This window comes from Gymnogyps californianus, chromosome 19, assembly GCF_018139145.2.
Source record: "Gymnogyps californianus isolate 813 chromosome 19, ASM1813914v2, whole genome shotgun sequence".
NCBI lineage: Eukaryota > Metazoa > Chordata > Aves > Accipitriformes > Cathartidae > Gymnogyps > Gymnogyps californianus.
The window spans coordinates 13967591-14104779 of NC_059489.1; the positions used below are offsets into that span (position 1 = coordinate 13967591).

Below are 137189 nucleotides of genomic sequence, written 5' to 3' on the forward strand. Positions count from 1 at the left end.
GTGGATCTACTCCATGCAGTGTGTGTGTGTGAGTGTGTGTGTGTGTGTGTGTATCTGCTCCGTGCAGTGTGTGTGTGTGGATCTACTCCATGCAGTGTGTGTGTGTGTGTTGTTTGTGTGTGTGTGTGTGTATCTGCTCCGTGCAGTGTGTGTGTGTTTTTTGTGTGTGTGTGTGTGTGATCTGCTCGTGCAGTGTGTGTGTGTGTATCTGCTCCGTGCAGTGTGTGTGTGTATCTGCTCCGTGCAGTGTGTGTGTGTGTGGTGTGTGGGGGGGGGGGGGGTGTGTGTGTGTGTATCTGCTCCGTGCAGTGTGTGTGTGTGTGTGTGGATCTGCTCCGTGCAGTGTGTGTGTGTAGCGGCTCTGCTCCATGTGGGGAACGGGGTGAATCTGCTACACCCCGCAGGCCGCGGCGCAGGACCCTCCGGCCGCCTGTGCCCGCCCGCCGCCCGCCGGGGCCGCTGGGCCGCACCGGGAAGCCCCGGGCCCCGGGGCCGCAGGGAGGGGCCGGTGGGCAGCGCTCGGGGCGGGGCCGCCGCCGGGGCGCGGGAGCCCTGCGCGCGGGAGCCCTGCCCGCGCCCGGGCGCGGCGGCAGGGGGCGCTGCCGCGCCGCGGCGGGCACGTCGGCGGGCGGGGCCCGCCCTCCCCTGCGCGCCGCGGGGCCCCAGGGGCGGCGGCGGCCTGAGGTGCCGGAGCGGCCTGAGGCGCCGGAGCGGCCTGCGCTGGGCGCGGGGCCGGGCCTCGGTGTTCTGGGCCGCCCGCCCCGGGCCAGCGGCCTCCTCCCGGCGCGGGGCCGGGAGCGGGGCCAGGGCCGAGCCCTCCGCCTGTCCCGGGAGCCCGCCGGGGAGGCCCTACCCCGGCGCGCTCTCTGCCAGCTCCAGGCTTCTCCCCTCTGAGACGCCGGGGTTTGGGCTCTTGCCCCCGAGCACCGCTCCGAGTCCCTGTGTTTCGGAGCCCTCCCTGGTGAGCAGCGTCCTCGTATGCAAAGGGAGGGGATGCTCTGGCTGCGTTGCCCGGCACAGGCGTTTGCTGAGCAGCTCGTCGTTGTCTGAGGGAGAAAAGGGACTGTTTCTGAAAAGCAAAAATGTTTGGGAGCACATTAACAGCTGCAGATTTTTCATTTTAAAATGTCTGGATGTTCGCTGTCTGTAGGAGCCGGACTTTGCTGGGTGGTCGCGTTCAGCCAGCCGGTCTTGTCCAAGTGACAGCCAGTGGCTCTGGCCGTTTTCCTCGGTCTCATTTTTGTCTTCAGGCACAAGTGCCATCACCGCGCATCAGCTGGTCACCCCGTCAGGGTTCCTGCCTCCTCCCGTTTACATTCAGCACTCAGTGGCCTGCTGTTCACGTCCCCTCGATGCTCCTTCCTTCCGTATCATTCCTTTCTCCTCTTGTGTATTCATCTGCGTCAATTGTTCTCGTACTTTGTGTTCCGTTTGGGTTTCTGTCATGCTTCTCCTGTGTTTTATACCCTGTCATCACTGCTGGCTGTAACCCATGTGCCTCCTGACTGGTCATCCTCCCGTTCGCACTCAGGGTCCTTTGTGCCAGTCACAGCTCTCTGATGTTTTGCCTGCTAATGCCCCATCAGACGGTGATCTGCCATCACTGACTGTCAAGCTGACAAAAACCATCTTACTGTTTCTTTTTCCCTGCTCCGTGGCTACCTGCCATCGCTGGCTCTAGCTTGCTTGTTCTTCAGCATGGCATTTTCTGTTGTCAGAGATGGATGTGGCCAGCCCAGTCACAAAAACACAGCAGTCTGTGACTTGAACTGTCATCGTGTCCAACCCCCCCAAACTGGCAGGTCCTGCCCACACTCTCACATGACATGGCACGGTTTTCATTGCACAGCTGTGCACATTAGGACCACATCTGCCCCAGCCAACAAACAGTGCTGTGATAAGCACAATGCTAGCAGACGAATCAGTAGATTAGCAGGGTTTATCCTTTTGTTAAGTACAAACCTGTTCTCAATACTCTTATTTGTACATAAAGGAAGAAAAAGGGAAAGAATGAGAAGCAGCTCCCGCATGGGAGTTTTGTACTGCAGGAGTGGTTTTTAAGGCTATTTTTTCTTTAATATGATGATGGCTGCAAACATATTTATAAAGCTGAAAGAAAACTCTTTGTCTGAAAATTTCTTTGCACTCCTGGAAGCTTCTAGATGTGCTTTGTAGTTGTCATGAGATCTACAGAGCCCTCTGAGTCCTTTGCTTGTCCCAGTATACCAGGAAGGGAGAGGTAATGGAATGACCAGATGCATGTGCATTACCCATGGGCCAGCGCTGGCTTTTTCTTGGCATGCTGGCCAGCAGTAGGAAGGATCATTTTGTGTGATTGCCTGTCTCTCTGCAGGAATATTTCAGCAAAGCAGCCTGTTAGGTGTTTATGCCATACATTAGCATCACTGGTTTCCTTTTGTGACCACAGAACAGGTCACCTTGCTCACTCAAGACAGCTCTGGGAGAAAGGTAGAAGAGACAGGGTGAAGGTTAAAGACTCAGTCCAAATCTATGCTACTTGCCATCTCTGCGCAGGGGCAGAGTGCACTGTCCAAGCTGATGGTTTGAACGCTGCTCAGGCCAAAGGCTTGAATTGCTCTTAGGCTGATGAAAAAAAAAAAAACAGGCCACGCCTTTAACTTAGCTATAAACGTGAAAATGACAGCAAACATCCATGTCATCTGCTCTTCAAAAATTGCTCACTGTTCAGCTAAGTATCTCCACACACAGAGAGACTGAGAAGACAGGAGAGAGGCATTGAGCCTCCAGAGACTGGCAAGAACATAAATGCGGGTCTGTGCCGAGCAGTTCCAGTGGGCAACTCTAGGCTATGCCCAGCTCAAAGATTTTTGTATTTCTGTATCTCTCTGCTTAGTTCTTGCCACTAAATTTATAAGATATGCAGCTGTGTATTAGCATTCTGAAGAGAAGCAGATGGTTTCTGGAAAATAGGAGAGGGACTGAGAGGACAAAAAAAAAAATCCCCCCCAAAGCCCAGAAAGCTGGAAGAAAATTGAAATAGGATAACTGCTAGGTTTTCAAAATAAAAATTATTTATTTCTTTAAGAATAAGAAATGTACTGTTTTTCATTTAGTTGAACCAGAGGTAGTGTGAGATATACTTAGGAAATAAAAAAGGACAGACTCTTTATTTTAGAACAGTAACAAATAAGCTTATTAAGAGAGCTGGAGCTGTGTCGTACCTCAATGTATACTAAGAATAACTCTTACTAGTTTGCCTGTCCGTGAAGTCAGAAGGAGGATTAAAATGCTGATTTAAAAACACACCATGCACACACAGAGCTCATCCCTTCTAGGCATGGTGCCTGCTCCTCCTTTGAGGTCCTTGGGGAATGGATGGAAGTGGGACTCATTCCAGTGGCCCACAAGATTCTCTTTCAAGCCTGCAGAGCCTTTTGCTAGGAAAAGGGTAAGTTGTGCTGAGAGTTACAGCCCCTTTGCCTATGTCTGTGTCCAACATCAGACCTTGTACAGCTCTAAAAACTTTTTGCAGAAAACTGAGATTTCTCAGGTATGAAACTGGGCTCCTGTGCTGGTTTTGGCTGGGATAAGTTAATTTGCTTCATAGTAGCTAGTATGGGGCTATGTTTTGAATTTGTGCTGGAAACAGTGTTGATAATTCAGGGATGTTTTCGTTGTCGCTGAGCAGTGCTTACACAGAGTCAAGGCCTTTTCTGCTCCTCACCCCACCCCACCAGCGAGTAGGCTGGGGGTGCACAAGGCGTGGGGAGGGGACACAGCTGGGACAGCTGACCCCGACTGACCAAAGGATATTCCAGACCATATGACATCATGCCCAGCATATAAAGCTGGGGGAAGAAGGAGGAGGGGGGGGGATGTTCGGAGTGATGGCATTTGTCTTCCCAAGTCACCGTTATGCATGATGGAGCCCTGCTTTCCTGGAGATGGCTGAACACCTAACATCCTAGAGAAATTTTAAAATCTGAGAATAAAATTTCTAATTAAAATTCTAATCCAGTTGAAAAATTGTATTTATTGTGTGCATGTTTTCTGGGTATGGTCTACATATCTGGAGTTGTCTTATGATTACATTATTAGGATATGTCACCATTTGTTTTAAACTTTCTTGATCATCTTAATATGCATCCCCAGAGACTGTTACTTCTCTGGGGCAGTGGAGAAGATGAGAACCCTGTAACCTTTTCTTTCCACAGTGTTGGACAAGATGCCACAAAGCAGAACCTTCCCCACTAGCCAGAGGAGGTCACTTGATTTTCAGAAACTCTTCTTTCTGCGCTCATTCTGGCCACGGGAGACTTTCTGATAAAATCTTCTGGGTATTTCCTTTCTTTCAGCTATTTCCTAAGTACCCAAACCTTGCTAGATATATGAAGTGAAGATTGTCGTGATTTTTTGATACCAATATGGATCACTGCCCCAGATAGTCCCTATGGCCAACTTCACAGTCTTTTGGGCAGCTCCATGTCCAGGTGTAGCTTGCAGGGTGCTAGGAACAGTGACCCTACTTTTTCCCACTCACCCACTGCAGCTGGCAGAGATGCAGAGTAGCCTGGAAATATAAGGGAAAGGGCTGGAGAGAATCATCTGTGGGGGCTGAGAAGAATGTGGGAGGTGGAAGAGTCACTAGGTGGATCCTCATTGGAAAATGGAGGGAGGAAAAGGTTGGCCACAGTGAGCAGTGTGGCGCTGCGTCTTTGTCAGAAGGAAGTGGTGGACTTGCAGCACCCATCTGCAGAGACAGTTTACTGCCAACCTGTTGCTTGTAAATATGTGTCAGCAACAGCAGATTTTAAAGATTAAAGCTGTCAAGGGAAAACTAATGCTGAGTTTCCAAGAGTTTATGGGATTGAATCCTCATCTTCAATACTACTCAGGATGAACATAGTTCTTGCCTAATTCTTAGAGACTTTCCTGTATGAGTCATTGTTCACTAGAGAATAGCAGCTTTATACACAGATGGTTGTAGAACAGAGACACCATTGAGAGGAAAACACTGAGACATCTATGTCCTGCAGATACAGGCACACACATATACACAGATCAACAACTTTATCCACAGAAAGCAGTCAGTCCTGCTCAGTGTGTTCAGGCAGAATCTCTGCTCTTTCATGACAGAAGAAATCCCTGATGGAATTCAAGTAATGAGCAATTCATGCTGAAGAGGGAAGCTTAGTGTCAGTGAAATATCAATGTCCGAACTAGCACACCCAGAGGGAGTTTGGCTGGAGGACTGCCTAGCTGGATTGCTCTTCTTAGCTGGCCAGAAGCCCAGTTTTCCGTGGGATCAAAAGAAAAGATCAGATGCTCTGGGACCCAGCAAGCTGTTGTAGATGATCGGGCAAGTCCAGATCACACCATTAAGGCTGATACTAAGCCAGAGAGAAGGAGATTTGAAGGAAAGTTTGGGTGCTTTCATCAGAGTCCTCCTGGGACGTTTTCCTGCTTCTCCAGTGCCTCCCCATGTGATCTTGGACAAGTCCCTTAAGACCCTTAAAGCAGGTGATTCATGGAGGTTCATGCCACATCTCCACATGCAGGTAACTTTCAGTTCAATGGTTCCGGTTTGGACATTAATGCAACCATAACAGTATAAAGGTCACTGCGGGCAGGTTGTGCCTATGATTGTGGGTCCGCACTGCCTCAGATGAAACAGGCAAGGGACAGGTTCCAAAATATAGTGCCTGCACTGGAAACCCTTGCTACAGAATTTTATGGATGCCAAAAGTTTGCATGGGCTCAAAAAATAACTGCCCTAAATAATGGAAACGAGCTATTAAATACAAGATACCACCTCTAACTGGGGAAGACCTGAGCTATCATTTGCTGGAAATGAAGAGGATGTTCTGCAGAAATAACTTTCTGCACCTATCCTTTTCCCTAGACTGCTGCTATTAGTTATAGCTGGAAAAAGGATAATAAACCAGACAGACCTGTGGTCTGATCCAGAACTATTTGTCTTATGTTGTTGTATAACACTTAGAAGTTGAGACCCAAATGGCCACAGCTTGCTTGTTACTGATACTGAAACGATACGATTTATAGATAATGCCTTTCTTCCTTTCAATGGCTTTTCCATTTAGGATGTAATAGTTAAACATTCGACAAACAAAATTGTGTGACCTAGTGTTTATAGAGCTGGAAGAAGAGAGGACAAGGCTACAGTATCTGCTCTAATGAATATAAATGCTTAGGAATCATTGAGGTGATCTAGAGTCAGGCCTGTCCTCTTCTTTGTGAGCATCCTGGCCACCATGAAATGCCCTGGATGTGCCCTGCATATTTAGTTTGCACCAAGAGGAACAGCAGCAAGATGGACTGAGGAAAGCTCTCGCCTGAAATTCTGTAGCCAGCTGATTGGAGCACATTGTTGTGCCTTAGGCTTTCCAGAGCCCCAGGAACAGAGAGATGAACACTGAACTGCTGGAGAGAAGGCATGGCATCACCATTTCAGACAAGGGTTTTGTGACAACTGGCTGCTGTTGACACCTAATTCTAAGGCGAAGAGTCAGAGTTATGAGTCACATTTATATGACCAAATACGTGCCTGTCATGTAACAGGGTGGGACCTGCCCTGCCTCTCAATAGGAAATATGTTGACTGGAAGTAAGCTGATGTTATCAGAACAGTTTGTTATTCTCAGCCTGCTTCCAAGAAAGGAGGTGAATGGAAGCAGTCAACTCTCCAGGTGAATTATCCGGCAGGCAAATCCAGTTTAGTCTCAGGTGAATCACCACAAGTTGTTTGTTCATGTAATATCACTGTACATTTATAGACAGAGACTACGTTTGTTTATGTCTGACTAAAATAGTAGGTACAGCTCTGGGCACTCTTACGACAAAGATGACTAAACCTGCCCTGGAACATCACTAAGTTTTACGATGGCCACAGCCAGGCAGGGCACTGCACGTCTGATCTTATTTTCAGAATTGACCTTGTACAAGGGGAGTTCCAAGGTCAGCAGAGCCACAAGAAACACTGCTAAAGGCAGAAATCAAAGGTAAAGCCATTCTGTGTCATTAAGTGCATTTTTTTAAATTGTGTTTGAATCACATATTTGGTCATCTGAACATGACTCATAACTCTGAGTCCTCTTCTTGGAACGTTTGAGGTCCTGGATGCCTACATTTCCAAGTGTGATACTCAAGAATATCTGGCTTAGGAAATCCCTAAACTGCAGTTTGGTGGACGATGGGAGAGTACTCAAGGGAAGCACTGCTGTGTGTTGTCCTGCTCTTTCACTCCACCCTATGCATTCTCTTTGAGTTGCTGTCAGAAAGAAGACTGTAGACGAGATAAAATTTTGTTCTGAGCTCCTCTATCTGTTCTTATGTCTTGGCTGTTCAAAGCATTGAGAATCATCCCTTCCATCAAAAGCTATAGCTTTTAAGCATTTTAACAACTGGAAGTATCTTTTGTGTACAGGCTCAGAACATTTCCTCTCCAACAACAGAACTAATATCTGCTAGTTATTTAGACTTCAAAGGTCATTTAAAGATCCAGTGCTACATGTGGTTTCTTTTTCGTCTCTTTCTTTCCTGGTTCTTGGCCTCAGGAGATCTCCTGGTGTTGCTGTGTCTTGCAAACAGGTACGGCCAATCAATTATTCACGTGAATCTCCAGTCCATCATGACTAGAAAACTCTCCCATGCACCTGTGCCAACCCTTTCTCATTTTGAGCAGGATCTTTTCAGTGAAGTCAGCAGGAGTAATTTAGCTCTTTTCCATGGGCTAGACAGATTGTCAGATGTTGCTTTAAACAAATAAAACATTGACCATGCTGCTTCTACAGCTGTCAGATGTGAACTTTCTACTGTTACTCCCAAGTTGTTCTCAGGTCCCTCTTCAGGGAATCTGCCCATCTGTATAGGGCTTGTTTTAGTGGTGTCATTTTAAGCTCCAGGCACAATCTGTAAAATCATGGAATAAATTCCCTCTGACTGGATAACCATAACTGAGGCTCTCTGCAGTGTTATATGAAGTTGGCTCTTTCTCATTCACAGATAGCATTTCAGTGACACCAAGGTTTGTTGAAAAGTTAGATGTCTAAGACTGAGGTCTTCACCCTAGACTTTTTGGTAGCAGACAGGGAGAAAACAGTCCTTTCAAGGTGAGATTTGTCTCACCCTAATACAGAATATGTTCGTGTGACACTAATTTTAGAATTGGTTTCTCATTGCTAAGTGGAATACCCTCCTAGAACAGATGACAGAGTGAGTATGACAGTTGTGATGGTTCAGGAAATAAATTCAGAGAGATCTTGCAGCCAGAGGGATTGTTTTGATCATTCAGTCAGACCTGCTGAGTACTGGCCAGAGAACACCTGCATCCAGCCAAGATGCTTTAGCTGAGCTGGAACAGATGATAGAAAACAAGGCTGAGACTGAAAGCTGACCAATTCATTCCAATGCCTGGTACCCTTGAAGTTGCAAATCTGCATGTTTCTGGGACGGCTTCTGTATCTTCCATCTAGTGACTCCGGCTCTGATTTCTTATGCTAGATAAAAAAGCTTTCTATGCTCAGACATAATTTTCCTCATAGACAGTAAACATGTCACCATTTAACATCCTTCACGATAAAGATGATACATGATGTAGAAGCAAACATAGGTCTAAGCCTTTGGTAAGAGCTACTCTCTGTGCAAGAAGTAAAGCCATTTTGCAAGTTGAGGACAAGGGCCAGACATATCTCAAGAGAAACTAACCATGTTATTATCACACAATGAAATGAGGATTACTTATGGGACCTGCTCAAGAGATATGTACCTCCAGTGACTGAAAGGGATCCTCTGACATGAACGGAGCCCTTCTCTTTACAGACTGGACATTCGTACACAAGCCAAAGTGAAGTTGTAGTAACAGGTTTAGAAAGAAAATGCAAAATAAGAATGAAGTTAGTGTTTACATTTGGGCTTGCCTGCTGAAAAGTTTGTAATTGCTTCAGGAAGTGGACAACCCTAGGACTAAAACCCTGCTAGAGGCCTTCTCATCGAGAAAGTTCACACAAAGAAGGACAGAAGCCTGCAAAAATATCAGAAAGGGAGATAAAGAGAAAGCAGAATAAGTTGGAAGTATAAAAATAGCAGAGGAAAAAAATATCAGAGAACAAACCGAAGAAAAATATCTAAGTATTCTGGCAACTTTAAAGATAAGAAAAGTAAAATTTAGACTAAAATTCATTGTTGTACATGAAAGCTCTAAACTATTTGGATCTGTGTTCCAACATAGGCAAAGCTGGGTTTGCATATGCTGAAGAAAAATATGGGGGTTTTGGCTCAATTTCAGTTCTTGCCATCTATAAACGGTATTGTTAGAGAATACTGCTGATAGATGTACCTGGATGTGTGCCATGGTATCAGGTCTGTTGCTTTTTGCCAAGCAAGGCACAGCTGGTGTGATAATAACACATAATGGATCATAGTTCAATAGTTATCAGCTTAAATGCTTATCAAAAGGGGATGATTTTAAGCAATTTACTACAAATTCAGAGAATCAAAAATAGAACTGTGGAAAGTAGTCTGAAAGTTGTTGAAAGAATCCGAAGAAAAAACCCTGCAGAGCTCAGCTCAGATTGCTGCTTAGCCTGTCTAAATGAAGGACAGCTACATTGAAAGTCACCTTCTGAAATGTTCGGGAGAAAGGCTACAGTCAGGCTACCTGATTACTCACTTTAAAGAAAAAGGTATTGCAAATTTGTAAAATTCCAGGAAACGAGAGATAGAAAAATACTCTAATAAAGTGTCACATAAATAAAAAGCCTGTGCAGCCCCAGGCCAGGAGACACACACATGATGGTACATTATGAGCACAAAAGGTGGTAGTCGTTCTGAACTTGTTCCTGACGGCTGATTGCAAAGCAAGAACAAATCAAAAGGAGAAATTAGAGACTCTTCCTCCATGAAAAAAGATGGAAGAGAAAGGAATCTGAATCTTAGAAACAGGACAGGCCACACAGGAGTTAGTGGTCAGATGGGGTCTGTGAAAAGGACTGAGCTCACAGCAAAACACCACAAATTGTGCAAAACTTGGAGTGACTCACAGAAGCCCCTGTGTCCTTTCCACTGGAACAGAAGTTGATGCATGTGCCTTGAAGTGCAGGACCCACACCAGCACCTGCTCCCTGAAATGAGTTGCACAAGCACGTGGCTGTGCTTACACACAGAGGGCCACAGACAGGTGGAACACCTGACTTGCACGGACTGTAGTAGGTCATGTACACACGTAAGTCGAGGAAGTTACAAACGGGCAAGGAGCATCACACACAGGTTGCAGTCGCATGAACACCTGCATGCCCAGATGTGCAGCATACAAGCAGGCACTCTCATATAGCGGAATGGGACACACAATTGACTCGTGCACATAATCATAATCATAAGCCCAGTGGAGTTAGTGACTGGAATATGGAGATAGTTTTGTAATGCGCACAGGGGGAATCACACACACTGACACAGATCTCATGCTCTCCAGAGCAGCACGCATGAATACACTGTGGCTTATATAGGTGCACACTATGTCTCAAACCTCCCTGAGTGGAGGATGTCACCAAACCGCAGAGAAATGCAATGTGTGCCTACTGCTCTTGAGACATACACACACTGGGCTGAGTCAAACCACACATCTCGAGTTTTGTGAGTTGCACACATTGTGAGTTTTTGCCACGTTCACGGTGGACTGTCACACACACTGAACTGAATGATGTGTACACACATAGACAAGTGCAGTCTCACACGTGTGTGTGTGTATTCTGGTGTCAGTCACGCACCCCTGTACTGCAGTAAGCCTCTCCTGTGGACCAACAAGGTTCTCAAACACATGCACACTGAGTTCAGTGCTCACACACTTGCACGCACCTACGGGTCTCACAAATGCACTGGAAGTAGGCATGTGTTTTCCTGCTCATCCACAGACACACAGTGCCTGGGAGGCAATCAACAGAGTGAGTATCAGAGGAGACGTGGACACGTCCGCTGGGCACGTCTGGCTCCCATCAGTCAGTGGGGAGAAGGACCCACTCATCTCACTGATGTCTGAATACAGCAGCAGGTTTGTGCCTCTCCACCGGCTGACTACAAAAGGCTGCTGGGTGCCAGGCTTGGATACGGCTGGGGCAGACTCCTTTTGCTTCATCCCTTCCACACGCATGCTGGCGTGAATCTTGCACACACAGAAGTGAGCCTCTCCCTCTCCTCCACATGCCACATGTACTACTGATGGGTGCCACACGTACTACTGATGGGCACCACATGTGCAGATCGCCGTGCAGCAGGTTGCACAAACAGGGATGAGACCCTCGTACACGCCTGTGGTGCAGTGAGTCACACCAGTCACTGGTTCTTACAGGCACTCTGGAGCGAGTCTCTTGTACACAGGTGTACACAGCCACGCACACAGCCAGCTTACATGCAAACACACAGTCACACACATGCCGCTGGGTCTCGCATGGTTGTCCCATAAGCACACATACAGGTCAGTCTCCTCTATGAGTGAGTCTCTCCCATTCAGGGGGAGCCATATATACCAACGCATGGGTGTGACACACACATGGCTCGGCCTCAAGGTGCATGCTCACATGCACCCCGGTAAGTCACACTCACAGGTGAGTCTCTCACATGCACCCAGGTGTCTCCTGGACAAGCAAGCATATGTACATCTTCATACAAGGTTGAGTTTCACACAAGACTGAGTTTCTCACACACAGTTGTGGGAGAGTCTCATGCACAAATGTATCCCATAAACAACACACACGACGTAGTGCAGAGTCCCTCAGGTGTGCGTGCCTGGCCTTTCAGGTACACCCGTGCACACGTGGAGATCTCAAGTGCTATGTGGGTGAGTCTCGTATGTGCACATCCTCTCACCCACATACGCATGCGTGCGCGCGTGCACTGAGTGGGTCAGGCAGCCCGCCCTGCAGCAAGTTGCACATACGTGTATGCCCGGGCTTCATACACGCACATCCACACCAGTGCTCATGCACATACAGGCGGGTATATATTACATATGTGCAGTGAGTCAGGTGTGCGTACCTGGACAGAGACACACACACATGTTCATACACACCTGCCTGCACAAAGACAGCTGTGTCTTACACACACACACAGAGGAGTCACACACGTGCTGCAGAGTGAGTCAGGCATGCGCACCCAGAGCAGGTTGTGCACACAGAGTGGGTGTTCATAAAGAAAATACACACACGGTGGTGTCTCACACACACGTGCACGAGTGTCACACACAGACACACATGGTGCATCTCTCACATACACACAGGTGTCACAAAGACCAGGGTGTCACATACACAGAGGTGTCTCACACATGTGCAATTCACACACGTGCTGCAGCCAGACACGCACACATGGAGCAAGTTGTGCACGCAGCTGAGTGTTGCAGAGATACATGCACTTGGGGATGTGTCACACACACTTGTATGTTTCATACATGCTTGGGTGTGTCACATGACGTCTTTCAGGCAAAATGGATTTCACACACTTGGGTGTGTGTCACAAATACACACACAGTGTCTCAGACGTACAGAGATGTCTCACACTCTCACACAGACACGAGTGTCTCCAAAAGCACACATGGCATCTCAGACACACAGGGTGATACACGCGGGTGTTACAGACACACACAGTGTCTCATACATCGTCTCTCACAGACACAGAGGTGTTGCACACACACGCGGGTGCCAGACACAGAGTGTCTCACGCTTCAGACATGCTTAGTGTCTCACGTGGCACCTTTCACAGACACACACGGGTGTCTCGGTGTCACAGATGCAGTGGCTCTCATACACCTGGGTACCTCTCACAAACACACACCTGGGTACCACCAACGCACACATGGGGTCACACAGTGTCTGTCCCCCACATGCGGTGTCACACACACACAGGGGTGTTGAGCAGAGAGGTGTCACACACCATGTCTCTCGGACACAGCGTGTCTGTCACACGCACCCACCCGCCCACCCACCCGGTGTTTCTCGTGCACTCGCACACACATGGTGTCTCTCCCCCGCGCCTGGTCTCTCACGGACATACACACGGGTGTCTCTCAGGGTCGCACGCGCACGCGGCGTCTCTCTCGCTCCCACACACGCTGTCCCGCCGGCACGAGTGTCACACGCGCGGAGCGGGCTGCGCACCCGGGTGGCCTCTCCTCCCCCTCCCCCTCCCCCCCCTCCCCCTCTCCTCCCCCCCTTCCCCTTCCCCTCCCCCCCCCCCCCCTCCCTGTCCCGCCTCTCCCCCACCCCGCCCCGAGCCGGCGGTGCCCGTGGGCGCCCGGCGCCGGGGCTGCCCCGCTCCCGCCGCCGCCGCCGCCGCCGCCGCCCGCGCTCGGCGCCCGCCGCGCCCCCGGAGCGGAGCGGAGCGGAGCGGGGCGGGCGAGGGGCGCGGCCAGCGCGGGCCCTCCCGCAGCCCTGCGCGCCGCGGGGCGGGCAGCGGCGCCCCGGGCGGGCGCGGAGCGGCGGCCGAGGCCCGGGCGGCTGCGGGCGGAGCGCGGCCGCGTCCCCCGCAGGATGTCGGGCTCGCGCTGCCAGACGCTGTACCCCTTCTCCGGGGAGCGGCACCGGCAGGGGCTCCGCTTCGCCGCGGGGGAGCTGATCACGGTGCTGCAGGTGCCGGACGGCGGCTGGTGGGAAGGGCAGAAGGAGGACGGGCTGCGCGGCTGGTTCCCGGCCAGCTACGTGCAGCTCCTGGAGGTAGGAGCGGGGCCGGGGCCGCGCCGAGCGGGCGGCGGGAGTGGGCGCGGGCGGGCCGGGCGGGCGGCAGCCGCTCGGCGGCCGGGCCGGGGCCGGGCCGGGGCCGGGCGGGGCGGGGGGAAGGAGCCGTCCCGGAGCGCCCCGCGCTCGGCTCGCCGGGCGCGGCCCGGGGCCGTCCCGCTGGCCGGCAGCCGGGGTGCCCCGGCCGCCGGCTCTGCTGGCAGGGGGGTGCCGGCAGTGCCGGGGGGAACGCGCGGCTGCACGCCGGCGTTGCTGTCGGGGACCCACCTCGGCATCGCTCTGCCCTGTGCCCGGGGCGGGGCAGGGCAGGCGTCCCGGCCGCCCCAGGGCTGGAGTGTGCCGGGTGCTGGTAAGAGTATGCGGCACTCGGAGAAGGAGCAGCCCGCCCGGCCCCGCTCCGGCAGCCGGAGCCTTTGGTACCCTCAGTCGTAGCCATGGAGTGGCAGGGTTCAGGGTGCATGGTGAGCTGCGGGCTCCTCTGGACACTTGTGTTTTCACAATTGCTAAACAGCAGCAGAAGTCAGTGGCTGAGGTGATACGGCTCCTGTCAGTCACGCATGTGGGCCAGATGCTGGGCAAGTTCCTCTCCCTCCTCTCTCCCCCCCCTCCCCTTCCCTCTCCCTCTCATTTCCTTTCACTGAACATCTCTTGGCTTTATGTTGTGGAAGAGGTAGTTCAGATACGTCCCTTCTGTTGCAACAGTTCCCCAGCTGGCCGGAGATACCTTGCTGCCCTGTGCGTGGCATTGCCCCAGAGAGCCCCAGCAGAGTTAGGGTCGGTTGCCCAGACTCAAAGGTCATGGACTTTCTGTCAGGATGCTGAGAAGCTCTGTTAGCTTCAGTTGTTTTCAGGGCCCTGACAGCTAGGGCAACAGTTGTATTCCCACCTCAGGACTGCTTGTGTCTGAACTTGTTTATTACTTTCTCTCCTACGCAACCAAGACACAACGCGAGTGTAAAATATATGTCCACAAAGAGTGCCTTCACAATCTCTGCATTTCTGAAAGCCAAATCTGAAACACCTCATGCACCAAAGCAAGAAGCTGCCGTGAGCCCATCAATCATTCCCTCACTGACCATGCCCTGTTGTCATTTGGAACTTAACCTAGGATGTGGGTATGGAAATGGTCTCCTGAAGCAGTGTCCCTGCGGTGAACTGGGCTGAAGTGGTTAGCATCACAATGTTTCTCGGGTCAGCTTCTGTTTGTCCTCCAGGTTTCTAAGGGGAATCAGACAGCCTGCTTTGCTTACATGCAAGGCAGGCACTACCCGCGCCAGGTTTTCCATGCACACCCTCTGGGGAATCCAGAGTGGCAGGAAGCACAGCCCTGAGCAGAACTGAACCCACCAGATGCATGCAGAGCAATGTCCTGTGAGCAAAAGGTTCTGTGCAAAAGGACATTTTGCCTATAGATCTGGCATTGCCTTTTGGTTTCTCTAGTCCAAATGAATTAAAAAATGTGTGATGTTTCCACTGAGTTTCTATTTCTCTTTCTTACCTGGAAAGACAGGAAAGTAGAAGCAAAATTTCCCCACTCAGTGCTACAAGAGTGAGGCCAGGGACTTTTCTGCGCCACTGAAGCACTTGGGATTTTTTTGTTAGTTTAAGAATGTGGGAGTCCTTTTGTTTGTCAGTTTTGCCACCTACAAGATCATTTACTGAGATATGTGAATGTTTGTGGTTTCACAAATTGCTAAATATTTACGCATCTAACCAGGAATTTAGGAATTGTTTGAGGCAAAATGTATCATGAGATGAGACAAACTCTGCTCATAAAAGGCAGTGGGAAATCACTTCTGTGTACACAATAGCTTTGCTTTCCTATCATCTCCCTCTTGGAAACTCCTCTTTTCCTACTTAAGTCTGAGCAAGTTCCGCTGGGCTCAGATCAGTGCCTGCAGCCCCCCAGATGTGCCCTTCTGACCCTTGGCTCATGTACCACTGAAAACTTTGCTGCAGACCGATTGTCCACACAGCCCAGCCTCCTTTCTCTTGAGCAAACCTTTCAGAAAGAAGGTAAGAAGGATGGCAGGTGCCGAGTGGTGTTCACTCTGGCATGTTTTCCTTTTCTCCAGAGGTGGTGCCTAATAAGGACTATGAGCCAGAGTTAATAAATATGTCAAATGAGAGCTAATTAACCAAATTAACTAAGTTTATGGGACCACAGGTACTTGGCACACATTACAGTAGAGTAGATGTATGAGAAGAAGAAAGATCTGTGCGTGTGTCTGTCTCATGGCTCTGTGCAGGTAGCCTTTCCCTTGTGTGCAGGTATGCAGCTAGCTTGCTCGGGGACCTCATCTAACTGAAAGACTCCACAATAGAAATACTCTCCTTCTCTGTTCTCTGACCCAAGTCCCTGTCCAGCCACATTGACATTGGAGCTGGCGTCAGGGAGATGATGACAATGCATACCCAGATAGGGCCATGAACACGATTCTCCTTTCAGTACCAACCAGCACTTACGTTGGCTTTGGGTGGCCCTGGCCCTGCAGCTTTTGGTAAGGTTCAGCGTTATGTTCTGAGCTGAACTTAACCACATGCTGTTGTTGAAAGAGGAAGATGTTATTCCTGCCCTCTGTCCTGCCCTCACTTCCGCATGCCCAGTTCATTCCAGCAGGTACCCGTGCTCCTCTCTCTGGAGCTCTGTACCTCATTGTCCTGAAGGACAGCTGGCTGCATTTTCTGCCACAGCAGTGAATGAACATGGCTCGTGGCATTGTCCAAGTTGCACCAGGGCTGGCAGGGTTTGCCCTGCATGGCACACACCCTTTCTCCTCACAGCAAAGTCTGTCAGGTGGCTGGGTGCTACCAAAAGGAGATGGCCACCTTCTGAAGCCTTTGTAACTTTAAGCCTGCCACTGTGTATAGACAGGCAGGCTGGATTTTCTCATTCATATGACTTCATGTTTACCAACACTGGAATCTCCTCTGACAGCGCTGCTCTAAAGTCTGCACTGAGTTTTGGTCCTGAGCTGAAAGAGGGAAGCAAGAAAGGTATGAAGGACAGCAGCTGAGAGGGGAGTCTCTTCCACCCTTGAGCGGTTAGTTTAGCAGCCAGTCTGCAGCGTGCTGGTTCCTGCTGGATGAAAGAGGAGAAATGACTGTTCCTGATGCTATCTCTGACTTGGGAGGAACTGTGCTGCACCAACAGCACCTGCGCCTCTTCACAGGCAGCCGGGCTGTGGAGCTGCCAGCACCGATCGTCTGCATGCTGCCACATGGCTCTAGATGGCTTATCCAGGAGCTGAGGACAGGGCAGGCTCTTCCTCCTCGTGTGCACTCACACTGGGCGGTAGCTCTTGGCTCTTGCAAAGAAAAATAGGTATTCATGGCTGGTGGTTAACCAGAACAGGTTTAATGGCAAATGTGGAGTTGGACAGCTCTGAGAAAACCATGAAGGTGGCTTGTGGGAAACAAACTCCAGCGCTAGAGATGGGCGTTCCTGAGGGATTGCTGCCTTTGCCTCACGAGTTCTCTTGCTAGCAAAAATGTGTTTTCAATTCATTCATTACAGAAGATCAAGGAAAAGACCAAAACTCTAGTAAATGTGGGGCAAGAGAGACACAGGGAGGTAAAGAGGTAAAGATGTTTGGCATCCTTTGGTTCCTGCTCCTGTGGTTGCTGCAAGCCCACAGTGGTGGGTTAGAAGAAAACGATGGCTGGAGGTTCCTGCTCATGGCAATGATGGAAACAATGAGAGCTGGAGGAGGACTGGAGGACTGTGTGGTAGGGATAAGCCAGAAACAAGATGTCTCTGTGAGCTCTGGAGAGGATACAGTTGTCATAGAGCAAAAGGAGTAGCATAAACCAAAAGACTATCAAAAGCAGAGAGCAAAGTGAGCAAAGGTGGGTATGAGCTCCATGATGGGGTTCCAGGTGAGTTCCCCGAGGCCAGGCTGGTTGGCAGCAGTCGGGGAGGCTGCTGTGGTCTTGTTCACAGAACTGCTGAGTGGCAAGGGACCTCTGGAGATCAGCTAGTCCAGCTTCCCTGGCCATGTCTGATCAGGTTTTGAATACGTGCAAGGATGGAGACTCCACAACCTTTCTAGGCAATCTGTTACAGTGTTTGAATACCCTCACAGTTTTTTGTTGTGTTTAAAAGGGATTTCCTTTGTTTTAATTTGTGCCCATTGCGTCTCATCCTTTCACTGGATATCACTGAGAACAGTCTGTTTCTGCTTTTTTTACTGTCCCCCCATAGTTTTTTATACACATTGATAACATCCCTCTCGAGCCTTCTTGTCTTGATGCTAAACACCCCCAGTTCTTTCAGCCTTTCCTTGTATGACAGATGCTCCAATCCCTTAATCATCATTGTAGCCTATTGCTGGACTCCCTCCAGTATGTCCTTGTCTTCCTTGTGCTGGGAAGCCAAGTACTGTTTCTTACACTGTTGTGCTCTTGGAGATAGTAGGTTAATGGAGAAACAGCCCCTAACCAATATTTCCTGAACATGAGAATCCATTGACACCAGAGGAATCCAAAAGAGTGCTGCCAAAGTCATATGGTTTTGCTTTGACTGAGCTTGGTCTGTGAGCAAGCAACACCCTTCTGCAAACTCAAGGGCTTGGGGAAGGAGGGATGTTGTTGCTCGTGATCATATCCCATTGAGCAGATACACCATCAACTTCAACCTTCACCCCTCCTTTCGTGATTTACAGCTATGTCAGCCATGAGACCTGAAAGTCGGGGACTAGCAGCTGCATCTTCTGACCGTTTCCTCCCTCATGCTTACATTTCTATTTTTGCCTGACCTTTTGACCATTTGAGCAGAGCCATACAGGGACCCTCGGTACCAGACTGTTGCAGTCCCAGGTTAAGCAATTGCCCTTCCCAGACTGGTGCAAAGAGGAATCTGTGCAGATACAGGTGATGAGCAGTCCTTCAAGCCAGCACTGCCATGGTGAACACAGGTATAGAGCAAATGGAATGTGGTGTGTGATACAGTGAGGGATTTCTTAAGAGCTGAAAGCAACAAAATGTTTCCTACCCAGAGGCTGAGTGCCTCCTCACCCCACCCGCATCGGAGATGCTTGGGATGATGATGTGTGTAGAAAGATCTTTACAGCTCCAGACCTGAGAGCAACCTAGGACAAGTCTCAGGTGTGTCCCAGTTTGTCACAACCTTTATTGGTGCAGGGCAGCATAGATGTCAGGAGGGTGAGGTGGTGTTAGACCTCTGGGGTATGTACTCCAGGAGGTGCTTTGCACGGGACCCTCTGGGGAGACGCTGGCTGTTGTCTTTTCTAGAGAAGTGATTTTCAGAGGGGTGGGGAGATGTGTCATTCAGTCACATTTGCAAGCGGTTTGTTTTAAAATCTATTTTGGGCATTGCTTTTTGTATTTGTAGTTAGCTAGAAATCACTTATATAAGCAGCAGCAGTAGCAAATATGCAAATTTGCTGAAAATTGTCAGCACTTTTTATAGCTTCAGTCATCCCACAGATGTAAGTCTCTGTATGAAGCACAGTGTGTGCTTCCAGCATGGATGGAGGTGGCTCTGGAATCTGACTGAGCGAGCTGGACTGAGTAGGACTGAGAGCTGCCACTGATCTTGTCTGCACTTTGACAGCTTGATTTACCGGAACCGTGAGGCACTTTGGAAGGAAAGAATTGCGCGCTTCTCCCTGATTGATGCATGGTGCACAGGCAGGCATCAGACAGTATTACACATTGCTTCCACTGCTGTGTAATATTCAGGGGGGTAACTCACCTCACCTAACCCAACCTGTGACATCTGCCACGTGGACATTGAAATGTGCAAACAGTTGAGCCTGGAGGTTGCGGCACATTCAGCCGCAGGAGGCATGGCATGGCACGAACTGGTTCATTCTTTGTGCCCAGGCAGTCATAGAGAAAAAGGATGAAAGGAATTCATAGAAATGATAATGCCTCTAATTTATTTTGTAATAGCAGAGAATGTGTAGAGGATTTCTGTGCCAAACTGTATCTTGTCGTAAGCTCATATGATCCAAGGAGACAGTGTGCTTAAGGAGAAACTAGAACCTGCCAGCTGATGAGCAAGGAGAATTCCATTTCATGACAAAGTTCAACTCCCGAACATTTATGTGAAACAGTATTGTGATGAACCCCCTATTTTTAGAGAGAAAAAAAAATATGGTTTATATTTCTCTTTCTTCACGTTAGTGATGGAGCGTATTTTGACCAAGACAAACCCCAAAACTTTTTGTCAGAAAATATCCAGCCAGCCCTAGAAGTGAGCATTACTGTAGCCAGTGCTACGACATGACAGCTGTGCTGTGTGCTGCCACAGCGAGGGCTGGCATGAGCAGCTGCTGGAGCTGCTCTCTGCTATCATGGGAGCTATATAATGTGTACGATACACTTGGAAGAGAGGAGATGTTGGTACCTGTTGCAACAGAGCTTTTCCTGATGACCGTACAAAGAAGAATAAGGTTGTGTATGGAAAGTACCTGGCTGGCTGTGAGTACCTGAGGCCTGGGCTCTTTGTATGTGGCGTCAGTACCTCCTGCATGCAGCAATGGTGCTTTGCTTTCTTAGCAGGGTCTTCTACATCCTTGGAGTTTGTTATCTCACACTTGTTTCTCCATCTCTGCACTCAAAAATCAGCTCAACACAAAAAGTCATGGAAAGCAACAAGGACTGAGGGGATGTGTGACAATCTCGGCTACAAATGCGGCTGCTGCCACTGCTTTTTCCTAAGGATACTCCATGGAACAAGTAATGCTCCAATATGTCGTCTTGTGTGATGGGAGAGGAATCTGGTCTTTAATCTAGTGTGATAAGGCTGTGGGTGCTGAACCCTTCTGTGGTTTTTAAGCGGCTAGGGAGTGAGCACAGCATTGTGCTCGGGAAACCTGTACGGTGTTCAGCTTCTGATGCTACAAGCCTAGCAGTTAAGCTTCTTGGCTGAGCAGCTGCCAGGCTGGAACGGGTCCTCCCGTCTCCTGCCAGCCCTGCCCAGGGATGCCTGTGGCACTGCCTTGAGCGTTCTGGCTGTTCTGCTGCCACTGAGAGATGGTGCTGGGGAGGAGCAGCAACTGCGGCCGAAGAGGGGATGGCATCTCCTCCAGGCGCAGAAGGATGATTTTCATTCTCCCGGTGCAGGGATGACTCCCTGTGGGGATGACCACGGAGGGCAAAGGGGGAAATTCGCAAGGCTGTAGATGGAGGCTGCTGTGGGTGTTGTCTCAGGGGGAAGGGCAGAGTTTTCAAGATTCAGCACTCACAGCTGCTGAGGCTGGTCTGTCTGCTTTGCGTGATTCAACAGCAAACCTTTGTCCAAAGTGGGGCATTTGTGAGATAGGAGTGACAATGAGAATCGTGTGGTTTTATGTTTTAGTTTCAAAGTGTCATTTTTTATATCTGTGACTTTCTGTAACTATCTTTTCAGACTTGAAACTTCTGGTCATCTGACCATTGACATTTCTGGAAAAGGTGAACAAACTGAAATAATCTATTTTTTCATATTAAAAGGGTAAGAAAATTATGTTTCATTGCCAGAAGATCACTTTTCGATCAAGGTTTCTGAGGGATTTTAAAGCCCCATGAGAATGTGAAGGAGATGTGATACTACCGTTCACAATCCCTCGCTCATAAGAGTGCAGTCTATCATGCATCTGGTGATAATTGTCTTGGACTGTTGGAGTTATAGATAGAATTTAAAAACTGAATAGTACCATAAATACCAAATAAGTACCAAAATTTGTGAAAGGAAGGGTCTTACTGATGGGTGTGGCATTTTTTGTGAGCTCTTCTGTCCTCTGCAGAAGTTGGGGTGTTGCAGAAGTTGGGCTCATGGATGCTGCACCTGTAGCAGGTGAGAAGAATCACATCGGTGGCCTTGCAGAAATTGCACAGGACAGAATTTTTAAAGATGTTTTTCTTTATCCTTAGCTAACATGAAAAAATGTCATGGGAGGCTTAATCTGGAAGGACCTCTTTCTGCCCATGGATTACAAGGAGAGTCTAAAAACAGTCTCACTGCAGATGTCTGCCTTGTAGATGTTAAAGATTAAATGAGTTGCCATGCACCTGCACATTAAGGGTGGCTATACAGCGAAGATAAAAAATGTATGTCATTTAAAGACTCACTTGAAGATCGCTTAGTTCCCAACAGAATTCCCCGTTCATTCTGTGCTCTGAATGGGTCACACGTCCTGTAGACAAACAGGAGAGATTTCTGCAGTGGCAGGCATGGGGTACTCTAATAGTCTCACTTTCCCACTTGGGTGCAAAATGCACCTTCAATGTCTTGAGTGTTGCGCTGCAAACAACGTGTGCTGAATGTATTACGTGGTACTTTATACTGAATGTAGTTTAAAAAGACACAGTAGGAATAATGAGAAGATGCCAGATACTCAATATTTTCTAAAAAACTGCTTTATTTTGGTGTCCAAAATGGAAAATATAGCTCTGAAACCAAGACCAGAAGATTCTGGCAGATTTGGTGGGGTTTGGTTTTCTCTACTTATTTCACTTTTACCTGTGTGATAATAAATGACCAGGTAGAATTAACTGGTCATTTAAATAACCAGATTAAACCTTTGCTTTATTCTCCACGATTCCTTATCTTCCATGGTTGCTTATGCCCTGTGGAGCACATTATGATCAGTAATGCACCCGGGTTCTGCATTACCAGAATCTTAAATGTTTGAGTATGTACTCAGGATTTGTTTTCATTATTTCACTGACTACTGACACCAAGTGCAATCCCAAAGATAGGACATTCTTCTATTTTGGAGAAGTCCAACAATAATAGGATGTGGTGCTGCAGCATTGCAGGTAGTATCTGTCTGTCTGTGAAAATATTTGGGACTGTTGCAGTTGTTTTTGCTGTGGCCACGCTACAACTCAGGGCAGCAAGAGTGATATTTCTCATGTTGCATGTGTTCATCCTGTTCGCACCATCGGCAGAGCATGGGGAGCCAGCCTGCTGAGCGTGGCAGCCAGGCAGCACTGCTAACTTGTGTCTTGGAATATTTGACATAAGGCATCGGTATTTCTGTCTTTGATTTCTGACACTTCCAGGGAGCACTTGTTCTGTGCAGCTTTTTCAGAATCCAGCGCTTAAGGGATGTGCCTGTCTTACTGTGCACACATGGCAGATTTGCTGGAAGCCTCCCAAAAGCATGGGCCGTGTTGCAGTGGCTGCTCCCTGCTTTGCGCGTTTCCAGTAACTGCGCACAGCTCCACATTTGCAGACAGGGAAGGAGGACCTGGGGAAATCTGAAAGAAACATAATAGACTTGATGGTCCCCACTCTGTGCTTTGCACGCTGTCATCAGTTTGCGTCAGTTTAAAGTGTCGTTGGCTGTATTTAATTATGTCACACTCCCTTTTATTGGTATGATCCACTTAGAGTGCAGAACAGCATAAAATCAAGGCCAACAGTTTGTTCAGCCGCTGTTTTGCAAGATCAGGGTGCTTCAACAAGTGTTTGTCTTGAAAAATATAAGTATGCTTTAGTGTAGTTGGAATTTTTTATGTCACACCACTGTGTAAAACATTACCTATTAAGAGGACTTCATGTAAAGCGTTGGTATGTGGCAGGAAACCTGGGCTATCAGCTCTACAGATTTGCACTGTACCTGCACTACAGGCAGAGAGGCTGAGCCTATGCTGCATGGGGGTTAGGCATGGGAGAGGGCCGGGCCAGCAAGAGCCTCTCGCATACCTGCCATACCAGCAAAAGTGCACTTGCTTTGGTTGAGGGAAAGAGCAGGCTGTACTCCATGAGCTGGTAATACTCTGCCTGCCGTGGTACTTTCTCTGTACACGCTGTGGTGATTGTCCTGGGAAGCACTCCTTTTACAGGTGTATGTAATACCAGAGAAAGTTTTTTGCTCATACTAGTAATCCAGTTTTCCACATTATGCTATCAAGATAGCTTTTGTATTAGCCTAGTGCATTTGTGGTTTGCTTTTTTGCTGGCAAATTCCAGAAGGGGGATGCCATGGGTTACTCAGGAGCTACCAGTCTGCACTTTGTAGAAGAACACATCTAGCAGTGGAACAGGCCAGTGTCTTTTAACATCCACCTTTTTCAGCATTTGTTAGCAGTCCCCTCAGTGCTCAGTTGTTGGTATGGGCCACTTTGGAGTGAAGTTAGGCTGACTGACAGGTGGTTTTGGTAATTGATCTTTGAACTCCTAGACGGGTGCAGACCCAAAGGTCGAAAATCTGTCTTTGGCACTGTTTGAGATCTGTCTGGCACTTCTTCCTACAGTCATAGTCGGTGAGAGTAGACTGTGCAGACTGTTCTTGAGCCACAGATATTCCCACTGTGATGCTGGCAGCAAAAGCGCCGTGGTCTTCCAGTGTTGGTTTGAGCACCAAGTTTGTTTACTGCACAGATCTCCCAGGGCTTTCCCAGCTCTGTGGCAGCTTGCGAAGGCCCTCTGCGCCTCTGCTACTGCAGTCTCCAGGGTAGAAACAAAATAATTTCAACATGAACTGTTTTGTCTGCTATCACTTCCTGTGCCCCTATTGATCAGTTCTGTGCCTCTCTCTTCTGCTCTGTCAGCTGGTTTTCCATGGAGGGAAAAAAGCTCAGTAAAAGGTAATTAAAAAGTCTTGTGAAGACCTGGGATGTTTGTATCATAGGATGGATCGGGCCAAGGTCCGTAAGGAAGGTGCGTGAGTGAGTTTTCCGTGGCTGTCCTACAGAGTGCCCCGAAGCAAGGAAGGCACGCAGCTGACGTGAAAGCTGCAGAGGGTCTGCCCAGCCCAGCTGCGACGGTGCTTGCTGCCGCAACGCCAGATCCAGAGCTGGGCAGCGTTGCTGGTGGAGCTGCCAGAGCACGGGCAATGCTGCAAGGCTTTAACACATTACATAGAGAGAAAGCAGGAGCTGGCTCTGGGCTGGATATGCAGCCTGTAATTGCCAGGTTGTCCCATTAGCACTGAATCTTGGTCTTTGAAATGCCCTCTCACACTCAGCGAGTCCAGCAATGGGTAAAAGGGACAAAGGCGTGAGAGTGAGGAGGGAGCAGAGGCACAACACGACATAATAAAAGTTGCAAGCCGCTCATTTTATCTTCCCATATTTGCCCCTATCTTTTACTTGAAACCCCTGTAAGATCTTCCTTAACTTTCAGAGGCAGATCTGTTAGCTCAGAGTTAAATCTGTTCTCTTACTGAACCTGCAGTGTGCTTTCTGGCATTTCAGCGTTGCATATGGCCTCTGTTAGCCTTCTCACACCCATCCAGTCAGAGACATGGTCAAGCAGCCCCAAGACTGCTGAGGAAAAATACAGCAGTTGAATGGGGAGCATGGAAGGAGCTAAAATGAAGTATCTCCCCTCTCCTGAGAGCTCCCTGGGCTGCCAAAGGACCAGCTTTTGTGGAAGACAGAGGGAAGAAGCAAGGATCTTTGAGCTGGTGGACATTGTTTAGGACATGAAAGATACCTGTAGGATTCCAGTTATTACCTCCATACGTAGTATTTTGCATTTATCACTAGTGTGACATTACCTGTTCATTGAAGACTTACTGAACCTCTTCAGGCTTTTGCCTCACGTAAAAAATTATGTATAACTCGCACATATTTACAACACACTTCTCACGCTCCTTTTCTGGAATTGCTTGAGGAGTGAGCGGCATCATCAGGCCTTTGTGGCTGCCTTTTGACTTGAGGAAGACTGACTCTTTGTTTCTGCTCCTTGCTCTATGGCTTACCAATTTTTTATTTTGCATAGTAGTTTTCTCACTCCTTGACTGCTTCTTTTCTTCTGAAAGTCTTCACAGAAAGGAGTTTATGTTTTCACAAGTATGCTTGTGATACTTGGTCTAACAGAAGGTATCAGCACTCCCAAGAGTACCTAACACATAATGCTTATGCCATCATGGCTATAACATTGCTATTGAGTGTATTCTGTCCCCCTTTTTTTCTTCTGGTAATCTATAAGCACTTTCAGAATGTTCTTTTAAATTGGCTGGCTGGATCTGCTTTGTCTTCCTGATCCTTTCTAATTCACTTATTTAGCACTTTATTCATGTTTCCAAAACAAAACCCTGCAGTTGCTGTGTGCCCACGTGCTCCTCCTTGAGCCATGTGCCACAAAGCCACAAAGCCAGACCTACAGTGACAAGCTGGTGCACGACGAGCAGTGTCCGTTGCTGCAGAAGTGAGGCTTGGTTGTAGAAGAGGCAGCATCAAGAGCTGGCAAGTTTTTGGTAGTGAGGGAGAAGGAATAATTAGTACGGAGGAGTTTGGAGGAGAAAAATGGAGATTTGGAGTGACAGAGTTTGCAAGGGGTGGCAGAGAATGAAGAATTAATGCAGTTTGAATTTGATACTGATATGGCAAAGTGCCATGCAGAAATTGCACAGAAGAGGAATTATATTTCCAAGGGGTGGGCAAATGCTTAACTCAGAAAGGAATAGCCAGAAACTGGATTGATGAATGTAGTGTATTTTGCAGTCCCGGAGAAACGTGTGTGCTGTCTGCAGAATTCAGTTTAAAAATCCTGCTGAGGGCTGCTGAGGGCACATGGCTGAGCAGTTCCAGCCCTGCCCATGTAATGAGCTGCCTGAGCAGCAGATTTGCTTCTCCTGTGCCAGCTGCTGTATAATAGGACTAATTCATTACCCAAGGCCAAGTAATCACTCTCAATAGCAAGATTTAGAGGAGAGCCTATGACTTGTCTCATTGCGCTGTGAACTGCTGATTATCACAGTGATAACTGGCACCAAATGAAGACTGGAACTGAACCTCAGTCAGTTATGGGATGAAGAATAGAACTTCAGGTATTTCCAAAAAGAGATCATGTTTAAATTATCTATGGGTCCCTTTTGGAAAATAATTTTGAAATGAAACTGAGTCAGTGAGCCCCTGTGCCCAGCTCCTATCTCAGCTGCATTGCCCCAGGGTTTGCTGGGCTCCCTCACTGCTGCTCTCCCTCCTCTGCTCTTAGCCAGCACAATTTACCAAGTCTGAATATGGATCTTTGGTGAGGGACAAAGCTTTCTCTCAGTGCTGGCCAGAGACATGATCATGGGCTCTAACTCAGCTCAGGGACGGGGCCATGGCAAATTCTTCTGATGTGCATCTTGCTGGCTGTGCTGGAAGTGACGAGGAGGAGAGCTGGTGCAAATCACTCTTCCCAGTGTATTGTTGTCACTGTGGCCGGTGCTCTGCGCTGTGCAGTGTGCACCAAGCAGGATGCTGCCTGCCTCATCACTGTAGGAGGCAGGACAGAACAGGGCATCTTCCAGCATATGTCTGATTAATGATCCCCCGCTCTGGCATCTTGTCAGTTTTGAGGTGGGACCTGCCACATCTCAGAGGTGGGGGACTCTGCTGGAGCAGGACAGGAGGTCTTCTGGCCACGTTGGAGCCCCATGGGCAGGAAACCCACAGATAAAGACCACCAGCCCCAAGCAGCACATGAAAAGGAAAAGAAGCTGAGGGCTCCTGCCCTCACTGTGAATCAGAGAAACTGAATGTGACAACTCCAGCTGCATTTTTTGCTCAAGTAGGTTGGAGAACTTGATCACAGAGGCCCACCCAGTGATGCCCAGTAAGTTCTTTATATCATAGCCTTATAGGCTTGCACCCATGCACTACTTCTTCTGTGTGTCCAAGGGAGGACCACTCCAGTCCAACCTGGGGAGTACGGGGACTGCCACCTCCCTCATGATCGTGACCCAATGGCACAGTGTTCCCTAGGCTCCCTTCTCCAGACCAAGAGCTGCTCCACCCATATCTTCTGGGCTGAGAGGCTGCGAGTTTGCAGCCCAGCGCAGATCATTTCAGGTACATATATCACCTCGTTATATCATTTGCATGGATGTCACACCGGAAGCTGCCCGCATCTTGGCACTCCTGGGCCTGCAGGCTACTGGTTTGCCTGCAGATGGGTTGCATGGAGAGCTGGGCTGGCCCAGGCAGCAGCCGGCTGCTGCCACAGCCTCAATTGCACGGAGCTCTTCTTGGGAAGGGCTCTTCTGCTTCACCATTTTTCTCCCAGTTGACCTCAGTGAACTCTGCATTAGGTTCAGAGTCTCTGCAGCCAACGGGTCTTATCCCTTCCTCCAAGTTGACTGTGAATAGGCTTGTTCTTACGACTTTCAGCATTTCAGCAGGACAGGGGGAGGAGCAGGGCTGATCAGAGGGGGCCAGCCAAGTGCCATGCATTGGGTCCTGTGCAAAGCAGCAGCTCTTGGACCCTGCACTTACAGCTGAAAGTGATTTTTGTAACACAGGGAACAAGGCCAGCTGCACCAAATGGACTGGCTTTTTGCTGGACAAGATGTGGATCTCTGGAAATGGCTCTTTTGTGACTCTAGGATCAGAAATACGCAAGCAGGAATGCCTGTAGTCCCTGTGTTAGCACTGATTAGTGCTCTGTGTGTGTGTGTCCCTGATTTATGCAACGCTGTTAGAGCCACACAGCTGAGCCCCCTCCTCCCTTCCCCTTCCTCCTGTCTTCTGGGGGCAAGACTGCTCCTGAGCTCAGATGCCACCACGGGGGTCAGGGTATGTGCCCTGGCAGCCGGTGAAGAGCAGCTCAGGAACTCCAGTCTGTTTGCAGCCCCCGCGTTAGCCCCTAGAGTGAATGAATCTCAACATTGATTTCTGTGGTACGGAATTTGCCTTTGTTTTCAGGGCTGGAGGATCCAATGTTTGCCTGTGGTTAGAGGGAAGAGAGCCTGAAAGCCCCATTTCCCCTCCCCATGGGAGGGAATCGTTTGGGGGAGGTTGATTTGAATCACTGTGCTGGGATGGGATGTCTCCCCCTCACCACCAAGTGAGAGCCTCATGCAGTCTTCTGCTGTTTTTTTCTCATCTGGGAGGATTCATGCTTTAACCACCGTGCACCTTCATCCTCTCTGACACACACCACCTATGGAAGAACCAAAATCAATCCGATTCATTAGTCCTTTTTTTGAAAATAACGATGATGCTGACTAATAAGCCTTCCTTGCTCTGTGTGATGGAGGCCTTGTGGGTTCTTGCATTGCTTATTTTAATAGTGCAGCTCCCAGCACCTCTTGGTGGTGCCTGCCCGGGGTGCACACCTGTACGCCTGGGGAGAAATGCAGCATTAGCATTGTCAGGACTGTTTGGCTTGGATGCAACAGACAACCGTCATGAGTGGTTCTGCCTGCCAGGGAGGGCACGTAGCAACTGTTTTTAGGTCATGGTTTGTCATTGTCTCTTTGTTCAGGCGGCATGCAGCTTGAAGGGCAGACGTCCTCCAGCTTCTTACGGCTTGAAATGCAGTGCAGCTAAAATCCTTAAAAATACTTACTATTATTTTAACAAATAAGGTTACAGCTTGGCCTCTGATAGAGCCTGTACACCTAAGATGTCTTATTCTGCTCTGCAGGGAGTGGCAATTGTCTCTGTCATGTAACGTGTAACTGCCTCAGTTGCCTTATCAGAATATTCCCAAGGAATAGAAGTGAACCACTGATCATTACAACATAGGACACAACTTTTTCCTCTGTTGTAAGCTTTTTCCTTTATTTATGATGCTGTCTTCCTTGACAGCTTCCACATTTTATTCTCAAGGTGAGAAATTTATTTATAAATAAATAAAATATATAAATCTATAAATTCTTCAGTGTTGGCTGATTTTCTCCTCTGTCTGCTAGGTTTCAGCTCCAGCAGTAGGAAGGCGATTTCTTCAGTTGAAGGAGTTAAATATATCACCCCAGAAAAGAGCAAGCCAGATCTGAAAGCTGTTCCTGTAACACTAATTTTGATCTCAGCCCCATTTCCTGTCTAAAGACTTTTCTCTTTCAGTGGAGATCATGAAATGTCACATTCATTATTTTTGCTCAGAGCATGCTGAGAAAACGGCTTTCAGCTGCCGAGATTCCCTCTCTCAGGAGCACAGTCTGAGGAACAACAACCACGAGTTACAGCGAAGTTGCAGTTCTCTGTATTTTTAAACAATATTATTCTGAAGAACAATAATAATAAGTGTGTTGCCATGGTGTAGTAGCATATGACTAATTAGACACAGAGTCAATACGTTTAACCGTGCAAGACAACTACTAGAGCCAGGCCACAACCAGGATAACCTCCCAGATTTCCCTCAAATAAAGCAGGTTTTGTTTTCCTTCACATGGTGAGATCCTGCAGCTGTGCAGGATTCACCACGGCAAATTCCTTCTGTAATCAGACCAACTTTTCTCCCTTTATCCAGTCAGTTACAGGAACTTGGGACAGACAACGCAGAGCTGCTGTGGCAGGAGCACCACCGCACTGCTGACACCCTCTGAAGCACCAGTGAAGGTGGGGGAGACAGACACTTGTCTATGGGGGCTGGACAGGAAGGCGGCACATATACAAATGTCACAGGCACACAGATCCTGCTGATCCCGGGTTGTCCGTCGGCTTTTGCTGTTTCAGTTCAGCAACTGGCACAGCAGTATTTAGAGCAACGTGAAGGATGTTTAGGCTATGACAGGTAAAGACCTATGGTGAGGGTGGAGAGCTGACCTGGTCTGGCCTCCCCTTCAATCCTCCCCGCCTCTTTAACCCCGTCTGCATTCGGCAGCAGTCCCATGATGACCCTGTTGAACCTCCCTCCACGAACCCGACCAGCAGGCGACTTGCTTTTTTCCTGGGGTGGCTTCTCTGCTGGGCGAGCTTGCAGGGCCACTGAGCACCAGAGCCTGTTCAAAGTGAACATTGAGAGTGGGGACAGGAGCAGAACCCTGCTGTGAGGCAGCTCAATGCCTCCCCCGGTATTTTATCCTGTGGGTGCAGCAGCTGGGTCTCCAGGGATGCTGAACACGTCCCTTGCCTCTCTGGGACTGGGGTGGTGGGGGGTGAAGCAGTTTGAGCACACAGATCGCAAGGTGTTACAGACGGCCCCAGAGCCAGACCTCCACCTGGTCACGAACATGTAGGTGTGCTGCTCAAGCAGGTTATCATCTCCACTGTCCGAGACAGGCATCCAGCCCTTTTGTACAGACGATGCAAGAGACTCTGGTTTCTCCGAAGGGGACTGCCTGTTGATTTATGCTTAGCAGGAGCTGCCCAAAGCTCACCAGTGGGAAAGGCCAAGTCCTGCGGGTGGTGTGAGCAAGGGCTCCTGCTGGCAGCTGCAGTGCCCGACGTGGGGCTGTGCAGCAGGGCTGTATGCGTTTGATGTACACTGGCCCGTTAAAAGCTGCGGGGAGAGGAGCCGTTCACCACCAAGCTGCCACAGCACGCAGCAGCTCGAGAGCAGGAAGCGGGAGGCGTGAGTTCCGTTTCCTCTTACTCTGTGGAGGCAAGCGCGGACTTCTCCCTTCCTCGGGGAGCATGTTAGCTGCCAGGCTGTGCAGTGAGCGTCCTCCTGCCCCCAGGGAGGCTGCCCGTGGGCAGTCAGCAGGCAGGAGAGCAAGCACGGGATGTCCAGGGGGATGGCAGGTTTCTCGTAAGCTTCAAGGATTGTTTCTGCTGCAATGGTCTAATGTGGACAGGCAAGCAGTCCTGGAGCAGAAACTTCTCAGTCCAACATGCAGACATTGAAGAACTTTACTTTAGAGAGACAAAACACTCAGATTCCTTTATAGCCAACTGAGGAAGAGGTACTTCTGAGGTCAGACTCTCTCGATGCTTTTTCAGATGTCCAGGCTGAAGGAGCTGGGTCCTCTGTTTCTCCCCGGTGATCAGAGAGCACCAGCCCGACTGGCTTGGCTGTGGGCACCTGCGTTCGCTCAGGTGAAGTCTGCAGTGCTGAAGGGAGGCAGGAGCGTTGATCAGCTCTGCATATTGAAGGCCTTGCACTCAAAACAGGCTGTATGGCAGTCTCCATGAGGAACTACACTGAAATGCAGTTTTCATGTCTTGCCAAACTGTTCTTCCTATTGCTAACTCAGAGAGCAGGAGCCTGGGGGTGTTGTTATCAATCTGTAATTTGAATTCAGCATCTGTTCTGCGTCGTCCTGCTTCTTTCCTAGGCGTGAGGCCAAGGCTGGTGTTTGGTGTCCAGGAGGAGGTGGGACCTGCCTGCAAATGCAAGGCTGTGCTAGGGCTCCTGATTCCTTCCTCCATAAACGAGGCTGTTGCAGCAGAACAGGAAGGTGCAAATAGTTTTTTACAAGCCAGGAAGTGACTCTTGGGTTTGAATTAAAACAATTTTCCTAGAACTAAAGGCTTTCTTTTCCCACCTGTGTCTCTCTGAGCCCAACACAAGTGTTCAGGCAGCTGGCTGCAGTCCCACAGATGTCACAGGGAGGTTGGCCTGTGGACTTTGTGGGAAGTTTCAGGAGGGAAGTGGTACAGACAGTGAGGTACCCTGAGGAGGGCAAGCTCCTGACAGAGGGTACCTCTTAGGAGCTTGTTTTTTTGATATTGTTTCCATGACTCCTGGATTAGCTGTACCAAAAGTTGTGCTGCAATACTCCTCTGTTTTTTCTGCTCTCCACAGGGTAGCAGCTTGTTACCAGGAAATTTCTGACCATTTATTTTTACACCAAGTCTAGATTAAAAATAGAATTCTACCTTTTTCACCAAAACACATGAATTAAAAATCCCATGGCCTTAAAAATCTCATCTAAAGCAGCGGGGTATAATCGGCAGACTCAACAGAACTTTATTGCTTTGCCTAGGTTCAGTTTTTTTGCAGTCCCAGGCTTCAAAATACCTCAACTGCAAATACTGCTGTGGTTCACATGAAAAGTTCACAGCGGTTCATGTGGAGAGGGTTTATAGTCTAGGAATTATTTCTTTGTGCCTCTTTGAGGTGAAGATATCCAGGTAATTATACGTGAGACCAGAGGCAGTGCCACGTGCTGAGAAGAGGAGGGTGATGTGAGAGCGCAGGGCTGCAGGATGGTGCCTTCGCTGGGGTGCTGGGCTGGAGGGGGAAACAGGCAGCTCTGTATTTCAGCCTCTCGCAGAAACCCTTGGATGTTGCAAGCATGTGTGTGCTGCAGTGCCTAAGGGCTCTGGCAGAGACCACTCTGCCCAATGTACTTAGTATGAAACCAAGGTCATTGATCTGCAGAATCCTTTGAATAATACAGCATAGGCTTGGATCTCCGATCCTATCAAGCTCCGGCTGATTTTTACCAGGTCTTTTCAAAAACAATGACCTTGTGTCTCTGTCATTCAAGCGCATTCATTTTTTATTGACATTTTTAAGGCCTGCTGGTTCAGTCCAGAAGCTTGTCTGGCTTTGTGATTCAGAGTGGGTTGGAAAAGTCCTCTTGCATTTGGCTTATGGATGGAGAATTGTCTGAATGTGAGGGGAACATGAGGGATCTGAGAAGTGATCGATGAACAAAACTGAACCTAGACCTTCCACACCCCTTTGAAAACGGCCTGGTTTGGGTGTCTGCAGGGAGATACTACTGGTTTGGCTGGTGGTAGTTAAATGACTTGTATTTGTTCTTAAGTATCAGGATCAAGGAGGGGTAAAGCTCACATCACGGTGGTCCCCAGGGCCTTATTCCCAATTGCTGTCAGTCTAAATTGTTGCTCTTACAGCTGAGTTCATTACCCTCATAATAAATTTCCCCCCAGAGGATGGAAATGAGGTAGAGGAGTTAAGCAGTTTCTCAGTAATCACATAACTCAAGCATCAGAGCCCTGTGGAAGAATATGATTTGTGATAATGTTATTAAAGATTGCATTGTGAATGCCGTCAGAAAGATTACATAGTCCCCACCTCAATTCTTCTTAACTTTCAGCTCCAAGTGTTGACCTTTTCTGAGTAGCATTTTCTTATATTAGATTTTGTTTTCTTTCTAATAGATGATGTCATACTTTAAATAGTATTTCCATTTTCATATCAAGTACATCTATTCCAAGCCACCTCAGGGAATGTCAGCATAGTGTGATCTTTGAAAACAACTGCCCAGGGTACATACGTGTATCTCATACTATAGTCATAGGCTCACTCCTCTGCTCCAAGAAAGGCTCGATAATAGCTATATCATTTCTTATAAACAGTTATCTGGTCTTTTCTTAAGGAAGTCCAAGCTATGCCATGGCTTCAATATCACCTCCATCCTGAACCTTCTTTCCTGCAATTTAAATCCATTTTTATCCCACCTGTGATGGATGGGAGAATAAGCCATCCTTTTTCTCTTTTCAGCAGCTTGATGACGTATCTGAGACGCTCCCCTCTCGCTCATTTCTGCTCTGTATTAAACAACTTCTCCTCTTTCCTTTCAGATAATTTTTTCTAGATGTCTGTTGTTTACTCTCTTCTGGACTAGCCAGTTTGTTCATATCTTAAAGAGTGAAGCTGAAAACTTGACACACAGCTCCAGCTGAGGTCTTACCAGGTGCATATCTCTCAGGCTGCTCTCATTTTCCTTCCCAGTAAAATTGTCTCTCTAGGAGAGTGTACCACTGCTGACGCCTCTATGGCCCCACTGCCACCTTGGGGCTAGTGTTCAGTCACATGCAGGTGATCCGATTGGTTCAACAGATCTATCCATGACAAAATGGTGTAGGCTTTTAATTATATCCTTGTTGTCTCCTCAGGGTCCTTAAAAAATCGTTAAATCATTTATTCAATTATTTTTCAGGGAACTGGAGTTCAAGCGGCTGTTCCACAACTCCGTTTCCTTCTTTTCCTATTTCTCCAAGCTAGACACTATGTTTTGCCTTTTCTGTGTTGCCAGAACTCTCCCTCCCTGATTTTCCATGAATTCTCAGAGGTGATTAGCAATTGCTCTGAGATTTATGAGCCAGTTCTTTAAAAGTCTTAGGATTAATCTATCAGTCTCAGTGTTCTCCAACTTATTCCTTCCCTATTGCAGGCTGAGATCTTAACCCTTTGTTGCTGGTATTAACTGTGACAGCCACTTGATCATGGATGACTTCTTTATTAACAGATAACTTTTTGTTGAACATACTGAACATGATCATCCATGGGTAGCTCTCCTTCTCTGCTGAGCTGCAACTGGTTCCTTTACTTGGTCTTCCTCTTAATACTACTGCATTTATAGAATATTTCCTGTTAATGTTTTTCTGCTGATTTTATCTACTTTTGCACCTACACTTCTGTACTTGTCATAAGAGTAACTGGCAGCTTATTTTTCATTTAAGAGCAATCTAAAAGGTTCCTTTCCTTACATGCATAGCACCAGGCACAAAGGGTTCCCAGTCCCAATGACTTCTGATGTTTCCATATTGTAATTATTAAAATTCACTGCCGCAATAAGAGGTAATTAGATCCTGTGGATGTAAGAGGAAGATGTATATTGAAATGCTGAATTTCATAAACAAGATTAACTTGCTGGATGTAGAACAACCAAGCAGATAGATTTTCTGTATCTCCTTTGAGAGACAGCGTGGCTTGGTGATGAATCTTGAGTAAGCAGCAGGTCACAGTGTCTGGAGCATGCTGGAAATGCATCCTCATTGCAGGGTAGTCCCAGGGATCAGGGGGCCAGCCTTCCTCCAAATGAATACATTCAGTTCTCAGCTCTGTGATGAGCTTTATCTATAATGGCAATTAAGTCATACAGGCTTGGTGCCTCTGGCTCCCTTTGTACAGTTGCAGTAACTCAAAGCCAAAATCGCATTTAAACTTTGTTGCTGTGGTAATAGGCAATTTCTGTGCTTGCTCATTCTGTAGGTAGCATGCTCAGGCTGAAGCTTACTTCTCTTGGAACAACAAAATTCTGTAGTTCTGTGTCTCATCCCATGTCAAAGGGTAGTACGTGTAGTCACATATTTCATCAGTGGTGCATGTTACTTACTAGCAGTTCACCTACAGAATAGCTGGGCTTGAGAAAGAAAGGGAACCTCTGGTGATGTGTCAACATTGCAGTTTATAACCTGGCCTGCGGTTCCCATGGAAGTCCTGCCAGGAGCAACCACCACCTCCTAGCAAAACCTCTAAATTTGCTACGCACATCACTGGTTGACCGTTGGCATAACCATGCTTTAACATTGGCCTTTTTTCTAAGAACTTCCTCCATCCTTTTTGCTGCATAAACAAATTTGAAGTGAAGCAAAAATGCATCCTCATAGACATCCGCTTGGAAGCTTGAAGTCTCGTAAAGTCCAGAAGAGAATGGAGGGTCTAGAAGGGAAATGTGGCAGTTTTAAAATGGGCAGTTTATTCATTTCCTCTAAACCAGTGTTAGTGGGACAGGGGAGTGACCGGCAAAAGAGAGCAGGGGGAGGCGACCCAGTGACACCCACTGTGTTCTTCTGAGGATGCTCAGTTACTGCGTGGGGCGAATTAAAATTAATCAATAACTGTTTCCAGGGATTTCTCTCCCACTGGCTGTTTTTTGGGCTGTTTTCTTGTACTTGCATTTTTTCCAAGCTGAATATCGTCTTGATATTTCCTGTCTGTGTTTCTGCCTGCTCCACTTTGCTGCATGTGTCTGTCCCGGCTGCAGCTGATCACCTCCAGCTGATGAGTCTCCCTGTCCTGGACCTGTTTGGCTGCGGCTGTCTCCCGGCTCTTTCCTTGAGGTCTGCCTTTGTCATCCCTTGTCTCTGCAGTCCTTCCCACCGTCTGTAGTGTGCTGGCTTAAATGTTATTCTTGTATATGGGCCATCCCAGGACTAAATGAATTTCACTGCACAAATGTGGTGACCTGGATATTCTTCTTCTCAGATGAAATGTTTGTATGGTGGAGTTTCATTAAAAAGAGATAAACTGGGCAAATGAGATCTGAGCTGCCTTTAGCATGCAGAAGGCCGGGAGCAGTAGCTCCCGAGCACAAGAAACTGAGGTTTTTCAAATGCTCAAAGGTATGCCACTAATTAGAAAGTAAACATGAACAGACCCTTTCATGTCAGTGGTGGTATGTCAGAGATAAGAGGCATCCACGTTACCAAGGACTGCCCGGTCTATTGAAATGGCTGCTCACTTTACAGTCCTGGGTAGGTGGCATGTGGGAGAGAGACACGGGTGTCCTCTGCAGGTGTCCTCCTCCAAATCAGAAAGGCCAGAAGAAGGAGCGGAGCCTCTGTGCAGGAGCGCCTGAGAGGGGACAGCAGCTACAGAGAGCACTTCGTGCTGCCAGGATCAATGTGAACCAGCTCAGTCCTTCCCGGGAGCAGCAGAAGCTGCAGGGGGGAGAGGGGAGCACGTGGCTCTTGTACAGTGGTGGGGATCCTCTGCTGCTCTGCCCACCAAGCGTCATCTTCAGAAGCAGCTGATGGTGCTGCATTACCTGTATGTCGCATTTGCAGTTTTTTCCATTCCTGTAATGGCAAGAAGCTTGTAAACGAATATAGTGTACTCTGGTGCCAGCAGGCAACTCTGCCATGGTTGTCCAGACACTTCGGGGGCGGGGGGGAGGGGGCGGGTCAAGGCAACCAGGCAGAGATGCTTGTGGTCGTGCTCAGCATGTCCTGCCTGAGCAACCTCCAGCGTCAAGCCTGGCGGAGAAGGACGATTTTCTTTAGCGACATCTCAGTCCTCTGTCAGGGTACAAAGGCAGTCCCACACTTTGCATTTTTAGAGAGGGACCCGTGGAAAAATGCTGCAAATGCAGCAAGCGCTCATGTCAGCAGGGCTCTCCCTGCAGGATGCGCCCACTGAGCCCAGCAGGAGACCTGTGTCCCAGCTGCAAGGGGGGAGCAAGTATTTTGCACTGCACCATAGAGCCCTAAAGCCCCCAGTCCTCCCCTTGCCACCTTGTCCCCCCAGCACGGATGGGCACATGGCCTCCTGCTTGCCATCACACCAGCCCGGCTCCCAGCCCAGCGCCCACCCACGCTCCAGCAGTGGCTGCCTGTCCGTCTGTCTGGCCACAGTGGTGGGCAGGCAGGGGTCCAGGGCAAGCCACAGCTCTGTGCAAGGGGTCTGGCCGGGGCTCCGGCAGCCTTGCTCGGCCTTGCAAAGTTGTGGGAATGGCCGCCTTCCCTTGCTTTTTTTTTTTTGTTTGCTCATTTATTAAGAATTGTGGCAGCAGCAAAAATAAAAACTAAATATCGTGTGTCTGTCTGAGTGTGCTTTACTACGGAGTTACAGGCAACAACAGTTACATTCCCCACGCCTGAGAGAGATTACGAGGGAGGGCGCAGGAATGTGCATCTGGCAGCACTTTGTATCTTGGCCATTTCATTGTTTTCTCTGCATCTGAGGTTCCCGAATTTTTGGTGGTGGAGGGCCATTTAATCCAGGGAATATCAGGTCGGGGCTGCATAACAGATTTCCTCTGCAGGGAAACACCATTCAAGAAAAATTGAGGACGGTTGTAAATAAAAAGTCCCCATCCAGGCTGCCTGCAAAAGTAGCTAGGAGCTTTATTTGGGGATCCTGACCTACCACAGCAACAGGGGGAAGCAAATTTCATTTTAAAGTGCAGAAAAATGTAGCTGTAATATGCCAAAATTTTAATAGCTTTGCTTAAGGCCTGGGGCCAGGAACAGAATCTGAATTAACTATTCCAATTTTATTTTAATTGCATAGATTTTGAGATAATATTTATAATAAAAATATCTTATTAGAAATGCAGATCATTAACATAAGGTTCTCAGGGACCTGGTCCCAACATTCTTCCTAAAAGAAAGAGGATATTTAAAGTCTTTTAAAAAGTAATTAAAGATAAATACAGACAACTAACCCCGATTATTCTTTGGACAATCTCAGAATATCCTTTCCTTAACTTCTCTTGAGAAGGAGAATACACCAGCTCTGGAGGTCTGACCAGAAACTCTTCTGTGATGCTTTTACTTGCTTTTCTAACTTACAAATATGTTACTCACTTTCTCCAAAATGTTTTTGAAATAGCCATTTTTGGCAGATGACTGCAGCAGAGGTGGAGGTTGCTATGCCTTAGCTTTGCTGTGCATGCTTGTGTGTGCACATGGGAGAGTCTATATAATTTAAGGGAGAATCCCTTCCTTCCTAAAAGAACAGACACTAATTATTAGTTGTTATGAAGTGATTTTATTGTGTCTGGGAAACTGCAGAATGCAACAGTAGAATCATGCTTGTTAAAAAAATCGAAGTGATGTATGAGAAATGAAGCAAGTAAATGCATGCCCTGGCACAGCCCCCTTGTAAGTGGCATATGTTTATGAAGGTACATTGTACCCTTGAGAGAAAAATTTTCTTTCATAGTGTTTTTTATATTTTTCATTATTTTATTTTTACTCATAACTACTTCTTTTTGCACCTTGTGCATTACTGGAGTGGAAAAGTCTCCCAGTTCCGTGTAAACCACAAAAGCAAATGAGTCTGTCACTGATAGCTCCTGCGATGGCACCGCGTTCACGTCATGCCCAGGTGAAACACTGGACGCCTGCAATCCGACTTGGAGTGGGAGTATTTTGCTGCTGGGGCAGTTCTTTTATTGCGTTACTGCCATGGCTGACACTGGGGTCTGTTTACCTGGCTGCTGTGCTCTGGGTCAGGCGACGCTGCTGAAAGAGAGGATGCTTGTAATTCCTGGGAGCTGTGGAGCACACTCGAGGCAGACAGGCTGCCGGGCTGCCAGGCTGCCGGGTGCGGCAGGGCTGGTAGAGAGGTCAGCAAACGGCCGGGCAGCCCGTGGGAGCCCATGGGGGGCTGAGGGCCCCACGCCTGCACCTCGGGGAGGGATTTTGTTCCAGGGACCAGGAGGGCGATGCAAAGTGTGGTGCAATGCAGAAAGTCCATGCACGACGTCAAGAGCAGACCTGAAAGAGCCGCACAGCGAGCAAGGCACAGGTTTCTTTACCACCTCTTCTTATTTCTGCTAGGTTTCTGTTCAAGTTTTTTCCTATTTAAGCAGTTATTTCTTCACATTTGTCTTCAGATAAAACTCTGTGGCATTGTTTGGGGATGGTCACGGCAGGAGGGGGTATGGCACATCCCCACGAAGACCAGAGTGGTTTGGGGCTCCCTTCCAGTTCTTTGTGCATGCATTTTGCAGCTCGCTGCAACGTCTTGTGAAATATCCAACCCTGACACTGCAGCTAATCCCATGAAGCTGTCACTGCTTCTTGGCCCTGGCCGGAGAGAGGGGACACGTTCCCGCACGCAGGTGAGCATGGGTAGGCTTGGGGCTTCGTCCCGGGCTGGTAAGAGCGTCTTGTGTCAGCGCGTATAGGAGAGAGTGCTTAGCCAGGCTGAGCTTTCCTGCAGTGTACGGGCTGGAGGCCCCATATAAAAACATTTGGCATTATTCCCAGATGTTTCATTTCTCCAAAACCAGCTGCACTCACAGGGCTGTAGGAGTGCAGAAGACAGCCATGCCGCCCAGCTCTTTGCCTGCCCTCAAGCCTGCTATGACTTCTCTGCCCCCCTTTTCCATTCAGCAGCTCAGGGAGAGGGGTCAGACCGCAAATTTAGGTGGCTGTGGGAAGTTTCTGCTTTTAACTGCTCCCAGTCACCTTTCCGGTGCAGAGCACCTGGAGCAAGCAGCATGCCCCCAGCTCCCTGGCTGCCTCTTGGGGCTCTGACCATCTTGCTGGTGTGCCACGCTCTGCAGTCATTCAGAGGCGCATCTATCCCCGCAGTGTGTCATTTCAAACTGGAGACAAGCAGTACTGCTGCAGCTGGCCTGACCTGGCCTTGTGACTCTCTAGGCGTATGGGGGTGACTCTTACAGTACAAGGTTTGCTCAACAATAGCCCTGTTGTCCCTGGCTGCCCAGGACAACAAAGCCCTTCACAGCACTTGGCCCTGGTGCTCTGCCTTGTACCAGATGCTGATGTCAGAGGCAGAGTGGCACATCCCTCCTGAGCAGGGCGAGGGGAGGAGGGCTCCTGCCTCCTCCTGGGCTGCCCTGGCACAGGGCACACCCAGCTCAGAGCTCTTGGAGTGCTGGCGCTGCCTCAACCCCAGGCTTTTACCTTCTCCTGCCCATTCCCACCCTACCAAGCCATGGTGTGATAACTCCTGCCTGGGGAAGTCTTAGGATCCAGGAGAGCCAGCTGATGGCAGCCTGTGGCAGAGCTCTGGGTCTCAATTCCTATTGAGGGGATGGGGCTGTGACTCAAGTAGCTCATGTCAAACTTTGTCATATCCTAGTGAGCCGAGCGTATGTGGTAGCGTGCAGATCTTGGGCATAGAAATGTGAAACTGTGCTACTGTCGGCTCTGGATCTCTTGAGAAATCAGCTTTGTCCCATCTGGCCACATCCTGTTATTTCGAGACATCATGGTAGGAAGACACCATGGCTTCATTTCCTAATAACAGAAAGGTAGAAGGGCAGAGCCCTCAGCGCGCTGCTTGCTGGCTGTATACTGGCAGATGAACCATTCCCAGATCTCCACAGCCCATATCAGCTCTGCTAGTTAGCAAAGTAGATGCCAAATCTTAACCCTCTGAACAGCAAGAAACTGGTGCTGAAATGAAAACAAGAGGAATGGGAGAGTGCTAACTTCTTTATTTCTCTTTGGAAAGAAGAAAATGGACTACAGCTATTTGAGAGAAACTCCTTCACTGCTACAGGAAAACAGACTCCTGAGAGGGTTTGCTCCGTGTTTGAGGGAGGCAGTTGGACACAGCTGTGCTTGGGAACGGGTGAGAGGTACCAGCCCGGTCCTTCCTGGCATTCTTGCACTTGCCTTTTAACTTCTGTATGGTACGTATGCTGACTTCCCATGAGGGTCTCCAAGGCCACATGCTGATGCTGAGATCTGCCTCTTTTCAGTACCCCATGCCTTAGAGCTTAGTCAGACATAGCTTGTGAAGGTTTTTCTTAAACTGGTGCTGCAGAGCTGAGCTGCTGTGTGAAGGCATGAACACAGAGATACACTGCAATGCTCCCCCATTCCCCCAGGTCTCTAACAGGGGACAGGCACATGTGAGGTATCTCTCTTCATCATTGCTTAGCTTTGTTTTGGACTGGGATTATTCCACCTCAGCTAACTGTCCTCCCATCAGCACCTGGAAAGACGAATACCAAGAGCTGGGAAGTGCATGTGCAGCATGTTAGGGGCTGCTGAATCGGGTAGCCCCCTAGAGGCAAGGCTGCCACAGCTCCATATCCCCAGGTCCAGACAGCAGTGAGGCTAAGTATGGATGCCTAGTAAGCATGCAACACAAACTCACGTGCATGGTTCTTCTATACATATACACATGGCCAGCTGCACAGATCAACGCAGACAGAAACACTCAGCACTCTCACAAATGGCACCAACAGCCTCATCTTGTTCCCCTTTCTGGCTGAAAAAGGATAAAGGTCTGTTAGTGGTGAATGCATACGTATATACAATGTGGAGCCCTCCAATAACTGGCCTGAGACAGTCTGTCCAGGAGCTGGCCTGGGATCCCAGTCTCCCCAGTTGCTGGCACCTGGTCATGCAGCCCCTGAGACCGCAGCCCCACTCCAGTTGCTGGTTCGCAGGCCTCCTTGCACACACCAGCACATGCACACACACACACAGAAGATCTTTCCAGTAACTGGACATAGATACCCCGTCTACCTGGCAGATGAACCATGGATCTTTTCACCTGACACACACAGACACGCATAAACAAATGGGTCTCAACCAACAACCAGAACTTATGGTCCCTCCAGTAGTTGGCTTGGATCTCCTGGTCCCTCCAGTAGCAGCTCAAAGACCCTCTGGTCTGTCCAGTATCTGGCCAAGACTTGCGGCTGTTTCGATACCTGGCTAGTCCAGCTTGATATGCACCCACATAATACACCAGTACTCCAGTGTCTCCAGTTGCTGGCACTGCAAACACACTGGCCCCTGTGACTTGTGGTCCCCACGCTGGTTGCTGGCACTAATTAAATCTCCATGCATGCACATGCATACTGAATGGAGAGGCCCTTACCCAAGAAAATAGTTAGAAATGGATTTTAATAAGAAGACAGGATGGACTACAGCGATCAGACTCAGGGCATGGACAGACAAATGTGATGACCAGCTGCCCATTTACTAGCTCCTTTCATCCCCTTACACCTCTGTTTTCCCACCCTGGTTTCCTCCCTTCCCCCACCTTTGTTTCTTCCCCTAACCATCCCTTGTCTTATATAATCCCAAGATGCTCTTTGCCTGCATCCCATAATGAGTCCCATACCCCTAGAGGCAGTATCAGTCTGTAAGATGATGTAGAGAGCCTTTCCCTTGACTCATGGTGATGGTTTTCACCCCAGACAATGGGGCTGATTGCTCTCATGCACAGGGGAGGCTCCAGGCAGGGTGCTCTGTTTGTGGAATCAGGTTATCTCAGTTCCCCACCCATCATTGTCCCTCTGTGTTGCTGTTACTGTTCCTCTGTGCTCCATTGTGTGTGGAGCTGAGCCCTTCGTCACAGCAATCATCTGGCTGGTTGACCCCTCCTTGGCCTTCCCAGGCCACGCTGGAGAAGCTCCACTGAGTAGTGCCAGCTCCTTGCTGCTGCCCGATGTGACCGCCTGCAGCTTCTTTCCCATTCAGTCTCACTCTGGCCATCACCTTTCCACGCAGCGCTCGGCTCAGTAACACTAGCCAGGAGGGGCTGCTCAAAGGGAATGGGAGAGATTTGTCCATTAAATGACTTTTTGTCCATTAGCACAGAAAGGAAAAACAACTGTGTATTTTCCTAGGGGGTGATTCTCGAGCTCCCTTGGGTATATATGCATTATACTGGCCGGGATACATGTGTGCATGTAGCCATGGTCACCATGTTCTAGACAGGCTTTCTCAGAGCAGACACCACTCCCAGCTGGCTGTTTAGGGTCTTCGGTGCCTGCTGTGAGGGTGGTACTTCGTTTCCCCTTTCTTGGTTGCTAATTCAGTGCCAGGACTCTACACCCTTGTCAGATAGTGCTAAATACTGTCACAGGGTAGCACTCACACTGGCTGTGAGCACGCTGAAAAAGGAGCACAGGAAAGTGATGAACTCTCTTGGGAGCATGCCGAGAGCTCAGGCAGAGCAAGAGGCGAGAAAGCCGGCAGCCGGGCTGTCCTCCTCTGCAAACTGCGCTCACCCTCCTGCCACACCTGCTGCTCCCCAAACTGGGAGCCATCACAGGCTTTTTATTCTCTTTCTTGCTAACCACCCTCCCCACATCAGGGCCCCACTCCCGTGCTCTTTCCCCACATTGAATCTCCCCCCCAACCCATCTTTCTTATCCTTCCTACTTCTTACACCTGCCTAGCTTCCCTCTCCTCAGCCAAAAAAAGTCAATAGCCATTGCCAAGCACCTCCTTGAACTTTGCCAGGGAGTGAGCAACATCTGCGGTAGGATCTGGACCAGACCTGGTGCCGTGGGTCCCATGAGACCCACCACAGGGGACAGGCTCAGCTGCAGCTCAATGCTGTGGCTTCTTCCAGTCTGGCCCCTTACGTGGCTTCGTGCACAAGGCACACATTGAGAAGGAAGGGAGAGGACTGAGCGGCACTGGAGTTATTTGGATTTTTCACCTCTGGCTTGACAGCCCCTGTTTTGAAGGGTCTAGGCGGGATTCACAAATCAGAGCATTTCTCTTCCCACCCATTTTGGTCTCTCACACAGCACTGAGCCAGAAAACGTCACCCAGTCTGTCTCCCTGGGTCATGTATCCTTCAGAAACAGTTTGTTTTTCCCTAGTTTAGGGCACTGGCAGAGAAAAGTATACCAGTCCCAGATGGCTAATTCTCTGCCAACCAGTGCTATTCATGGATATTACCTTAAAGCAAAGTCCTGGGCATATGCCTGCACCGCAGCCAGGGACCTGGGTGGGAGAGGAGGGAGGATTTTGGCAGCGGTGGATCTGGCTGGGAGAGCAGGCCCTCAGCGGGGAAGATAGAGCTGGGTGGGAAGCATTTCAGAGCCAAATGGGAAATAGAGGGGTGCGGAGCTACAGGAGAGTTGGCCCCAGAGCAGAGACCCATGCACAAGGACCACCCAGTCCTCCTCCTGGTCACAGCTGCGGTGGGTTGGTAGGAAGGTGGCAGAGATGGCATCCAAGGAAACAGCAGCTGCACGGAGACGTGGAAGTTATTTAGGAGGAAGAAGGGGTGAAGAAGACTTCGGCGTGGCACAGAGGAGGCTTATTAGGGCAGGGAGATTTTTAAGACTGGGAAAAATGAGAGCTGTCCTGCTAGACTGGCATCTGGGGTAAGTCCTGGGCATAGCTCAGCCCACGGCTCCAGCCTGGCAGCGCAAGCAGCGCTCTGAGATGCCCTAACACTTGGCACAGGCAAAGGGACTGGGGACTGTTTCTCTTTGAGGAAGAGGGCTGGTGTTACAGAAGGTGGCCAGAGAGGAGGCATGGTGCCCGAAGAAGAGGAATGCCGCTGGCCGGGCCGTGGGCGCTGGAGGGGCAGTGGCATCGGCAGCGTCTTGCTGTGTCTCTGCTGCAGAGGCGGTGCCCGCAGGGCCACCCAGGGAGGGCGACTTGTCCCCAGCAGCCATGTGCCATCAGATTCAGCTGAAGGGGAGCTGTGCCGGTTGCCATGACAACCGGGACAGGTCATATGACCCGTTCCACTTTCTAAATATAAATTTGTTTCACACAGTGTATGTGACTCCATGGAAACCAAATGTTGAGCAAGAAAGATTGCATAAAGATGAACAAAATTCAGAATGACTCAAAGTACTAGAGAGAGAGAGGCTGCGGGTAATGCCGGAGGGGTTCAGAGGTGCCCCAGGCATTCCCCTTCGCCAGGGCACACGTTGGTGCAGGCATGCCCATCCCCAGCCTGGGGAGGGTCTCCCGGGCACTTCTCAGTGCTGGGATCTTCATGCCAAACTTGGGATGGATGTGAGTGTTGGTGTAGGCCCTGCCAAGGGTCTTCTGTGGACTTCTCTCACTAGCAAATCCTGTTTGCAGCATCACCTGTGTTCAAATGCAGCCCCACTTCTTTGACTGCGCCATGTCTGCCTTATTTCTGCTTCATACCCTTGGGCTGACACACATCTTTGCCAAGTTAGGTATTTATGAAAACTGCAGTTAGACAGAAACATAAGCTGAGTAATGTCAATACAGAGCAAGCTTTTCCCCACAGGACAGAGGGCTGTTCTGCTGCAGATTCATCTTGTGGCAGTTTTTCCCTGCTGTGTCCTTGCATTGCTTCTTGCAGGGAGTTTCCCCTGCACATTTTGTCCAGCTTTCTGTCACCAGTGATCCTCCAGCACTGGGCAGGACACTGCAGGGGAGCTGCTTACTAGCTGGACTCTGTAGCCTTTCTTTGTGCTGTCAGGTCTGCAGCAGCAGTGTGACTCTGAGCAAGTGGCAACAGCAGGTAAGTGTACTGACGCTGCATTTAATTCAAACCTTTCCCACAGCTGGAGGCATCCTCTTCAGTTGCTCCAAGGCTGCATGCTCTGTTGAAATAGGATCATAAAATCATAGAAGAATTTAAATTGGAAGGGACTTCTGGAGGTCTCTGGTCCAACCGCCTGTTCAGAGTTAGATCAGGTTGCTCAGGGCCTGCATTTGTGGTTTTGGGATTGTTTTGCTTTACCTTGGGTTGTGTGTTCAGGAGAGCCCCTGGGCTACACTCTGCTGGAGCGCAATGCAAGCTAACACATCTTCAGGGAGCTCAGGCTTTTAAGTACACAGATGTTTCCTCCCTAGGATCCCTCTTTGAAGGGGAATGGGGATTTCCTGCAGTTTGAAAATGGGAAGTGATTTTCATCTATTGAGCAAGGCTGAACTTGTCTCAAGGGGTCAGTCAGCATGGGATGGACTGATGTGTACAGACCCTTCACTCCCTGTTGCCTCACTTTGCTGTGTAAAACCCCTTTTGGCTTTTTTTCCACCATTGGGAGGGGATCACATTGCCAGCTGGTCTTCCAAAGGAACAGGATGAGTTGGGCTGCTGCTAACTTGATCAAGAAGAGCGAGAAAGAAAAGAAAAACAAAATAGTCAGAAAGTCAGAAAAGGTGGAGTGGGAGAGGCACCCCCACTGCCTCCCTGCTGGACATGCTGCCCTGCTCTGAGCTGGCTCAGCTAGACAGCAAGTGCCGGGGCTTCAACATGCAGGCCTTAGCTGGTGCTGCTCTTTTTTGCATGGAGCATCCAGGATGTCTGACCCAGTTGTCATTCTCTTCAGACATGCTTCTAGACAATCTGTGCTTAACAGTGCATAGATGAAACACTGTTCCCTGGTCAAGAGTGTCGCCTCTGGGTAGGTTGTGATGCTGTGGGATGGCTGTCCTGCTCGCACTGGTTGTCCTCCTCTCCCTGACATCCCTAACCCAATGCCTGTGGATGCGGGGGGAATGGGCCACAGGTAATGGTCAGGTTCATGTGCTCTGCCCTACAAAGCACATCCTTCTGCCTCTTGTCAGTGCTGGTGTCCTGGACTCGGTGGGTTGACCCCATAGATCTGCTCTTATTTCACATGCTTGCCTTTGCCAGCTCTCTGGCGCATGGTTTGGTGCTGAAGAGCTCCAGTGCCCTCTCTGCTTTGAGATGTCTTTTGTATTTGCTGCTCATTTCTGGTTCCTTTCTGCTGTGCAAGTATCGAGAATCCTGTCGCTGTGTTTCTGCAGACAGCAAATGAAAACCATTGCTTGTCATGGAGAATGAGGCCTGTTGGGTGACTGGCTCTTGTCTACCCCTGCATGCACCCCTGCTATATGGACTTCCGATCCTAGGAAATCTCGTAGGAGGGAAGTGCTTGTGTTCTTGGTTTTGAATGTGTTGAGAGATACTTTGATCTCTTTTCCAGGCAGCAAATACAGATGCAGGAGGATTTCACTGGGGTCACACATTCTCTGCTCGGCTTACATTGCTCAGATTTCCTGTTTCCTCAATGGTGTGTTGCAGACATCCTTTTCAGGTCCAGATCTGCCTGTCCACCACCATGTAGTGGCTGGTGACACTCCCAGAAGTGACAGTGAGGGGAGTGGCGTAAGTGTTTCTCTCCGCTCAAAGGCACTGCAGGAGTTGCAAGATTTGGAAGGCAGAAGGGATTGCTAGCCCACCCAGCATGAGCTTCTGCACCGCCGGGTCAGGGGCTTCAGGGTCCTGTCTTTTTCTCTGATTGGAATAGAACAGATCTTCTAGAAAGAGGCACTTAATCTTGATGGAGGAACTACAAGTGCACAGCCCCCTGGTAAGCCGTTCCAGTCGATACTTATCCTCATGATTGGCAGATTCTTTTAAGTCTGAGCCTGTCTAGTTTCAACTTCCAGTCACTGTCTGCTGTTCTGTTTTTGCTGGTTCGTAATGCTCTCTGCTGATACCGAAACCTCCCCTCCATGTAGACAGTCCTCTGTTGTGATTTACCGTTCTCATAAATTATTCTGGCAATAATTCTCCTAAAAATAGGAACAAGAGATCAAAGTAATAGCACAGTCTTGCCGAGCTGTCTAAGGAAGAGGTGTGTAAGCAGAAGTGTCTCACTTTTCTTGTGACATGTGGCTGGGCACAGGGTGTGTCCCAGTACGAGCTGGGTTTGGGGAGAGGTTTGAAGCCTGTCTGGCGGTGCTGTGCCAGCTGTGGAGCTGGGCTCATGGCCACCATCTGCTGGTCACTTCCCGGCTCTGTGCCCTCTCCTGTGCCCTGTCTCGGCCGTGTCTTGTCAGCAGGATTGCCTGTCATTACATGCCAGGTTAGCCCGAACTTCTCCCATACAGGTGTGCAAACATGGTTCCAGTATAACTGTGCTGATGCTAGAAGAAGGGACTGCAGAGGGTCTGGCTAGGACAGGGTTGTGTCTGCTGAGAAAAATAGAGCGAGAAAGTCTCTCCTGTTACTCAGATCTCCTGTTTTGGCAGAGAAGGGATGATGTGCTGCCACTATGGCCTCCGTGGCACTCTCATTTCTGAAAGGATGCACTGCTGAGCGTGCCAAAACTATGACGTACTTAATCTGTGATGCATTATGGAGCCCAGCCCCATATGCTACTGCTCCACACCATCTATCCCAGAGCCTCCTGGTATCTTTGCTTCAATGAGTGTAGGGTGGTGAGGAAACTTGGATGAAGCCAAGTTTCGTTTCTTCTTCGATTCCTCCCCTATGCCATTTTCAGTTCCTCTTTCCCCCACAGAGTATCAGTTGGGAGCAGAGCTGCTGTAGGAGTGGGAGTTCAGGTGTGTGTGGGAGAGGATTGCACTGGGACTGGTTAGGGGCTCTAACACAGAAGTGGTCTCAGCATCCAGAGGATCTTCCTCGGCAGTCCCCATGGGGGGATAAAGTCCTGCCCAACAGCGAGCTGCTGTTTAGGATCACATTCCACACATCCATACTCCACGCACATCCAAGCAAACCCTTGCCCCATTGTTTACAAGAACAACTGCATTTGGCAGTGCTGAGGTTTCCCTCATATTCAGTCCTCTTGACCATCATTGATAGGGACTACTGTGCTCGCAACACTTCTTTATTGGCAAAATCAGAAGCAAAGGTAGAAATACTAGTAACTCAAAAATAGAATTAGCAACTGCAAAACATAATGCTTGTGTGCTTTTTTGAAGTGATACACATTTTTGGCAGCTAAAACATTGGCTTAACTTTGGTCTTTATACTATTTCTATCCAACATTTGCTGGTGTCCACTCTATACTGTCCACATCTGTCTCTTGGCATAGCCTTTGTTTAAGAATACAACCATGGCACCTGTCTGTAAAAGACCTCTGCTTTTCCTGCAGTCCATCAGAGAGACCTGAAGCAACACTGAAAAAGTGACTCAAAGGATGTTGGGGCAATTGCAGAGTTTCCCTTAAGCAAACCAGTGGTATCTGTCCTTGCAGGGTCCTGGTGCTGACTGCGTGAAATGAAGTAATACCATGGGCCCCTAAAGTGAGCTGAACCTAGTCTTGACCTACTTGGTACATGGGATCACTATAGGACCATATTAAGAAAGAAGGGTAGCGGGAATGGATAGGACTTCAGTTCCAGAAGGGAAAGAAAGTGTTAAGGACAGAAATGGCAAGTGTGCAGTGAAAATGTGTGAAATTCTGTACCTTCTAGATTCTGGAACAAAACCCAGGGTTGGATTATCCCAAATTCCTCTTTATGGGGTGATCACGCACAGCGGAGATAGTCTGGTGTAACTTTGTTAAGGCCAGAGATCTGTGCAGTGAATCTAAGGGACCCAACCTGCTGCCAAATTCTTCAGGAGCTGGTACACTCCTACACTGCGGAATTTGTTTTTTCTTCAGTGTGCTTTAGCAAACAATAATGGGGGACCATTAACCCTGTGATGGAGGGAGTCCAGGAGCTGTCCCAGGATTTGCTCCAGCACTCTGTGCTATCCCTTGGAACATGCTGGGAAGGAGACTGGTTTTGTGGTTCAAAAAATAGCTTGGGGCAATCGTGCTTTCCCTTCTGATCTGACCTTCTCTGCATATGTTACTTGATCCTGAACCTCTGAATGCCTTTTAGCCCTGGCTTTCTCACCAGACCTACCTGTGTTTTGGACAAGGACTATGTATGGGTAAGGTGCAAGGACAGTCCCTCAGGAGGTAGTCTTGGAGACAGAAATCAAGCAGCCTTCTTCTTAGCTGTTATTGCACTGGTCAGACATACTCTTTCCAAGAGTTCTTTTTTCTTCCCAGTGTTTCATTACATTAGGTGAAACTGTAGAGAGGGGTGTCTGAGAGAGATGTGAGATGGAAGAGCTCCCCTGCATGGCAGGTCACAGGAGCTGAACAGGACCGAAAGGAAGCTTGCACAAAACAACTTTTGTTTGTAAGGTCCATGTGATAAAAGTATGTGTCAGTGCCATACACCAGTCCCCTGGTCTGCATCACCTGCACAAGCAATGCAATGCTTCCAGGGATGTCATGCCTGGGAAGGCTGCAGTGAGTTATTTTCAGTCTTGACTGAGAGTAAAACTAAACAAAAAGATGATGCTGGATATTAGGGCCATACTGCAGGTGTCAGGGCTATGTGAGCAAGTTTCTGGTGGTGCCAGTACGTGGCTGTAAAGAACTGGAAATAAGTATGTGGTTGTTGGAGCCATGTTAGAAGTGGCATTGCATAGTGAAACAAGGCACTTCCCTAAACACCCATATCATGTTGGAGAAGAACTCAGATAACCCAGAGGTAAAACTGGGATAGCTTAATTTTTCTGTCATGTTTTCATTAGTAGGATTCAGAGCTTTCACAGAAAGCTATATGAAACAGAGAGGTGTTTCAGTGGCATGTGTGGAGGGGTCCTGCTCCTGTGATCACAGAACAGGCATGGTTGTGCTAGCTTCACTTAAGACAAGAATTTAATTTAGTGCATTTCTAAGCAATAGAATAACACTAACAATAATGAGAACACATGCTTTTGGGCAGGCTAATGTGTAAGAGAAGTTTTCACTTGTATTGTGAGCTGAGATCAGCAAAAAAAATAATAAATAGTAACATAAACTGTGAAAGCTTCTGCTTTCTCACATGTACAGCAGGGTGAGTGGAACTGTAAATTGATTTGATTAAACCTTAGAGAGCAGAAACACAGGGGATAGGAATGGATGGCGGAGATCTTACTGATTACTTCTGCATACCACCCTGCTAGCCATAGGCATGCAGAGCATGAGATTTGTCATACACCCGGTAGAGTCCTTTTTTATCTCCTGAGCTAACTTGTTCATTTCATGTTGGGCCAGCTGAGTCTCCCAGTCTGTATTTCTGCTCAAGGAGAGGAGCTAAAATCTGAACCAGCATAGGCTCCATCTGTGCTGCAGCGGTGAGACAGTATTCATCTCACACTGGCCTTGGGTCCATATGGCTGCCTTGTAGCCTGTGACCTGTCTGTGCAAGTACGCTTGATGAGGCACGAACGCAAGATCATTCTCAAGTTCAGTGCCTCTTGAGAGCCATTGTAATCAGAGTTTTCTGAAACTGAAAAGAAACATAAAATAGACTTTTGGCTCCAAAATCATTAAATGTCCCTTTTATTCTGGGTTGGAACAGAGTTGGAATTTCACTCACAGACTGAATGTGTAGGAGAAGGACACATTACAGGTTTCTTTCTGATGGTACTGTTCATATGCCTATCAATGTTTGAACATTATATGCAGCCAGATGCTGAAACTCTGCCTGTCCCCTGGACGTGGCTGCTTGTGAATCTAGTGCAGTCACTCCAGAACTGTCCTCCACGGTGTTGGAAGGCATTTCCTGGATAGAGATTAGCTTCCATGGGATAAAGAATTCCATTTCACACATTTTTCCTTGTTCTTTTGTATTTCTTCCTTTGAAGGCAATGCAAACAAACAAACAAAAAATGAGTACATTGCATGCCTGGTTTGCCTTAGGGTATGTGGAAAGGCAAAGTGGAGCTTTCTGGATGTGAGCCAGGAGGAGGCTGTTGGGTTCATAGCCCCTCCAGGGCTGCAACTGGCAATCTTTGGCCATGCATCTTATCTCTCTACCTTTGCCTTATTCAGTGTTCCTGGTTGAAGGGACCAGACAGGGTTCATGCCTCCTTTGGGATGAAGCCCTCTTTGCCAGTCTCACATCAAGCAGCTGGTGTAAATCCCAAGCTACCAAGGAACCACCAGAGCTATTTTGGAAGAGGGAAATAGTCCAGGTGATGCAATGTAGTGCAGACAATTACTTGCACTTCAGCTTCACCTCTTTCTTTTCTTTGCACCCTGAACCTGCACTGAGGCTTGCAACTGAGTTGGTGAAGAGATGTACAGCTGAGGTGGCACTTGTACCCTGATAGCAGTTCTGTGTGTGCCTGGAGAGCAAGTGACAGCATGATGCTCATCTTCTGCTGTTCCTAATGATCTGGATCGCTCCTAGTAATCTGGATCCTGTATCTGGATGATATGGATCCAGATTACATCTAGATCAGTAATGTATGCATTGCTAATTACATGCATTATTAGTATATAATCAGCATACTGATAAATTTATTTCAGCACATTACTCCTATAGGCAACATGGCTCTGCAGTGTTTCTTCTTGAAAGTGTCTGAAGATATGGTGCCCCCGTAAATTAAATTGGGGCAGCATCTCCATGACCAGTGCTTTGACCCACCAGTATATCCACATGAAAGTAAATGAGTGCCAGATGCATGCCTTTCTTTCTCAGACACTTGATTATTTTATGCTTTGCATTTTACTGCTTAACGAGAGTAATTTTCTTGGGCAGGTCTAGGTGCTCATGGAACATCAAATACAGAGGGGTTTCATTTCTCTCGCAGAGGATGTTCTGTGTAGCCAGTGCTCCAAGGGAAGGTTGCTTCATGTTCTGGATGAAGCTAGGACAGATGAGGGGAGAAATGGACTGAAAGTCTTTGGGTGTATTGCAGTCTCTAGAATGCCAAACCACATGGTCCTTTTCCAGATGTGTGTCTGGTTAGACTTTACATTGTCTAGATATTGACTTAATAGGCTGGGTTTTTTTCTTTTCTCAGCAGAAACCCAGAAAGGCAACTCCTCAGACAGGAGAAGATACCTTGAACGGCCATCTTCCCCCCGGCTGGCAGAGCTATATGTCTCCCCAGGGCCGAAGGTACTATGTGAACACCTTCACGAATGGTAAGTGGGGATGGGAGCTCCAGTAAATGTGTCACCCTAGCAGTACAGACCTGTTGCAGGAAGTTGTCTCTCAAGTTGATTTTGATGACAAAGTAGGCCCAGAGTCAAAGGAATTAATATGACCCTGCTACCATATGAAATAAAATAATTATAAGAAGATTTAGTCTTCTGATCCTCTGTCATCTTAATTCTGACCATTAGAAGACATCTGAAGCTTTTACAAAAGACAGAGCATGTAAAGTAGAAACACCCCTGCCATAAATGTTTTAGAATATAAAACACTGTTAAGGATATAATTTTTACCACATTCCTTATTTCCTTTCCCTTTAGCTGGAGATGTTTATGTCTATATATGTACATATATGTAAAGTAGTTTGATAGAAACTAAAGCACCGTTAGGGTAAAACAGAAATAGTTAATTGAAAAGTTGCTCAAGTCAGAGTCAGCTTGCCCATGGAGACAAGGGAAGAAAAACACATGTAATGGGACATCAAAGGCAGAATTTTCAGTCTATATTTGTGTGTTTTACTCACTGTCATGCTAGTAGAGAAGCAGACTTAACTCACGATCTTATCAGCTGCTCAAGACCTGTCAAACTTGTACCACCTCTGGCTTACCCAAGACTCTGTGTCTACCTGCTTTTCTCATCATGAGCTCACAACAGCGTTGCAAAACAGGGACTTGTGACCAGCAAACCCAGATTTATTTAGCAGAAAGGATGACAGAATGACAAGGGAGGAGAGGACAGCAGGAGTTCACCTTGTTCACAATGGAGTCGAAGCCATCAGGAATGACCATTGGCGTTCCTCTTTCTGACTCACTGTGAGTGCAAGGAGAGCCATGGGCTGTCACAACGTGCCTCACAGTCCATTCAGGGACTGATGTGTTTTATTTCAGAAGCCTTTGGCCTAGAACTTGGCCGAGTCATTATTTACCTGAGTTTTATGCACTGACATCTCACAGGACCGACATCTCATGTGCCCATAGAAGACACATTACCATGGAACACTGCCTTCATTTTCAAGCATAGTCTGCTCTGGCTCATGGGCAGCATCCCCTGCATGGCTGGGGAGATCAGTAGGAGTTAGATACCCTGTCCCCACTGCAATTCAGAGGTGGGTGAGGAGGTGATTAAACTCAGTCCCGAGCCATCATGGTGATGGACCCTTACTCACATGCACTGGGTGAGGTCAGATAAAACCAGTAAGAGGCAGAGCCTGGTTTTTATGTGATAAAAGCTCTTGTCACAGGAACCCTACCCCAGAAAGGTAGATGGCCTGGACTCAGTTTGTCCATAATGTCAGGCAGCTTTTTACTTTCCTCACAAAAGTTAGAGACAACATAACAGGGGCCAATAGCCACATCCTGCTTGGTACGTCCAGGTCAGAAATCAGGAAAGTGATTTTCTCTAGGAAGATAGAGGCAGGATAGCCCTGGCACAGGCTGACCAGGGAGGTGGTGGAATCTCCATTCTTGGGAGATCTCAGAACCTGGCTAGACAAAGCTGTGGCTGACCTAATCTGTTGTTAGCAGTGATCCTGCTCAGAGTGAGTAGCTGGGCTGCAGACTTCCAGAGGTCACTTCCAACCTCGCTTAGGAGAATGCCCAAACCACCTATGGTTGTGCTCTCAGCTACTGCAATGGGATTGCTATGCAGCAAGAAATATGGTTCTCAGAATAATAGAGAATAGAAGAAAGGGTAGAACTGGGATTTCGGTGTTCTGGTCCTTGCTTTAGGGAGCACTTACTCAAGTTCTGTTTAGATGAAAAAGCTCCTCACCAGAGTAGTCCTAAGCCCAACTGGCTTTGAAGTTAGACTTGCTCTTGTTTCTGGTGCTGGGCTCAAGAATCATGCATTTCTGAGCCTCCCACACCTTCCATGAGAGCTGTAGCCTTTTGTGAGACAACAGGATTCTCCTGCAGCATGTACAAGGGCACTCTGGCCCCTCCACTCCTCCACCTTAGCTGGTGTTCCTGGCAAGCTCAGTTTCTCTCAGCCCACTCAGTTAGAATATGCTCCTGCCTGAAAGTCTTCTAGCTGTGTAGATACTACTTTTTGCTAGTTTATCGGTTTGATGATATTGCTTGGGAGTATTTTTGCTCTAGTTGGGCTATATTGCACTCTCAGATTCACATCCCAAATGCCTATGCTTCCTCAAAGTGGATATGTGCCAAAGAAGTGTCGCCTGTGGTGTCATCTAGGCCTCAAACAAAGCAGAAGCTGAATGCAAGCTCCAGGCCTTTCTGTTGAAGTGTGTGATGAAGTCTCATCCAGCCCTGGCATGAACAGCTGTCTGGACACTGTTTTGATTTAATCTGACTAATTGGCTCTGACCTTTATCCCTGCAAAACTGGTAGTGCAGGACTATCCATAGGCAGATTGTCCAGTCTCATGTTGGATATGCACTTTCTTCCTTGACTGTGCTGCAAAGTTGGACCTGCTGAGCCATGCAGTCACCATAAAGTCACGTTTGGCATGCAAGGCTTGCTGTCTAACAGTGGGATTGCACCTTGACACTCAGGAAGTATTCTTTGGCTTTAAGCCATATGATAAGTCAAAGACAATATGCTATAAAACTGCAGTCCCCATCTTCCTATGGTAGAGCTGCATTGATGTGGGTAATGTTTATCACAAGTCTCATAGACTGGATAGCTCACTGAGTGCACCTGCTGACTTGTCTTAACTGCTTATTTGTCCTGTCATTGCTGCAGCTGCTGCTGGTAGTATCAAGATAAACACTGGCAGCATTCGTCGTGGGGACGTGGTGCCAGCATACATCTCTGTCACAGGGTTTCATGGGCCTCTTTCCTGCTTTGCCTCCATAGCACCATTGTTTCAGCAGCAGGAGCTAGGTCTCTTTTCCATCAAGGTCTTATTTGTGTAGATGTACTCCTAGGTTGCTCTCTCTTTATCATAGCTATCACCAGATGATGAAAGTATGCTGGAGCATTTGAAAGAGGTATCGCTGTTTAGTGTACAAACATGGTAACTCAGAGGTCAGTGGAAGCTAGCTGGTTGGCCTTCAGTCTGATCCATGTAGTTAAAGGTCTTCTGCTCAGCAGTACCCACCAACAGCAGTTGATGCAAAACTCTTGGTTTGTAAGGTCATAACCATTTCTCAGATCTCCCAGGGACCAGTCATCTCTTTACCGAGAAAGATGATTGGAAAGTGTTTCAAGACCTCCTCCACACTCTTCACAAATTCAGGGGTTTTTTTTCTACCACAGGGAAGTCTGGGTGTTCAGCAGCTTTCACACAGTGACTCACAAAGCAGCTGGCTGACTGCATGTTGGCTTGCTGTAAAACCACTGTAGGAGTGACAGCCATTGCTAGAATGTACATCTGGTCTCAGCTGAAAGAGAAGGGACATTGCTAACCCATCAGGAAATAATGTAGACCCTGTGCACATTGCTTTCCCATGGTCTTTCCCCTCTGATTCCACAGCTGAGATGGTCTGAAATGATGATTTTTGTCATGCCCCACACATGCAGCAGGAGACTGTGAGGGGTCAGGGAACACTGCGTTGGGTGCTGATGGCAATAGTGCCTCCCAGGAAGGGCATGAGCACTTCTCTTGCTAGGACACTGCACATCCTGACAAACCATATTGATGACTTCTTGCTGGACAGAGGTCCAGCTTCAGTGGGGCTGATGAAATGTAGGCTGTTCTAGAATACAGCATAGCATGGGAAGTAACAGCTCTTGGATCTGTCCATGCAGCCCAGCAGAATCTGGATGTTGAGTCTGCCTAGGAGAGAAAGATGTTAGAGATTACCCACTCAGCTACTGTTGTGTCTGGTCTCAGTCAAATGCCAGCAATGTTCTACATGTATTAATCCCATATAGATAGGTGCAACAAGTATACTTGTTAGTGTACAGACTATTAAAAAATACACGATTCTGTGTAAGATACATTTCATAGTTAAACATGCCAGTGAGTCACTAGAGGGAAGAAAAGGGAACTTCTCGAGGCAACAAAGTGTTAACCAGTCAGTCAAACAGAGTAGGTCCCACCCATCTGAGGAAGAAATATTTGCGTCTCCAAGGGAGTGAAGCAGTCCTTTTTTTAATGAAGACAAATGGTCAAACTATCTCCTGGGCAAGCAATAAGTACTGTGAGATTCAGAGTGCAAGATTAAATCTGTTTGAACCCCCTTCAGAGGGCTTGGGAAGGAGCCTTCTCCGAGCCAAGGAGCTTCCTAGAGCTGTCGAATGAGTGTACATTGTGATGCAGACTTTCTCATGGAGGGCTCTTCTTAACAGATGCAACAAGGCATAAGGTATGCTTGGAGAAGGAAGCTCTGTGTAGCACCCTGCCAGGAGAGGATAGCACTTCAGAGTGATGAGGGAATGAGAAAGAACTTTCTGGTTATTTTTAGTCTAAGTGGTTTAATTGTGGTTTTCTTTTTTTTTTCCACTTCTGTCTTTCACAAGCATCTGTACCTGCTTTGCTGAAACTACATGTTGTGAATAAAGTATTTTATTAGAATCGTACATTAACGTAGCTGCACTGGAAGGTGAGTTTAAGGCAACTTGGATATCAGCAAGGCACTGTTCACTGAAGGTTATGGTAGATGTTTCAGTTGGGGGACCTCAGCCAGTACACTGTCTACTCAGCCCTCCAAGGGCCTTCTGCTGCATGGAGTAGGTGGAGAGCTGGCACCAGAGGGGTGGACTCTCTGACATGCAGCAAAACACTGGGACTTATACTCGGACTGTAAGGGTTTCCAGGCACCTTGTTACACTGCGCTACACTGAAAAATGAGGTTTTCTTCTCTATTTGGAGCCTTCTGTCAGAGAGGACTTCAGTTTTCAGTCCTAAAGTGGAAGGAGGTTCTGACTTCATAGCAGTTTAGGCGTGTCCCTGTGTATGTCTCATGCCTCCTGTTACCAGGATCTACAAAGCTTCCTATTCAACAGGAAAAAACATGAAATTGTCCTGGAAGGGCTCTGTGGTTGCTATCTGTCATCAACCAAAGGTAGGTTCCCTCCCAGGCTCCTCTGAAATGCTCTGCAGAGTTTCCTTCCGTTTCCAGGTGCAGAATCTGGACATGGATCAGAATCACCACGCCAAATCAAGGGTGTCTTCTTCAGGTGCTGAAGGACCAAGTTGTCTAAAGGAACTGTACAACTTCAGCTTTGTTATAGTGGCTTGTACTTTATGTAGCCTTTCTTTTCTTCCTTGAATTTTTTGAATCCAGGAAGGGATTTCTATATCTCAACCATGTTCTGAGCTCTGCTTCCTGAGAGAACAAATGGTTTCAGAGAGAATAAATATGACTGGTTATTCCTCTAGCTTACAGCAGGTCTCTCTGGCTGCTGTGGAAACTGTTTTTTATGCATTTTTTTTTCCTCTTATTTTAAATAACTTAGAATATCCCTCCTATTGAAGCTTTTCTGTATTATTTGCTCTGTGCTTCTCCTACCCACTGAGGCTGAGCCAGGCAATGGAGCTGAAGTAGAGGCAAGAGGCTATCTACTTCTACTCAAGTATGCAGAAATTTGAGAGGCGAAACTAATAATAAGTAGAAGAAGCATAGAGCTGTTCAGTGGACAGAATGGGAGATGCTAGTGCTCTTTCATAGGTAGTGATCTGGGGGAAAAAGTAGCCAGCAAGTGAGTGGAGGGAAGGAACGATGCCTCTCCATGACACAGAGCATCCAGGAGTATCCTCAGCTCTCCTCAGCTGGAGCCCTGCTAGCAGTTCCTTCGAGCTCTGCCTTGCCCGCGTGCTATATGCACCCTGGGGACCCTGTCCAGCCGCTTCCATCCAAGGATGCCGCTGCTGAGCCTCCACCAACAGCATACTCCTGCAGGAGCTGTCTCTGATCCCACCTTTTCCAGAGTCCAGAGGTACCCAGGCTTGGCCTGCCACTAAACTCGGCTAATTGCTAGAGTGCTGCATTGTGGTTTTTCCTTCAGGGCTGATGTTAGGTAGCAAATGTAGCACTGCGTTTTGGTTGAACAGCACTCTGCAAGGTCTCCTGTAGCCTGAAGCCCACAAATCCATGTTCTTGCTTTCTTTTTATACATGTAACACATCCCTTAGGCATTGCTATCATGCATCCTCCCTTTGGTTGTCCCTTCCATCATATGTCTCTCGTGCATGAGGTAGAAGACAGTCACTTACCTCAGCCGTATGCTAAGCATATGTGGAAGCTCCAGGCACTGGGTTCACTGCCTGTTCTTTTAAATGTTGTATTTGGACATCTCTGCGTGGCATGTCCTTCTCTTGCAGCACTCCAGCTGTCCTGCATGCCCAACCAGTTGCCCTGTGGGAGGCATATCCCAGAGCGGGGTGGGGGCTTTCACCAAGCTCAGGGCTGCGGCTGGGCCCTGGGTCGGGTAAGAGCACAACAGAGCATCCCCCTGCCCCGCTCTGGGGCCTTGCTAGCACCCACCACTTTTCTGAAAGTGGGTGCTAGCAAGAGCAGGCTTTCTTGGCAGGTTCATGGCAGTTTTAGGACTTCCATCATTGACAAGCAGTGGTGGGAGGAGATACGTGCCCTCTCATGTGGCTAAACATTTATACAGCCTCTGGGCAGGGCAGGTCTGTGAGCAGAGACCCTGCACGCAGGAAAGGCAGATCATTTACAGGAAGACAGGTCTTAAAAGCAGCAAAGGCAGTTTGAAAGCTGGCTAGAGGGAAAACAAACTAAAGGGAAAGGGGACCATAGTTAAATCACAATAAGATGGTGCAAAACTGCTTGGCAGATCATACTCAGAGCATGGTAATCAATGGTCCCTTGTCAAAGGGAAGTTTGCACTGAAGGAAATCCTGCAGGGATCTACCCGAGGCTTCGTTCTAGTCGGTATTTCCAGTAATGAATGGCATGTTGACAGTGAGAGTACTTACTCAAACGTTAACTTTAACTGAAGCTGGGAGAGAACATGGTGTGTTGCACAGAACAGAATCAGAATTCACAATCATCCTGCAGCAGAGGGCACACACTGGAAGAGTAGGATGCTGTTCAGTAAAGATGCACTGAAGATTGGAGATTTCATCAGAAATAATTAAGTGACAAAGACAAGCAATGGAGCAGTTTACAGACAAAGACAGAGTGGCTCTGGAGGATCTAAAACTGAGTGTGAGCCAGCAGTGTTGTGCTAGTACAAAAACAGCCAGCATTTTCCGTTGTATAAATAGGAATGTTGTCTGTGAGGGATGAAGTAAGCCTCCAACTTTACAAGGAAATTGTAAAGCCTCAGCTGGAATATTTTATCTTGTTTGGACTCTGTACTTCAGGAAAGATGTGAGCCAGTTGGATAAAGCCCAGAAGAGAGTAGCAAGAATGATGGGAGATGTGGAAAACATGGCCTGTTGGCAAATGTTAAGAGATTGGGGCTATCTGCCCTAAGAAAGCAAAGACATGGATGGGGACACGAAAGTAGACTTCAAGTACATAAAATGCTGTTGCATAGAAGACTGTTTGCAATGCCTGTTGTCACTAGAAGACACAGTAACACACTTCAGTTGCATAGAGGACAACTCTAACTCTTCCTAACTCTCTAAGATAGTGAAGTGTGGGAGTAGGGAGTTGCCTGGGAGTCTGTATCACTGGAGGTCTCTAAGAGCAGGTTACGCAAAACCGTGAAAAATCATGTTGGCCTTGCTTTGGGGCACAGCAGGGACAAAATGACTTCCTGAAATCCCTGTCAGGCCTGTTTTTTCAGTCTGTAAAGCTTAACCTATGTGAAAAATATTTATCAATGTAGTGGATGACAAATGCCTGAGACTCACATGGGAGTTGTTCTTTATTTGGTATCTTTGTGTATCCCCATTTTTTACATACGTCACATCTAACTAGGCTGTTGTCACTCAACTGCTGGTTTGCTTTTTCTGCTTGTCTAATTCAAAGAATCTTAATATGAGTTCAGAGGAACATTTACTGTGCTTCATTTCATGTGTACCCATGTGCACCTGTGCTGAATATTCCCACTGTGCTTTGGGACAGATCCTGCTCCTCCCTGGACAGTCCTGCCCTCCTGCTCCCCAGGGAAAGGCAGGATTAGCCAGCAATGTGCAGGGCAGCAGCAGCTGGTGGGCTCTGCACCGCGCAGTCAGTCTGCTGGGATGGGTGCACAGGTGGGAGCAGGGAGGGGACACGGCCTTTGAAGAAGGTCAGCAAGCAAAAGCTATACAAGTTTTGGTGTGGTGGGGTTCTGTGCTGCTCCCCAGCTGAACCCTTTGTGTAGTTCTGCTCCCTCCTCCTGAAAACAGGAGGTGTTGGGTGACCAGTCCATCCAACAAATTGCCTTTCTGAACATAGCTGGCACTGCACCATCTCTGCTTCACCATTTGCTTCCTTCCTCACACGGTGCAGAAGCCTTTTTTTGGATTAAGTAGTTTTTTTGCTCTTGGTGCTTGAGCTATTCAGAGATGGGAACTCTAGTATGCATTCCCATTCCTGGGGAGGGGAAATGGGATTTTAGGGGCAAGTAACATCTTGATCCTTCTGAGCCTTCAAAATACAACAGAACCCTCCCCCCTTGTGAGGCATTAATATTATTGTCAGCTGTTTCCAGTGGTTAGTGTCCTTCCACATTGTGATTATCTGCCTGTGCTATCCATACATCTTAACTGACCATAATAATATTTCCACCATGCGTGTTGTTGTGTGATCTAATTTTCATTGTCTTTATGTGAAAAACACAAGGAAATTGGTTCTTAACTGGAAAGAAATAGAATTTATGAGACAGTGTTCTTATGTGGAAAAAAAGATGTTAGGAAAATCTGTAATGAAAGAATTGGGGTGACACTGTATGGAAGAAACAGATTTGCACAGGTAAATGAGCCAGCCGATAAAGACAGCACATTCCTGTCTATCTCCACTTGATGGCCCAACCAGATAAACACTCCACATTTATCATCCTTTGAAACTGACTGGACTCAATCCTGAAACCATTTTAAAGGCCTCTGACCTGTAAGATGTCTGCAGAGTGAAGCCCAAGAGAATTTCAATATACCTAAAATTTGTTTTCACAGTATGGCCTGCTGTAGAAAGGTTGAGTCTGCTTCAATTACATTACCGTCAGGATGCCTGGTATCTTATCTTGTGCAACATCTAGAGACATCCAAGCTTGTCATGTCAAAACATAAGAAAGAGGAGACGGCAAGCCACTCTAAAATGCCTGGAAGACCCTTCTTTGTAGCAGTCATGGTCCTTGTTTTGCATCATTAACTCTGCAAGGAGTCCTGTGCTGTCTGGAAGGACAGTCAGGATACCTCTCCAGGGATTTGGAGGGTTAAGTGCGTGTTCGTGCTCTCTGTTTAGAATCAGGACACCAGCGAGCAAGGATGATAAACTGGAAAGAAGTGCGTGCAAAGGAGGAGTGCATGGCTGTCAGGCTGCCGCCCATCAGAGTCCACAGCACTGACCTACCTCTAGCATGCTCACTCCGGTGCCCTTAGATAGGTTTCACCATCCCTACTGCCGTCTGAGCAGGGCAGAGTTTGATTCGCCTGACAAGGTACCATCCGCAGGGGGGACAACTCCATTTGAATAGGATCTTCCAGTCTCACCATTTATCCATGAAAAGAAATAATTACCTTTACCTCTTGATTGTTTTCCTGATGTAGGTGTCTAAAATAGCTAATGTGAGCTACACCCCATAAGTGCCAGTCTCTCTTCATTGACTCTAAGGAGAGCTTCGGTGGCAATAGCAACTCCACAGACAGGTAAAGCTGGCTGTAGTGAATCTCACCAGGGACCTGAGCTTACACCCTAGAACTGAAGGGGAACTTAAAAAATGTCCTCAGTTTTCTTGCATGGGATTACTGCCCCTTACACCCATAGCAGAATGTAGCCATGATGGTGTCAGCAGGCACAGAGGGCTGCACAGGGAAACAGTCTCTTCCCGTCAGGTCATATGGTGAGCACACCTCCCTTCACACCCAAAATACCCGCCCTGGCTTTCTTCCCCAACAGTGCGTAGGATGCACAGGACATCTGTAAAATGCCGCACCCCATTTCTACACTTAATTCTTACAGCTGTTGCAAATACCCCGGTGTGTTCACACATGCACACAAACACACATCTGCACATGTACTCACACTTCAGAGGAACAGCACTTTGGGGGAGATTCAGTGTCTGAAAAGCTGCAGTATTCCTGGGGGTTACTTGAATAACAGGAGCTGGAAGGCCAGGCCAATAGCTCTGCAAATCAGACCAGGGCAAAAATATTTATCCAGGGGCAGGAAGCCTTGACAGGTTTAGGAAATATCAGAAATACCAGAAATACAACCTGTTGGCATAGCAATGGTTGAGGAAAGAAATAGGTCTTTAGATACCTTCTTTGCACAAGTACTAAGAAGAACATAGGAGGCCACATAGGGGCTGGCAGGAAGGCAGTGGAAAGGAAGGGCAGGCTCTGCAAGTACAGCTTCAGGGATGTCTCAGGGAGGAGAACACCTTTCCCATAGCACACTTTGCCTCACTCAAGGTAGCCACAGCATATGGCTTAGAGCTGGCCAGAGCTGTAGCTCAGTGTTACAGAGCTGTAAGCCCCACAGAAAGCTTTTCTACGTGCTAGAAACTGCTAGATCTGAGCTGAAAAAAACTGCATTTATATGTGCAGTACTCATAGGTTTGATTCAGCAGATGGAGGGGAAATATGTTTCTGCTGTTGGAGCAATGAATTGGAGACCAGTGGTTACTCTGAGAAGTAATTCTCTGAGGGTGAGAAGGTCCTTCCCAGACCTACAGTATTGGCTGTTCCTCAGCACTCTGGCCCTGTGCCCTTGAACAATACTACTCTGCCTTGGATTTTTTACCCATCAAGTTTTAGACATTAAAATCTCCTCCAAGCCAGTGTTTGGCTATCTCCACGCCCATGCTTCCCCAGTTTCTCCAGCCTCAGCATTACTACCCACAGGCACACAGCACCTTGCACTACCACAAGCCCTCTAGGACATGTGGCTCAGTCCATGTTGTCCCACGCCCACTGAGTGTGCCAAGGGAGGAGGAATTGGCTGTTTGAAGTGTGTAAGCAGCCCAAACCCCTTGTCCCCATCTCCTGAAGCTCCTGCTGCCCTGCAGAGGAAGTCTGGGCTGTAGCAGTGGTGCTTGTGACTCTGGATGGGGAGAGCATGGTGTGCAACCCAGCCCCCTCTGGCCTGATCCTTCCGAGTGGCCAAGCGGGGTTTGTAGGGATGGCTGCTGCTGCTTCCCGGGGATGGGGGAGGGTGTTGGCAGCTGGGGGTGATGGCAGCTGATGGACTGAGGGAGAAGGGCGTCTGTACATCCCAAGATGGATGGGTTTAGGGGTCCTGTTTGCAGGCAAGGGGAGAAAAAAGTGTAGGAGGACTGGAGAGAGTGTAAAACACCCTCATGCACAGCTCCCATGCTTCTTCTGAATGAACCTGGCTGCCCATTGAATTCCCTTATTTGCTTCAGAAAAAATACGAACACAGGCTTTTTGTTATTTCTTCCTGACCAGAACTGCGCTGCCCTTTTTGGTGGTTTTACCTCAGCAAACTGTGATGGGCTCCATCCCTCAAGGCCAGCTGTCCATCTGCACTCTCCTTGGGCTCACAGGTCAGCTCTGGTGTTGACCTGTTTTGAGAAACATGACATAAGGCCTCCAGAAACTGCCAGTTATCTTGTGGCCTTCATATTTCAAGTGAGCTGGCTCCAGTCTCAGCTTCATAAATATCCCAGTGCTTTATGCACCCTCCTCCATCTCTGTTTGTGACTCAGGTGAGGGGTTGTTTTGTGTGGTCTTACTGAAAAAAGGGCAGTAAGTGTTTACATGAAGTGCTGTAGACTTCTGTTGGCCCCTCAGGGCCTGTGTCCATTTCACCATTCAGCTGAGATTGCCTGTACCTGGCAGTGTACAGGGGTGTCCCTGTCCGTTCCCTTCCCAAGACAGTCCCATTGCAGCAAGTCAGCGCGAAGCTCTGTTGTTCTGCTGGAATTTCAAGAAATAAATGTCCCCAGGCTGGTCTGGGTTGCAAAATCACTGTGTGTGAAGCTTTCAAAACCTTTCGTGTACATGAGCTGATGGGAAGACTCTGAATAGGAAGAAACTCTGCCTGGGAGAGAGGGCAAATAGAGAGAGTGCTGACATTTACATCAACTCTGAGCACATCTGGACAATCTGTGGGTTTTTTGGAGGCAGGTGCAGGTAAGGTGAAATAATTTCTGCCCTGGATATCTCCTACCTGACAGTCCCTGTGAAATAACTGTGTTTGTTTACTTGCTGCTGTTGTGGGGGGTTGGCAGCAGGCTTCTAGCTGGCATTTTCAGAGCCCAAAGCAAGGAAAATAGCACTGCTCTCTCCTGCCTGCATTTCTTTACAATGCTTCATATTCGGTTCAGGCAGTGTCAGGACTGCTGGCAACTTCATGCAGCTTACGAGGGCTGAGCCTGTCCCCTTTCCCAGGACTATGCTGGCATCATCTGAAACAAATGTGTATTTCTGAAGTAATTCCCTAGCATGACATTCTCTTATCAATAATAATTGTAGTTCTGTGTTGTGATTGCAAGTCAGAGGAGACATGAGTCTGGGCACAAACGATGGGGAAGGACGTAAAGGCATAGGGTAGGACAGGTGAATGAAGCGGCAGAGAAGGTGAGAAGCAGTCAGGGTGGAAGAGTGGAAATGCTATCCAGTCTCTGGAAGGTGTAAATAATTGTGTTCACATAGCGTCTTAAACCATCTTCTGTGCATGGACAATACTTATCCATCTTTAAGAAAACTGGGGTGAACAATCTCTGCTTTGACATCCCGTTAATCCTCTTTTCAGATGTGACTGTTGTAAGCCATTGACTGAATGGTGCCAGCAGAGCAGATGATACTGCACATAACCTGGACTGTAAGAGAACATGGAAAAGCTTCCAGGCTGCTTGGCAGGAGTGGCCTTGGTGTGTTTTCTGAAAGGGGAGCCCTAGGATGAGACTGCCATGCCGAGTTCAAAAGTACCATGTGCCCAGAATGCACAGCTACTATGTGGTTAACCGTAGGGTTGCTCAGTGTCTTTGGGAGTGGTTTACAACTGTGCGTGGGTGGTAGATTCAGCAGGAAAATATTTGATTATGCTGAAGAAATTCTCTGATGTGCTGCAGCTGTAATACCTCTTGCATTAGTCAAACAATAGCACTCCAGCTACCTTGTCCATCACATTAAAGATGACTTATATACTTATGATACAAGCGTGTGTGTGGCTTGCTGCCATCTTGCATTCTCAGCTGAGGTCAGCCTTACATGGTGTGTCCTTATTTCCAGGCTTTTCTTGTCTGTGGTGTTATGTCCTTCCCATTTACTAAACAGCTTTCTGTCTCCTGGAAATCAGGAATTCTGCTTTCACGTTATCTTGATCCTAATTAAGGTCCATATATTCTCATTGTCACAGACATCATTAGTAAAATGCCACCCGCAACAGCAAGTTCTGGGGCATGGACTTTCAGGCAGTCCTGAAATGTGTAGCTGCAAGCGGTCATTTCCTTGAAAGGAATCTCAAGTCCAGCACTTCAGAGTTTTAGGAAAATTTTCTTGATCTGCCTGAAAAAATGTGTATTATTTAGTATCCTCCTGGTACCACCAGCCAGCTTTTCTGTTTCTGTCCTCCTGAGTACCCTTTCCTGCTTATCTTGATTTACCCTTCACCTTTCTTCCACTGAAGTTCCTAAGTCCAAGCCAGTCTCTGATCCAGCTGTGCAACCACTGCAACCTGCAGCCTGCACACTGACTCCAGGAAGCGCAGAAACAACAGATTGTGCTTTTCTAGCCAGCGCCCAAAAAATAGCTGAAAACTCAGTGCCATAAACGCGTTGCGTTTCCCTTGCAAACCTAGTGCTTAGGGACCTTAAACATCCTATGGCTAGTGAGCAGCTGGGTTCTTTCCATCCAGCATGGTGCTGTCTTTGTCTTGCAAGTAAATTTCCCAGGGCACCAAACCAGTACCAGCTAAAACATCCCTGTCTGAGTGGTTAAGCACTGACATGTCTACGTCCCATTGGAATCCACAGCTGGAAACTCCACCAGTCTTCATCCTTCTTGTGCCTTGTCCGTAGGCTGTTGTCATGAACAGTGCCTGGCACAACATGGGCAGATACAAGATGGTAACAGTGGTTGTGGTCATCTTGTATGCGACACCTTTGTCATTAGGACACTCACTGGGTCAGAGAATACCCACGGAAACTCAAAAGGGAGTTCTGCATGTTTTGAGGTTCTCCATCCTAAAATATATCATTCACTACATTTATGTCTCATAGCTTCTATGCAATGCCAGAGCTGAGAGCACTGTAACATTAGTATGTCGCAAGCTCAACTATTCTTTCCTAAGACACATAATTTTTAAGCATTGTAAGCACATAAAAAGGATTAAATTAAGAAGCACCAGGTGCAAAGGAAACCTCCCTACTGCACCATCATAAGCTACACCTTAATCAAGAATATGAAAGCAATTTTAATAATACTGCATTTCACTGGGTAATTGGAGGATGACAACAAAGTGGGAGAATTTTCTACCCTGCGATCACACAGTGATATTTGCATTTTCACTGATGCTGTTGTGAGTGGGGAAGGGAGCTGGGTGAATACAGAGAGTGGTCAGTTCTCCAGAGGAAATGCATACAAGATCTGTCCTGGCAGCCCAAGCACAGCCTGGAATTAATATGGCTAAGGGTCACACTAAGGCTATTAATAACAGTTGGTCATTTTGTAACTTTACCTCCAACCTTTACCAGATCTTGAACTCTTATTTTCAGAGAATAAACAGGACTTCTTTTATCTTTGCTTGGTTAGAAAGCAACCTCAAAGAGAGCTGAAAGCATGCCATTTCTTTGAGAGAGATGATCCAGTAGTTCGGCTAGACTGGCACGTTCCTGGAGCTCCTGCCCAGCACATCTTGTCGCATCCCTGAGGGCCAGGGTGTGCATGTCAGCCTGGGGCTCATCAAAGCCAGATGCATTAGAGGGGCTCTTTCCTTGAAGACAACCAGTACTGTGATGCTGGAAGGCAGTGAGGAAGTTCACCACTTGCAGACAATTCTTGCCTCTTCTGAAGTACTTGCTAGACTCGAAGTGAGAGATCAGTGGATGGAAGGAATATAACCACGACCTACTCTAGTTCTTCCTCTGCCTAATGTTTTTCCATCTCTCTGAGTCCGTTAAGGAGCTTGGAAGGATTTCGTCTGTGGGTTGAGGTTTTTCTTTCATATCTCACCAGCTATGGTCAACACCTACTGCAATTAAACTTATGAACTGCAGCTGAAATAGTAACTCATCTGTGGAGACACCTAAGAGATGTCAAGCATTTTTATTACATGTTTTTTCTCGTACAGATAAAACTTGTTAGTGACAGTTTCCATGTGATACAAGATGCCCTAGCTAAAGGGTGGTATAGAAACCTGCCCTGGTAAAGTGGCCTAAAACCTAGAAAAACAAAGTGTGTCTCAGAAAGTGCTGGAAATAGCATTATTATCACTACTAAGCCTGCAATGAAGTGCTTTTGTTGCATGGTGTTTGCAAAAGGAAAGGCATGGTACAGGTCCCAGTGCTCATTTTGAAAGATCAAGTAAGGACTACTGTCAGCAGATTTTCCCATGCTGTTGAGGTGGCAACAAGCACCTCTACCCTCAACACATGGACAGAAGATTTCAAGAACTCTTGGATGGTGCCTGTCTCCATGGTGCTGTTTTGGGACCGAGGATAAAAGCTGTGTGGCAGCCTCAGTCTCTTTTTCATTGAACTGCCTGTGAGATGGAGCTGGATTTCAGTTCTGACACTGCAACTCCTGCTGAACTAGTTCATGCGCTACATGGTGCTCTGCTTTCAGCACTTGCGAGACTGAATCTCATGTTTCATGCAGGTGCAGAGAGATTTGCATCTGTCACTTCTGCCTGCTTTTCATGTCTCTTCATTAGGTATGAGGATGGAAGTAAAGGTCAGGGTCCTGGGAGGCCCATGGAGGAGTGTGACCTCGCAATGCAATGTGAGGATACTGTGTAGAGGACCATGTTGCAGTTCAGAGGTGCGTGCATGGGCTGGTTGGTTGGGCCTTTTGAGCTGATGTTGCTATAGGTGACCCGTATCGGTTCAGTACTGCCGGGCTCACTGGACCAAAATGTTGGAGCACAAAGACAAAAGAGCTGCTGTGCTGAATCAGAAGAGCCCTCAGACTCTGGTCTGCAGGAGGTCAGGAGAGGAGAGCCAGGACGGTTCTTCCCGGCCTGGAGTCAGTTCTGTGAACTGACACAGAGGTGAGACCTCCTCATTCCAATGAAACAAAATCTCCTTGTGCTGCACATCCTCTATGGAATACGAGGAAAACATTTTAATTGTACTCTCATTCACCCACTCCTTCTGCTTCTGAAGTTTTGAATGGTTTACTCCAGTCTCAGGGCATTGCAAGTGATTTCCCCTCCTTACATGCACAAACCCACACACTCCCCCTGCCTTTCCTTTGGGCTGTTTTCTCCCACACACAATATCAAGAAATGAAGTGCCATGAAACCCTTTCTGATTCATCACAAATGTGGGGAAGATCTTAGTCAGAAAGGGGAGATAAGGTGCGAGAGCACTGACAGCACTTTGTTTCTGGCTGGTGAGGTGAGGTTTGCTTCCAGCAAAGCCAGCTGGAGCGTGGTGGCTTCAAGCAGCCTGGAGGTTTGGACTGGGGAGTGCAGTATTGTGCTGTTAAAGGAAACCTGTTTCCGAAGCAGGGCTGTTTGCGTTCCCTTCGATTCACAAGTCCAACCAATCTTTGAATTTTGGGGAGCCACGGACAGGCCGCAAACCTTGCTAAAATCCTATGGAGATGCAGTGGAGCAGCAGAGGAAGGCTAGGAGGTTTGCAAACTGTCTGCACATACAGGCGATTCCTACACGCCTTTGGCAAGAGCAAAGTGAATCCAAAAAAGATGAGGTAAGACTGTGGGGCCTGTTCTACACCACAGCAAATATCACTTCTAATTCTGCATGTTTTCAGGAACAGTTTGGGAGACGCTTGCAGGGTTTCTTCTTGTGGCATTGAGGAGGGACCTGTTCTGTTGCTGTTCTTCATCCATGTCAGAGTCACCTGTGCAGCCTGCACAGCTTCACGTTATTCAGGGCAGAAACTGGGTTTGGAGCTGCTCAGCATTACAGATTTATTGCTGTTAAAACCAAAACAAACTCCAAACCTATTTATAAAGACTTGAGATAGCACCAGTAATTGGGTGACACATTGTAGCTGCTACAGATCCTTAAGACCAGGGAAAGTTTCTGCAGAGGGATAAGCAGACCCTGAGGTCCTCTGGCTTGCTCTGCCCCGTTCTTGTAGTTTGGCCAATGAAACTATGGAGCATTTAGCTCCTAAAATACGCTACACATGACACCATGCAGAGGTACTAAATCCATTCCTGAAAGCAATATAAGCACACTCAGGAGGGATTATGCTAGACCTTAAAGCCCTGATGTTTGGCTGATGTTGTATGTTCAGACTGGAAAGGAGCTGCTTTGACCTCAGAGCGCTACTGGATTCATGGAGAAGGGACACAAAATTCATTCTTCAGCTGCTACACTTTGATCACAAAAATCGTCTGCATCGGGACCTCCTCAGAAACTGTGTTTCTTGACTAACATGATGTCCCAGAGTGTGTGGCTCTCTGAAGGCCTGACACATCATGTCGTTTCTCATTCTGCCAAACAGATGCAAAGTGAACTTTCTCCCCCCAAACACCACAGGCTTCCACTTTCCTTTGGGAGGAAATGTTTAACCACATCTGTGAAAACCTTTTTTGGTTCTGTTGGCACATATAGGTTGGGTCTTGTAACTATTTTTCCTCTCACTAAGTCATTTCAGTTTGAACAAGTGGCTTTCTACTGCCTTGCTGTTGACTAACTAATTTCCAGATATCTCCCAGGGCTGCAGCAGTTCTTTCTGTTCACAGACCTCCTTCGCAGTCCAGAGAGTGACAAGGAAACTACTGATTATTCCTTCCCCTCATTGGCTAAATAGAGTAATTAACATGTGGCTGATAAGGGAGGACAGAACTTGTTGGTGTTGGTCTGCCAGTGCTAAATTACACTGTCACAGAGAGGTTTTAGCTTGACTCCAACATCCTCTCTGGAAAATTGGGTGGGATATAAAATCTTGACTGATATTGAAACTATTCCTAATAGCAGTGATCATTGTTTTACCACAGGGTTACAAGTAGTCTTCAGATTTTCCAAGCACCAGGATCAAAGGCTGCATTTGGTACTCCGAGACGAGAGTCTTGTCTTGGCTATATCAAACAGGGTGTTATCTCTCACCAAGCCTTTTCTGTGTAGTTGTGGAACAAAATCATCTCCCTTCATTCACTTCTAATCATGACTAAGCTCCAGAGAAATTTGTAATGTTACAGTATTATCTTGGTAAATTTAGTTGCTTCCAGTAGATGGCATTACAGCAGCGCAGTCCTGGTGGAGGTTAGTTCCTATCCCTGTTTGGGCTGCCAGAGTAATCCCTCTGTTTTTCTCCTAGCACTCAAAATAAATGGGGTTAAAAACATTCTTGTTCTTTTCATTTCCTACCCAATAAAAGATGTTATTTCTATTTTATGCATTTTTATAGCTTTTTTCTGTTTTATTTTTCAATGTGCATAACTCACTTTATTTTAGAAAATTTGTCAAGACACTGAGTGTTTTGGATTGTATTCACAAATATGCTAACCACTGGGCACTACTCTTTCATGTGTAAAATTTCTGCCCTCAAGTTATGTATCTGGGCTTTCTGTATGGCAGGGGGGAAGAATTAGGCACTTCACACCAGCTCCACAGCAGCTAGCAGGCAAAGTAGAGACCAGTAACAAGAAGCAGCTGGTAATTTTAACCGATTAATTACATTTCAAATGTATTTGTTAGGTTTTTAGGTACATTCCTCTGTACAGTCTCAAAAATGCAAAATATTGTAGACAGATATGCTTGCATAAAAAAACCCAAGCCAAATATGAAGGTAACTGTTTTTATTGCTAATGTCAAAGTCAGTTCTGACAAAAACATGTTACCCCACTGACTGTGCTTGGGCATAGCATGAGTGGACATCACAGCCCCTCCACACAGTTCTCCAAAAGCCATTCTTTAAAACACTTGTCTTCAAGTCAACTCATATTATTCATTAATCAACAATTTCCATTAGGAAAAAAAATCTACCAGAAATGTGCGTAGCATATTCTATTGTTTACCTTTGCATTACAATAAATGTAAATTAGAATTTGTCTTTATTTAACCATGCACTTGTGTCTTTTAAGCTAAGACAAGCTGACTCATAAAAGACAACTCTTAGCATTTGATTTTCCTTCTGTTTAGTTAAAACGCATTCCAATTCTTCCTCATTGACCTAGCATGGAATTTATTAACTTACTACCCAATTCACAAAAAGCTGAGTAAAATTTAAATATTTCCCCATGATTCATCAAAGCTTCTAGTCCACCAGGTTTTGCACTTGCAAGGAAAAAAAAAGCTCAAAGTATTTTTCTTTGCAAGCAAAAGCGTGCTATGGCTTGGGGAGAAGGGGAGAGAGGGGGAAGCAGGGCGTGTGTCTCAAGGATTTGGGCATCAGGTGTGGGGGATGGCACCTTCCCCCACTTGGGATCTGTAATCCTGAGTCCTTTCCTGAAATAAGGAACTGAACGCAACCCTTGAGGATATCTGTATGTGTATGTACGTGCATGAATGTATATATAAAGACAGATAAAACAGTACTCCCTTCTTTACCCAATAGGCCTTTTATGGCTCTTGAACCATGTCAGCATCCTGTTTGTTGCTCAAAGAAGCACTCAGCCAGGGTGGGAGGCCTTATGTGCCCTGATGGAAGTGCTGACTGCCAACCCTCAACTGTTACGCCCAAGGGCTCTCTCAGCCTCTCCTGCTCCATTACCCCTTGACCATGTTCATCCAGAATACTGAGAGAGATGCAGGATTTCAGGCTTTGGCAGGGTTAGATGGCTGTTGGTTGGGATTTTGGGAATGACAGTTTCAAATGAAATGGCCAAAGTTGTCCTTTGACTTGATTACACTAACTTGCTTATTTTCTTATTTGATGTTGGCAGTCAGTCAGTATTATTTATTTGGTTTGGTACCACTATGTTTATTCAAAAGGAATGGTGGCTTGGGCTTTCGAGCTAGACTCCTGCAGAAGTTGCTGTTCTAACTCCACTGTCTGCTGTTTGCAACTTTTACAAAGTTTTGCAATTAAATCTTCTGTATTTAGCATGTGGTCAAAAATAATTTTCCATTTGCTGAGAAAATGAGCAGAATGGTTAAACTACAGAGGAAACTGAGAGGGCAAAAGCAGCAGCAGTCTTTTGAGTATCAAAACTGGTGTGACATACATTTGCATATCCCAGCTGCTAAAGGACCCGAGTGGAAAAAAGGAAATTTGCCAGGGACGTAGCTTTTTTGAGGGAAAATAATGCTATGGTCTGTGTATATGTCACTAAAACCACATCTCTGAGTCATTCACAGCTGCCTTTCATGCAGAGAGCAGGGGCAAAGGCACTGCCACTGCTTCGTCCTTGTTCCCAGGGTAAGGGCCACGACTGGCTATGCTGCAGCTGCTGTGGCCAGGCAGGTCTCTGTGTCCACAGTGGGCTGCAGGTAGGACCCTGGCCTGAGCTCGATTTAGCTACCCCTGGAAAGGCTGTCTGCACAGATCGTGGCAGCAGCTTACAGGCAGTGATCTGTGCTACAGCTGTATCCCTGCTTTCTTGCCAGGCACGGCCCTGGGGCAGACCTGCACTGGAAGAACCAGTGATGCAGCTCTCAGTCTGCTCTGTTTCCACCCATCCCAGCTGGCTGCCAAGGGAGCCAGGGCTGGGGAGCGACAGCAGAAAGAGATGGGAGGAGATGGGAAGTGCAGGGAGGTGCAGGCACCTTCCTCACAGGGTGAGAACCTGTTTCAGAGAACACTGAGGGTCAGACCCATTTGTACGTGTGTAACAGATGTAACTCTGGTGTGTGTGCAAGGCCTCCATCACACTTACATTGATGTTTCCCTTCAACAGAAACGACCTGGGAGCGGCCAAGCAGCGTGCCTGGGACTCCAAAGAGCCCTGTGTCACAGAAGAGTTCTGCAGGTACTGTTTGATGCTGTGCCTGACCACTGCACTGGGTGAATCTGCTTCTCTACCACTCAGCAGAGCAATGGAAAATGCTGTGATTACATGGGATGTATACTTAATGTACACAGTCATGGGAGTGTAGCAGAGGAACCATGGTGGGGCTTTCCCTTCTGATACATCTTCTTGCCTGTTGTCTCCCTACTGATGCATCTTCTGGCCAGTTGTCTGAAGCGTCTGCTCAGAGTTGAGATGGCTCCTTCCTTGGAGCATGGAGGCAGATGGTGGCCCAGCGAGGAGCGGGGCTGCCGGTTCCGGGAGGGAAGGACAGGCTGCCTTTCCCAGTCCCGCTTTCTGCCAGGACAGGGGAAGCAAAAAGCTGCAGAGGAACGTGAGCTGGCTGTAGCTCTTCCACGCAGAGTACACATACACAATGAGGCGTTTTAGCATGTGGTAGCTACAGGGTTGACCACTTCACCTCTGTCCTGACTTGAAGTTGCAGGGAATGAAGTCAGAGAATCAGCTGCATAACTGTACTGAAAAGCTTTGGGTACTGCAGAAAGACAAAGCAAAGCAAAAATTACTCTAGAATAAAAAGTGATAAATGTAAAGGCCATTGCTACCAGCTGACTGCAAATAATGCAGTCTAGAGGATGTTTTTCATAGAATTTTTTCGAACTGATGCCCCTCTTTATTGGCAGAGCTGAGTGGGAAGTATGCTCGACGGTTGCGCATTTTGTTGTGACCAAAGGATTTGTAATGTAGTTGTGTATCTTGTTTTTACCCTACTTTGAGCATTATTCTTTGCTCAGTATATTCCAAAAGTAAAGCAACCTACAGCTGTATACATGAACCATAAACATCTTACAAGGCTTGCTTTCTTGACATGAAAAGCCCATCTCCATTAAAGCAGTGCTTTTTACATATGTGATGGGTTGGCCCTGGCTGGACGCCAGGTGCCCACCAAAGCTGCTCTATCACTCCCCTCCTCAGCTGGACGGGGGAGAAAAATATGACAAAAGGCTTGTGGGTCGAGATAAGAACAGGGAGATCACTCAGCAATTACTGTCATGGGCAAAACAGACTCAACTCAGGAAAACTAATTTAATTTATTACCAATCAAATCAGAGGAGGGTAACGAGAAATAAAAACCAAATCTTAAAACACCTTCCCCCCACCCCTTCCTTCTTCCCGGGCTTAACTTCACTCCCGATTTTCTCTACCTCCTCCCCCCCGAGCAGTGCAGGGGGACGGGGAATTGGGCTTGCAGTCAGTTCATCACACATTGTTCCTGCCACTCCTTCCTCCTCAGGGGGAGGGCTCCTCACACTCTTCCCCTGCTCCAGCGTGGGGTCCCTCCCACGGGAGACAGTCCTCCACAGACTTCTCCAACGTGAGTCCTTCCCACAGGCTGCAGTTCTTCACAAACTGCTCCAGCGTGGGTCTTGTCCACGGGGTGCAGTCCTCCAGGAACAGACTGCTCCAGCGTGGGTCCCCCGCGGGGTCACAAGCCCTGCCAGCAAACCTGCTCCAGTGTGGGCTCCTCTCTCCACGGGTCCACAGGTCCTGCCAGGAGCCTGCTCCAGCGCGGGCTTCCCACAGGGTCACAGCCTCCTTCGGGCATCCCCCTGCTCCGGCGTGGGGTCCTCCACGGGCTGCAGGTGGATATCTGCTCCACCGTGGACCTCCATGGGCTGCAGGGGGACAGCCTGCCTCACCACGGTCTTCCCCACGGGCTGCAGGGGAATCTCTGCTCCGGTGCCTGGAGCACCTCCTCCCCCTCCTTCTCCACTGACCTTGGTGTCTGTGGAGTTGTTCCTCTCACATCTTCTCACTCCTCTCTCCGGCTGCAGTTGCACACGTTTTTTTTCCCCTTCTTAAATATGTTATCCCAGAGGCGCTACCACTGTCGCTGATGGGCTCGGCCTTGGCCAGCGGTGGGTCGGTCTTGGAGCTGGCTGGCATTGGCTCTGTCAGACATGCGGGAAGCTTCTAGCAGCTTCTCACAGAAGCCACCCCTGTAGCCCCCCTACTACCAAAACCTTGCCAAGCAAACCCAATACAACAGACCCTACTTCTTCAAACACATCATTTTACCAAACAGGGCTATGGGAACTGTTTTGAGTTTGAGGGTCTCTCTTGGCTCTTTCCAGCTCAGTAACTCCGGTCATAACTCCTGATAGGAGCTTGCTGCAGGATCCTGAGGCTGGAGTGGGCCCATGGGCTGAGCTTCTGTAGAGTCTGGTTCTGGGGTCTTTCTGGGTTGGAGCTGACACATCACGTTGCCAGCCTGTTGGGATGGGGAGAAGCATCCATAGTTTCTTAGGCTGGAGGCAGTGAACACTGGTGACTCAAAAAAGGCACTGTGATTTATATCTGTATATTCAATTATGTGATTAGTTTTTATAAAATGTGCAATTATTCATTTGCTACCAGCAGCAAGCCTGCTAACTCTCCATCTGTTCTTACAGTGAATGGCTACCACATCTCTGGGACTCCGGTACACCAGCTCGACTCTGGTCATATGAGTCTCCGAAAAGCCAGTGGGGACCCCCAGGTAAGTTTTGGGGAAAAAGCCAAACAGTGGTATCCAAGAATAAATGGGTCTTCACTTAAGTAGTTTAGGAATCTGCCCAGGGCAGAAGGTCAAAAGGCATTTTCTTTTAGAAACTGTCAGATCAGACAGATTTGTTGCATCTAGAATAGTTAGTCTTTGTGTCCAACTGGTAAAACAGTACAAAATGCCAAGATACTTTGGATTTTTTTGTCCTATCCCTCCTTTCTGAAAAATCCACCAGGCCACTTCAGTCACTATTAACAACCCTACAAATTTTCCTGCCACTCCAGCCTGAAGCCTGGGCCTGTCTCCAGCACAGTCCTCTCGCTAGGCTTGCACATCTGCCCATGTCTGTATCTCATTGTATTTTCTTGCAGCTCCAGCTTTCCCTCCCAAAGACAGTATTCACAAAGAATTTGTCCGAAGCTTTTTTCTCAATTACTTCATCCATTCCTGCATGTCCTTTTACAGGCCCTCCTCTGTGCCTTACATAGCCTGTGCCTCACCCATCTCATCACCCCGGGCTAGTGTTCAAGACACTGAGCCGTGGACAGCCGGTTTCCCCTGCCTGTTTGTCCAAATTTTCAATAAATATCCCTGCACTTTTTCTTGCACCACTTCATATCCCTGGGAGAGTCTTCCCCGCAGGTCTGCAGATGCAGCACAGGGCCCTCTTCCAGCTCCTCCCATGAAACTCTTCACTCCCTGCCAAATAAGCAACAGTTGAATAACTGGTGGGTTGCACTCCCGTTGGGTTGTGCTTCCCTGCCCACTGGCGTTTTTCCCCCGATGGTACCAGACCTGAGTTCTCTGTTTCATTTCTGTATTAACTGGTAGGTTCGTCTGCAGTGTAACTCCTTAAATGCTCCCAGTGAAATGCATGTTTGATTTGTGTGCTGCTGCCATGCTGACCTGGGTTGCCTGTTGCTCTCAGCATCCCTCTGATGTTCCTTATTTCTTGGTCTATATTTTGTGTTGTCTGCCAACTGTCCCTCTTTGCCTCAACCCACTTTCTTGCCCACTGCCTCCCAGGTAGTGGCCTTCAGCCTTGCCCTCATGTGTGCTGTTTCAGCATTTCTGGTTTTGCTTCCCCACCAGTGGATTCATGCCATCTCCCATGATACAGTCCAGCATTTTGGACTCCCTGTTCCTTCCACATGAAACATCTTGCACTTAACTGCCTGTGCTACCTCTTCTCTGAGCAGTTCGCACAGGCTGGAGGCAGAGCATGTGGGCACCTAAACTAGGTCAAAAGTGTTTTAGAAACTGATGTAGTGCATTAGCAGACACCCCTGTCCACACATCTGCTGTGACCCCCTCAGAGAACCCTAATAAACTTGCAGGCTGTGACTTCCTTTAAAAAAAACTATGTTAATCCTTGTGCAAAAAGTTTCATTTCTCAAGGTATCTGATTCACAATGTTTTTGCAGCTGGCTTGGTACACAAGTCAGATTAACTGACTCCCCCAGAACTTCCTTTGTAACAACATTTGCCACTTTCCATTTTTACGGCGCTGAGTCTGACTCAGGTTCATAGCCACCTTTTCGTTCAAATTCACATCTGAGATACATGGGGAGTCCATTGCTGTGCACCGGTTTGCTCAGCTGACTCAACCATCAGACTGACAAAAACCCCTTTCATGACTTTTCTAATTCACTTCAACAGCCTCCATGATACTGTCTTTCCATTGCTCCTTTATTACAGGTTTTTCCAAACTGAAGTCCTGGCTTCATTCCTGCTTTGAACCTGTAACTAGTTTTGAATCTATGACTAGCTGCTGGTGCCATTAATTCTAAGAGCAGCTTGTGTCCACGCCCGCTTGGGAGCCTGCTTTTCCTGGGAGCTGTGGCTGCTTTTGCAGAAGAGTCCTTAGTAAGGAAAACATCTGACCATAAACTGTTGGTTGCAAGAAGCTGTTCTCTACACCCTCAAACTCTCATACACTTTGGCCAGTCCCTCTCCTACTTGCCTGTTGTGGGCCATCCCAAGCTGCTTTGCCTTGACTGCCTCCTTGTCTGTTCTTGGCACAGGCTGTCTCCTGCTGCAGAGCAGCTCCCAGGCGTTCTCCAGGATGCTTTCTTAGACCTGGGTAGCAGCCATCATGCAAACAAACGCTGGCAAGATCCCTCAGGCAAGCTCAGCCACATTTCTTGGAAACAGGTCAAGGGGGAAAAAGCCACAACTGAGAACACCACGGAGCTGTACTGTGCTGGGCGCAGGGCCAGGCCTTGTTTACGGCTTCCTAGAGAGCAGCTCAATGCTGCCCGTTCAGGTTGTCACAACTGCCACGAAGGGAGCAGCAGCACAGCCCGGCCAGCCGGCGCTGCGCAGGCCAGCAGCGGGCCCGCGCGAAGCCGCAGGCGCCCGGCCCTGGGCACGCTGCCGCTGCTGCGACTTCAGCGGGACGTCGAATTCCAGGTTGTGGCCCTAAGGGAGCGGGCCGCTCTGGGGCGGCGGGAGCGCACCCCGCCCCGCGCGTCCGGCCCTGCTCGTCTCCGCCGCGGCTGCGGTGGACGCGGTGCCGGGGCAGGGGGACACGAGGCTGGAGTCCTCGGCACAGCCCAGCGACTGCTGCCAGGGGCGCACTCGCGCGCTGCGGATCAGCTCCCGCTGTCGCCGAGCCGGCAGCCCGAGGGCGGCCGGGGCAGGACCGCACCGGGGCCGGGACGCGCCCGCACCGCCCCGGCCACGCGGCTCGGCCCCGGCCAAGCCCCGCAGCCCGGCGCGGCGCAGGCGAGAGGCGGAGCGCCGGGCCGGGGCCCCCCCCGAGGGCTCGGCCGGCAGGCAGGCGGTGGGGCCGGCGGCCCGCCTCGCCCGCCTGGGCGCGGGCTCCGCCGCTCGGCCCGGCCCGGCCCGGCCCGGCCCGGCCCGCCATTGGCCGCGCGGGCTGGCGGCGGCGAGGGGAGGCGGCCCTGGGGGACGGCGGCACCGCCTGCAGCCCCGCCCCGAGCCGCGCTGAGCCGCGCTGAGCTGAGCCGAGCCGAGCCGCGCCGCGCCGCGCCGAGCCGAGCCGAGCCGAACCGAGCCGTGCCGAGCCGAGCCGTGCCGCGCCGAGCCGAGCCGAGCCGAGCCGAGCCGCGCCGAGCCGAGCCGAGCCGTGCCGAGCCGTGCCGAGCCGCGCCGCGGCGCCGGGCCATGGGGTCCGCCTAGCGCCCGGCCCGCGCGGCCCGCGCTCGCCATGCTGGGCTCCGAGAGCGGCCGTGACGATGCGCCCCGCTTGTCTCCACAGGCCCCGGGGTCCCCGGCGGCGCCGCGGCGGCAGAGCAAGGAGAGCAGCCTGACGGTGAGTCCGGCGGGGCGGCGGGGCCGAGCGGGGCGGGGGTGCCCGCCGGGGGCGGCGGGGGCTCCGTGTCGGGCATCCTCGGGCGCCTGGCCGGTCGGGCTGGGGGAGGCGGGCGGGCGAGCCTCCACCGCCAGTAATTTTGGTGTTTAAACACTAGTAAGTCAGGGGCCCAGGGAGGGTTTGGGATCTCCGTCCTGGGCAGAATTCCAGTATCATTTTCCCTTTGAGTCTGGTGGTTCTGGGGTGAGCAGGAGGTAAGGACAGACCGAGGAAGGGGAACACGCGTGCTCCAGAGGTGCTGGCTGTGAACCAGGTGTCCTGAAAAACCTTCCCCATCTGGTAGCAGCCCCCCCTCCAACAGCCTCTGTATTGGAGAAGCACTGAAAGGGTAGAGAAATACGAACTGAGGAGATGGGTCATTGCTCTGCCAGGGCAGAATCTTTATTTTTTTCTCAAAGATGTGCCAGAAGGTGTTTTCCTGTGCCAGACCAGAGTGTCCAAGTGAAGATTTCTGATGGGAAGTATAGGCAAAAATTTTAGGTTTCAGTATGAAGTTAATCTTAGATTTGCTTTTAATATTAGTAATTAATATAGCTGACTCAATTAGGGTGTTCTCAGTATCATGTTGACAGACATTAATATCTCTTGTATGGCTGGTGACCCCATCTGGAACACAGTTTGCATTGCTGGACTCCTCAGTGCAGGACAGATGTTTAAAAACAGGAAGGAAATCAAAACAGATTAATGAAAGTGGCTGGGAATAGAAAGGTTTATTTAAAAGGAAATAATAAAGAAGATAAATGAGCAGATAAATGAATTGCAGTGATAAAGGAGAGGCAATAAACATCCTTACAGCTGCAAGCATTGGCAGGGTATAAAATCCACAAGAAGAAAAGGAATGATTTAATGTTATACATCATTGTTAACTGTTACTACGAGGAGGATGTTGTTGTATACATTATCACATGCAGCCTGTTGATTTATCCATCAGTGGGCACGATTCCCTGGATTTCTGGAGACAGGGACGAGGGTTCCAAAGGAGCACGTACAGGTGTCTCTGACTGCAGTGCAGGTCAGTCACTGCCACATAGGTACAGTTTTCTGGGAAAAAAACCCTGAAATATCTTCAGTAGTTTACTTGGTTATCAAAATCAGTTGTTACAAATAAAAAATGTGTTGCTACTGTTAATTAGTGTATTGAGAGACTGGCATGTCATGAAGTAAGTATAAATCTGTTGGTTTGGGCAGATTTGCGAATGTCCTGGGGAATCAGCTGCAGGGCCTCCAGGGCCGCGGTGGCTGGGGCTGGGAATGCGTCTGAGCCGCCTAACGCAGCCCCCTGCCCACCCGGGTTGGAGGGGCAGGAGCAAACCATGGGCTGAACATCAAGTCCAGAGGGACGAGACATGGTCCCGGGGTGGGTTGCACTGGGTTGCAGGGCGCAGCACAAGAGTGACAGCATTTGTGTTTCTGAAATACTTGCTGCTTACAAGGGTGAGGACTCAGGCTGTTCACTGAGGGTGGTTTTCACTTCATATTTGCTGGCCCATGTGCCATCTGGTAGCATCTGCAAAGCAAGAAAGTGTGTGTTGTATCAGGACCACTGGGTGTGCGTTTCTCCAACAGAAGTCTGAAGCTTTCAAGTACAATGCATCAGACAGGCAAAAACAAGCTAATTTTAACAGCTGTTTGCTCCAAGCCATTGCCTGCATCAAGGAAGCATTGTGAAAAACAACATTCTCATACCGAGTGTAAACTGTAAAGCAATGTAATTTTTCTTCCTGTCTCCTAGGAGGTTATATTTGTTCAGTGCCACTCAAGCTGACGTTGGGATGTTCTGGTTAACAGAGCCGCAGGGCATGTCCTTAGCTTGCTGTCAGATGGTTTTTCTTGGTCTGTAGCAGTGCTCAGGCAGAACCTCTTCTTGCAGAGGGGAATTTTGTGATTAACTTTGGGGCTCTCAGTCCAGCAAACCTCCCCCCAAACAAATCCTGTGATACTCAAACTGCGGACATCAGGTGATGTCCAGCCTGACCAGCAGCTGCAGCCCAGCTGTCTCTGTTTCACTGCTTTCAGCAGAGGGGTGGGAGTTCATTCCCATCTTCCTAGGCATGCATCTGCCTCTTGTACATCCAGATAGCCATTTGGGAGCACGGCTTCTGGAAATCCTGAAGGCAGGTGGGAGCTGGAGTATTTCTCACCTGTACGCACCCAACAAGAAGAAGGGTGTGACGTTTTCTCTTTGGTAAATGAATGTTACCAACACTGTGTTGTCTGTTCTCTTTGGAGGGGAAAACCCTGCTGGGTTATATCAGAGGCTGTTATGAAACTGCCGCTTGCACAAATTATTGATGCTCACTTAGGAAGCAGCAGTGCAGGTCTGTGGTCTGTGTTGATTTTGCAGTGAGTTTCAAGGTGCACTCATTAGTTTTAGGCTGGATGGTTTCCTGTCTGATTCCTGAAGAGCTGTGTCTCTGGCCGTGAGTTCCTGTGGAAGCTGAAGCTCCTTTACCATAGGTGAGGGAGAGTTAAATGGAGAAGGTACAGGGGGATATCAACTCAGGGACAGAGCTATGTCTCACATGAAGAGCAAGAAACCTATCTGATGATATGGTATTTCTGAATGTGCGTTTCTTTCTGAAGAATGCTCTAGTGCCTTGTCAAGATATGGCATGACTTGGAAAGTGCTGGCATTTGTATTGCCTATGTTGGACACATAAATGAACATGTGGTGCAGATGGGAAGAGGGGGAGCCTACGTGCAGTAACTTGGTATTTTCTGTTGCTGTGCTCTGCGTCTGACACAATGTAATGAACACAGTATGAGGCTGCACGTTCAGCACCATTCTCCCTTCTGCCCTGGGGCTGACTGCATGGCAGAAACTGTCAGAAATCCCCTGCTTTGGCAGGCACTGACCAAATCATCTCTGGACCTTTCTACAGATAGACCAAATAAAGAGGGCTCCTAAACACTTTTGGCAGAATCTTCCGTGTGAAATAGGAAGTGTATCAATTGACTTTGTTAAGGATCGGGACTTCAGTTGTCTGTTCTCCCCTTCTGTTGGTGCAGCATCACCCTGCCAGCGCTAAAACCGCCTGCAAACTCATGATGTTGAAGCTACCTAGACACAGTCTAGGCATTCCTGGGCTTCCCTGTCTGGGTAGAGTTAAAACTGCCCAAGCCTTTGTCTGTGCTTAAGCTCTTCTGAGACCTCCTCCAGCCTTTGCATTTGGCTGTTTTGCCCAAAGGGTCCCATTTGGCAGGTGAACTCATTACATCTAGTGGAGTTGGCTGTTGTACTTTTCGGGTCTCAGCTGAAATTGTAAAGCAGATGCTGAAGTTAGGCAATCTGGCACAGCTGTGCTGTGTTTAAGGTGCTGTGAATGTGCAGAAATCAGGAAAGATAATCTGCATTTTTAAGTTAAAGAAATGAGCAAGAATGTTGCCCCGCTTTAGTCACTTTAGCACGGCACAGTAAGCTCACCCGATGTCTGCTCATTTATTTACGTAGTGTCTTATGTAATAAACACGTAGTTGATTATCTAAGCCTTGATGAAATTATTCTTGTTTTATTCATGTTGCTTGGCAATGTATCATTTACTGGTGAGTGCTGGTAGCAACTTCAAAGCCTCCAGAGGACTTTGAAATCCATTGAATGAATGTGCATGTCCAACCCAACAAAGTTTCTTGCTCCTGTGCACACTGCTCTTGTGAAAATCCTGTGCGCTCACCTGCCTCCCTGTGACTTTTCTTCTTCTGTCACCCTTTTGCATCTCAGACATAATCAAGAGTCACCTACAACGTAAACAGCTCATTTTGCCATCACTGCTGATGTAGTCATGTGAAACACCAACTGGAATATTTAGCTGCTGAGAGTATAAATGCTTTTGCTCACGATCAATATACAGGCAAAAGTATTTAAATCTATTTATTGAGTTTGGTACACAGCAGGCTTGTCAAGAGAAATGCATCAGTTTGTGTTGCTTGTCTGGTTTTCTTCTCCGCCACTCCAAGCTTTGTTGTCACCATGTTTTTCACAGCATGTGTGCCACCTTCCAGCCTCAGCGATCCAGTGGCTCTCTCACACAGGTTTTATGGTGCCACTCGTGTCTAGAGGCAGCTGGAAGGACAGGCTGCTGTCCTCTGGCATGTTTGCTTAGCTTGTACTTCGAGTACGCATTGCTGGTGTCTTGTCATTAATTTTGCTTTGTTGCAAGCTGACAAGAGCCATTATTTTTATTAGTGAAGAGGCTGGATGAGGACTTAATATCATGGTGAGGCTGATTATCACCTCGGCTGTCCCAGTGAAGCCTGTGCAAGTGTAATGCGGGTCATAATGCCTTGTTTTCTCTTGAAGTTCTGTGACTCCATCATGAGCTGAGATATGTGTTTTAGTTTGATTTGTTTCTGACTGGCAATTACAGCTGTAATAGTCAGCTTCTGCACACTTTTGTTCAGGCCTTGTTGGCTAGTCAAGTGTTGTTGAAAGAGATTAGCACTACAGTGGTCCATCCTGTTGTTTGAATTTGGGTCTTGCAGGTAGCCTGACCGGCTGTCAGGGATGCAGTTAGAGAGAGCAGTGGTCCCTCGCGATTAGTGAGAGGGGTGGTCTCTCGCGCGGGGAAGGGGCATCACTGTCTGTGGGACTGACAGAGCTATTTAATGCGGTTAAACATCAGGACGTCACTGCGAGATGCTTTGGCTCTCTTTAGCATTAGTCAAAAAGCTCATCAGGGGACTAAGCTGGTGAACTAGAGTGCCTTCTTTCAGCTGTCTTTGATTTTAGAAACAAGAAAAGGAGCATTTCAGAGGGAGGATTGTGGGGGAAGGGAGATGTGGTCACTCCACCACTGGCGTGCGGCCATGTCGTGCTCAGTGCCAGCCTGGTGTTCCCCTCCCTGCTGGGAAACCCTGAGAGGTTTTAGAAATGTTCAGAAATACAGATCCAAGAGCTCTTGTTTAAGTATAAGAAATCTGTGGTGATGAAAGGAAAGAAAGAGTCACAAGATTTCCTATGCAGTCGTATATAATTTTTAGTAATATTTCTAGAGTTTCGAAAATTTTCATGCCCCCTCCAGGACTTTTTGTAGAAAACTGTAGGTTCTGTTTACCACACAAATAATCCTTTTTTTTTTTTTTTAAGATTGCAAAAGCTTCTGCGTTTTTTTTTAATTCTGACACCAATTTCCTTTTAAATCTGATACTAGACGCAAATGGCCTCATGACTTTTTCCTGACAATTCAGCATCATTTCTAGACAATTAAGTATAAGCTTCTGAGAAGTGACGAATGTTTGATTTATTCATAAAACTTTGAGTCTGATGATACTCTTTGAGAAACACGTGAATTAACCCTACTCTCATCACCTGTTGACATGTGTACTCACTGTTCCTCTTCCTGCTGCGTGCATGGACATTGTGCAGTGCGTTCGGTCCATCACAGTGGGACACCTTCACCAGTCTGAGTGTGGGCATTTCCCGTGACTCTGTGTTTTATTTCTTCAGGACGTTAGTGATGTAATGGAGAGTCTTAAAGTTAATAAGCAGCTTCCAACCGACACAGATTTAGCTTTTGTGAAACAGGTGCTGTTTCTAGCAGGGAATATGAATTTCCCTTGCAGTTTCCCTTTGCAGATTTTTAAGCTGCAGGGAACAACTGGTGTGCCACTGTACGTGCTCCCTGCTGCACGTCACCTCTGTGTCCTGGTGCGCAGTGCGGTGATGCCCAGTCTTCTGGTAAAGACTGCAAAATACACTTAGGAGGTGCCTATTCCTCCCCCTTCTCATTATCAAGTGTGACAATGTTGGGCCCTAGAAATCTGCCTTGAAAACACTGCTGTCGTCATAGGAAGCATTTGGTCTTTTCTCAGTTGAAATAAGTCGTCTTGGGCAACATGAAACTCCACTCAGCAGTATGTTTCCACAGGGGACCTCCTAGCCATTCTCTGGAAGACGACCAGTAAGAGGATAGGTGGAAACCAGAATAGCTTCTGCTTTCACCACTGCAGTATTGGTGCTCCTGATGTGGAGATGTGAATCGTTCCCAGTGTCCCTTAAACTTCCATGCAGTCTCTTTACCTCTTTTGCCTTCTGCCACTAACTATTTTTAACTTGAGCTAAATCCCGAGTTCCTGTAGCTTGGCAGTCTGCTCTCAAGAGGCAGCACCTTGTCCTGGATGCCCATGAGGTGTGTTGTGTAAGCACACATGGTGAGCTGTGCACAGGGCTGTGTTTCATGCAGGCTGCCAGGCTAGAGGGGCTGTAGAGGCTGGAGGGCCTTCAGGTGATGGAGATGCTGGAGGGCTTGGAGTTGCTGGGGGGGTTGGAGATGCTGGAGAGTCTGGAAGGGCTGGCATCCAAGTGACCTGTGGCTGTCGCCCAAATTTTTGTTCAGTGAGTGTGAAATGCAGCATCAAAGCCAGAAATCCTCAAAGCCAGTAGCTGTTTAAACCTGTCTTGACACCGCGTACCTTCACATGGTTACCTATAACGTTGTCATTGCTGACAGTACTTTGTTTCCCATATCTCCCCTGCTCTGGGAGGATGAGTGGCAGCATTGCTCACTCACGGGAAGCAGCTCGCCTGCTATGATACGTGCCAGAGCAATTGTGCACAGGTTCTGAGGCCATCTCATTTTTTTAAGGTGAAACTACAATATATTGCGTTATTTGAGAAATAGTGTGTGGCTGTGACAGTGTAGAGGCATGCCCAGGTACCAGCACACCCCGTGATCAGCAGTGGCAAGGGATTTGGTGATCTCTGAAGCGAACTGGAGCCTTTTCTCTGTCTGCCCTTGTGTGCCAGTCCAGCACTGGTCCAGGTCGGTGCTTGTCGGACGCTGTCTGAAAGTAGCAATTTGGCTTAAGGTTTCTAGCTGGTATTTTAAAGACATTTGGGCTGATCAGTTGTGAAGCTTCCTGGCAGGGGTGAGAGGAGTCTCCTAACAGGGTGTTGAGCCAGTGCACATGGGCAGCCCCTCGCGCCGGAGCTTTGCAGTGCCCACGAGCAGCTCTGCACACCCCTGCTTGTGCGGGCTGCGCCCAGAGGAGAGGTGCCAGTTCCTCTCCTGTGGCTGGGCTGCTTCCAGCCGACGATGGGATCTGCTCGCAGGCTTTTAGATCTGGTGATCCCTGAATGGAGAATGGAAGGTAACCCAACCTACCTAACCAAAAAAACAGGGCAAGATGAGCTTGCGGTGCTGTCCTGACATAACTGAGCTGACAGCGAAGAGGCAGGAGAGGAAGACTTTAGCAGAGACAGAAGGTGTTCTCAGTGAAACGTCCCTCATGGAGGGGCTTCGTGCTGGAGGCTGTGGTGGTGACAGGTGAGCACTAGCACATCTGTCGTGCAGCCATCCCACTCTGAACTGAGCTGATGTTTTGTAACTCCTGATGCGTGGCACTTCTGATGGGGAATGTGAAGGAACGGGGAGGTGTTTTCAACAGCTCCTGTTGTCTGTTGTTGGGACCATGTGATCGGTGGAGGATGGCTCTGGCTGGAGATGTGGGCTCACTGGCACATGGCTGCTGCCTGCAAAGTGATGGTGAAGTGAGAGCCCTGGTCTCCAACCTCCTGCAGATCAGATTGAAGCCCGATGGGAGCTGGAAGGAAGCTGGAAGAGAAGAGGCATGGTTTAGGATCTAGCTGAGGTGACAGCCAAAGACACCGTAGGTACAGGGTCCTCAGCCTGCTTTGAAATGGACTAGGGAAGCTCTGGACAGAGTGATTTTTGTGGAGAAGGGGAGTGGAGAAAGCTGTTGCATTACATACAGGACAGCCACTGAAACTTCAGCATGGGCAGACAGCAGCAGAGCCAATGTGGGTTTGTAGGAACAGAGTTGTGTCAGCTAAAGGCTTTGTCTGCATTGCTCTAGCATGGTGGGTTTACACTGTGTTAGCACTTTGCAGCATGTTACTGTGTCCTTTTTGATCCTCTCTGAATAGCCCAAACGCAGATTCACTGCGTGTAAGCACTACCTTTAGGTCTGCCCATGCAGCTGTGCTAACCCTGCCCACAGCTTTGTTTTTGGATTTCCTGTGAATGTTAACTGATCCAAAAAAAACCCCAAAACCACACAGTTACATTTGTGAGTCTTCCATCCCCAGTTTCTGTTGGTTCCTGGGTTAATACACAAGTACTCTTAATGTCCAGTGAACCTGCGGGTGCGGTAAGAGGGACTGCTTTTAGTGTGCCTGCCCAGCAGAAATTTTAGGCAAGCATTATGAACTGGCAGTGAGCTCTGACTCTTGCTGATGCTTCCCCTGAAGGGCTTAACTACATCCAGAGTTATTCTGCAGCACATTCTGCAGTAGCTGTCACGCTCTTCGCTTCCACTGTGCTTTTATCAGGACACATTTTCTACTGCAATAACTTAATGAGCACTTGTACTTTTTTATGAGTCCTGTCTCACAAATTGCTGTGGTTTTTGTGCACTGAACTCTAGCTGACTTTAGAGAGCCCCTATTCCTTTTTGCAGGGAGCATCACTTTCATCTGAAAAGGTCTCTGGGATAGATGGAAGGGCTGTGCACTGAAAAAATAACACCTTTTTTTGTAATTCTGTAAGAGACTAACATAGCCAAGATTTTCTGATGAGATATGCCGATAGTGCCTTCAGTTCTCTCTGCTGCTCACAGTGTTTCTTGTGTTCAGGGCGTGCTCAGGGTGTTTCACGTCAGGATTTTTACCACAATTTGTTAGGGATCTAGCAGAACTCCCTGTGTGGTGCTTTCCAAATCAAGCAGGTTTTCCTCATGTGAAATGAGTAGTTTATTTTCCTCTGAGCCGACACTCTTGCTTGCTCAGAGGAGCTTTCTGGGAATACTTAGCTGCTGTTTCCATGCAACAACCAATTTTTCTTTGCTGACATGCATTCACTGTGGATTTTCTGATTGGAAGCGCGTGTATATAACCTTTCATTTGCATATTTCTCATCAACAGCTAAATTTTGTTACCTTCTAACTCTCTTTTGCTTTTTTTTTACAGATAAACTGTGTGACTTTCCCCCACCCTGACGTAATGCCAGAGCAGCAGTTGCTGAAACCTTCGGAGTGGAGCTACTGTGATTATTTCTGGGTAAGTAGGCAGCCAGCCACATGCCATATTGCAGCTCCTGAGCTTCGAAAAAAGTGGAACAAACAGCTTGATTTGTGGTACGAGGTAAAGGAGAATTTGGGCTGAAATGCAGTCTGTTAGGGCAGCACCAGGGAGACTGAGGATGCCAGTGAAGAAACCATCTAACCAGTCTCAGATGTGGGCGATTATCAGAAGAGTGTCCAGAAAGGCAAGGTCAGCTGTCAGGAGATGGTTTGGGTCAGGAAATGGGGAGGATGTAAGACAAACTACACATCTCAAACGGGCCAAAACGGACTGTGCAGCAGGAGAGGGGATAGCGAGGTGGCTGACAGGGAATATTATTTCGGTGTTTCCCAGAGCACGAGAGCTAGGAATGCACAAGGAAGCTGGGGGCATCACATTTAAAACAAGCAGATAGTTACAAACTTTGTGTTAAATTGTAAAACTCACTCCCACGGGATATTCTGGAGGCCAGATGATAAAGGACTTTTTTAAAGGATGAGGTTTGTGAAGGACAGGCCCATTAGTAGCTCTTAAATTGAGTAGTTTTAATGCAGCCTTCAGCACGGCAAGTCTCCAGTGGCTGTATTTCTGTGTGTGCCCTCTCGTGCTTAGCTCCGCTTTCAGCATCCTGAATCAGATTAAAATGATACAGTAGTCCTTCAAGTGTGAAGCTGATAGAAAAAAATATTCCACTGGAAAACTGTTTTTTGGGGGGCGGGGGGAATACTACCTCAACAATGAAGATTTTATGAATTTCACATGTGTTTTCAGTTACCAGTTATTGAAGCGTTTCCATTTAAAAAAAAAAAGTTTAACTTACAAAAAAGTGTAGCTATTGGAGGCACAGCAGCACTTCCCTCGTGTGTGCTCAGTGTTGGTGTGAGGGCTAATGGCAGTAACTTGCTAAAATACACTAACATACTTGCAAATGGTCACGTTAGCAAACCATCAAAGTTTCTTCAGTTTCTTCCAGTCTTCTGATCTCAATGAGCAATAAATCATTAATGGTGTATAGGATTATTTTTCGCATGTGTCTTACAGAAGTCGATGCCCTGCTTGGTTCTTTCCATTTAGGCTTGGCCACTGCTTGGCTCCTTGGGTTTGGTCACATCTCGCCCTCAGTGAAATTCCACTTAAAGCTGCCTTTCTTCTGCAAACTTCTATCTTCCCATAGCTCCACTCCCAGGACTTTCCTCTTGTTTGGCCTTGTCATCCATGGTCTGCCCACAACTTGCCCTCCTTCTTCGATCAACTCCACTCCTCCCGTTGTCTCAGCTGCCCGGTGCCTGGCGTGGTGTCCTATAAGTCTCGTGCTTTGATTAATGTGGCATTTTTCTCTGTGCAAATGTGCAGCACCCAGGGTATTGGAGCAAAACCTGTAGTCCTTAGGGAAGTGTTCTGCGGGTCTGTTTGTTGGAAGAGGGTAGGAAATGAAATTCTGAAATCGGGAAAAGCAGAGAGAGGGGAGAGAGAAAAGAGCAGAGAGAGGAGAGAGAGAAAAGAGACAGCAGAGAGAAGACTCTGTTGGTCCTTGTAGCAACCCTGAAGTCAGTGGAGCAAAGGGTGGAAAGGGCTGTGTAGGAAACAAACAGTGAAAGATGGGATGTATGGCGGTAGTCTGTTGAACAAGTTGCTGTTTTACCCTGCTTTACAGCAGATCTGTGCAGACTGGCTGTATTTTTCTGAGTGCAAATCAGGGTTGAACTTGACATTCTAGTGAAGGTCGTTTAGGGCTGCGTTAGCTCTGGAAGGAGCAGCAGGGTCCTCCCCTCTGCCCCAGCGGTTCCCTTGTGCTGGCTCCAGGATCCCTTCCTCTCTTTGCAGGGTGAGCTGTCGGGGCTCACGCTTGCTGGAGCCAGCCCAGGGGCATTATCAGGTATGAAAGGCCACGGGCAGAAAGGGAGGCAGGGCTGCTGCTTTGGCCCCAACATAGTCTTATGCTAGCTAAAGATAGCTGTAAAACTTCTTTTTTTTTAATAAACAAAAGGAATAAGAGGAGGGGGAAAGAGAAGGTGTTGGACTGTTCCTCTGAGAGGGGCTGAGGTGCTGTGTCCATCAGCTGTTATCAGAGGAGGGCTCTTCGGACACCACTGCTGCCTGTTGCTCGGACTCCTTGGGCAATTGCTGCTGGGAACTGCGTGTCTGTGTTTTTGATCCCCGTATCTTTTTGTTGAACTTCCTTTTTCCTTCCAGGCTGATAAGAAGGATTCACAAGGGAACAATACAGTGTCGGGATTTGAAATTCTTCTTCAAAAGCAACTTAAAGGGAAACAAATGCAGAAAGAAATGGCAGAGTTTGTTCGAGAAAGGTAATTAGCATTTTGCTATCAAATTAACTATTTATGGCAATATTTTTTTTTTCCTGATTTAGATATTTCTTCGGTACATTAATGACGTAACTTAAACTGCATAAAAGATATGCTACCAATTCTTAAAGAACATTTAATATTTCTTTAATGTCCATCCACACTCTCCAGTTTTCCCCAGCTCTCACTTGTCTCTCCTGCTGTGCCTGTCTCAGCCGTATTGCACACAGGCTGTTTGTTTAGATAGAGGGAACCAAGAAGGTTTTAAGCTGCAGATTCAAGGAAAAAACATGGACACGGAAAATACAGAGTAGAGGTGATATTTAGAAGGAAATATTTTGTCTGAAAAATAGAGAAGCAATTTGTTGACATAGAGCATAGGCACAGTTTCCCAGAGGAAGATGTAAAAAGCCATCACTTGGGACTTATGCTGGTTATGGAGCTAAACTACACATACAGATATCTAGAGTGAACCCCAAGTCATAAAGGCAGATGTCGCTACCAGAAAATGCCAGAATGCTATTAATGGTCTGTTGCTCTGCTGACATGGGAAGTGCACTGAGCACCAAACAAGCAGGTGATAGGTGCTCAGTTCAACCATGTACAGGAGATGATGTGACATCATTACTCATAAGTTATGTCACTGTTATTTGAAATTGCTTGTCATGTGTCCAAGCCAGTGTAAATCATCTTGAGGATGACTCAAAACTTGAGAACAGCCCATGGGGAACAAGCAGTGTTTACTCTCAGGAGCAAGGCAGAGCACGCTGATGGATGTTCTCTCCTGGAGGCAATTGCACCAGTTGAAGGAGCTGCTGTCCTCTGTTATTGCCTCTATGTTGGTGCTTGCTGCTGAGTTGGTATTGCCTTCCTGCTCTGCTGCTGCAGACACAGAGTGGCTGTGCTTATGTAAATCAATAGTGGTGGAAGCAACGAACGGGGCAACAAACAGGCACCTGTGTTGACGTTTGGGGGGCAGTTCGATTGGGCAGAACTTGCAAATAGTTGCTTTCATTTGTGGTTTGTTTTCTTTCTCCCTCTTGTCTTTTTTTTCAGTATTAGGGATATGGCAGCAGTGGAAAAATGCAAAGTATAGCACAGGCAATAAAGACGGTCTGATACAGGAGGTGCAGAGTGCCCAGCATCCATGTGTGGTTCCTACTGCCTTTGACATAAGACAGTCCGAGAGACAGTTGCCTCTGTGATCCATGAAAAAGTGTGACCAGAGGATGCACGTAGAAGAAAGGACCAGCTGGCAAAGGAAAAATACAATTGAGAAATAGTCTTGCTAAGCTAGAAGATGAGAAGGCAACCAGAATTGTGATAGCTGTGGCCAGGGAAAAGAGGAGGAAAGCTGCTCCAAAGAAAGTAATATATAATGAAATTTGACAGAAACAAAAGAAAGGAGCTTTCAAGAGGGAGGGAAAGTTGGCATGACATGAGAGAGAGCAAGGAGAGAGCAGCTCTGACACTGGGAAGAGGCATGTTTGTGTCCTCAGTAGAGGAAGAAGTAGGCATGTTACAGAAGAAAAGACAGAAAAGATTCACTGTGTGCTGGAAACAAAGAAGGTTTGGAATTGAATGTGAAGAGGATCTAGATGGGAGTTATAAAAAGATGAATATATTTTTCTTCTGTTTGGAACAAATGATTCAGGATTGCTCTGTGTGGAAAAGGAGGAGGACAGTGTTGAGCTGGAGAGGTTACTCACAGAAATGAGAGCTCACGCCATCAGGGGAACCTTTACATTCCCAGCTAAGAGGGAAGAAGTACTGGTAAGATTTTCATGATGACCATCAGGTGGCTCAGGGAATACAAGACCATGTTTAACTAAGGGGTTTCATGTCCAGAAAAATTCTCTCCATCTGTACAACCAGCCTTCTGGAGGTGAGGTTCAGGCAGCTAATAAAAATAGCTTTAAATAGGAAGCTGGGATGAGACACAATAACCAGATTTCTTCATCAAATAACCAACAAGAGGCAATACTAACTGAAATTTAGTTTATCAAGTAGATGCTTCTAGAGGAGCTAGTTGTAAATAGCAATCTTAGACTGAGCAATTATGTGTTCATTCAGTTCTTATTGACAAAGGTAGGGTTATAATACAGACTTAGAATTTTAATAAGACAGACCTCGAGAAAGCAAGGAAAATAATTAGTAAATTGACTGAACTGAAAGATCAAGGATGCGGGTGTGAAAGAAGGAAAGAATTACTTTAAATCAAAAGTGAAAATATGGTCCAGCATTTGCATTCAAGTAAGCACTCCAAAATGGCCAAGAAAATCTGCAGACTGCCCTGAATAGCATCAGTCTCTCCGAGTATAAGTAGTACTGTTTTTGGTTGCAGAGGAACACTGTCTTAGGCTTTTGGCCACTCACTTTTTAATTGAGCTGGGCTATGCTTAGAAAATTTAAAATAAATAGCAAATTATTTAGTTACATGAAAAGAAATAAAAGCAGGAGAATGGCTGTAGTGAGTCTGATGAAGGTCTGTCTAGCCCACTGACTGTAATCCGACCATGGCAGTATTGAGTGCGTAAGAGGAAAAGAGCATGAGATCTTTGTCCTCCCAGCTTCCAATAACCAGAAGTTTGGGGATTTCCAGCACCAGAGTTTACCTCAGGTCTGCCATGTTCAGCAGATAGTTGTAAACATCTTCCACTGTTTGTCTAATCCTTTTGGGTCTTTTTATATTTTTGACCATTGCAACAATTGGTAGAAGACTTCTGCAATTTATGCACTACAGGAAAAGTAATTATGCTTCTGTTGTCTGATAATTTCATTGTTGCCTCCTAATCTGGAGAAATAGTGTAAAAAGACTCATAGTCACTGTCTTCACACAGTGACAGTTGTGTAGATGTCTGTCAGATATCCTCTATCACCTTTTCTCTGTGGTCCCCATGTTGTCTTAATCTATTTAGTTTCTTCTTGCATGGTAGTCACATCAGATCATCTTTGCCTCCCTTGGTAGCTCTCTAGTTTTTCTTCATCCGTTGTAACATGGCATGACTGAGACTATTTGAGTGTGGGCACACACAGTACTTTATTTCAAAAAAAAAGCATAAGAGAGCAGGGAATAAACATCCAAAGAGCAACTAGAACTAATAAAGTCAAGGCAGTATGGGTCAAAATGCGCTTACAATATGTAATGCTTCTAACTACACAGGGAGTGAAATTCTGAAATTTTTCAGAAAGTTAGACTAACTTTTTGAAAGTTAGTGGAAGCAAGAAGCTTAGGGTTTTTTTGGTGTGAAGGTGGAGTAACTGCGAAACAGCCGTGTAGATTTCTGGAGGTGGGCTCACAAGGCTCAGGAGTTCCTGTGTACTGATGTGTTGGTGTTTCGCAGTCACCACAATCCAGAGTTTGCAGGGTGTTTATATCAGCCAGGGCCAGGATGCATATTTTTTTCCCTTTTTGAGGTGTTTCTTCATCTTGTTTTTTAGCCTCTTTTGAGGTATTCAAGGTGTTTTCACCACAGATGGTGACAGGATGCCAGGCTGGGGTGGAACAATTTATGTCTTGTAATTGGGGCTCTTAAGCAATAACCAATTCACCTTTTTATTGTTATTTTTTATTGTTATTCCTCCTTGCCAGGCAGTCTGCGCTATTAGTAGTGCCATCCACCTGCAGTACAAGTAACACTTGAAATCCCAGAGCCTGGGCCAAAGTTGGGACCTGTGAGGAGCGCTTCCATCGAAGCCAGTGGCTTTGCATGTAGGGTGCCATGCTTAGGACAGGCACTGATGGCAGCAGACATAGTGTGTCTTATGTGCGATTGTGAAAATCATGAGGCTTCCTTTTGTCTTGTTGTGTTCAATACTTCCCCAGCTACAGCAGTATCAAGGAAGAGCTTCACAGGGTTTTAAATTCATTATTTTCACAGGAAACCTTTGTGATGGAAGATGGTTATTCCTCTGTTCATGAGATGAAGGACCGAGACACAGATTCTGGGAGGGTCTGTCTGTATGGGCAGCTGAGAACAGTCAGCAGACCAGCTAGCACCTTTGCATACCTAGCATCTACAAATAAATCACTCAAAGGCATCCTTAAGCCAAACTCCAGCAGGAATAAAGTTGCATGGTGAAGGGTGTAGACTAGAGCTTTGGTTGGGAACTCCTGGTAACTGAGGCAAAAGCAGTGAGCTGTGGCTTTGGGCTGGACACTTAGGTATTTCTCAGTTACATTTAGACATTTGCATCTTTATTATAGTTGACCTATGCTCCCTTTCCAGTCCATAAAAATTGTCACTTCTGAGACAAGCTTAGTCTCATCCTGAAGTAGGTATTTAAAGCAGGGCAGGTGAAATGTGCTTGGATAAAGCCTTTTTTTCATAGTGAGGTCCTAACCACAGCGTAGCCTTTGGTGCTGGACAGCTGTATTTGTTGGTCTTGCTACAGCAGGCGTGGAGAGCTGGCTGGTTTTGTTCTCACGGGAGGGGGGAGAAGAGGACCCCTACATGCTGGGTGAGGTCTGTAGTTGTCCTGTGCCATACCGAGCTGGGTATCACCTTGGGCCTCAGCCAGCTGCATCCCACAGAGTGACATCCAGATCATATTTTCAGCAGCCCAGAATATCAGACCCTTCTTAGCTGGCTCAAGGGACCCCTTTTGTCTCAAATGTGCCATGCATAACAGTGCTTGCTCAACTAGCTACTGCAAATGGGCATGCCAAAAATATCCCACCTTCTGTCTTCTCACTGGAAGGAGATGGATTTCAAACTAGGTTTTTCTCCTGTTTGTACGTAGTTAGCACAGAATCAGGAGTTGCTGCACCTGGGTGCCACTCAGCTCTCTCTTGGAGATGCTCTATTGAGCAAGCTGGTTTGAAAACCAGCGAATACCCAGTTGTTTGCCCTAGTTGGGATCATGTATACCTTGCAAATGTTTCACTAGGAGAAGAACTCAGGGGAGATGGAGATGGGTTTCAGTGCACGTCACCTCTGAACCAGCAGCTGCTGCTTCCCTCCCTGCTGTGCAATCAGCATTTACCCTTGTCCCCTCACTCAACAGCTACACTTATTCTTCTCCCTGCAGCCATTCCCATACTGGTTGTGTGCCAACAGCTTTCCTCTTCTGCACCCCTACTGCTGGCAAGCTCAGGTCCTGTTCCTGGTGTGGTGCTGCTGAGTGAATGGAGAGAAGGACAGGGCAGTGGGTGGGATGGGTGAAGGGCAGGGGCTGCACCACCACGTCAGTGACAGAAGCCCCTGCCACATCTTCACCAGCTTTGTCACCTGTAACGGGGAGCAGGAGGCATTCGGTGTCCCTAGGAAAGGGGCAGTCCAGCACCCCAAACCTCATTTGGATTTCTCCTGTATTGCTGCATTCCTACATCTTTTCTTCAAGGATGTGCAACCTCACGTTTAGCAGCAGACTGAAACACATGCTTCTCAAGCGAGCCCAGTTTTGCAGACAATCCATGTTGCACAGCAGAAACACTTTGTTCTTGTTATTTGCTCTCCAGAACTGTAGCTTTTTCTTCTAATTTTATCGCACACGCTGTCCTGCATATATCCCTGCTACTGCATTTTTAGCATATGGAGGGGAGAGATGGATCCTGAAACTGGTGCTGCCAAGCCTTGGAGACTGAAAGGAAAATTCCTGTGGCAAGATTTGTTAAAATGCAGAGAATTTCTTTAAATTATGTGTGTGGGTTTCTGCCTTAAAGCTTACTTACTGCTGTCTTTTTATTTTCTCTGTATGTGAGTGTAGGATAAAGATTGAGGAGGAATATGCTAAGAACCTGTCCAAACTGTCTCAGAATTCCTTGGCTGCTCAGGAAGAAGGGTAAGTGTGTCTCTGTGACTTTTGCAGCAGACAAGAATTTTAACATAAAAGGCATTCCTCCCACGCAGGTACATGTATTTTTCCTGAGCTCTCCCATTGAGTAGAGGTTTATTTAGCTTAGCATCCTGGGTGTTTTGTGGAAGATAGAATTGCTTTGGAGTATTTTTCTTTTGAAGATATTGATGGTAAATTTTTAGGAATATGTGTATAAAACATTGCATTTCCAATAATGTGTTTATGCTGTCCTTCTTCTAGCCAGCACTAGTTCCTTTAGGGATTAGCATGTATAAATAGTAAATTACTTTGAATATATGGAATATATGTACTGCTGAAAGTACATCCATAAGGTCAGGCCAGTAGAATTGGAGCAGCACAAACAGAGGGAGGATGAAGAAGTCTCTTCTCATCATGGGTCTGGCCGTCCAAGAAAAGTAGCAGATTGTCCCTTATTTACAGCGTGTTCATACTTTGGAAGCTACTAAGAAGGCAATGCACTTCAGACTAGATTGCAGTTCTTCAGTAATAACAAAAAGACACCACTCCTGAAGGATGAGAGGTTGTTAGCTCTGTCTGTTCCAACACAAACCCTCTAAGCACTGAAAGCCAAGGTTGGAAATGACTGTCCTCACCCTAGTTCTGACACTGTGTTTCTACTGGCAGTGAATCTCCACGAGGTGTTTGCTCAGCTTCCAGTAGGCAAGGACAGAAATTGCAAGAGGCTAACTAGGCTGTTACTTCTCTAAGCACCTACATTGACGATAGTTTCTGTTCTTTGTCCCACTTCAGAGGTGGGTGTTAACCTGCTCCTAGCAAAGCTGAAACCACTTTATTCCACATCCTCCTCCCACTTTCTCCTACCTCCAATAGGAGAAAGGAGGAATGCCTGAAAAAATGAAGGGGAAGGAAACTAGGGGAGAGTAGATGAAGAGAGGGAATGAGGACTGAAGCATAAAAAATGTTGAAGTAGGGAACTGAAGGGGACACAGAGCAGAGTGCAGGGAGCTAGGAATATTGCCTGGTGGTGCTCTGCCTGGAGGGGTGGCAAGGTGAAGGAATGGAAGGAAGTCCTGCTGGAATTTCTCCTCCTGGTGCTGTGGTGGCCAAAGTGGCTAAGGCCAGGAAGAGGCTAATGAGAAGATCCTGGTGAGGCCCAGGAAAGAGAAAAATTCCATTTAAAAAAGTGAGGGAGGAAGATCAGTCAACAGGAGGATTTGAAGGAGCCAAAAGTGGGACTGCAGCCTAGCACACCCAAACATTCACCAGGGTCTTCCTCTCATTCCTGAGAAGGTGTGAGTTGGGGGACCCCATGAACTGCTCTGTGAACACACCAGTTACCACTGCTGGTTTCATACTCCACAGACCATTTTTCAGCTTTGCTGTCCAGCGGTCTATGGAATTGACACAAAGTATGAGCTGTCCCTCCAGGGTCCTCTGCCCTCCTCTGGTGTTAAGGAAAACCACCATCATGTATGTGAGTGGGACAGGAGGGTGACGAGATGGAACCAGTTTGTGGTATCGGGATGGTTCTGTCCAAGTTGCTATGAGTACAGTGCTGCTGCACATACACAGAAGGTGATACAATCCATGGTCATTTAAGTCATTGTAGTTGGATAAGAGATGCAGAAGATGCTTAGCAGGCTGAAATGCCTTCTTTTCTTAAATAGATCAGATAAAATAGTTAGTGCCAGTGAGAACTGGACAGTGGGAGGGGACCTCAGGGTGGGACTAGGGAAGGAGAAGAGTCAGAAGCACTTACGTAAGTGAAACAATCTCAGGTTGTTTAGCTGTGATGAACACCATACTTGAGGACTCAACTCATTGGAGCAACGTCAGAGATTACAGATCATTATTTTGAAATTGCAGATGACAGGCAATTTTTCAGGCTATCAGGAAGGGGCAAATATGACTATCTTTGAAAAGGAGGTGGGGGAGAGAGAGAAGGAGCCGGGAAATTGTAGATCACTCAGCTTTATTTAACCTCTGCAAAGTGGTAGAATAAACCATCAAGCTTTCTAGAAGCACTTAGTGGAAAACTAAGGTGATGAGCAATTATTGTGGATGCATACAGAACAATGTCAAACCAACCTAAATTCCTCCGGTGATGGAATAACAGAAGTCAGCATCATATCTCTTAATTTAGTATAGCTTTTTGCAGTGGGAGATTCTTGTAGGCCGGCAAGAGAAATGTGGCCTAAATAGAGCCTAAGGTGCAAAACTAGGTAAGAAAGCATACCCACTACTTACAAGAAGTAAAGTGCAGAAAGTAGCTATGAAGTGAGATCCCATAAGGTTTGTCCCAAGTCCAGATTTTTTCAATGTTTTTGTTAATAACCTATGATAGAATAAATAATGGCTTTACTGTAATCAGAGATGAGACAAAGGTAGGAGGGATGGTACGTACAATTTGAAGAAAAGATTGCAATTCAGAATTATTTTGTTAAACTAGAGAAATTAACTGAAAAAAAATTAAGATGCATTTCAATGAGGACAAAGTACCAGGTTTTATACTTGCACAGGATGTGAAAGATACAGTTACATAACAGTTTGTGGGAGAAGAATCTGGCTGTAGTGAATCACAAGCTTATTCATCAACAACTTCACGCTGTTGTCTAAAAAAGCAATCATACTGAGATATGTAGAGTAAAGACTCTCTGATATGAAATAATCTGTTACCAGTTTAGCAACTGGAAGACCTCTGCTGGAAGATGGTGTAATTTTGGTTATGACGCTTTAAGAGGAATCTAGGCTGTTGGAGAGGGTCTAGAGGAGTGTACCTAAACTCCCATTATCTAGAAAATAATTTGTCTGAAGGAAAAAGAAGATGGAGTAGTTTTCAAATACTGAAAGGCTTCTCTGAGGAGAAGTAGAATAATCTGTTCACCAAAAGTAGTGTGTGAAGTAGAAGAGGCAATGGAAAAACTGCATTGGTGAAGATTTATTTTAAGGATTAGAAAAGAAAAACTTTGTTATGGTATGGATAAGATACTGAAGTTTCTTGTTTATGGAGACTGTGGCATCTCTGTAACTGGAGATCGTTATGAACATTGTTTTCAAAGATCTGCTACGTACAATGTCAATATAATTCTGCCTTGGTCACAGAGATCTTCTCAGGTTTCTGCTGTCACTTCTCCGTGATTTTGCTGAGCAAGATATGGTACAAAGCGTTGCACCATATCTATCTGACAGTATCTGACAAATCTTGCTGGGAGGATGTGCAGAAGACAGGGCATTGATCATTGTCGCTCCGTGTTCTTTCAGCACACTAGGAGAGGCTTGGGCTCAGCTAAAGAAGAGTCTAGCTGATGAAGCAGAGGTTCATCTCAAATTTTCTTCTAAGGTAAATAGTTCTTCATTTTGCAAAGATTTTTGCCCTGTAATTGATGTGGATCTCCCTTCAGTGCTTGTTAGTGGGGAAACTACACATGCATATGGTACAAATTTAGAAGAATTAATAAGTTGGTGAACAAACCTATTGAAACACTGTCCATTCTTCCTGCCAAAATCATAGTTTATTTAATCTACCTGATGAGTAAGTTAAAACACATCTAGCCTTAATTTTTCATAAAAAGGAAGGAAAACTGATTCTAGGGGTTATTCACCTAGGGCTCTAAGTTCCAGCCTGTTCAAGTAAATTTACCTAGAGCTTGTACAGATTACTTCTGTAGAGGAAAAAATAAAAAATAATATTTGGCTTCTCAACAAGAATCTACTGTACCTGTCTGGAAGGAAGAGAACCAGGACTTTGACTTCTTCGTATTGTTAGCCTTTCTGAAAAGTGCACTGCGAACTTAGTTCATGTTATTTTTGGATCAGTTCTCTCAAGTGATACCCAAGGAGATTACTTGTACAAATTGTGGTATTTATGTGTTTTTTTCCACCGCATGTGACATACTCTTGCGTCCTGTTACATTGTGTTAACCTCTGTGGGTGATCAAGTTCAATACAGTGGCAGATACCTCAGCACAACAGCCATGTTCTGGAGGAAAATTATAGCTCTGCACTGTTTGTAACGATTATGCAGAGGTTACTCAGGCAACCAGCTGCTGCCTTGGTAACTCGCGGCTCTGCTTCAAACTTCTACTTCAGGGCTGTAATTAGTGAAATACTTTTTGCTCCCCATTGTCCTCCTGTATTGTTTTCGAAGAGGAAGAAATGCACCCTGGAGTGGTGTGTGCCTGTAGGCAGGCAACGTATAGGGACTCTTTCATTATTTTACTTTTTCTTAAACCCTGCACAGAAACTCCTGTAGCATCCTCTGAACTCTCCCCACTGTTCCCATACCTGCTTTGGGAGTTCCTAGTTCCAGCTTTCTTTTATTAACAGAATATGTTTTAAACATACTGATTATTGCTATTACTTTCAGAGACGTTACTCTTAGAAGTAGTAATTATATTTCTCATTGATAGTTGAACGAAACCAGTCAGTACTGGCACAAGCAGTCAGTACAGTGCAGAGCACACCGAGAGTATTCAAACATAAACACCAGCCTTGAAGACATTGAACAACTTCCGTGACAGTCCTTCACGGCACTGTTACATTGGGAGTCACGAACAGATCGGAGAAGGTGACAGCACTCTCGTGGCACTTGGAACATAAAATATTATTACACTACTAATGCCTGTATGGACTGACATGGCAGCTGTAGATACATGCACACGAGGAATCCTTCAAGAAGGCCATCATGGCACTGAACCTCTTCTCCAGCTATCTGATTATCCCTCACTGAGCTCCAGGAGGTGAGTTCTGCTGGAAGAGAAGGTGCACACATGTTGTACTAGTTGAAGTCGTGGTGGGCTGGCCTGGCTGTGGTGGTGTGTTACCAGCCATTCTGGAAATGGTGCTGATGGAGCAAACGGAAAAATAAGTACTTGTGAAATCAGAGGAATTTTTGAAGTGTGGTTTCTGATAACTCAGCTGTGTAGTTTCTCCAGCATCTAATACTATGATTAACCCTATGCCTCTGTGTCTCTGCCTAAGTGTCTACCATACTGGTACAGAGATACAGGGTCTCTGTCCTATACCTGATAACTTCTTTTAGCAAACTTCTTGAGATTTCAAGTCCTTTGTCACATCTCACCCATTCAGTGATGGGTAAGTGTCAGAGCTGTCTGTGTACATTGGTGCTTTAAATCTCTTCATCTTAGGAAAGTAGTGTATGTTTTTTTCATCTATTGCATGCATTTGAAAGTCTTTTAGCAAGACCTTCTAGCAAAAAAAAAAAAGAAAAAAGAATAAATATGGCCAACTATAATGCAACATTTAAAAGCCTGGGTCATTCACATGTGAGTCTATTTTGATAGCTTATGACCTCTTCCAAGATGGAAGTTCAAGCAGGATAATGGCTGCCTTCACTGAGAATTCCGCCTGTTTTGATTCCCAGAACACAAAACTGGAGAAAGCAGTTGCCTTGTTTGCTTTTTGAGCCTCCTGGTGATGCATTTCCCATCTTTATGAGGATCTCAGAATTTCCCATCCCATTATAAAACGTATGAAATAAACAAGTATCTTTACTATCTATTAGGCAAGTAGAACTACCAGTGAAATGCCCTCCTGTTTGGTGTGTCCCTGGCCCTGGGGATTTTTATAAGGGTTTTCACAGCAATGCCTACTTATGTCAGATGAGTCAGGTTGCCAGTTCTTTAACTGAGGATGATTGACTCATGTTGGGTTGTTTACCCAGGTTAATCTATTTATTAATGGAGCAATCTGAAGGACACGCAGACTGTTTAGCTACTTCAAACTCAGTTGGACGCACACATCTCTATCAATTGTAACATATTGCCTCTGGAGTTCACAGAAGCCATACTGAACTTCTCTCCGTTCCAGTTCTTGTTTTGTTGAGCAAATGTGACAATGCTCCTGGCACAGCTATCGGTTTGTACCTCTGTTTTTGAGAGAGCTTGTGTAACCATGCTGGACCACAGAGTTGTGAACAGGTCTTTATTAGCTTGCCTAGGGCTGTCCTGATGAGACTGTTGTAAAAATATTGTCCAGAATTTTCTAGTCCAGCCCCTGCAGGGAGAGCAGGACTATCACCCACAGTGGATCAAGTCAGCTACATCTTTGTCTAGCAGAGTCTTGAATATCTCTAAGGACAGAGATTTCACGACCTCTCTGGTCAACCTGTTCCAGTGCCCAGCTACCATTCTGGTGATTTTTTTTTTTTAAATTGCATTCAAGCTGAACCTCCCAAAGCTCAATTGTCTGTTATGACATTGCCTGGCCCTGCGAAGAAGAATTTGGCTCTGTTACCCTTGCATCTGACCTTCTGATAGCTGTAGGCCATGTTAGATCACTGTGGTGCCAGTCTTCATCTGCCTAAACAAGCTCTGCTTTAGGCTTGTTTAACCTCTCTAGGATGTGTGCTGTAGGGCCTTGGCTGTCTTTGTAGCCTCTCTCCATTAAAAGGCTGTACTGAGCTTGAATGAAGGTTCCTTATCCATTAAAACAGCACTGGAGAAAGGCCAAAAATACTTGCTTTCAGGGACTATTTGACACTGCTCCACTGTGGGCCCTGTTAGGTGATTATGGACCCAACTTGCCTGTGTTGGCAGAGTCCAGCATCCCCACAGGAGGGACAATAGAAAAGAAGTATTTGGTTGTTTCTGGGGAGGTGAAATATCTGTATCCCTTCAGAGCACCTTTCCTAGATGTCAAAACTGTGTATCAGAAGGACAAAGAGCAGTATTATACAAACTCTATCAGAGTTGAGTATTACCGACTGTCAGGTCCTGCTTATAAGAGATAAGTCACGTATGCGGTCTTGGTGGATCTCTCCTGAGTTCATTTCGGTGGTTTCTTGCCACTACTTAAAGAGTTTCAACTAAATACTCAGCTTCTCTTTAGGCTCCCTTATACTTGACAGAAATAAATAAAATGTGCCCTTGTTGGATCTCTTTTCGCTATACAAGAAATGCAAATGTGTCACCACAGTCCACTGGCTCACCTTACTGCAGTCAGGGTTAGCGGCTTTAGTTTGCGTACTTGTCTTTTTAAGCAAGTTGCATCAGTTAGGCCAGAATCAGAGCACCTCAAGCAGTCCTCTGGATATTGCCTGCAGTTTGCTCTTATGTGTAAGAAGAGAGATATGACTTAACGGGGAGAGAGGAAGACAAGATTTCTGTCCTTTTGCTCCCTTCAGTAAATATTACCTTAACAGAGCTGTCCTGCGAAGAGCTGAGTTTTGCAGTAGCTTCACTCAGAACTCTCTTGGGGAGGAGAAGTGTTGCTGTATGACATTGCCTTTGGCTGCAGTGTGTGTATTGTCTCCTCTCTGTCCTGAGCTCTGCTCAGCAGGAGAGCCAGGAATTACTGCCCGGCTCCTCATTATTGCCATTTCTTCCTTTGTTTTCATTACCAGCTTCAGAGCGAGGTAGAGAAACCCCTGCTCAACTTCAGAGAGAACTTTAAGAAAGACATGAAGAAGTGTGACCACCATATTGCAGACTTACGGAAGCACCTGGCCAGCCGCTACGCAGCAGTTGAAAAGGTGGGAGCAGAGAACAAACTGGAGAGTTTATGAGATACTGCTGGTTTGGACAGAAAAGCAGCTGCCCCGTGAAAAGTTTCTGTTCTGCCACAAAGAACCACAAAGGTTTCTGCTTGAGTGCTCTCTGCTGTTAGTTATACTTTGCTGGGCCCCAGACGTCGTTTGCTGCTTAGCTGAGATTTGGAAAACTGGGGGCTACAGGCAGGGCTAATGCGTTACTGCTGAACTGACTTTTTGTTTCATCCTCCCCTTCCCAATTTGGGACAATGTATTTCTAATACATTTGATGAAAATACTCCTTGCTCGTGTGCATCTCGAAGTCACATCTGTTGCCCTCAAAATTTAAAAAACCTTGCCTTAGAATAGCAGCAGGGTCAGGCCAAAGGCTCACCTGGCTCAGTATCCTCTTGTGCAGTGGCCACAAGCAGATGGGCAAGGAAGGCAGCTCGAACCTGGCACGGCAAGTCACAAACCCCCTCCCAGTTCCCGTTTTCTGCGTCTCACAGCAAACATCCTCACCTGAAAAACCCAAACAGCAGCAGCACCCTAGTATCAGGGGCTGTTTTAACATGAGCATCCAGTAGGTAGCTGAGGTTGTGTTTAGGGAGAGTTATACCCACAAAAAGTGCTCTCTTATCAGCAGCTGGCAGGAAACGGGGTACCCATGCCTCGGCTGCCAAGACGCTTATGCCAAATGGTATCCTCATGCGGTTTGCTCTTGGGTGTAAGTTGAAAAATACCGTGCTCAGTCAACCCAGAAGGTTGTTTGGGCTTTCATTAAAGATCAGAGTGCACATGAGAAAGTTTGCCCGGGGACAGAATTGTTGCGGGATACACAAGGTTATTAGACTGTATGTATGCAGGGAAGGCATTTTTCTGCAAAACAGTAAGTTCTTCACAGTCATATCTGCAAAGAAACACAGTCCTCAGTAGAGATACTGAAAAGAATGAATTACAATAGCCTTGAGGAGAAGGAATAAAAAAAGGGAAAAGCCATGTCTGCAGTATGCCTGATGAAGCACACAGCTTCTCACCAGATCGCTTTCCTGCAGCTCCCTCTTGCGACCTGCCGAACCAAGCACAGGGTCTTTAAAACTGCAAATTGAAAAAATTCAGGTAATGCCTCAAGTGCGTTGTAACTTGCAGGCTGGTGTGACTGTAAAAAACTGCAAAGTGCTAACAAAAAATAATCATCCAAATTTAGTTTCACACACTATAACTGGATAAAGAACAAATGTGACCTATTTTATAACAAGTCCGTGCAAAACAAGTTATTTTTATGTGTTTCGGCAATCTCAGCACATGAGGTGACAGCATGCATATGTAGTAATGATGTTTATTTGTTAAGACACTTTACTAATTTGCCTGTATAAGTTCAGTAATGATACTGATAAATCAGGTTTTAAAAGCCTGAAGAACTTAAAGTAATTTAAATAATCAGTTGTAACCAGGTCTCAGGTTCTTGATTTCTACAGTATGAGCTGCTGTTGTCATGAACCTGAATTAGTTTTTCTGAAATAAGTCTAAAAGTTCCTATTGTTAGAGTTTCTGATAAGTGTATATTAAATCCAGAGGGTACTTAAAAATAAATTTTGTAAGATACTTGAGATTCTTTCAACAATTTAGATCCTAAGAAAAGCAAATGGAAGAGGTGTCTTGGTGATGCAGGTTAAGACATTTGGAAGAAGCTCCAGCTCCCCGTTCTTCCAGAAATAGTGAGAAAGTTACTAAGAAACATGAAAGTCTGATGATGCCTTTTGTACTGTGCCTTTCTAAGAACCTATGAAGAGTTCAGATGCTTTTGTGATTTGTTGGGGACAACTTCTGTATGGTGGTAGGACACTTCTTTGAACACCACATGGTGTCCCAAGAACTTGAATCCCAGTTAGGACTTAGTTTTATGCAGAGTCCCTGCCTTCTTACTGACAAATACTTGTGTGAAGGAGTCATAGATGGCTGAAAGCAGCTGGCAGCTCTTTTTCTCTGAAACATGTGACTCTTCTTTAATTACTCCAAGGCCCGGAAAGCCTTGACAGAGAGACAGAAGGATCTGGAAATGAAAACGCAGCAGCTAGAGGTGAAGCTCAGCAACAAGACAGAAGAGGAAATTAAGAAGGCGAGACGGAAGTCCACTCAGGCGGGTGAGTACCTGTGTCTGTCAGCAGTGGGAGGCGAGCACAGCCCCGTGGACAGCAGGAACAAGATGGGATGCAATTGCCCATCCACCCACGTGTTTCTTGGTTTTTGATATTGTAGCTACAAAGTCAAAGTGAACAGTGCTACAAATCTGTTTGGTATTAAATCCTTTGAAGAAACAAGCACAGTTTTTCAAAGTCAGACGTCACAAAATGATGATTTTGATAATTGGGGTAAGAACAGTTAAAGGAGGGTGAATTGTCCTTTTGTTTTGTGAAAGTGTGCTGAGATAACTGAATGTTTGTGAAACTTTCAAAGTCAGATTCAAAGAAGCTCAGCTGAGGATGTGTCTTCCTTAAATCATAGTTCCTTCCTTGGTTCTTTCCTAAATCACAGTCACGCACAACTATGTGGGTGTCTATTATGCTTCCTATTACTGTCTTTTTCCTTGAAAGTGAACTTCTGGTCTTTTTTCCTGCTACTCAGTGATTAAAATTATTTCTGTTCTAAGGATATAGTAGTATGTGCTATACTGTACTGAGGACACAGCTACTTGATGTGACCTATGCATGTTTTACAGAGGCTCAAACCACTTTTACAGGATCCATCAGGAATTGTCCTTCTTGAGATCTGCAAAGCTGATATGTGCAGCTCTGTTAGTACCTTTGCTGAAAACACGTTTAAACTAGGGCTTCCATGTTTCATCCCTTCATAGGTCCATTCCTTGGCAGAGTGGTCCTTCATAGTTCTGAGGCTTTTAAAACTTCAGGATATCCTGTCTGGGTTTTGAGGAGACTGAGAAGAGTAATTCGCAGTGTGACCATGTGTATAGACAACCATTTGAGGAGAAACAAAAGTTATGTGTTAGCAACAGGATGCTCCATGAGAGATGCTCTTTATCTATCTGCAAATTCACAGCCTCTCTGTGCTGTCTTGGGTCCTCAGAAATTGTTTATAATTTATATTTATTGAACAAGCAAGGGAGAGCTAAAGATCAGATGGGAGTAACCCAGAGTTTGGTGTGTCTCACTGTCGTTCTCCCCCACTTTGTGCCACTGTTACGGTGCGTGGCAGGGGAGGACTTGCCCCATCCCTGCAGGTGGTGCTACCCAGCAGCCCAGCTGGGGTGCTTGCGATGCGCACAGCAGCAGCATGTAGCAATCTAGCTTTGAAACAAGTCCTGCTGGAAGAGGACGATAGGACTGGAGAGCTCTAGACCAGAGTCCTAGGATCCCACCAGTTACTGATACGTGGCGTTGCTTTCTGCTCCAATGGATTGTTCGTGTGTTTCATTGCTTTCATGTTCCTGGCTGTACAGTGGCTCAGAGTCACTCGGGTGGATGGAGGATAACCCCAAGTCAGATAGCTCCCAAGGAGCCTCCTGGAATGTGGGAGCCATTAGTTCGGGCGTGCCATGTCAGACTAGGCGTCCCCCGTCTGGGTGGATAAGCTTATTGCCGAGCTTTAAGCCCTCAGTCCTGGTTTCTTTGTAGAGTTTGTTTGCCACTCCAAGTTCTAAGTCCATGAGAGACTTCCAGATGCATTTACTTCTTTGACACTTGTTTGGTCTATGGAGTCGTGTTCTTAAAGCTTGATTTGTCCCTGGTTTATGTATAAAGACCTTTTTGCACCTAAAAGAACAGGATGAATTTGAGCCCTGGACCTGGGAATCAAACCATTAGGGAAAGTGTAACTGAGCCTCATTTAAAGAAGAAAGAGAATGTACTGGTTGGAAAGCAGTAATCTCTGGGACGTGTCTTCCAGATTTTCCACCAACATTTCCCCCTCTGTCAGAGCAGAGTCCTGCAACAAAGAAAAAACTGAAATAATCACAGCTTATTGTGTTACTGCCCTGAACATGGGAGGAAGCCAGAGCTCGACTGGAATCATACATCTTCAGAGGCTGGGGAATGCATGAGTGTGCAACTGGGTTGAGGCTGCAAATAAGCGTCCCTCGATCTCAGACAGCTTGAGCCTGACGCTTCGCTCCCGTTTTAAACAGACCCATCTTAGAATGCAGTCTCACCTACAGAGTGCTACCCTGCGGCTCAATAACTCATTGTTATTGATTTCCCATTTTAATTATTTTATTTTTCAGATACAACTTTCTGTCTATGACCATTTTTTTTAAACTGAAGTAACTTGCTTTCATAGTTCTGGGCATTTTGTAAAATGTTACTTAATGTTCATATTTTCCTTTTAAAATCTTGTCTTTCCCCCTCATTCTTTCTCACCCCAATCACCTGATCCTTTACCACACATCAAGTGCATGCATTTTGTTGAAATTTTTTTGCACGTAACAAATACCATGTAACAGCTGCCTTCAGCTCCACCAGGACTGACCTTCAAACCCTCTGGGTCTGTCTACAAAACCTGAACTGCAGTTTCCTTCTAAGCTTCGTAACACTGGCTAGAGAAGACTAATGTGTTGCTATCTTGAACTTTTCAGGAGATGACCTAATGCGCTGCGTGGATCTTTACAATCAAGCCCAGTCCAAGTGGTTTGAGGAAATGGTGACCACCACTCTGGTACGTAACTCTGTGTAGCATCTTACATTGCAAAATTGTAATAGCATACAACATTCATCACTCATAGCTAGTTACAGTGCAAAGCAGTGGGAAAAACTGGGTGATAAATCTCCCATTGTATTTCCCGTTCTCAGTTCTAAGAAAAACTCATATCATTAGGGGAAGGAAGAAATAATTGTTTCTTTGCAGAAGGCATTAAACCAGTTCAGGGCTGCTTAGAGGCCAGAACACTGGAATTGTCCCCAGGAAGGATGAAGTAATGCACAAGGAAGACATGGAAAAACATGTGATAAATCACTGAATCCATTTATACGTTAATGAATTTTTGTATTCCATGATTTTACAATTTCTTCATGAGTATTGCCAGCTCAGAAGAGGCATGCTTTAATTGCCTATTGTTCTGTTTCTCTGAAGATAACACAGCTCACAGTATTCACCCTAAGGGCATATACCTTTGGCGTTAGTCACCAAGATGCCAAGATACAGCTTTGATGTGCTGTATTCCTTGAAATACCTGTACTTTGGCTTTAGGGCTCCTACCTCATGTCATTCCTTAGGGCCCTTCTGGACAACAGCCAATTGCTTTCAAAAGTGGGAAATAAAAATGTCTTTTGCATATATTTTTCTCGTTGGACAAACACAAAACTGTAAGCTCCTGTCGTGGTTTAACCCCAGTCAGCAACTAAGCACCACCACGCAGCCGCTTCCCCCTTCCCTCTCCCAGTGGGGTGAGGAGGAGGAAAGAGGGGGAAAAAAAAGTAAAACTCGTGGGTTGAGATAAGAACAGTTTAATAGCTAAAGTAAAATATAATACTAACAATAGTAATGATGAAATATAATAATAATAATAGTAATGAAAAGGAATATAACAAAAAAGGAGGGGGAGGAAGGGAAAAAAAAACAAAAAACCCCCACCAGTGATGCACAATGCAGTTGCTCACCACCCGCTGACCGATGCCCAGTTAGTTCCCAAGCCGTGATCCGTGCCTCCCGGCCAACTCCCCCCTGTTTATATACTGGGCATGACGTTCCATGGTATGGAATACCCCTTTGGCTAGTTCAGGTCAGCTGCCCCGGCTACGCTCCCTCCCAGCTTCTTGCACACCTGCTTGCTGGCAGAGCACGGGAAACTGAAAAGTCCTTGGCTTAAGAGAAGCGCTACTTAGCAACAACTAAAACATCGGAGTGTTATCAACATCATTCTCACACTAAATCCAAAACACAGCACTGTACAAGCTACTAAAAAGAAAGTTAACTCTGTCCCAGCCGAAACCAGGACAGCTCCTCCTAATAAGAAGCAGGGTAATAAATTGCTCAGCATTTGGAAGTGTGTCAGTGCAATATTTAAACTGCAGTAAATAAATAAAGGCAGATGGGTGAGTGGAAAACCAGGAGGCAGATATCTTCCCAAAAGCAGAACAAGAGAGAAAAAGTTCGCTGTTCCTATACATAAGGGATCTGATTCTCCTTTCACCTTCACTGGTGTTTTCTCACTGATGCAAATGACGCTGACCATCAGTGCCACTGTGTCCAGATACAGCCAGGTATATGTTAGCTGCGTATGTGCTCCCGGAGAAGTACGACTCAGAAGTGCGCTAGTAGATAGCTCAAGAAGGAAGTCATAGCCTGCAGGCTGCACAGCAGGTTTGTCAGTTGTGAAACTCAGGCTTGAGAAGCATTTGAAGGTAAGTCTTGGTATACATGAATATAAAATCTAAATTGAAAAACAGTCTGCATCTGATCAGCTCAGATACAGATTAATTCATATGCAATACAAAGTTGAGAGAGTCAAGGTCTGAAGATTTGTGTTTCCTTGCATACCTTCCTCCCTGAAGTTTCTGGTGCAGATACAAAGCACGTTCTGCGTATGGCATCCTTACCAGCACTAGCACACTGGGTTCTTCATTCTGGTCCTGTGCATCTGTGCCTTAAGTAAGGGAGTCTGAGTTCAAAGTGGGCCATTTTTTCCATAAGGGCAGTACGTCAACTGGCAACAGGAATAGGAGCTCAGTCTATTTCAGTCCTGTCCATACCATAAGCTCTTCTTCCTTCCCAGGCAGATAGTCTGCCACCTGAGATTTTTGTGCTGTAATGAAGAATCTGTTTCCCAAAAGATGTTTAACAAATTGCAGATAGCACAAGGAAGGCAATGTAGCAGACTGCCTGCTTGCATACGCTCAGGTTGCACTCCACCATGATGCCCAGTAAGTGGACACTAAAAATGCTCTCTGAAGGCACGTTTTTTAAGATTTGGCCCCATTGGTGTGCCTGTGAATACAGAGCTTTCTAGTGATAGAGCAGAGTCTATTACAGTGTATGTCTTTAAAGGCAGACTTCCATAGCATGCTGCTTCCACTGCTGCCACTCAGATGGACAAGCAGGGACTAAATGCAGATTTTGGGGTATAATATCAGAATCCAGGAGAAGAGGAAGGCAGAAAAAATCAGGAGGAAAGTTAGAAATCACCTGCCTTTTCAACTAGAGTGTTGCTGGGGTCTGCTTACTGCCAGCTGAGTGAGGTGGAGACTTGTCCCAGCTCATCATCAGGTGAACAGCTAAAACTGCTCTTACAGGTGTCTGGTTAGACCGAGGGCAATCAGGCCCTCTGAGCCATACACCCCAATGCATTCAGCTTCCCCAAGGAATCACTGTAACTTCTGGAGCTAGCAAGAAAGCATGCAAAGCTTCTTGCAGGAAACAGATTCCCTCTTGCTTGCAGCATCCCTGAAGACAGTAGCTCCTCTCTCTGCCTTGGTTGTCTCAGTTTTGGAAAGGTTTCGACCTTCTTTTCTGTCATTAGGCTCAGGCTGAAGTGACTTCTGTTGCTTGCTGTCTCTGATTCTCTGCAAATCAGAGGGATGTGCAACCACGGAGTTCAGCTCCAGAGCGTGACCCTGGGGTAGTATTGCACTGACTGGCAACCTTTTGTGTGTCATCCTTTCTCTGGGCCTTCAAGCTCAGCTTCCAAGAAAAATACGGACTTGTTTTTCTTCATGTCCAGGAGCTTGAGAGACTAGAAGTTGAAAGGGTGGAGATGATTCGGCAGCATCTTTGCCAGTATACACAGCTGCGGCATGAGACAGACATGTTCAACCAAAGTGTAAGTCTGCTTTTTGTTCAGTCCCTTTGGTCTTTACTGCACTTCAGCTGAGCAGAACGGTCCCTATCCTGATCTGACTGACCTGTATCAAAAGGAGATGTGAAAAGTGTATGCGGTCAGCTGTACAGTGCAGTACTGTACTGTCACCCTACAGCCCTGCTCCTCCAAGACTCTGATCCTGGTTACATTTCATACTGCTGGATCACAGCTTTTTGCTGGCAGACACACAATGAATTGAATTATATTTGGCCAACATGAGCCATTATTAGCTCACCCAGCACGATGCGCTACTCCTTGAGGTCATCTGTTCTTGCAAGGAAGATGGTAAATAGTTTCACTGTTGGGGAAGGTAGTATATATTTTTTTCTTATTAAAAAACTGGCTAGTTTTCAAATATTAAAATACAGGGGATGTATGCTGACCTCAGTACATGGTTCTATTTGGTGTAAGGTACAGATTGCAGGACAGGAGTCAGAGACTGACTGGCCAATGCCGGCATAGCAAGCCTATCTCTGCTTGATGTTAAAAGTCTGCCTCTTCTCTGCTTCCCACTACAAGGCTTCACATTCAGATCTGGCTGTTGTCCACCAAGTCTCACATATGTTCAGTTCTCACTTGTCTGCAAATGCAACGTAGGTGTGCGCATAGCTGCTCTACGCTTCAGAGGAATGACTGTCTCTGCTTGAAATGCGCCCTTGACATTTTGATTCTTGTTTTGTTCATTTTAGACAGTAGAGCTCGTGGATCAGTTGCTTCGGAAAGTGGATCCTGCCAAAGACAGGGAACTGTGGGTAAAAGAACACAAAACTGGAGATATCCGACCTGTGGACATGGAAATATAGACGGATCTATAGTTGTATGTGATGAGTCCACTGAATTAACCAGGCTAATGTTTGTTTTTTAAGGGTCAGAAGAGCATAGGGAAAAGGTTGTTCCACTACCAGACACCTTGTAATTTATGCCTGTATGGGCTATCTCTGTTACATTTAGTCATTAAAATGGTCCTCATTGTGCTAAGCCTTAAGCACCAGACATTCCAGGGTGAAGAAACCAGATGTGTGCTTCCCACCAGAGGTTCCCAATTGCACGCAGCTTCCCGAAGAAATCTGCTTTCTGGTACAGAGAGAGCTCTGTTCTTCAGTGACTTTGTGCTACATCCCTTGCATGACTATCTTTATACAGTATGTTAGAACAACCATGCAGTGAGCCTCTGGCCAGCAAGTAGATGACTGTTTGAACATGATGCAGGAGGCAAGGAAGTCCTGATCATGAATCCCAGGTCTGTCACTGACTGCTTTCATGGCCATAGGCAAGTCAATTAACTTTTCTGGCTCCCCCATCTATAAAACACACATATCTCACAGCAATGTTGTGCGAATACATTTATTTCATAACACAGTTTCCCACCGTGGCAGTGAAGTGATGGCCCTTCTCCCAAAATCTATGGAGAAGATTCCCGTTCTTCCTGTTTTATACTCCCTCTCAGGGATACATAAACCCATTATCATCATGATTTCTGTTCTAGGCCAATCAATAAGGTTGAAAGTGTTACCATCACTGTTATTTATCAGGAAGGACTTGGTTGTGCTATACCTACCTCATTAGCTGTCTGAGTGCCCTCAATGACAGAAAGAGGTTATATACCAAGGAACAAATGAGATGTTCAAAACCTTTCCTGCTTATGCAAGATGTTTTCTCACAGAATCTCCTTAAAGACAGTCCTCTAACATTTTATTTGAGATCCAGGTTTAAATTGCCCTTTGTTGGTTCCTTCAGGTGAATATCACAGCCTTTATATATCTTTAATTGCCAAGATTGTCCAGCTAAATTGTGGAATTTATCTTTTTAGAGCCTGATTTTCAAAGGTGCCATGAATCTGTCATGCTAGGTTGCATTAAATGTAGATGTAGGTGCCCAGCACTTCTGCACCATCAGATGTTTTTCCTTTGTTACCCTTACTGCAAACTATCAAGAATTCAACACTGCTCTTGGCACATAGTGTTATGTAGTTTGGAGACTGGTTTTGAAAAGGTATTAATTTTCTTCTCCTGCTGTTATTTCTGATTGATTATTCAGTGTTGCTGTTAATATATTTTTCAGCATTTCATACAATGCTAAGATTCTTAAGATTCTTGCTTTAGATCCAGCTGAAACCTTGATTCTCACCACTGTGGCCTTTACGCCAGTGTTTACTGTGTTGTTACCTACAACTTCCCAAACCGTACTATTTCATTTGATCCACAGTTATGCTCCACTTTATCTCATTGTTGCCATCCTTTTTTCCCCAGCACCAAAATTGCATCCTTCTTTTGTCTACTACTATTCTAGGTTTTTGTTCACCAGCCTCAAAGTGCTGTGATTAGATCATTGAGAATTAATATTCCACTTTACAAATACAAACTGAGACACAGAGAAGTCTTATCTGAAACACATTTTTAATATTGCTGCAGTGATTATTTTTCTGGTTTGTTATTTCAAACTAAATTTTCTTGCATTTTCCTATTGTTCCATTTTTCTCAACCATCTCTTTACCAGTATAGATTTGTTCCTGTCTTACAAATGCCTCCACAACCACTTCTCTGCTGTGTTATTAACCTTTATAAACCTTTGCATGTTGGCAGGTGCAATGCCATGACCACTGCATGCTCAGGATCACTGTTTCTGGTGTGACACCTCCCGTACTGCACTTCAATTACTTCTGAATTTGCAACTACTATTTTATTCTTGGTGTTGGAAGCATCAAGCACACTGTTATGTGAGTCTCTCTTACATTCCTGCAAAGACCATTGCAATACAAAGGAAACATGGTTTGCCTGAGCGTCGCATAGTCCTTGAGCTCAGAGTACATGCGCTTCACTGGACTCCTCTTCTGCTGCTCGAGCAGGGAAGTTTCGTGATGATCTCTCTTTTTCAGTCTTCCTATTGATTCACTCTCTGTCCTATTAATTTTTTTTGCATACCAATGTATACTTTTCCTATCTCTACCATGTACTTTGGAGGACAGGCACTTTTTCTTTTTTTTTTAATAACCACAGGTGCAGGATGAGCTTTCAAAACTTCAATGGCCAAAAATAACTGGAGTACTTAAGAGCTGCATCTCAGGGTGACCCCTGTATTGTAAGCTGTATTGTAAATTAAATTGAGCAATCTTGATGACACCTCACCACATTCTTGTTTTGATTGCAAAACCAAGCTAGTTGTGCACTTTATACAGTATTCTCTGTAATAAATATCTGAAATAATCTGTTATCAATTACACTTTATTTTTCCTCTTTCTTTAAAGATGTTTGTTATTTTATCTATTTTGGACTGGAAATACTGTCCATTAGCACAGGTTTCTCTGAGGACTGAAATGTATTTTGGTTCCTCTACTAAGGTGTATTTAAGCTGCTCTCAAATCTCAGTTGTATTTTCTGGTAAAATTTTTTTCCCTTTTGTTTTATTTCCAGACAGTTTTCCTACTTCTAGTTTTTGGTCCATTTGAAATTTTGCAGGAATGTGTGAGCTGCACAGAACAATAATTCTCTTGATGGAGTCTGTATCTCTTTTTCACTTCGATAATCTGAGGAGAGCACTTGTACCTGGCTGCTAATCTTTACCAGGCCGAGCAAACTCTTGCACGGTGCTGCTCTGCAATGGGTGAGATGCTTCCTCTACAGCAAGACTTTAATCTGTGATCGGTGGAAGTGTTAGGGAAGTTTTGCTGTTGCTTGTAGACAGTTTCCAGCTTATTTCCTGCAAAAGATGATATTCCCTTGTGATACAACACTGTGGACAGTGGGATCAGTGTTACCTGGCTCATTCACTTCTCTGGCTGATGGATCCTGGATGGTGTGATGCCTTACAAGTCAGGGAGTGCTGGAGCCCCTGTGCTTCTGAACGGACAGCATCTTCAAAGACGGTAGTGGCGTGTTTGAAGGGAAGCATGGACGCCTGCCCTCGTGTTCGTTCCTAACAAGGTAACTTCAGGAGTTTCAGCATTGCTCTATTTATCTTCCATTGAGTTGCAAAAATGCAGTTGAACCCAGTCTTTCTTCAGGCCATAGCTCATCCTAAACAGTTTCTTCTCCAGAGCAAGATCAAGCTTTGTGTTACATTAAAATAGCTAGCATGTGAAAAGCATGATGATGTTGCAATGTAACTGATTAAGAGGAATAGCAATGTAAGTCTCTTCCCTCCATAGGTACTGAGCTTAAGGGTCATCTGATTTAATCTGGCAGGTGGGCTCACACACTTGATGCAAGTTTTTACTGTGCTCGTCACTACAGGTATCAGTCTTTTTTTGTTGAGTGGCAAGGCTGTCCTACATCTTCATATGGCTCTGTGGTCACAGAGCAGAAGGTGAGCTTTCGATTAGTACTGTTTGCTTTCACCTGAAGAGGTACAATTAGTGGGAATTTGCCTCTGGTTCTTATCTGGTAGCTTTGCTTGCCCAGGTCTTTGTTGAAGCTGCCTGTGTTTCGGGAGTCCTGCCGCTGCTGCGGAGCTCCCTCTTTGTCTAAGCGATGCTGTCACATACTTGTCTCGTGTTGTCAAGCCTCTAGCTGCCTGGCGATCTCTGCTTCAGCCAGAGCCTTTTGGCCCCTGTCTGAGCTCAAGGGCTTCATGAATTCCTGTGGCTTTGAATCCGTTGGGTGTCCTGACTCTGGTGCCAGAGCTGGTGAGGTGCTTACCAGCTGTAACATCAGCTACCGTACAGAATGAGAACATTTTATTCATCATGCATACCAGCCCACCTATGTCTTCAAAGCCATCTTCTGGCACAGTTTACTCAATAGAGAGTCCTTGTTGGAAGTCTTTCTCTAAGGTATTCTTTCAGCTTATTTCCTAACAGAACTCATTCTGGATCCAGTGCTGTTGGCTGATTCCTGTTGGAGTTAATGAGCTGAAAGTGATGAGTCCTTTACCATGTGGGCCAAGTGCACTCTTCTCCCATCACTGGCAAGATTCCAGTTGCTTTCATAGAGCAACATCCAAAAAGGCCTAATTCTCAGATTTCCAATCTGCTCCAGATTCACTCATGTCTGTAACTTACATTTGTTCATCACTTCTATGTGTTTAACATCTTTTGAAAGACTTCAGTTGTTCCCTTATAGGAATGTTATTTCATTATTTGACACTGGGATCTTTAGAGATAGTTGTAATTGTTTTTTAAATGTTAAAATATTGTAACAGCAGTGAAAGTCATATGGAAATCCCTGTTATGTTTCTATTTTTCCCCCTCTGCAGCCCTGCCTGAGCTGCTGTGGGGTACCTGTGCTCCCCCTCGTGTTGCACAGTTAGAGTAAACACTGAAATCGTTCTTCCTTTCGTGCATAACAGGCAGCGTGCAAACTTGTGCTCTGGTTCTCTTTACCCCTTATGCATCTGTGCAGTTTCATGTTGCAGAATTCGTGTCTTTTTGTTTAACTGACAGCCCCATGCTGTAATGTCAGTGTGTGTATTTTTTTGGTGTTTTTTGTTTGTTTGTTTGTTTGTTTCTAATAGGAATTTTCTGTAAAGCACTCACAGGAAACTTTTACATGCTCAGTAGCGTAATTTCTCAGACCTTCTCAGAACCTCTTTAAATTTGTCCCTGTTTTTAATGTCATTATTTAAATATTTGCTGCAAGTTAGACTCTTTATGTAGAAATGTGCACTCTTCTTTTCACCTGCTCTTTGGAAGTGCTCGGCACTCGGAGATTTCTTGGAACACAACAGGAAGCATGTAGGTGATAAGAGACTTTGAAAATCAGGCTAATAGAAATGCACAAGCCTCTTTTTTCCTTAGTCGTTGAGTACATGTGTAAGGTAAACATTAAGAAATGAGAACCTCAAATACTTAATGTGTAAGACCTAGCTGCTGTATGTGCAGTTCCCAGCAGCTCCACGAGTGACCCTGTGTCAGGCTCTGGTAGGAGTGCAGCTCTAGAGCACAGGCCTACAGCTCACCTTCTGAAGCAGCTGTAGAAACCCAAATCCAAAATTAAGTGAAAAAGTAGCTCTGCCCATCTATTTCTTCAGTCACACACAGGGAGAAAAAGAGCACTGCTTACCCAGGTGGGTCCTTCGCTATCAAGCACCTTAAGAAATCAGACCAGCACCTTGAAGGTCCCCCTGGAATGAGTAGATGTGACTTCTTGGTGTGATCAATTGTTTCCTTCTAAATTGAAAACATATTTGCTATTTTATAGTAGCTAGTGTGCTCTTCTGCACTAGTGCAGCCTGCTGGGTCTGTTCCCAGAGATGACAGTCACAGTCTGGTGTCCTGGAGACAGTCCTGGTCACCCTTACATTTCCTCTTTGGGAGAACTAGGTCTTCGAAAGACAGTGTCAAAAAGGCATTTTTCAAAATAATGAGCCTTCCTGGTCACAGACCTTTCTGGAAAGTCTGTAAGCTTTTTGCTACCCAGCATGTGTTGAAATAGGAGAATGAGGTCCCAGAGGTTGCCGAAGCGTTGCTGTGAATGGTTTTTGCTGCGTGGGCATTCCTCCTGTACTCGTGCAGTGGTAGGGAACGGCTGACGGGCGTCCTTCTTTGCACAGCAGAGGTGTCTTGGCATTTTACCAGAGGAGCCTGCTGGTCCCATTTAAGTTAACCAGGTGGGCAATAGTCACAGGCAGATTCAAATTAAAAACAGACACATAGGGCAGGAAAATATTTAGCTGCCCCAGTGGCATCTGAGCCTCTCAACATGAGGCACTCGTCTCCCTCAGACCCTGACGGGTCCAGTAACAGGCTCATCACTCTTCAAATTCTGCATAGCACGTGAAAGTCAGTGATGAAACATTCCTTTGTATCTATTGCTTGATACAGGGCTCTCCAACTAGCACCTGGTTGTGCCAGTGGGAGACCGGTATGTGGCAACGCCACACTGGTGACTACAGAATGGTTTTTGGCACTTGGCAGCGCTGTGACGTCCTGCGCCCTTGCACTGAACTGACAGTAAGTCAGGCGGAGACGTGTCAAGCCTGGCATGCAGGTATTCTCCAGGAGCTTGGAGCACACAGTCTTTCTGTTGCATAATGGTGATGACGTCTTTCCCATTAGCAAATCCTTGTCTTTCCTGAGAGGCACTATTGTATAAATAATACTCATTACTTTGTCTTATAGTAGATCTTATTCATATAAATGTGCATCTTTCAATTCTTATTTTTTCCTCTTCATTGTTACTGTAGCCAACCCTCCATCACTGAGATACACCAGTTTTCAGGATCTTTTCTTTAATTTTGAATTTTCATAGAACGTCTCTGTTGCTTTAATGTGCTGACCAAACTTCATGCTTTTGGATATTTTCTGACAGTGATAAGTGCATGCTTTTTGGTTTTTGTTTTGGATTTTTCTTATCAGCCACCAGGTTTTAAAGTGCAATGACTCCTTTTTGTGCTATTCAGAATTTATTTTTTCTTCCTGGGCATTTTTTCTGAAGGGACCAACACATAGCACAATTTGACTTAAATTTCTAATCTCATACGTTCCTCAAGGCAGAAACCTTTTGTGCCTAATGATGCATCTGATTCTAAGAATTCTACATAGATAAAATCTTTCATAGATCAAGAAAAAATAAGTCTTAGGTTAACAGCATAATCATTACAGAAAAAATATATAAATTTGAAATATTCAAATTTAATTCCCTCAACTTACATTAAGTTGAACTATTTCAGGTGCGTTGTAAGAGTCAAACTCAGTGGATATTCAGAACAAAAGCTTTTCAGCTGCTGTATTCAGGTTCAGTGAGTGGACAAGACTATAATTTTGAATATATGCAGTCTTTCAGGGCTCCTGATTTAACAAGTAACTGAGTAATGGCTTGTATCCCAACCCTACTAAAATTCTGCTAGTAGTTCCCCTTGAAGTGCCTCTTTAAATTGTATCTGCTACAAGCATGTAAAATACACAGATTCACCCTACAAATTTCCAAAACTCAGGAGCAGCCAGAATGCACGGATCTGTGCAGGATTCTCAACCCTCCTTCCTTGCTCTGCACTGTGCACTCTTTTAGGACATCCACATATCCAGTAGACCTGCCTTTGTCTCACTGATCATTTACTGTCCAGCACAGTCATCCTAAATTCTCAATGCTGAAAATGGAGTAGGAAATGTTAGACTTAAAAGCAACGGCATTGAAGGAGCATTGCTAACCTCATCTTCTGCCACATCCTTCAGTATAGAGGTCTCAGTAGAATAAGCAGGGAATTCTGCATAAAAATAGTTGAGTAAGTGGCGTTCGGGGCCTAAGTAGGCCTTTATTGAGTAAAATAAAAAAACCTGACTTTTTTTAAAGCAGTTGCTGAGAAGAAATTTTCTGGTACTGGAAGTCTAAAGCTGAGTAGTGATTTCGGGGATCTCACATCTGCATGACATGACAATCTTAGTCATTTGAATTTGGGAACGCTTCACCTGAAATCCTTTGTTCCTTTGGAGTTTTTTGATGTGATGGCTGAGATTTTCAGAATAGCCTAAGGAATTTGGATGTCCATTTACGGCTCTTTTACTCCAGCAGGTCAAAAACACTTTAGGGACAGCAACCTCTATCCATTATGAAAAAAGCAGGTACTAGTATATAGGACAAATATTTTCTTCTCCTCCTTAGATGGTTTCCTTTCTTTTGGCAGCCCAAGACAGTGTGAAAAATCCACCAGTTTTGCAGACATTCTGACAGCAGGGATTCAATGGTGGGCCAGATCACCAGTCATACACTGAAACAGAGTTTTCTACTAAAATAAAGTTGCTTATTTGGTCCTTTTTGTGTAACTTTTGCTAAATACTTCTAAATCTATAGGAAAGTTGTCTTTTGCCAGTACTAATGACTTGTTTTTAAAGATGTTTAACCAAAATTTTATAACTTTCCGTAAATTTTGGCTGAATAGACCCCTTAAATAGTTTATGTATCATGCAGCCTCTGTCTGGGTAACTAGTAAATCTTGGATCATTGTGCAAATTATAGGATGGCTTTTCTTCCATAAGGATACATGAAGGAATCACTTACTGAACTTAAGAAGCTGAATGCAGAAAAGATTTAAGGGGCAGATCTTCAGCTCGGGTAAAATGGCAGAGTTCGGTGGAAGCTACTTTATGTCAGCTGTGGATCTTGTCCTTCAGTGTTGAAGGCATTTCCTATACATAATTTTTCTGTCTTACTGTAAAACAATTTCATATGGTTAAACTGTATTTTCCTATATTGTTCTGCAAGTTTATATGCACCACAGTGCTCATCTCATCTCCTGTAAAATAAACTGTACAGAGACACATTGAGCATGGAATTGTCTTTACCCAGTTGCTTTTTCTTCTACCGAAGTCACACACCTTTTGAATGCAATATCATCAAAGAACACTTGGGGTGCCATATGCACATGTACTGCTTTGTTGATACCAGCTTAATGCAGCTTGAATTTGCAGTCACATCACTTGGGTGTGATCTACTTGTACTTATCCTTTTCAGATCTTTGCATGATATTCAGATGAGTACAGTCCCTTAAATTTCATTTTTATTAGGAAATCAATTTAAGAAACACCTGTAGTTAAGTGGTTTTGTTTCTTAAACAAGCAGGCAAGCTGACCGTGATCAGTCTGAAAGCAGCTGCAGTGAAATGGGCATGCTTTAAATGATCTGTAAGTCTTCTACACCCAGTCAGTCCTTTACCTGCAAGTTCCACGTGCATCTTGAAGCTTAGTTGAAGCGAAAATACTGTTGTAAAATGTTGATGTTAATAAATTGTTCTACTTTGAATATTTGAGTTGACATGCATGCTGGCAGGTTTCCTGACAAAGTCAAAATCAGCCTTGCCAAAATCCTGTCTAATCCAACAACTGTCTTCAAAAGTGACCAGCATGGGATACTGCTATAGAAGCAGAGCTCAGAGCAAGCGAGTGTTGCAGTTCTGCAGAACACGAGCCCACCTTCCCAGCAATGTGTGACTTGGGGATCTTGGAGGTAACGGCATTATCCACACATCTCATAAGCCTCAGTGGAGCTTTCTTCTAAGAATTTGTCTGCTTTTGAACTCATGTAAAAATTTAGTTTCTGCAGCCACCTGCAGAATGGCATCCCGCAGCTCCGCAGTGTGTTTGTACACTGATGTGGTAAGTAGTTGCAGAGGTGTGCCCAGTCTTCTCAGAAAAGGAGAAGAAAGGTAAGATACTGAAAAGGTTCCAGGTGGAAGCTTGGTTTTCACAGCAGAGTCTTTGCACCTTGCCCAAAGTAGCCTAAATCTGTTAAAAAATCTCAGAATGCTGTTTCAGATGTTCATGCATGGTATAGACCAGCTTGGTGAATACTTAACAATTGTCCATGTACTGTGGTACTTTTAACTGCAACTCACCAGCAAAAAGCATTTTCAGTTGTAGAGGACTGATACAACTTTGAAACCCAAGATGGGGAGTTACTGTACAAGCCATGACACTTATTTGCTATGCTGGCATAGTGCCAGCACTCAGAAAAGCATAACGGTGAAAGGACCAGAGTGGACAGTGGAAGTAGCAGGGTGGCAGCCTCGCAATCCGCGACATTTAGATCTAAGGGGCAGGAGGTTTTACTACATTCTGCACAGGAATGCTTGTGCTAGACTTTTGCAACCAAAATAATTAAAAAATCAGCTTGGATTCCACTGTACGATTAAGCCTTTGACGCTCCCACGTTCCTCAGAAGTGGAAAGAAAGCTGCAAGGGCATCAGTGAGGAGATTTGATTTCAGACTGCTTTTGGGACTAAGAAGTAGACATGCTTTGTGCCTCAAGCTGTTATCTAATACTTCAGAAGTTCCTGTTAGTTATAAATAAAATTATGTCAATACAGTCTGCATCTTCTGCTGTTTCCCTGATCAGCAATACAATCCTGAAATCTCCAGATAAATGCAAGTTTTCTATATGGTGAACTGGACAGTATGTTAGGAGTATCCTAACTTCTACTTTATTGCAAATACTAGGTATTAGTGGAAATCAGAGGCTGTGTGCACACCATCAGATTGGATCAGATCCCGTTTTGCTTTGGATGCTGTTCCTCACAGCACCTGCACTGCATTTGTGCTGGGTCCCCCCTGTCTTCAGCAGTGGAGTGACAGCCTTGTTGAAGGCAGAATTTGGGAACTAAATTTGGGAGTAGTTAGTGACCAGAGAACTGCTGTGAGAGGCAGGCTCTTGATTGCACACTGCAAAATGATGCTGCAGCCCTGCCCTGACAAGCCTTGGTCCCCACCTGGGTCCCCACAGGTGTGGACCCACCTTGGTCCCCAGTGCACACCCCTGCGTGCGCTGATGCAGCTCCAGCTTCAGGGAAGAGGTGCGGTAGACTGATGAGGAATGTTGCAAAGAAATACTAAATCCCTAAGGAGCAGAACAAACTTAAAATTCCTCCCACTTGAGGAGGGGGTGGGACATGTTGGGGTGGATTTGCGTGAATCGTTTTGAGTGCAGTTCTGAGCAGCATTTTCAAAAGTAAAGAGGTGGATTGCTGTGATGAATTTCTGCTTTGCTTTTTGATGCTGAACCTACTGCAAAGCCCTGGCAGGGTGCAGCCTTGGCTGCTGTCAGGGTGGGTGGGAGGGGGTGTGGATTCCTTGGCTGTTTTGAAAAGCTGGACTTTTCTGAGAAGAGCCCTGGTGACTGGTAACCTCACTTAGAAACAGTCCTTCAGACTACTCAGACCTGGGAGAGGTGTAGCTCTGGAAATGCTTTGGATGAGGTGCAGCTGTGAAGAGTGGTTTGGGCATACACAAAACACCATCTTGCCTGTGTTGCTGTTCCAGGGCGTGTGCCACGGGTAGGATGCATATAGCCCCTTCCCAAGTCCCTTAGCAGGCAGATTCTGAGCTGATTGGCCCCGTCAACAGGAAGAAGACCCAACAGGAGCCTGGGGAAAACATGAGCTGACCCCTGCAACTCCAAGAAAAATGCTTTAACCAGTGTAGGGGTTTTTTGTGACAGTCCTGAAAACTGCAGTGAATGCAGACTGTGCCGTGTCAAACGGCACTTGGCCAGATCCTCTCTTATTCTGCCTGTTGTGCAAGGGGACTGCTGCCAGAGGGGCATCCCACTTCAGCGGTCAAATTATATAGGCACGTAATCAGTCAGTGATGGCTGAATGAGGGTTTTATACAGTGTTTCAGGACTAGGCATCTGCTTTGTTGGCTGCAGATACCACCCTGCATTTGTCTTATGCTGTTGAAGCTATGTGTTAACTTTTGATACCATATACTATATTTTGATTACTGATTTTGGACTGTCATGCAGCTTGCAGAAAAATGCAGCATTTCAGGCATACCTGTTTCAGGTGTAAGACTGTGTACTCTGCAGTAACCTCCCATGCAATAAAAGCCCCATCAATTGATTTGAGGAAAATCTTGTAATTTTTTATTTATTTTTTATTTCAGGGACAGGGACTTCCTGCAACCAGCATATATTGTAGGTGTATGTTTAATATAACTGGTAAGCCTGGAAAGCCTTGCAACCTGTTAGAACCATTTAGAACTGACCCTTTTGACACAAACCCAATATTTTGTCACCTGAGATGAAATGTTTGTGTAGATCTACCTTACAAAATGGCATTTCTGCAAGTTTTTCTCATATGCTAATTCATACTGTCCCACAGTTCCCAAACAAGAAAGTCTTGAGAGTGTCTAGAGCCCCAACACTGCTCCTGTTGTGGTAAGAGCAAAGTTAGTCTTTTATCAACATAGCCTGCTCTACCTAACAGACAGAAGGCATCACCCAATAGTGCTTATATAGGTCTGGACTCTGGAGAGTGTCTTTCGTTGCAGTGCCCAGTAGCTATTTCCTCCTTTGAAGGAAGTGCCCTCCAGTCCTTCATGAGGTGTACCTCTTTCTTAACTCATGTCTGGTAAAAACCCAGTAGTCAGAAGGTTAGTAAAACTTAACAGTGTCCAAGGAACATTTAATTAACTGTTTCCTATTTATAAGAGAAAACCTCCTATCCGTCTTGTGTTTGGCAAATGAACACCTCTTTCCATGTTCACAGTTCAGGGTTTTGCACGGGAGCTTATGTCCAAGAAGCTAAAGGCTCATTTTAAATTCCTACTCCTAACTCACCTGAAGTCCAGAGGTGTGAAGCCTTCCTCTAAACAGCCTTCTACATCTTTTCCCAGCTTGTATTCGTTTTCAAGTGTACCTGCCTGTATTTCTCCTTTTTTTTTTTTTTGTACCCTGCAGTTGTGGGTCCTCCTCTCTCACCTGAAGTTGAAACAAGCCAGGAAAGCTCTTTTCTTCACAAATCGCTCCTGCTAGAAGCATTTAAAATCACCAAAAAAATGAGCAAAAGATGATAATTCCTCTCAGGCTGCACAGTCAAGCTGCAAATTCTTATGCTGAGGATGTCACAAGTGTGCATAACTCTAAAACAGATTTAGGCTGTTGGGAGAAAGATTTTACTTCAAGCACTGCTGGAGCCCAAGATTCAGCCTCTGGTGGCAGAAGGTCCTGCAGCTGTATGGACTATGGTAGGAGTTTGAGGGAAGGAGCACCAGGCGTGTGCCTGTCCGTGCACTCTTCCCTGGCTGTATGCGATCTCCATCACTGGAGACAGAACACAAAGCAGCAAAAAATGTGAGTTTCAAGAACGTGTCAAAGGTCCTCATAGGCTCAGATTTGCTCGGGTTTTGTGCTTAGAACAGGACATGCCCCAGCAAACCCCTGCACTCTGCTTCTGCCCCATGGGTGAACTCAGCAGTCTTGTTATGAGTACATGCATTTATATCTGATCTGTGCTGATTTGGTTTACACTGGAGAGCCGAAGCTCCAGCTCTATTCTGGTTACAGACAAGAAACACACCAGGTGCTTGACAAAAGCATAGTTAAAAGACCAGTCATTGAGAAAAACAGAGAAACAAGCCATCTAATCAGCGTGATTAAATCTATTTATCACAATAAAAATATCTGCTAAAAATAGCACTGAAAATGAATCCAAGTTCTCCTGAACACACAGTAAACTGCTTCTAGATGTTTATTTTTAAAATATAGGAGATGATGTTATGTTAGGCATTGTTTTTCCATGTATTTTTGTCTTTAAGCAACTTGTTGCCTGAGGAGAAACCCTAAGATTATTTGCCAGTGCCCTTTCACCCTCCTGCAGTTCAAAGCCATTTCTGCATCTTACAATGCAGTTTTTGGAGTGCATGTTTCAATCTTTTACACCAGATGTCAGTGTGCCTCCCTTTTTGCCTTAGAAGGCTTCAGACCAGGATGTCTTTAGAGAACTGCAGCTGTGTCAGTTGAAAATTGCAAGGAGTGTTACCAGGACTGGTGGTGGTCCATGTGCAGGCACAGACTCAACAGCATAGAAATTCATCACCTCGGTCACAAATGTGAAAGCCGTCTGCTTTTTAAAATCTGGCTTTGTTGCCATAATTGACTCATTCTTGCGCATTGTCAGTCTACAGTGCCTCAATGTATCCCAATTTGGAACAGTACAAGGAAAGAAGAGATGACAGGCCATGTCCTGTGATAGGTCATGTGACATATTTCTCACTGCATCATTTTCTTTGTATATGACCGTGACATATGGTCAGCAGAGGACAACACCACATCTGTAGCCACATTACATACCTTACTTCAAGCATTACTGCTTAACCCTAATCTGAAACCTTTGATGGGATTTCAGGGAAAAGCCTTGCACTTAAAGCATTCTTCTAGGGCAGAGCAGTGGTGGTGCAGCATAAGATGCCTTCCTCAAGGAGTAGGGCATAACTTGCAGCTAGAAAGAAGTGATGCTGAACCTTTATACCATGGGGAGCTACAATCTTGGAAGCACCAAAGCACCTAGCATCTCCACCTGCCAGATGGATGACAGGGTGCCAAGTTTGGAAAGGGACCACATAATCCTCTACTGGACAGTTCTTTTCCCTGCTATCACCCTAGTGGGGTTGCTTCTTGTATCTTCTAATGTTTCACATATAACCATCACAAATAGTCATGTTTCCTGATGAAAAATGTGCTGAGCAAAGGTGTCAGGAAGCAGCAAGAGGCAGGGTTACTCCATGAGGGTGGAACAAACCAGGAGCTAAGTGACCATAACACAGGCAGAGCCCTCACTGAGCAGGGGCACAGGTCTGAAAAGTGTGGGAAAAGCAGAGTGCTGGTAACGGGGTGCATCGACATCCTAAGACAAAGTGAGGTGATGAACAGGTTCATCCATGGAATTTTGTCAGGAGCAATAGGAGATGAGGCAGACATAGGACTAGGAGACAAGGCTACAACAAAGGTCTGAGGTCCACCCAAGAGGCAAAGCTGGAGATAGCTGCACCTACAACATAGATTAGACAGCTACAACATAGCTCAGGCCTGAACTTAAATGGTGCTCCTGGAACCATGGGCAGAAGGTGTGGGTGGAAGCCTCAGGTCAGGCTGGTGAGGCCAGTTAAGTCCTATTGGTGCACTTAGGGGCCTGACAGACAGTGATCTGTTGGACCTGTCTGCATCCGTGTTGGCCACTGTACAAACACAAGAAGAGACAATTCTGCTTTGCAGGGCTCCGGATGAACGGAGAACCAGGTTGCAGAAGGTCAGAGATGCTCATGATGATGTGCACTGGTCATGGAAGGATTCACACAAGACCACTGAATAGGAACAGTCATAACTACTGCTGTGACTCAAATGAGGAAGTTCTTATTCTACAAGCTGAATGGACTGAAAGTGTTTTTGAACGCTCACAGGTCATTGTGACATATGTCCTTCATGAGGCCCTTAAAAGCAAAGCTGTGTGCAAAGTTGAAGCAATTGGTTTAACTTAGCTCTTGTAATCTTTCCTGGCTTGCTACACAGGTGTCAACTACCATTTCTCGCACGTGGTTTCATTAAATACAATGGCAATTTCTGAACTGATGGTCAAGACAAAATGGCCCAAGGAATGCTGTTTGCACACCTTACATTGAACTAACCTCGCACACAAGTGAAGTTTCAGCAGTCAGGATCTTCTGTCTTGGCTCAAACCACAGAAATACTAATGTCACATTTCTTACTCAAAGAATCTTGCTTGTATAAATTACTGTCTCGGTCCTTATACAAATGAAAAAAAAATTACAAACATGCACTAGTGAAGTATTTATTGTAGGGACAAACAGTCCAGCCTCACTGGTTAACGCTGCATGCTCTGTTTGCACTGTTTTTTTCACAAGTCCCTGAAAGTAGAGGATGAGAACATCTAGCTCCAATTTTATTTTTACTTCCTGTTTTATAAAGTAGAAAACCAAACACTCAGTCTCCTGGAGCTACAGCATAAGTTACAGTCTTTTTATTTACAGAGCTATGATTTTTTTTGTAGACTTAGCAAATGCTTTAAGACTGTATCATTTGTCTCTGCTGGTTTGCTCAAAGAGACTAGGACTCTTTTTATAGCAGCTGCTTAGATGTCTTTAAGCTGACTTCTCCAACATGGTGACAATCATGCCTCTCTGCTCACAGGTCCAGGCTTCAGGAGCTCTTCTCACTACCCTTTCACTTTCTGGCAAGTCTATTTGACAGGGAGAAAGGTTGCTGGATGGCGCTGTGGTTAATGTGGAAACATGGGAGTCAAGTCAAGGACACCCTCTTAGCACTGCTCACAATTCTCAGGAATCTTTCATGTTGGCTCACATTATTATGAAAATGCCTGCAAATGTGTTACAGTTGTATGCTCAAGGGTATAATTAACTGCCTGGTTGCGGTGGTGCTTACATATATTGAAGGAAGATATGTAGTCAATGCCTTTTTTTGTCCTTTGTTGCTTTATGCTTTTCCTCAGTCTTCTCTATTGCTGAAACAAATTCATTTCTTACCCCCCAAGTCTATGACAAGTAAAAATTTGGGTTAGGCCAAAGGTCCATATAGTCCAGTATCCTGGCATGGACAGTGACCAGTAAGTACCAGTTTCTTAGGGAAGGATGGTAGAAGAAAGCTTTGTAATAAAATACATTGTGATTCATCCCTAGATTACCTTTGAGCCCCTGGTGACCCCTGCTCAGGGACTCTCTTCCCCAACAGTGGCAGTGTTGTATTTAAACAGCACTTGACAGATTTTTTTTTTCTCCCATGAGCTGGTTTTGGAACTCATATAAACTTCCCATAACATTATGTAGAAAACAGCTGCGCAGCACAGTGATGTACGATATGAAGCATCTCCTTCTGCTTCCTACTAATCTGCACCTCTCCAGGTTAATTTGTTGTCTTAGTTCTTGCATGGGAAGAGACACCTACTTGCCTTCAGTCAACCCATGATCTGATAGCTCACTATCGTGTTCCTTCCCTCCTGCCCCAATCATTTGATGTTCAGGGTGAGCAGTTCTGATCCCAAAATCCTCCTGCTATGTGCCTGACCTAGCTCTGCTCTGTCCTCCCCAGGTGGGACAAATAGACCTACACAAGGTATTATGCTGAGTGGCTATTTCTTTCGTAATAATCCATAGCACTTTTTTATTTATGTTGCTTTTTCTCCTGACAGTTCCTGTGCTCTGCAATTCCTTGCCTCAGAGTGTCACGGATGGACTCATATACTTCACTTGTAAAAGAGAAACAACAATACACCTTATTGATATAAAACAGTGAGTTAACAAAGTTCAATGGTAAATGCGACAGTGGTTTAACAAGTTTTGATGGCAATGTACACTTGATTATTTACTACATAGAGGACAGGGTCAGACAAAACTGTCAGTGAGACCCTCCCGTTGAGTCATGAGGTTCAGAAAGGACACCCTTGCTTTCTAAACTCCTCAGAGAGTCTAGGTGTGGCTGGATCCAATCCTAGTCCCAGACTTGGTCAACGGTTTATGTCTAAAGGATTATATATGCGCAATCAATCCTTTATATCACTTAGCTAAGATTTCAAAGTTTAGCATGCTATCACTTACTGAGAATGTTGCGGCAAGGAATCTCTGAACCTCGAAAGATAACCTTGAGATGTGTCCCTGCTCAAGGGGAGATCCTGGCGCACAGCCTGCTGCCGTGCAGGAGACCTCAATGGGCCCTGGGTTGTTTGCACACCAGCAAGACGTGTGGGTCACCACTGCAGACAGCCCTTGGCTACCATCTTGCCATCTGTCTCCCAAAGTCCAGAGTAAGCTGGATGCAGCCATCACAACCCCCACTGGTGGTTATGGGTTAACCGGGGAGGAGGGTGAGGGGGAGCACACGACCACACAGAGTTAATAGGAACTTGAGCTAACAACTATAAGAAAACAATGTTTTGAATTTCTTGCAGAGAAATTGTTCTGCAATCCATATAGATGCTGTTACCTAAAACAGTAACATTGAAATCTGGAGAAAGATCTGTATCTTCTAAAATCTTAAAAGAAAACAAGCATAACCTCTGCTGACTTGGTACAGGAAAGGCGGCCTAGAGAAGCAGTTACAACAGTGAAGATATGAAATCCTCTCTACCATCCATGTGTGAAGCTATTGGAGAAATAACCACCGAAGTGTTGACTCTAGGCAATGGCTCCAGCACAATGATGCTCTTGTCAAAATAAATGCCTCTCTGTGCGGAGCTGCACTGGCAGCCCCAGGCAGAACAGTATGCTTTCCTGGACACCTGAGGTACTGGGGATGTAAACTTAACACTACCAAGTCCACCACTAAACCATGTCCTAAGCACCATGTCTACACATCTTTTAAATACCTCCAGGGATGGTGACTCAACCACTTCCCTGGGCAGCCTGTTCCAGTGCTGGATAACCCATTTTCTCTCATCCTATCACTTGTTACCTGGGAAAAGAGACCAACACCCACCACGTTTCAGGTAGTTGTAGAGAGCAATAAAGTCTCCCCTCAGCTTCCTTTTCTCCAGACTAAACAACCCCAGTTCCCTCAGCCGCTCCTCATAAGACTTGTTCTCTAGACCCTTCACCAGCTTCATTACTCTTCTTCGGATGTGCTCCAGCACCTTAATGTCTGTCTTGTAGTGAGGGGCCCAAAACTGAACACAGTGTTCAAGGTGTGGCCTCACCAGTGCCAAGTACAGGGGGACAATCAGTTCCCTAGTCCTACTGGCCATGCTATTTCTGATACAAGCCAGGACGCTATTGGCCTTCTTGGCCACCTGGGAACACTGCTGGCTCATCTTCAGCCGGCTGTCGACTAACACCCCCAGCTCCTTTTCCGCCAGGCAGCTTTCCAGCCACTCTCCCCCAAGCCTGTAGCGTTGCATGGGGTTGTTGTGACCCAAGTGCAGGACCTGGCACTGAGCCTTGTTGAATCTCATACAATTGGCCTCGGCCCATCCATCCAGCCTGTCCAGATCCCTCTGTAGAGCCTCTCTACCCTGAAGGAGATCAACACTCCTGCCCAACTTGGTGTCGTCTGCAAACTTACTGAGGGTGCACTCGATCCCCTCATCCAGATATTAAGATATTAAACAGAACTGGCCCCACTACTGAGCCCTGGGGAACACCACTTGTGACCTGCCACCAAGTGAATTCAGCTCCATTCACCACAACTCCTTGGGCCCAGCCATCCAGCCAGCTTTTTACCCAGCAAAGAGTACTCCCATCCAAGCCATGAGCAGCCAGTTTCTCCAGGAGAATGCTGTGGGAAATGGTGTCAGAGGCTTTACTAAAGTCCGGGTAAACAACATCCATGGCTTTTCCCTCATCCACTAAGTGGGTCATCTTGTCATAGAAGGAGATCAGATTAGTCAAGCAGGACCTGCCTTTCATAAACCCATGCTGACTGGGCCTGATCACCTGGTTGTCCTGTATGTGCCATGTAAAGGCGCTCAGGATGATCTGCTCCATAATCTTCCCCAGCACTGAGGTCAGGCTTACAGGTCTGTAGTTCCCCAGATCCTCCTTCTGACCCTTCGTGTAGATGGGCATCACATTTGCTAACCTCCAGTCGACTGGGACCTCCCTGGTTAGCCAGGACTGCTGATAAATGATTGAAAGTGGCTTGGTGAGCACTTCCGCCAGCTCCCTCAGTACCCTCGGGTGGATCCCATCCTTGATACACCTAGTGCTCTCCAGACACTTCAGGAATCTGTACACCTCTGCAGGTTCATGCACTGCTTCCAAACATTGACCTAGGTGTCCTGGAGCCACCCAACAGAATTCTGGCACTAGGCACAGGCATCTGCCTGAGCAGTTCTTAACTCACAGCATGGCATAGGGGGTGCCTTCACCCAACTGGACTTCAAAGCACAGAGTGACCTTCCAGTGCACAAGTTTGCCCTTGGGCTGTAGAGAGAGGGAGGTGGGAAGCAACATCTCTGACTGTGAGCTTCAAAGCAACTACAGTGCAACTTAATGTGTTGACTAAGAAGAGAATTAAAGCCGTTAGTCTGTGATTTTTTTCTGTTGTGGAATTTTGAGTTCAGTGATACTCAAATGTCTGAAAATGGGGGAAAATAATTTAGGCTACACAACTCTTTGGTGCCCCTTCCCATTTTATACAGCTATTCTAGGGATCAGAGCTAAGGGTCCTGCTTTGCAGTGTTCAGACCATGCAGCTGCCAATAGATCTGCACAGACATCTCTCAGATTTTTCTTTATCTCCCCAAATCCTCAAAGCTTAAGTCTTTAGGTACATTATTTATTCCTTGTAAGGTACAAATAAAAAGACTAATGCTATGTCTTTCCTGCTGCCTTACTGCTCCCCATAGCTGTAACCCTGAGCCATTACTAACCCACCTCCCCTTCCCTGACTTTAAGGATGGTACTGGAAGAATGCTAATATAAATGCATCAAATCACCTAGAGCAGGGGATTGGTCTGGAAATAACAAGATTTAGAGCAAAAAAAAAATTTAAAAAATCAAAGTATTCTATTTTAGCCTGTCTTTGGACTTTTATATTTCTTGTCTGAATCTTTGACATTTTGGATTTAAGTAATAAATAATAATGATGACCTCATTATTCCCTTGCTTTAAACAAGCAGTCATTACTGTCACCTTTGTTTCACAAAGGGGAAATTGAAGTACATGGAGCTGACATGATTTTTCCAAAGCTAGCCAGCAAGGTAGAAGCCATCTTGTGTAAAATTTAAACATCCTGAGCCCCAGTCCTCTGTTTATTGGGTCCATGAAATTCAAATCTGAGTGTGCTTAAACCACATACTGGGAACTTTAAGTGGAAATGCCATTTGCATCCTTTCACCCCTAAACTCTGGCTACTTGCTGCAGATGGCATTGTGAGACAAAGGAGGCAGGAAAAAGCTGAAGAATTAGCCCTAGTGCAATTTTTTTTGTTGCTTTCTTTAGTTCTAGGTGGTGTTTAGCACCCTCTTTGCTAAGCCTCACTGTCAGCCTGAAGAGAGGACTCTGCAGCAGGGTAGACTGCAATCCCAAAGCATTACACAGAGCCAGACCTAAGCACCAGCTCTTAAACACAAAGGAGGAGAGGAAGCCAGGAGCACTTGGTCAGTCTCGTCATCTGTGCTATTGATGTGGCCCATGTGGTGTCTGTGGTTAGGGGTACACATCACGTGGAGCCAGCTCTCCATATTCAAGCAGATCCAAACTCCCTGCAAATTGTGCCATTTTCTCACCCTCATATGGTCCTCCAGGCAGGGAAACTGTGACACTGTAAGGAAAGGACCCATGTGGAACATGGTAAAATCAAACAGGATTTTGGCATCTGGGTAGACAGACATGGCATGCTGGGTAGACAGGACTCTCAGCCCCAGAGGGACTTGGATACATGCATGGAAGAGGGCAGCCTCTGGGAGAGGGTGAACAGCCCAGGACTGCTGCTCGGCAGTGTCTACAGAGATGCTGCTGGGCTTAAAGTCTGAGCTGACTCCAGAGAAGGCAAAGAAGCAAGCTAAACAGCAAACAGGGAGAGCAGTGAGAATTTGGCTATGATGTGAGAAAATAATCATTACAATGTGATGAACATGATGCACAAGGAAACTGAGCCTTCAAGCCTTTGAGGCCTGGTTATGTGGCAGCTCCAATTTCATTTCCTGGAGCTAATTGCAATGACACAGTTTACAAGCAGCTGCTTCTCACTGTGGCTCCAGCAATGACTGCAAAGATACCTAAACACACCATGACATTTAGCATAGCAGATAGTTTGTGAGATTTGGAATGGCAGGCTGAAAAGAAACAATTAAAAATCCAGAATTGTGGTTGCTATGAAAGCTGAAAAAGAGGATGTCAGTAAAATATTCTTGATTAAAAAAAAAAAAAAGTACTAACGTCAGGAAGAACTTTACAGATCACAGAGTTCCTCTTACTGGGAGCTGAGACTGATGGGAAAAAGTAAGAAAATTCCTGAAGCAAATGACAGGAAGAAGCGGTATCCTGAAAGGAAGGACAGTTCCTACAAAGTTGAGGCATGCATGCAGCCTGCCTAACAACCTGGTACCCTGGCCAAATAATAAGCCAATATAGCGATGGCAGATGGGAATGCTGGGGCAGCTAGGAAAGTGAGAAGTGCTATGCGAGACCCAGAGATGGTGACAGCTCGTGAACTGAGGACACCACAAGTCCCTAAATGCAGCTTCTGCCATCAGGCTCTTGTGGAAGTGCCAGTAGAGAAGCTTTGACTGTTGCAATGGGGACTGCCAGCAACATCATATGCTGGTGCTAGAGGGATATCAGAGGAGTGGACCAAGAGACAACAGGTTGCAAAACACAGATGTAGTCAAGTGGAAGTGGTTTGCTCTACTGTGCAGGTGAAGAAGCTGACATCAGCCTGGGGTGAGGGGATTATGCCCAGGAAGTTGTGGCCTACAGCCTCCTGAGGAGGTATGTCATGGTTTGGCATTTCTCATCCTGCTGCTGTCCCACACACACTCAAGGTTGTCTTCAATTTCCACTGAAGACTGACCACTCACAAAGATCAAGACTGCTGAAGAAGGTACATGCCTGCTGGCAGGACTTCCTTTCCTCCTGTTCTGGTATCAGGCACAGGTGTATGGGACATCCAAATAGGCCCAGAGGCACAGCATCACCTTTTTCATCTCCTGTACTTGAGGCTGGAGGTGTAAGGATACAATTACTATGCCATAGTTTGGTCAGTAGCTAAGATAGACCTCCTCCCATCCCAACCTCAACATCCTAGAGGGAAGATGACTGTAGTTGTCATAGGATACTTTGTTCATCTATTTATTAAAGTTGTCTTTTCTCTCTTCAAAAAAAAAGTGGTTGTTATATTAATTCATATTTGCACTGGAACAAAATAGAACATTAGCGCTGGAGCGTCTCCCAGACATCCAACCTTCCCAAACTTGTCTTTTTCGTAGGATTCAGTGAGGTGGCACATGTGTGACTCTTTGCCTTACTTCACTTCTATTTGGTGCCTCGGGAAGTGAGCACATCAAACATGACAGAACTGGCACATCTCTCTTAATCTACCGGATTTATTCCATATTTTAAAAAATACAAACCAGTATTATTGATTCCAAGGCATAACTGACAGGGAGCTCTCCAGACTGGAGTGTTTGTGCTTTACAATTTGAGCCTTTGAGGCACAGACCCTGGTATGTAGAAGCAATATATTTAAACAAAGAAGGTAAGTACACATTAATAATTAGCACATAGTTGACATCTCTGGCCATAGAAGGAGCCATTGTGTCTGGAAGGTTGTGCTTTATGTGTAGTAAAACGTAAGAATTTATAGCACGTCTCACAGCAGATTATTAATATTGTGTAAACCTTATTCGTACAAATCAGATCAGTTAGCACACTACATCTAATGGGAAAGCTCTGTTGAACCCCACAAGCTATTTTGGGCTTGAAATTCAATTTTTTGTCGTACAAGTTTCGATGGAAAGCAAAATCCTTGGCAAAGACAACTTCAAAGCTGTGGGAGTCAGGTTTTAGCGTGGGTCGTCTCTGATGTCCTGAGCATGAATATCCCACCTTGTCTTACTTAATGGGCTCATTCAGCAGAGACCAAACTTGCCAGGACCATGGGAAGATGGGCTCTCTCAAGAGGGAGGAAGTCTTTACCTCACACCAGTCTTTCTCATAAGGCAAAGGCAGTGGAAATCTGGGGAGTAAAGGTGAGCAATTGATTGATAAAGAGAAAAATCCTGTTACTAGGTCTACACAAGCATAAAACCCTGGGCTAACATTAAAGTTTTTGTCTTCTGATAACTAATCTATGTGCAAATTGGATAAATAATTTACACAAAATATCACGTGCAAACAAACACCAATTTGGGTCCATCTGCCTCCTCCGCCTCTTGTTTCATCAGAGCAAGATCATATTTCCTGTCCTTTCTCCCAACTGTTTCTGTCTCTCCAGTCTGTGTACTTGTAGGAACCCTGGCAAGTCGTCTGGCTTCTGTCTCCCATCCCAGGGACCTGCTGCAGCTTTTCTTACCAGCTCCTCTGGCTGCAGTGTCCCTCCTGCAGCCCTGGGGCTCCACAAAGGGCAGAAGGAAAATCCCAGGAGGATACCTAGCTGCAGACCTTCACCTTCCTAGGAGGAGAATCTGCTATTTTCGCTGACATTTTTTGCAGCTGTTTTCACTGACTCTACTAACATGTTTGAATTGTTGAGTCTGCTGCTGTCTTCTAGACTGCTTAATATTTTATTTAGAACTGAGGAGCTTGTAATATTTCTGTGAAGATACATCATGTGTGTGGCCATCCAGATTTAACAACTTCTGTACTTTAGTGATAAAATAAATAATGCTATATTTTTATGATGAAACTTGCTGATTTATCTACTTACAAACATGCTTTCTGAGGAATCCATGTGATGATCATTTTTATCAGGCCTCCAGGGTCTGCTTATATAAAAAAAGTTGATTTTCATAAACTGAAAGAGGCAAAAAGACCATACGCATAATAGAAAGGGGAAAATTTACCTAGCAGGGTCTGCTGTTGAGAGCACAGAAAACTGGTTTCTTGACCATTTGAAATACTTTAAAATGCAATTAAAAAGTAAACTATTTTACTGAGATACAGTAAAATCTTACGATTTTCACGTTTTTAGCACCCAAGTAAAACACTTTCTAAACCTCCTCAAGCTTTTTGATATCTTAAACAACAACTCTAGAAGAAACCTGTCTTTTTTAAATTGGAGAAGATGTGGTCAACAGATATGTAGTGTCTGGTGCTTGTAAGGGGTGGTGGAGAAATCCACTGC

At 46.5% G+C, this 137189-nt stretch overlaps 1 protein-coding gene across 1 annotated transcript; it reads left to right on the forward strand.

Moving 5' to 3' along the window:
- The first annotated feature begins 13513 nt into the window (after nucleotides 1-13513).
- On the forward strand, nucleotides 13514-121431 carry GAS7 (growth arrest specific 7). The gene is made up of 15 exons (XM_050908303.1): nucleotides 13514-13696; nucleotides 52791-52911; nucleotides 73883-73945; nucleotides 75539-75556; nucleotides 76408-76493; nucleotides 79723-79776; nucleotides 88760-88849; nucleotides 91046-91161; nucleotides 96868-96942; nucleotides 100201-100279; nucleotides 104303-104431; nucleotides 106449-106572; nucleotides 109017-109096; nucleotides 112098-112196; nucleotides 112925-121431. Exons 1-15 carry the CDS (start codon nucleotides 13514-13516, stop codon nucleotides 113036-113038), a joined length of 1431 nt encoding a protein of 476 aa, XP_050764260.1. The 3' UTR covers nucleotides 113039-121431.
- The last annotated feature ends 15758 nt before the right edge of the window (nucleotides 121432-137189 follow it).

Coding starts and splice junctions, on each gene's coding strand:
- GAS7 (XM_050908303.1), top strand. CDS start 13,514: ATGTCGGGCTCGCGCTGCCAGACGCTGTACCCCTTCTCCGGGGAGCGG. Junction 52,912..73,882: donor TGTGAACACCTTCACGAATG/GTAAGTGGGGAT, acceptor TCCCTTCAACAG/AAACGACCTGGGAGCGGCCA. Junction 76,494..79,722: donor AAGCCAGTGGGGACCCCCAG/GTAAGTTTTGGG, acceptor TTGTCTCCACAG/GCCCCGGGGTCCCCGGCGGC.